General features: G+C 42.8%; 3 protein-coding genes across 6 annotated transcripts in view; 2 read left to right on the top strand and 1 right to left on the bottom strand.

Moving 5' to 3' along the window:
- The window catches only part of LOC139571488 (protein sidekick-2-like), a 659,762-nt gene extending 624,452 nt beyond the window's left edge, over positions 1-35,310 (top strand). For 2 of the 3 annotated variants that reach the window (XM_071394417.1, XM_071394416.1), the window contains 2 exons: positions 19,482-19,614; positions 33,944-35,310. In XM_071394417.1, the coding sequence (XP_071250518.1) occupies positions 19,482-19,614; positions 33,944-34,393 (583 nt within the window). In that variant the 3' untranslated portion in view covers positions 34,394-35,310. Of the gene's footprint in view, positions 1-19,481; positions 19,615-31,264; positions 31,322-33,943 lie in introns of all 3 variants that reach the window. The other variant, XM_071394415.1, reaches the window with a different exon arrangement.
- Positions 35,311-51,747: 16,437 nt separating this feature from the next.
- LOC139571483 (cdc42 effector protein 4-like) lies at positions 51,748-98,847 on the top strand. Of its 2 annotated transcripts, none has more exons than XM_071394411.1 (2): positions 51,748-51,868; positions 92,870-98,847. In XM_071394411.1, exon 2 carries the CDS (start codon positions 93,079-93,081, stop codon positions 94,117-94,119), a length of 1,041 nt encoding a protein of 346 aa, XP_071250512.1. In that variant the 5' UTR covers positions 51,748-51,868; positions 92,870-93,078; the 3' UTR covers positions 94,120-98,847. The 2 variants fall into 2 exon arrangements, with proteins under 2 accessions (XP_071250512.1, XP_071250511.1); XM_071394410.1 differs by lacking the exon at positions 51,748-51,868 and adding an exon at positions 51,911-52,504.
- A 32,024-nt stretch (positions 98,848-130,871) lies between these two features.
- Positions 130,872-135,202, bottom strand: LOC139571484 (zinc finger BED domain-containing protein 4-like). The gene is made up of 5 exons (XM_071394412.1): positions 135,162-135,202; positions 134,920-134,985; positions 134,027-134,125; positions 133,469-133,567; positions 130,872-133,197 (listed from the first exon to the last, which is right to left on the bottom strand). The coding sequence occupies exons 2-5, from the start codon at positions 134,942-134,944 to the stop codon at positions 131,741-131,743; spliced, it is 1,680 nt and encodes a 559-aa protein (XP_071250513.1). The 5' UTR covers positions 134,945-134,985; positions 135,162-135,202; the 3' UTR covers positions 130,872-131,740.
- Between the last annotated feature and the right edge of the window lie 8,977 nt (positions 135,203-144,179).

A 144,179-nucleotide genomic window follows, 5' to 3' on the forward strand; every position in this document is an offset into this window, starting at 1 on the left:
TCTAGCTATGGCCACACCAAGAACATGATCATGTTGTCATCCAGAGTCAAATGTATGTATTTTCCAAGCTATAGCACACCATTTGTTACATACAGCAGGTTTTTAAAGGATCAAATAGTTTTGTCTGCTTTGTGTTTTAATTTTTGCCATGGAAAAAATATTGAGATACTGGTATCGTCCCGGCCCTACTTGGCATGTAAACAAATGTCTTTGCAGTACCTTGAGTTGACCATTTTACTCATTGCACCTTTAAATTGACTGGTTTGAATATGTTTTTGACAATACTGTATAGTTACAATGCTAAGTATTATGGTACTGCGTTTATCATTATTGAGAAAACCCTATGGCTGTGTCTGAAATGTGGCTTGCCTACCGCTTACTAAAACTACATACTGTGTACTATCATACTACATACTATTTAGAATGTCCTGTTTAGTAAAAAGATATGCAGTAAGCAGCAAATATCAACATAATCCATACTGAGAATGCGTCATCTAATGAGCCTGTTCCCCGCCATTCATTTATTTTTGTAGAGTGCGTCCCTTATTCTAATTATCAGCTGTTGTCAGACGCAGTGGGTGTGAAAAGACAATTATCCTCCTCAAAAGTGTGCAGGGAATTCTATAAATGAAAGCCGAAATAGGTATTACATTCTGGCATTTAAAGCAAACTCAATTTCCAAAATTTCACGTACTATAAAATGTTATATTTTTGCATACCCAAAAAGCCAAAAATGTAGAACGCCAGTATGGGTATTTGCACATCGCCTATGACTTGAATCATGCATGGAGAAGTCCAACTTAGGCCGATGGATGGAACAGACTTTTTGCTGTGATGGAATGTATACTCTCCTATTAACCCCATATTTCCACTGTAAAACACAAAGCTGCTTTCTTATGATGCAGTATATTCCGGACCTGGGTTCAAATACTATTTCAAAACTTTAAGCTTTTGCTTTAGCTGGCCTGCACTTAAAAAAGGTTGGATTAAATTCAACCCGGTGCTGGGTAAATAGTGGACAGAACAAACGTTGGGTTATTTTGACCCAGCCAGTTGGCTTATTGAGCTGTGATCAACCGGGTTAGAGCAGAAGACCAGAGGCTTGACTTAGTAGGGGCGTGGCTTTCAGCTATTTAATTTTGGCCAACCGTGAGAGTAAATGTCATTCCGGTTCATCTGTTGTGTTGTATTGTCAGCACATGTTAAGATGACGCCCCATGGAACGGAAGAAAAGATGGTGTGAGCCACAAAGAAGGGTGTTAGGTTCAAACTGCGAAATATAAACCAAGTAATTTCTCTTTTGAGTCAAGTACAGGAAAGATAATTACTTGTTACGCTCCTGAAAACCGTGAGCAGTCGACGGATAGTGAACTGGAAAAGATCACTCTCCTGACAGAAGTGAAGAGTAAGAACCTGCGCTGACAGGTGAGAGGAAGGCTTCCAGGCCTCACCCTGATGATCAGGAAAATGCCCGAGATGACTCTGGCCCAGAGGTAGTACGATTCATAGAGAAAGTGGATCCATGCCTTTTGGCAGATCCGTTTGTGGTGTTAGGCTGGGTTCTGTCAATATGGTCAAAGTATAGATTTGTTGTGTGTCTGCTGCCCAGAGGGAGAGGACGCTACACGTTTCACGACTCGGGACAAAAGCTGCATCCTGCTTTGCTCTTTGGAGTGCAGCTGAATGGAGTGATAACTGGGGTGGTGTTGAGTGTTGAGATGGATCGACTGAAGTTGAGGATCCCCGGTGTCTGTGATACATGCCATTTGGTGCAATGCAGACCTAGTGGCGAGCTTGAGACTGAGGAGACCCTTTCTGTCCTTCTGAGTTTTGATGCAGAATGTTTGCCGGATAAAGTCATGCTAGGGTATATAAATTATCCCGTGACAGCTTTTGTTCCAAACTAGGGCTGACCCCATTTAGTCGACTGGTCGAATGCTTGGTCAAGATTTTTTTAGTCGAGCAATGGCAAAACAATTATGGCACACGAGACACCTGTGTGATTCACCCCTGTCTGAGTGGACTAATCCATTGTGGAGGCCTGTCTGAGTGGACTAATCCATTGTGGAGGCCTGTCTGAGTGGACTAATCCATTGTGGAGGCAACGGGGATGGCACACCAGTATCACCAGTCGTACATTTACCCTTAATTCCCATCATTTATGATCTACGTTTTAGTTATGGTAACTTATGTTAATGCATTCAATATATTATATATATATTATTATTAAAGTCTTACCATTGTCATTGTAGGTGTGGACACATTATTTGCAGAGCGCACAACCTAGGCTTACAAATGTTGGTTTATTTAATTCCATTTACGAGTTTTAAATGTATTTATTGTCTTTTGTTTGGACCGCACATGTCAGTCTTGAGTGAGGACACACACTTGATTACGCATGGAACTAGGCCTAGGCTACCATCACTGTGGAGCTTCTCAAAGTCATTTTTTCTTTGCCTCAAACAGTAAGTAAACAAATTCTGTTTTTACGTCCATTGAGAATGACAATAGTTCCTCAATGTAGCCTATTTGCAACATTTTTCCAGCTCTCTCCCTTTCAATACCCACTCAGCATGAAAGGGGATAAAAATGTCATACTCTGGTCGGGTGGAAACGTCATTAAATAGGCCTACCTGATTACTTCTTATACCTTGCGCAAATAGCCTACAGCTCTGTCTGTCCGGAGCTCACTGGCACAGGAAACTCTGAGGGCCCAGAATATTTTATATAATGTTTAAAGTTTTCTCCCATGAGCTTAGGCTGACTAAGCTAATAGTTGATACAATGTTTTAAATTCCTTGCAGACAGGCAATGCATAGCCAATGTGATTCATAGGATACACTATATATACAAAAGTATGTGGACACCCCTTCAAAATAGTGGATTCAGCTATTTCAGCCACACCCGTTGCTAACAGGTGTATAAAATCAAGCACACAGCCGTGCAATCTCCATATTCAAACATTGGTAGTAGAATGGCCAAGTCAGTTTGTCAAATGTTTGCCTGCTAGAGCTGCCCCGGTCAATTGTAAGTGCTGTTATTGTGAAGTGGAAACCTCTAGGAGCAACAACCGCCGAGTGCTGAAGCGCGTAGTGAGTAAAATATGTCTGTCCTCGGTTGCAACACTCACTACCAAGTTTCAAACTGCCACTGGAAGCAACGTCAGCACCAGAACTGTTCACCGGGAGCTTCATGAACTGGGTTTCCATGGCCGAGCAGCCACACAAGCCTAAGATCACAATGTGCAATGCCAAGCATCGGCTAGAGTGGTGTAAAGCTCGCCACCATTGGACTCTAGAACAGTGGACACGTGTTCTCTGGAGTGATGAATCACGCTTCACCAATTAGCAGTCCGACAAACAAATCTGTGTTTGGCAGATGCCAGGACAACAGTACCTGCCTGAATGCATAGTGCCAACTGTAAAGTTTGGTGGAGGAGGAATAATGGTCTGGAGCTGTTTTTCATGGTTTGGGCTAGGTCTGTTTATTCCAGTGAAGGGAAATATTAACGCTACAGCATACAATGACATTTTAGACGATTCTGAGCTACATTAACCACAGGATTTTACTGTTTGGCTCTGTGTATTACCATACAGTAAATTAGGATTAATCACAGCATATTAATGTTTGGCTCTGTGTACTACCATACAGTAAATTAGGATTAATCACAGCATATTAATGTTTGGCTCTGTGTATTACCATACAGTAAATTAGGATTAATCACAGCATATTAATGTTTGGCTCTGTGTACTACCATACAGTAAATTAGGATTAATCACAGCATATTAATGTTTGGCTCTGTGTACTACCATACAGTAAATTAGGATTAATCACAGCATATTAATGTTTGGCTCTGTGTATTACCATACAGTAAATTAGGATTAATCACAGTATATTAATGTTTGGCTCTGTGTACTACCATACAGTAAATTAGGATTAATCACAGCATATTAATGTTTGGCTCTGTGTATTACCATACAGTAAATTAGGATTAACCACAGCATTTTACTGTTTGGCTCTGTGTACTACCATACAGTAAATTAGGATTAACCACAGCATTGCGACATATTGGGAGTTCCTGCTCTGCTGCTCACTGCATTTAGCTCTGTGTGGAGTGTGTAAGTGTGTGTGTACTTGTGCCAGCGGCATGGTATTAAATTAGAGGAGATAGCATTAAGGTGTGTGGGACTGACTGACTGGCTGACTGTGTGAGCGTCCCAAATGGCAATTTATTCCATATTGCACTACTTTTGACCAGAGTTTTATAGACTCTGGTCAAAATATGTGCACTAAATAGGGAATAGGGTGCCATTTGGGACTGACTGGGTGATCAAGCTCATAAAAACCAGCAGGAAAGCCAAGTGCCCTCTGTCTGATGCTGTGATGCTGTGCCCAGGGGAATTAGTCCTGTATTTCATACCCCAGGAGGTAAGTGTGTGTGTGTGTGTGTGTGAGTGTGTGTGTGTGTGTGTGTGTGTGTGTGTGTGTGTGTGTGTGTGTGTGTGTGTGTGTGTGTGTGTGTGTGTGTGTGTGTGTGTGTGTGTGTGTGTGTGTGTGTGTGTGTGTGTGTGTGTGTGTGTGTGTGTGTGTGTGTGTGTGTGTGTGTGTTTGCCCTTGGGGAAGGATCAAAGGTGCATTGGACTTTGAAGAGCAGCCAGGTAGCCAGGGGGTGAGATTATGTGTGAGAGGAGGAATGCTAAGATGCACCTCAGATATCTTTGAACTCCCCACTGCCGAGGTGATGAATGCTGATTGGTTAAAACTGCATTCCAGCCGGTGTCTATTCCACAAATTACCACCTGCTAAATCTATGATGTTAAAATGCCTATTAACTCTGTTCCATCTGACTGTGCAATCCACTGTCTCATCAGCCCAGGCAGGCAATTTATGAACTTGACCTCCACTATAAAAAGCATCAAGACATTATCTCACATTTCTTTTAGACTAACATTTAGTTTTCAACAGCGGAGATTTGTATAAACCTTGCTGTCTGTCTCTACGACATTTGCAACATTGTTCCAATATTCAAATTAGATCTCCAGCTGTCCCATAGTAATGAATGTGTTAAGAGTCCGGAGGCAGCGTTTCTCAGCCAGTTAAAATCATGAATCAGCTGGCACAATTTTTATGTATATATACAAAGAAATGTCAATTGAAAAAAGGTACAACGAAACGAAGTGTTGCTAGTTTGCAGTCATTCCAGCTTCAGTTTGATGTGATTGTGTTAGTTGTGTTGTTGGCTAGCTCCTCTAAATAACAGTGTCTTAACTTATTGGAAGGTTGAAGATCCTCAGTATTTCCTAGAGAGAGAGAGGATGGAAACGGATGTTGCCTTATTTGAGCCAGTGTGTTTACATCTTCAGTGATAACCAGTGGTGGAAAAAGTACCCAATTGTCATACTTGAGATAAAGTAAAGATACCTTAATAGAAAATGACTCAAGTAAAATGACTAGTCACCCAGTAAAATACTACTTGAGTAAAAGTCTAAAAGTATTTGGTTTTAAATATACTTAAAAACCTTTTGTCAATAGGGGGAGCTGTTAGCATTATTATTTTTTTTACATTTCCAAATTAAACTGCCTCGTACTCAATTCTTGATCGTACAATATGCATATTATTGTTATTATTGGATAGAAAACAGTCTATAGTTTCTATAGGAGTTGAAATTTTGTCTCTGAGTGGTACAGAACAATTTCTACAGCACTTTTCATGACAGGGTTCAGATTTCAGAAATTTTTACCTCTGATCTGGGGTCTGTTTTTAAGGCGACAGTGAATGCTATGAAGAAACCGACACTGCCTACGTCTTCCTCTGGGTGTCTGTACGTCATCACGTTTTCAATGGAATCGATGGGACGTTCACAGCCATTATAAAAGACGAAAATGTACAGAGACCACCCTTTCTCAACGTGCGCCTGAAGCGTAAAGGACATCGGACCTGCCTCGTTCCAAATCGTTTTCTAACCAGCAGTATTTCTCCGGTCATGTTTTCAGTCGTTATAGTTGTTAAAAACATCATAATGTAGTGAATTTTAACCGTTTTATATCAATTTATATCCGTTTAGTGCGATTTTGAGGAATTTCTTTGTCGTGCACTCTGAAAGTTTGGACACGCTTTAGGGTGTCGGTCGTTGGTGATGGACATTTCGAAGGACAGAGGACATCTATCGACCAAAAGACGTTTATAACATAGAAAGGATACATTGCCCAAGAATATGATGGAAGATCAGCTCAAAGTAAGCAATATTTAATATGATAAACCGTGTTTCTGTCGAAATATTTTAAACGCATATATCGCCATTTTGTTTGGTATAGCTTCACTTGGCCAACCCTGTATTGAAAAGTAAGGATAATTTTAAAAATGTAAATCAGCGGTTGCATTAAGAACTAATTTGTCTTTCGATTCCTGTCAACCCTGTATTTTTTAGTCAAGTATATGATTAGCTTTTAATTAAACTAGATCACTCTGATAGATGACGTCAGACATATTGAGGCTTGATTTCCTAGTATTTTCATTGTGTAACCACGGTTTTGTATGGCTAAATATGCACCTTTTCGAACAAACTGTATATGTATGTTGTAAAATGATGTTACAGGAGTGTCATCGGAAGAATTCTGAGAAGGTTAGTGAAAAAATTAATATCTTTTGGCGGTGGTTACGTTATAGCGCTCTTTGGCTGGAATCGATGCTCTGGTAACGTTTGCACATGTAGTATGCTAACTTATCGATTTATTGTGTTTTCGCTGAAAAACGCTTAGAAAATCTGAAATATGGTCTGAAATCACAAGAACTGGGTCTTTCCATTGCTATGCTTTGTCTATTTTTATGAAATGTTTTATGATGAGTAAATTGGTCATACACGTTGCTCTATCTAGTAATTCTAGTGGATTTGTGATGGTCGGTGCAATTGTAAACTGTGATTTCTACCTGAAATATGCACTTTTTTCTAACAAAAACTATCCTATACCATGAATATGTTATCAGACTGTCATCTGATGGTTTTTTTTATAGGTTATTGGCTATCAATATCTTAGTTGAGCCGAATTGGTGATAGCACCTGAAGGAGTAAGAAACTGATGGAGTTAGAATAGTGGTGTATTTTGCTAACGTGTTTAGCTAATAGATTTACATATTTTGTCTTCCCTGTAAAACATTTTAAAAATCTGAAATGGTGGCTTTATTCACAAGATCTGTATCTTTCATCTGGTGTCTTGGACTTGTGATTTAATGATATTTAGATGCTACTATCTACTTCTGAAGCTATGCTATCTATGCTAATCAGTGTGTGGGGGGTGGGGGGTGCTCCCGGATCCGGGTTTCTGAGGCAGTAAAAGTTAAGTATCAAAAGTAAAAGTATACATCTTTTGAAATTCCTTATAAAGCAAACCAGGCGGCACCATTTTCTTGTTTTTTACATGTACGAATAGCCAGGGGCATGCTCCAACACTCAGACATAATTTACAAATGAAGCATGTGTTTAGTGAGTCCGCCAGATCAGAGGCAGTAGGGATGACCAGTCAAGGGGTGCGTAACTGGTGGCATGGAAGTCAAACGCTGGCTTACAAAAATAACAAAAAAACACATGGGCACAAAACCCGTCTCGCACCAGTCACAAAAGGCACACGTACTTACAATGAACAATTCCCGACAAGGACATGGGGGAAACAGAGGGAACATATACAACATGTAATTAGGGAATTGAAACCAGGTGAGTGTGACAATCAGACAAAACAAATGGAACATGAAAAATGGATCGGCGACGGCTAGAAGACAGGTGACGTCGACCACCGAACACCGCCCGAACAAGGAGAGGAACCGACTTCGGCAGAAGTTGTGACATGACCAGGGATGTTCTCTTGATAAGTGTGTGAATGAGACAATTTTCCTGTTCTGCTAACCATTCAAAATGTAACAAGTACTTTTAGGTGTAAGGGAAAATGTATGGAGAAAAAAAGTACATAATTTTATTTGGGAATCTAGTGAAGTAAAAGTAAAATTTGTCCAAAATATAAATAGTACTACAGATTCCCCCAAAAATCTACTTAAGTAGTACTTTTAAGTATTTTTACGTAAGTACTTCACACCACTGGTGATAACCCATTGGGAAAAAACTGGTTGAATCAATGTTTCCACGTCATTTCAACCAAAAAATGTAATGTGATGGCATTGAATCACATAACTATTAACCTACATTTATTGACGTGGTGAAATGTTTTGTTGATTTCACGTTGAATTCACGTTAGTTGACATCTTAACCAAATGTAAATCAAAACTAGACATTGAAGTTACATCTGTGCCCAGTGGAAAGTGGCCTTTGGCCAAGAGCGATTAAGGAAGGAATGAGGGTATGAGTTAAAGGAGCTTGACGCACTCCCGGAGTTCACAAAGCTGTGGAACGCAACTGCAGTCATTGTTAATGAGTCCCACAGGCCCGAGGAGGGGAGCAGAGGAGGGGGTGAGGGTGGATTACACCCCTTCGGCATTCACTACACACCAACCAACCTACTACTCCTTGACTGGATTTCGGGGCTGATGAGGGTGCTACTTTATACCGGAAAATGTTTAAATAATTCACACCTCACTCACTCAACAGTGAATGAGCATCAGAGTTAAGTGAGGGAGAGAGGGAGGGGGAGAGAGAAGGGAATGATGGGAGGAGTGGGCCTGTTTAGTGGAGCTTCCTCTGAATTTTTAAACAGGCAGTTTATCATAATCTCTCACAGGGCCAGCAATAACATTTTCTTCACATTCACTCCTTAACCCTTTGTCTGCCCATAGAGGGGCCATCCCTGCCACGACTAGTCCCTTCTCACAGAAGACACAGTGGTGGAACCAGTCCAATGTGTCTCTGAAACTTGCTGTGAAGTCTGCTGTGTGAGATTAGCCCAGGACCACTAGAGGTTGGGTAGGTTGTTTGCTCTTTTCCATATTATGTCTATTTATAATAAGCTACCCAGGAAAGTGCTGAAATAACCCATATTAATATATGTAGCCTTAGAAATATGGTTCATGAAATCAGTAACTTGCTAACATCAGATAACATTCATATATTAGCCATTTCTGTAACACACTTAGATAATTCATTTGATAATACAGCAGTAGCAATATAACATATATAAAAGAGACAGAAATGCTTATGGGGGAGGTGTTGCTGTATATATTCAGAGCCATATTCCTGTAATGAATAGAGAAGAAGATCATATGTCAAGTGTTATTGAAGTTTTGTGGTTGCAGGTTCACTTGGCACATCTAAAGCCTTTTCTTTTGGGGTGTTGCTATAGGCCACCATGTGCTTACAGTCAGTATCTAATATGTGTGAAATGCTTGATGGTGTAGGTGATGTAAACAGAAAGGTCTACTTTCTTGGGGACCTGAATATTGACTGGTTTTTCATCAAGCTGTCCGCTCAAGAGGAAGCTTCTCACTGTAACTAGTGCCTGCAATCTGGTTCAGGTTATTAATCAACGTATTGGGGTGTTTACAAACACTACAGGAACAAGATCATCCACATATATTAATCACACTTTCACTAATACTGTAGAACTTTGTTCTAAAGCTGTATCCGTACCCATTGGCTGCAGTGATCACAATATAGTGGCTATATCCAGGAAAGCCAAAGTTCTGAAAGCTGGGCCTAAAATAGTGTATTAGAGATCATACAAAATATTTTGCTGTGACTCTTATGTGGATGATGTTAAACATATTTGTTGGTCTGATGTGATTAATAAGGAGCATCTAGACTCTGCACTTGATGGATGTAAGAAATTGCATCTTCCAATGATTGATAAACAAGCACCTGTTAAGAAACTGACTGTCAGAACTGTTAAGGCTCCATGGATTGATGAGGAATTGAAAACTGTATGGTTGAAAGAGATGGGGCAAAAGGAGTGGCTAATAAGTCTGGCTGCACATCAGACTGGCTGACTTACTGCAAACTGAGAAATGATATGACTAAACTCAACAAAAAGAAGAAGACACTGTATTATGAAGCCAAGATCAATGACATAAAGAATGATGGAAATTATTTGCAGAAAGAAAATATAAACTCCATCTTTCATCGAATCAGATGGCTTATTCATCACATAACCATTTGATGTTGACAATTATTTTAATGACTAATTAATTGGCAAAGTGGGCAGACTTAGGCAGGAAATGCCAACAACGAACGGTGAGCAATCATATTCATGGAATATTTTTCTTTCATTATTTGTTTTTTAATGCAAGTTAACATTTTGTAAAGTTAGTGTGGGAGAGGTGGATTATGACAAACCTCCTGGACTTTACAATTTAGATGGAAAGCTATTGAGGATGGTAGCTGACTCGTTAGCCACTCCTATCTGTCATATATTTAATCTGAACCTAGAGGAAAGTCTTTGTCCTCAGGCCTGGAGGGAAGCCAAGTTAATTCCGCTACCCAAGTGGCCTTTACTGGTTCTAACAACAGACCTAAAAGCTTGCTGCCAGCTCTTAGCAAACTATTGGGAAAAATGGTGTTTGACTAAATACAGGGCTCCCGAGTAGCACAGCGGTCTAAGGCACTGCATCTCAGTGCAAGAGATGTCAATTCAAACTTTGGTTCGATTCCAGGCTATATCACAACCGCCCGTGATTGGGAGTCCCATAGGGCGGCGCACAATTGGCCCAGCGTCGTCCAGGTTTGGCCAGGGTAGGCTGTCATTGTAAATAATAATTTACTGTTAACTGACTATCCTAGTTAAATAAAGGTTAAAAAAGGCTATTTATCTTTAACCAAATTAAGACTGTCAGCATGCTTATAGAGAAGGGCACTCAACATATACTGCACTGACACAAATTACTGATGATTGGTTGAAATAAATTGATAATAAGAAGATTGTGGGAGCAGTACTGTTAGATTTCAGTGCAGCCTTTGATATTATTGACCATAACCTGTTGTTGAAAAAACATATGTGTTATGGCTTTTAAACCTTTGCCATATCAGTGATTCAGAGCTATCTATCTAATAGAACTCCAAGGGTTTTCTTTAATGGAAGCTTCTCTAATGTCAAACATGAAAAGTGTGGTGTACCGCAGGGCAGCTCTCTAGGCCCTCTACTCTTTTCTATTTTTACCAATGACCTACCACTGGCATTAAACAAAGCATGTGTGTCCATGTATGCTGATGATTCAACCATAAACACATTAACCTCTTAGTGAATAGGGGGCGCTGTTTTCACTTTGGGAAAAAATCGTGCCCAAATTAAACGGCCTCGTACTCTGTTCTAGATCATACGATATGCATATTATTATTACTATTGGATAGAAAAAACTCTGAAGTTTCTAAAACTGTTTGAATTATATCTGTGAGTAAAACAGAACTCATTTGGCAGCAAACTTCCAAACAGGAAGTGAAAATTCTGAAAATGGGGCTCTGTGTAAGGCCTTGCCTATTCAATTGCCTTTTATTTATGGATCTGTATGCACTTCATACGCCTTCCACTAGATGTCAACAGGCAGTAGAATGTTGAATGGGGTGTCTAGCTTGATGTGAGACCGAATGAGAGCTTTTGGAGTGACAGGTCTGCCCTATTGGCAGTATTTAGCCGCGCACCAGAGAACCCCACATTGTCTTCTGAAATGCGTTAGGTATACACGACGAAATGCTCCGTCTTGGAATTTATTGGATACATATGAGAAAAACATAATAAAGATGGATTTTCAACCGAGTTTGACCAGTTTATTCGACGTATATTGTGACTTTTGGAATTTTTCGTTCTTTGCGCCAAGAGTTGATGGACATGTGCCCTCCACAATGCTAGCCAAAGTTGCTAATTCGACAGAAGAAATGGACATTCTAAAACAAAACAACGATTTATTGTGGAAATAGGACTCCTTGCACTACATTCTGATGGAAGATCATCAAAGGTAAGAGAATATTTATGATGTTATTTCGTATTTTTGTGGTATATGTTGGCTCCAACATGGCGGAGAATTGCTGGGCGCTGTCTCACAATATTGCATGCTGTACTTTGTACTAAAGTTATTATTTTAAATCTAACACAGTGGTTGCATTAAGAACCAGTGTATCTTATATATTTAGGTATTTCACGTTGCTCTCTCTAATTATTCTAGCTGTTTTGGTGCTATTTGTGACGGTAGCTGCAATGTAAAACTACGATTTATACCTATAAATATGCACATTTTCGAACAAAACATAAATGTATTGTATAACATGATGTTATAAGACTGTCATCTGATGAAGTTGTTCAAAGGTTAGTGATTAATTTTATCTCTATTTGTGGGTTTTGTGAAAGCTATGTTGGCGGTGACAACATGGCGTTGTGTGTTTGGCTTTTGTGGTGAGCTAACATAAAAAAATATATTGTGTTTTCGCTGTAAAACATTTTAAAATCGGACATGTTGGCTGGATTCACAAGATGTTTATCTTTCATTTGCTGTATTGGACTTGTTAATGTGTGGAAGTTAAATATTTCAAAAAAATATTTTGAATTTCGCGCGCTGCGAAATGTTGTGGGTGTTCCGCTAGCGGAACCCCGGGGCGAGAAAGGTTAAACTCTCTAGGGGGTGTGGGACGCTAGCGTCCCACCTGGCCAACATCATGTGAAATTGCAGAGCGACAAATTCAGAAACATAAATACTCAGAATAAAAATTCAAAAAACATACAAGTGTTATACATCGGCTTAAAGATTAACTTCTTGTTAATCCAACCGTTGTGTCAGATTTCAAAAAGGCTTTACGGCGAAAGCATACCATTCGATTATCTGAGGACAGCGCCCAGTCTAGGACCAAAACGTCTAGAACCAAAACGTTCCTCAACAACTTCTACCCCAAGCCATAAGACTGCTGTACAGTTAATAAAATCGCCACCAGACTATTTACATTGACTACCCCCCCCCTTACTTTTGTACACTGATTCTACTCGCTGTTTATTATCTATGCATAGTCACTTCACCCCTACCTACATGTACAAATTACCTCAACTAACCTGTTGTCACATTCTGACCTTAGTTCCTTTTTTTATGTCTTTATTTTGGTTTGGTCAGGGCATGAGTTGGGGTGGGCATTCTATGTTCTATATTCTATGTGTTGTATTTCTGTGTTTGGCCTAGTATGGTTCCCAATCAGAGGCAGCTGTCAATCGTTGTCTCTGATTGAGAATCATACTTGGGTAGCCTGTTCCCACCTGTGTTTGTGGGTAGTTGTTTCCTGTTTTTGTGTTTGTTTCACCATTCAGGACTGTTTCGATTTTTGTTGTCATTCACTTTGTTATTTTTGTCTTTTTTCCGTGTTCAGTTAATAAATTTAACATGGACACGTACCACGCTGCATTTTGGTCCGATCCTTCATATTCCTCATCGGAAGAAGAACATCGTTACACCTGTACTCCAGCACACTGACTCAGTACCGATACCCCCTGTATATAGCCTCGTTAATGTTCTTCTTATTGTGTTACTTTTTGTTATTATTTTTTACTTTAGTCTATTTGGTAAATATTTTCTTAACTCTTCTTGAACTGCACTGTTGGTTAAGGGCTTGTAAGGAAGCATTTCACGGTAAAGTCCACACTTATTCGGCTTGTTTTCGGCTTGTAGTTGTATTTGACAAATACAATTTGATTTGATTTGAATATTTGTATGTGACCAATCAAATTTGGTTTGATTTGATAATAGTCACATGTACAGGGTTGCAGGTGTGATTGCAGGGTACAGTGACAATCTTAGGTTCCGATCCCTAACATGGACTAAATTCAATAATGACGATGGTAATAAAAACAACAATAACAATAATATATATATATATACACATAACTGTAGCACTGATGAGTAAATAATTGTCCGTTGGGGTGGAGGCAGAGTAAAGACAGTTGAGGGGGTGGGGGGAATGACCATAGTGGGAGCAGCATGACCGTTTATCCTTTATTTAACTAGGCAAGTCAGTTAAGAACAAATTATTATTTTACAATGATGGCTTACCCCGGCCAACCTTTCCCCGGACGACGCTGGGCAAATTGTGCGCCGCCCTATGGGAATCCCGATCACAGCTGGTTGTGATACAGCCCGGGATCAAACCACGGTCTGTAGGGACACCTCTAGCACTGAGATGTAGTGCCTTAGAGCGTTGTGTCACTTGGGAGCCCTAAAATTGAGGGGCCGTGGGGACCAAGTGAAATAATGACCAGTGCTAGCTCAACATGATCTTATCTGGAGGAGCAAGGAGAGAGATGTAGGTTTGCAAATTCTATCGCTTATCAAACGATGCTGTCCTTCATTAGTGACTGCGTGTACTCCTCTTTCTAAAACAGCTGTCTGCAAGGTCACAGTGGAGGAGGTTCTAGGATCAAGGATTTACTAACTGTCATCTATGGGCCAAATGAACCCCTCCCCTTCCGAAAGACACCAGGTGTATGTGCACTCACTTGAAATCGGGATTCGTCCAAATAATCAGCGATGCACAAACCGCCGCAGCAGTGGTGTTGTTCCTCATAACCTTCATATCCCGTTTTAATGTTTCGTGTTTCATAACCGAGACACAGTAGAGATAGAAAATGGCAATAATACGTTAACTTTCCATTGTGTGTGTTTCTCTCCTGCATCCAAGTTCAAGTGTATTAAATTAGTCTTGTTATAAATTATTAACAATATTATTAGTAATTGAATTACAGCTCTCTCCGTGATTGCCCTAAAGGTTTTTGTGGTTTAGTTAAAATTTATCAGCAACACGCTCATGATGAGGCGGCAGGGTAGTCTAGTGGTTAGAGCGTTGGGCTAGTTAACCCACTGTTCCTAGGCCGTCATTGAAAATATGAATTTGTTCTTAACTGACTTGCCTAGTTAAATAAAGGTAAAAAATAAGTAATATGATAATCTCACGCTCTCTTCTCCAAATTTCTTTCTCATGAAAGTTTCAAACATTGGGATTTAGGAATGCACTCAACCTAAAATATAAATATTTGTGGAAAAAATAAAGTTGGTTTTCAGGCCCTTCAGTGACAGTGTGGAAAGAGAGGAGAGAGATCGAGAGAGGCTCTCCCAACCAAGGCCAATCAGCATAAACGGATGTCTGATTGTTTAACTGGCTTATAGGGACAGAGGGAGGAAAATGTGGACGAACTTATATAGAATGCAAAAACATTTTTTTTCACCAAGTTCTAAGAAGAACCTTGAGTGTTTTGAGAGAGCTGTTCTGAGTGCACCCCTTGTGGATGTTGTGAGGTCTCGCTCTTTCCCCTTCTCTCTCATAGCATTCTCAATACCTCCCCTTGACCCTGCCCACTACACGTGTTCACCCACTCCATACTCATAAATACCCTCTCTTACTCCATACTCATAAATACCCTCTCTAACTCCATACTCATAAATACCCTCTCTAACTCCATACTCATAAATATCCTCTCTCACCCCATACTCATAAATACTCTCTCTTACTCCATACTCATAAATACCCTTTCTCACTCCATACTCATAAATACCCTTTCTCACTCCATACTTATAAATACCCTCTCTCACTCCATACTCATAAATACTCTCTCTTACTCCATACTCATAAATACCCTCTCTCACTCCATACTCATAAATACCCTCTCTCACTCCATACTCATAAATATCCTCTCTCACCCCATACTCATAAATACCCTCTCTTACTCCATACTCATAAATACCCTTTCTCACTCCATACTCATAAATACCCTTTCTCACTCCATACTCATAAATACCCTCTCTCACTCCATACTCATAAATACCCTTTCTCACTCCATACTCATAAATACCCTTTCTCACTCCATACTCATAAATACCCTCTCTCACTCCTTGTAAACCTCCACACTCCACACGTATCTCTGAATGGAGAGGTTTTGAAAGTGTCACCTACGCTCCCTGAAACATGGCTGTTGGCTCTTAAATGCATCTTGTTATTTATATGTATGTTGATAACCTTTACAATGAAGTGAACACAACCTGAGCCTTCCTATCTGAGACTGCATGGGGATTGAACATAACCTAATCTACACAACCAGAGCCTTCCTATCTGAGACTGCATGGGGATTGAACATAACCTAATCTACACATCCTGAGCCTTCCTATCTGAGACTGCATGGGGATTGAACATAACCTAATCTACACAACCAGAGCCTTCCTATCTGAGACTGCATGGGGATTGAACATAACCTAATCTACACAACCTGAGCCTTCCTATATGAGACTGCATGGGGATTGAACATAACCTAATCTACACAACCAGAGCCTTCCTATCTGAGACTGCATGGGGATTGAACATAACCTAATCTACACAACCTGAGCCTTCCTATCTGAGACTGCATGGGGATTGAACATAACCTAATCTACACAACCAGAGCCTTCCTATCTGAGACTGCATGGGGATTGAACATAACCTAATCTACACAACCTGAGCCTTCCTATCTGAGACTGCATGGGGATTGAACATAACCTAATCTACACAACCAGAGCCTTCCTATCTGAGACTGCATGGGGATTGAACATAACCTAATCTACACAACCAGAGCCTTCCTATCTGAGACTGCATGGGGATTGAACATAACCTAATCTACACAACCAGAGCCTTCCTATCTGAGACTGCATGGGGATTGAACATAACCTAATCTACACAACCTGAGCCTTCCTATCTGAGACTGCATGGGGATTGAACATAACCTAATCTACACAACCTGAGCCTTCCTATCTGAGACTGCATGGGGATTGAACATAACCTAATCTACACAACCAGAGCCTTCCTATCTGAGACTGCATGGGGATTGAACATAACCTAATCTACACAACCAGAGCCTTCCTATATGAGACTGCATGGGGATTGAACATAACCTAATCTACACAACCTGAGCCTTCCTATCTGAGACTGCATGGGGATTGAACATAACCTAATCTACACAACCAGAGCCTTCCTATCTGAGACTGCATGGGGATTGAACATAACCTAATCTACACAACCAGAGCCTTCCTATCTGAGACTGCATGGGGATTGAACATAACCTAATCTACACAACCAGAGCCTTCCTATCTGAGACTGCATGGGGATTGAACATAACCTAATCTACACATCCTGAGCCTTCCTATCTGAGACTGCATTGGGATTGAACATAACCTAATCTACACAACCAGAGCCTTCCTATCTGAGACTGCATGGGGATTGAACATAACCTAATCTACACAACCAGAGCCTTCCTATCTGAGACTGCATGGGGATTGAACATAACCTAATCTACACAACCAGAGCCTTCCTATCTGAGACTGCATGGGGATTGAACATAACCTAATCTACACAACCAGAGCCTTCCTATCTGAGACTGCATGGGGATTGAACATAACCTAATCTACACAACCAGAGCCTTCCTATCTGAGACTGCATGGGGATTGAACATAACCTAATCTACACAACCAGAGCCTTCCTATCTGAGACTGCATGGGGATTGAACATAACCTAATCTACACAACCAGAGCCTTCCTATCTGAGACTGCATGGGGATTGAACATAACCTAATCTACACAACCAGAGCCTTCCTATCTGAGACTGCATGGGGATTGAACATAACCTAATCTACACAACCAGAGCCTTCCTATCTGAGACTGCATGGGGATTGAACATAACCTAATCTACACAACCAGAGCCTTCCTATCTGAGACTGCATGGGGATTGAACATAACCTAATCTACACAACCTGAGCCTTCCTATCTGAGACTGCATGGGGATTGAACATAACCTAATCTACACAACCTGAGCCTTCCTATCTGAGACTGCATGGGGATTGAACATAACCTAATCTACACAACCAGAGCCTTCCTATCTGAGACTGCATGGGGATTGAACATAACCTAATCTACACAACCAGAGCCTTCCTATCTGAGACTGCATGGGGATTGAACATAACCTAATCTACACAACCAGAGCCTTCCTATCTGAGACTGCATGGGGATTGAACATAACCTAATCTACACAACCAGAGCCTTCCTATCTGAGACTGCATGGGGATTGAACATAACCTAATCTACACAACCAGAGCCTTCCTATCTGAGACTGCATGGGGATTGAACATAACCTAATCTACACAACCAGAGCCTTCCTATCTGAGACTGCATGGGGATTGAACATAACCTAATCTACACAACCAGAGCCTTCCTATCTGAGACTGCATGGGGATTGAACATAACCTAATCTACACAACCAGAGCCTTCCTATCTGAGACTGCATGGGGATTGAACATAACCTAATCTACACAACCAGAGCCTTCCTATCTGAGACTGCATGGGGATTGAACATAACCTAATCTACACAACCAGAGCCTTCCCATCTGAGACTGCATGGGATTTCTGCCTATGCAGTGAGCTCCTCCACTCCACAAGGGTTGAATGTATGAGTCAGTCACAAGGCTAACTGTAATGGCATTCCACAGACAGCCCACACAGTGTTTCATCAGAAGAGATCATCTCAGGGAATACTGACAATAGACAGGCTGGGATCTCATGGCTGTTCCATGATCCTGATAACAACCCCCCCTTCCCTCTCCATACCCCACGGCCAGCTCCCCACCACCACACAAACACACTGCCAATCTGTCTCCAACAAATACTAGAGGGCACCTTCTCTTCTATCCCTTTCTATACCACTATTGGTAAATGCGTGGAGACAGTTCAGTACATTTTGACTGATCAGTGTGTATCCTTCAGCTGTTTTCCTGGTTCCTTTCATACAGTTTCTCTGCCATGTCACTCTACTGTGTGAATGGGGTTTCTCAGTGATTTCATACAAGTTGTTTATGTAGAGGGTCTTTCTGTAAAGTGTACTGTAGCTAGAATTCCTTTATTATTTTATCATATTAGTGTAACTCATTTGAATGCCAATGTTGTGCATTAGCCACATAACATAACATTGATAACATAATGCCAATGTTGTGATAGGACTGCCAATGGCTCTGTCCTTGCCATAGAAATGTCATTAGAATGTTATGTTATGTAATTATACACTAAGTGTACAAAACATTAAGAACACCTTCCTAATATTGAGTTGCACCCCCTTTTGCCTTCAGAGAGCCTCAATTTGTCGGGGCATAGATTCTACAACGTGTCGAAAGCGTTCCACAGGGATGCTGGCCCATGTTGACTCCAACGCTTCCCACAGTTGTGTCAAGTTGGCTGGATGTCTTTTTGATGGTGGAACATTATTGAGACACACTGGAAACTGTTGAGCGTGAAAAACCCAGCAGCACTTAAATGTTTTGTCTTGTCCATTCACCCTTTGAATGGCACACATAATACATGTCTCAATTGTCTCAAGGCTTACAAATCCTTCTATAACCTTTCTCCTACCCTTCATCTACACTGATTGAAGTGGATTTCACACGTGACCTCAATAAGGGATCATAGCTTTCACCTGGATTCACCTGGTTAGTTTATGTCATGGAAAGAACAGGTGTTCTTAATGTTTTGTCCACTCAGTGTATCTTTATCTCTCTATATTGTCCTGTCTCCTCAGGTCTCCTCCTCGGCCCAGCCCAGGCAGTCTCAACTACTCTGATGAGGATTTGAGCACCACCAAGTACAACGATCTGATCCAGGCTGAGAGCAGCAGCCTGACAGAGAAACCATCTGAGATATCAGACTCTAAGGTACCGACAGTATGTACTCCCCTTAACGTCTCCCATCTCACTGTCTGTCAACGTATTGGATCCCACTGCACCTCACCTTTACATTGATGCTATGCCCATAGATGCTGATCTGTGGTCAGTTTTTTTATTTCCCCCCTAGTGGTTAAGGTTAGGATTGGGGAAGGACAGCTGAAAATTCCACCCGGACTGTAAGCAGACACTCAGGGCATTGATAGAATAGGGTTTAGATGGGGAATGTGTCCCGTGTCTCTCCTGGTCTCTATGGGGCAGTCAGGCTGAGCTGGAGGCAGCTCTGTGAGTAAGGCCAGTAGCCAGTGCCCAGCTCTGGTGGTGGTCGGAATCAAGCACAGAGGATGCTCACACACGCGCACACAAACACATACGCACACAGACTGGAGGGTCTGCTGCGTTCTCAGGCCCAGGCAGGATTCCTTCCACAGCCCCGTCCTCGTTTTGGGTCACCGTTACCCATAATGCCCCTTACATCCCAGTTTGCTGTGTTGGCATCTGCTGAATCAGAGGAACAGACAGACACGCAGGGGGGCTGGGGCCCAATAAACAGCTCTCATCAATGAACTGGATCTCTCTCTCTCTCTCTCGCTCTCTCTCTCTCTCTCTCTCTCTCTCTCTCTCCAATTATATTTTTCTCTCTTTTAATTTGTCTATACTGATCCTCTTGTTGCTGTTTTCCTCTTCTCTGTTCTTGTGGTTACCCTGCCATCCCTTCTCAAAGCACAACCATATCATCACCAGTGGTCTAATCTACAGGTGACCAGTAACGTGATGTCCCTTTTGAAGTTTTATTGAGCGGATATCTCCAGGCTATCAGCTTAGCTCTCGCGCGCGCGCACAGACAGACAGACAGACAGACAGACAGACAGACAGACAGACAGACAGACAACATCAGGCTATCAGCTCTGCTCAGTGTTGGGTTGTGGCAGGGGTTGTCTCCATTAAGCCCTATGGGCCTCCAGTTCAGTCTTCCACTGGCAGGTATAAGTTGGCTATTGTCCTCCATGGCTGCAATCCCGGGATCGATATGACAACAGCCAGTGATAGTACAGGGCGCCAAATTCAAACAGAAATCTCATAATGTCAGGGTTTGTGTGCAGAGATGTAGCGGAGTCAAGCGCAGGACACAGGTGTTGAGCAAAACAACGGCGTTTACTCAAAAAACAAGCAAAAATTCCTCAATGGGAATATAACAAACACACATGCACCAACGAAAACCACTAACGAAACAAACAATCACGGACAGAACAGAAATGTATGCCAGAGGGTTAAATAGGGAACATGATAGGGGAATTGAAACCAGGTGTGTGTAATACAGACAAAACAAAACGAAACTGAAAAATGGATCGGTGGTGACTAGAAAGCCGGTGACGTCGACCGCCGAACACCACCCGAACAAGGAGAAGGGCCGATCTCGGCGGAAGTCGTGACAGTACCCCCCCCCCTTGACGCGCGGCTCCAGCAGCGCGACGACACCGGCCTCGGGACGACCCGGAGGACGAGGTGCAGGGCGATCCGGGCGGAGACGGTGAAACTCTTGTAACATTGAAGGATCTAGAATGTCCTCCACCGGTACCCAGCATCTCTCCTCCGGGCCGTACCCCTCCCACTCCACGAGGTACTGAAGGCCCCTCGCCCGACGCCTTGAGTCCATGATGGCTCGTACGGTGTAAGCCGGGACCCCCTCGATGTCAAGAGGGGGCGGAGGAACCTCCCGTACCTCAGACTGCTGGAGCAGACCAGCCACCACCGGCCTGAGGAGAGACACATGGAACGAGGGGTTAATGTGATAATCAGGGGGGAGTTGTAACCTATAACAAACCTCGTTCAGTCTCCTCAGGACTTTAAATGGCCCCACAAACCGCGGAACCAGCTTCCGGCAGGGCAGGTGAAGGGGCAGGTTTCGGGTCGAGAGCCAGACCCGATCCCCCGGTGCATACACCGGGGCCTCACTGCGGTGGCGGTCGGCACTCGCCTTTTGCCTCCTCAATCAGGAGCCTCAATCTGGCTCTGATGCCATGGTGCCAGGACCGGCTGATAACCCAGCACACACTGAAAAGGTGATAGGTTGGTAGAGGAGTGGCGGAGGGAGTTTTGGGCCATCTCCGCCCAGGGGATGTAAACCGCACACTCCCCCGGCCGGTCCTGGCAATAGGACCTCAGAAACCTACCCACATCCTGGTTGACTCTTTCCACCTGCCCGTTACTCTCGGGGTAGAAACCTGAGGTAAGGCTGACCGAGATCCCCAGGCGTTCCATAAACGCCCTCCAGACTCTAGACGTAAATTGGGGACCCCGATCAGAAACTATATCCTCAGGCACCCCGTAGTGCCGGAATACGTGGGTGAACAGGGCCTCCGCAGTTTGTAGAGCCGTAGGGAGACCGGGCAAAGGAAGGATACGGCAGGACTTAGAAAACCGATCCACAACGACCAGGATCGTGGTGTTACCCCGCGACGGGGGAAGATCCGTCACGAAGTCCACCGATAGGTGTGACCACGGTCGCTGTGGAACGGGAAGGGGTTGTAATTTCCCTCTGGGCAGATGTCTAGGTGCCTTGCACTGTGCGCATACCGAACAGGAGGAAACATAAACCCTCACATCCTTAGCTAAAGTGGGCCACCAGTACTTCCCAGCAAGGCAGCGCACCGTCCGACTGATGCCAGGATGACCAGAGGAGGGTGACGTGTGAGCCCAACAGATCAAACGATCGCGGACATCAAACGGAACGTACAGACGCCCAGCTGGACAGTCAGGTGGAGTGGGCTCTGCACGTGACGCCCGTTCGATGTCCGCGTCCACCTCCCACACCACCGGTGCCACCAGGCGAGAGGCTGGAATTATGGGAGTGGGATCTGTGGACCGCTCCTCTGTATCATACAGCCGGGACAGTGCATCTGCCTTAACGTTCTGGGAACCTGGTTTGTAGGAAAGGGTGAAAACAAAACGGGTGAAAAACATGGCCCAACTTGCCTGGCGAGGGTTCATTCTCCTCGCCGCCCGGATGTACTCCAGATTGCGGTGGTCAGTCCAAATGAGAAAAGGGTGTCTAGCCCCCTCAAGCCAATGTCTCCACGCTTTCAGAGCCATGACAACAGCCAGCAACTCCCGGTCCCCCACAACATAGTTTCGCTCCGCCGGGCTGAGCTTCTTCGAAAAGAATGCACAGGGGCGGAGCTTTAGTGGCGTACCCGAGCGCTGAGACAGCACAGCCCCTATCCCTGCCTCGGACGCGTCCACCTCAACTATGAATGCTAAGGGAGGGATCAGGATGAGCCAGCACGGGAGCCGAGGTAAACAGAGCCTTCAGGTGACCAAAAGCCCTGTCCGCCCCAGCTGTCCACTGCAGTCGCACCGGTCCCCCTTTTCAGCAGTGAGGTAATGGGAGCCGCTACCTGACCAAAACCCCGGATAAATCTCCGGTAGTAGTTGGCAAACCCTAAAAACCGCTGCACCTCCTTTACCGTGGTTGGAGTCGGCCAATTACGCACGGCTGAAATGCGGTCATTCTCCATCTCTACCCCTGACTCTGAAAAGCGTTACCCTAGGAAGGAGATGGACTGTTGGAAGAACAGATATTTCTCAGCCTTGACGTACAGGTCATGCTCCAACAGTCGACCAAGCACCCTGCGCACTAGGGACACATGCTCAGCGCGTGTAGCGGAGTATATTAGAATGTCATCTATATACACCACTACACCCTGCCCGTGCAGGTCTCTGAAAATCTCATCTACAAAGGATTGGAAGACTGATGGAGCATTCATCAACCCGTACGGCATGACGAGGTACTCATAATGCCCAGAAGTGGTGCTAAATGCTGTCTTCCACTCATCTCCCCCCTTGATACGCACCAGGTTGTAAGCGCTCCTGAGGTCCAATTTTGTGAAGAAGCGCGCCCCGTGTAATGACTCGGTCATACTGGCTATGAGTGGTAGCGGGTAACTGTATTTTACCGTGATCTTATTTAAACCTTGATAATCAATACACGGGCGCAAACCTCCATCCTTCTTCTTCACAAAGAAAAAACTCGAGGAGACAGGTGAGATGGAAGACTGAATGTATCCCTGTCCCAGAGATTCGGTGACATATGTCTCCATAGCCACCGTCTCCTCCTGTGACAGAGGATACACGTGACTCCTGGGAAGTGCAGCGTCTACCAAGAGATCTATCGCACAATCCCCCGGTCGATGGGGTGGTAATTGAGTCGCCTTCTTTTTACAGAAGGCGAGTGCCAAATCGGCATATTCTGGGGGAATGTGCATGGTGGAAACCTGGTTTGGACTTTCCACCGTAGTGGCACCTAAGGAAACACCTACACACCTCCCTGAACACTGACAGGACCATCCCTTGAGAGCCCTCTGTTGCCACGAAATAATCGGATCATGAGAGGCCAACCAGGGAAGACCCAACACAACAGGAAACGCAGGAGAGTCGATCAAAAAGAGACTAATTCTCTCCTCGTGATCCCCCTGCGTTCTCATAGCTATGGGCGCTGTGACCTCCCCAATCAGCCCCGACCCCAAAGGACGACTATCTAAGGCATGCACAGGGAAGGGAACATCAACAGGAACAATAGGGATCCCTAATCTATGTGCCAAAGAGCGGTCAATAAAGTTCCCAGCTGCGCCTGAATCTACTAGCGCCTTATGCTGGGGATGCGGGGAAAACTCAGGAAATTATATGGGTAACAACATGTGTGCAACAGGGGGCTCTGAGTGAGTTTTGTGCCTACTCACCTGGGATGACCCACCAGTGCTCCGCCTGCTACCTCGACTTCCAGGAGAAACACCCCAGCACCGACCAGCAGTGTGCCCTCTGCGGCCACAGTTGGTGCAGGGAATGGTCCCCCCTCCGGTCCCTCTCATAGCAGCCCCTCCTAACTCCATAGGTGTTGGATCCAAGGTGCTGGGTAATGGAACGAGCGGACCCTGATCTAGACGTCCGCGGGAGGCCAACAGGTTATCCAGTCGGATAGATAAGTCCACCAGCTGGTCCAGGTTGAGAGTGGTGTCCCTGTAGGCTAGCTCCCTACGAACGTCCTCTCGTAAACTACACCTGTAGTGATCGATCAGGGCCCGCTCATTCTATCCCGCACCAGCTGCCAGAGTTCTGAAGTCCAGTGCGAACTCTTGAGCGCTCCTCATCCCCTGTCTTAGATGGAACAATCGCTCTCCCGCCGCTCTCCCTTCAGGTGGATGATCAAAGACTGCCCGGAAGCGGCGAGAGAAGTCCTCATAGTCATCCAGAGTTAGGCCTTCCCTTCCCCAGACGGCGTTGGCCCACTCCAGGGCTTTACCAGTCAGACAGGAGATGAGGGCACCCACCCTCTCGCGTCCCGAAGGGGACGGATGAACAGCCGCCAGGTAGAGCTCTAGCTGTAGTAGGAACCCCTGGCACCCGGCTGCTGTTCCGTCATACGCTCCTGGGAGCGAGAGCCGAATCCCACTGGGTCCTGACGATGGAGGGGTGGACATCGGTGTAGGTTGAGGTGCGGGCGGAGGTGATGGGGTATGACTGATCAGAAGACCTCCTCTCTCCCATCTGTCCATTGTCTGCAGCACGCGATCCATGGCTGTCCCTAGACTGTGTAACATGGTTGCGTGCTGTTGGACTTGCTCCTCTACTGGGAGAGAAGGGCTGGCTGCACCTGCTGACTCCATTTGAAGAGGTCCGTGATTCTGTCAGGGTTTGTGTGCAGAGATGTAGCGGAGTCAAGCGCAGGACACAGGTGTTGAGCAAAACAACGGCGTTTACTCAAAATACAAGCAAAAATTCCTCAATGGGAATATAACAAACACACATGCACCAACGAAAACCACTAACGAAACAAACAATCACGGACAGAACAGAAATGTATGCCAGAGGGTTAAATAGGGAACATGATAGGGGAATTGAAACCAGGTGTGTATAATACAGACAAAACAAAACGAAACTGAAAAATGGATCGGTGGTGACTAGAAAGCCGGTGACGTCGACCGCCGAACACCACCCGAACAAGGAGAAGGGCCGACCTCGGCGGAAGTCATGACACATAATTAGAATTCCTCAGACATTCATGTGTCTTATATCATTTTAAAGGTAATCTTGTTGTTAATCCCACCAAAGTGTCCGATTTCAAATATGCTTTTCAGCGAAAGCACTACAAACGATTATGTTAGGTCACCACCAAACCACAATAAGCACAGCCATTTTTTCCAGCGAAAGATAGCTTTCACAAAAACCAGAAATAAAGATAGAATTAATCACTAACCTTTGATTATCTTCATCAGATGACACTCATAGGACTTCATGTTACACAATATATGCATGTTTTGTTTGATAAAGTTCATATTTATATAAAAAAAATCTGAGTTTACATTGGCGCGTTAGATTCACTAGTTGCAAAAACATCAAGTGATTTTGCATAGCCACATCGTTTCAACAGAAATACTCATCATAAATGTAGATGATAATACAAGTTATACACATGGAATTATAGATATACCTCTCCTTAATGCAACCGCTGTGTCAGATTTCTAAAAAACTTTACGGAAAAATAAACCATGCAATAATCTGAGACGGAGCTCAGAACAATAGCCAAATTAGCCGCCATGTTGGACTCAACAGAAACCGGAAAATACATGATAAATGTTTCCTTACCTTTGATGAACTTCATCAGAATGCAGTCCTAGGAATACCAGGTCCACAATAAATGCTTGATTTGTTCGATAATGTCCGTTATTTATGTCCAATTAGCTACTTTCGAATTGTTTACCAAACTCCCTAACCAAAGTCTCAAAAGCGCGTCCACTATAACGTGACGAAATGTCCAAAAGTTCCGTTACAGTCAGTAGAAACATGTCAAACGATGTACTGAATCAATCTTTAGAACGTTGTTAACATACATCTTGAATAACGTTCCAACTGGAGAATTACATCGACTTCAATTGACCGATGGAATGGAGCTCCCTCTCACATGAACGCGCCAGTTCAATGCGTGGGCACCTCATGGAAGTGATTACTCATTCCTGTCTCCTTCGGCCCCCCTTCATATTAGAGTCATCAGACAAAGTTCTATTTACTGTTGACATCTAGTGGAAGCCGTAGGAAGTGAAAACCCATCCATATCTCTCTGTATTTTCAATGAGAGCTTGGTTGAAAATCTGGCACCGCCAGAAAATATCCAAACAGGAAGTGGAACTTCTCAGGTTTTTGCCTGCCATATGAGTTCTGTTATATTCACAGACATAATTCAAACAGTTTTAGAAACTTCAGTGTTTTCTATCCAATACTAATAAAAATATGCATATATTAGCAACTATGACATAGGAGCAGGTCGTTTACTCTGGGCACCTCTGTGCACCTTTCATCCAAGCTACTCAATACTGCCCCTTCAGCCATAAGAAGTTAAGAAGGGATTTAGAAGAAGAAGTTAATGCGGGGTTGTTGAGGCAACCGGGCCACCACCACAGCTGTACCTGGGCTAGCGGCAGGTAGACAAGACACACTCTTTAGAAGCCAGTAGACAGTGTGTCCTTATGCAGCTTGTTTTGTCAGTGTCACTGTGTGTTTGTGTGTGTGACACTCTGGATAGAAATCAGCAGTTGAGAATGGAGTGAGCTCATCTGAGTCGATGGGAGGTTGAAGATAGTGTGTGCGTCCCAAATGGCATAGTGCCCTATAGCATAGTGCCCTTTATGGTGCCCTATGGGCCCTTGTCAGTAGTGCACTAAAGAGTAAATAGGATGCCATTTGGGGCTCAGTCCGTGTGTTGCTTCATCATGGGAGATGAAAGAACATACAGTATCTGGACGATGTGTCCGGCTGCTGGAGCGCAGACCTAGACACCACAGAGAGAAACATGTCTGCTGTGTTATGGTTGTCTCCCATGACAACACAGAGGATTGTTTCGACTGGAACTGCTCCGAGGGTTCATCTGTAGCATTTTTGGAAACACCATTAAGTCATATGATGTCACTTCCTGGAACCAAGTAAAAATAGAACAGGCTTTGAGTAATGCTAGCTAGAGTCTTAGTGAAATGCAGAACATAAAAAAAAAAAAATGTATTTAAACAAAGAGGAAATACCTGATAATGATTGACTATAATTCATGACATAATATTCACAAATGCATGTTATGTTAGACATTTAAGACATGATAAAAAGCCCAGAGCAAAATCTGTCACATCTGTCTGATTAGTTCATCATAAACAACAGCAGTTGCTGCGTGTGCAGAGGGGGATTAGAACTGCCTAGTCACACTAAATCCCTGTCTCAAATGATGTACAGCTGGATTTTAGGGGATTTCGCAAGGGACTCAATATGTTTTTTAAAATCATATTTACACAGGTACACACGCACCAGACACACATACACATACGACAAGCGCACGCGTGCACACACACACATGCTCTCAAACAAATACACACTCAAACAAACAAACACACACACTCCCCCTCCCTCTGTACTGTCCGAGTGTTTACCTGCTGCTTGGGGTTCCTACCTGCTGTGTGAAATTGTTTACATTACCAAAGCAAGTGAAATAGATCAACAAAGTGAAAAAAAACTAGCACAAATGAACAGTAAACATTACACTCAGAAAGGTTTCAAAGGAATAGAGACATTTCAAATGTCACAATGTCTATACACAGTGTTGTAACGATGTACAGTGTTCTCTCTCTCTCTTCCTCTCTCCCTCCTCTCTCTGTATCTCTCTCTCTCTCTCATCCTCTCTCACCTTCTCTTTCACTCTCTCTGTATCTCGCTCTCTCTCTCACTCCTTCTCTCCCCAACTCTCTTGGTTATGGGGTGTAGGGTTATGGAGGGGTTATGGGGGGTTCTTACAACCTCAAGTCTCAAGATAAAGTTCACAATGTTTGATGGATAGAACAGCACTAAAGACTCCACAATGCATTCCACTCTGGCCCCAACAGACCATCTATACAAGGGCAAGGAGTCTCCTGAGAAGTCTAATGTCTCCTGGGAAGTTTATGAGTCTCCTGGGAAGTTTATGAGTCTCCCGAGAAGTCTAGTAGTCTCCTGAGATGTCTAGGAGTCTCCAGAGAAGTCTAGGAAATTCCAGAGAAGTCTAGGAGTCTCCTGAGAAGTCTAGGAGTCTCCTGGGAAGTCTGCTAATCTCCTGAGAAGTCTAGTAGTCTCCTGAGAAGTCTGGTAGTCTCCTGAGAAGTCTGGTTGTCTCTTGAGAAGTCTGGTAGTCTCCTGAGAAGTCTGGCAGTCTCCTGAGAAGTCTAAGAGACTCATGAGAAGTCTAGTAGTCTCCTGAGAAGTCTGGTAGACTCCTGAGAAGTCTGGTAGTCTCCTGAGAAGTCTGGTAGTCTCCTGAGAAGTCTGGTAGTCTCCTGAGAAGTCTGGTAGTCTCCTGAGAAGTCTGGTAGTCTCCTGAGAAGTCTAGTAGTCTCCAGAGAAGTAAGTCTAGGAGTCTCCAGAGAAGTAAGTCTAGGAGTCTCCAGAGAAGTAAGTCTAGGAGTCTCCAGAGAAGTAAGTCTAGGAGTCTCCTGAGAAGTCTAGTAGTCTTCTGAAAAGTCTAGTAGTCTCCTGAGAAGTCTGGTAGTCTCCTGAGAAGTCTGGTAGTCTCTTGAGTAGTCTAGGAGACTCCTAAGAAGTCTAGTAGTCTCCTAAGAAGTCTAGTAGTCTCCTGAAAAGTCTGGTAGTCTCCTGAAAAGTCTAGTAGTCTTCTGTGAAGTCTTTATCTCTGGGTGTTGAGAGTTTTGTCTCTATCTCTGGATGTTGAGAGTTTTGTCTCCATCTCTTGGTTTTAAGAGTTTTGTCTCTAGGACAACTAGGTCAGATGTGATTTCTGACATATTTTGAATGTTATTCCCTCTGTTTTCTTTTTAAGACATAGAGTTTCCCTCAACTTATTAGTAGTGTTGTCGACAACAGCAGATTTGAGAAGTCATTCACCATAAAACATAAACCTTATGTTTCTGTTAACGTTGGAAATGATACCACTCTCCGCTGCGAAAAACGGCTGTCATAAATCTTACACCCATTAATGAGATGAAATCTTCATCTGTCTAGATAGTTAACATCCTAACTATGCAAATCCTGTCTGGGATCTGCCACTGGCTGGTGTCTGTTTCTCTATTATCCTCAGATAGAAGGGTAACTCCCTGGGGACTGTGTAGTTTCATGCCTAAGGCCTTGGCCCATTCAGAGCAGTCATCTCCCCTAATTAGCCTTTTAATGTGTTCGAATGAATCACTGTTTCACAGACTAAGGCCCCTCAAGGCGTATTTTAACTAATCTTATTTTAGTGTAGATTCCACAATAGGACCCTTGAGTTTATTTTGAACAAGGATGTGGAATGGAGGGAGGAAGGGAGGGGTGGATGATAATGTTGTAGGAGAACAAACCATCTGTTCCACACACAGTCCAAAGCCTTAGTGAGGGTGGGCCGGGGTGGGACGCAATCCAGTATGTCAACCCTGTTCTCCGCCCTACCACACACGCACGCACGCACGCACGCACGCACGCACGCACGCACGCACGCACGCACACACACACACACGCACACACACACACACACACACACACACACACACACACACACACACACACACACACACACACACACACACACACACACACACACACACACACACACACACACACACACACACACACACACACACACACACACACACACACTTACTTGTTGGGACGGTGCAGGAGAGGATGGATATGAGTGTGGTGATCTGTATCACATGTGCAGTAGTACCAAAGCAGGAGAGCTGAGAGTTGGTTGACCATGAACAGACCCTACCGAGTGACCAATGAGAGAGCTGTTTCTTGTTTAACATCTGGATTGCTTGGTGTCATGATTCAGATGAGCATATGCCAGGCATCTAGCAAAGATACAAGGGAGGAGTTCAGCAACTAGAATGTGCTTATTGGAAATATACCCAAATTCCTGTTGTGATTGTTTGAATGAAATAGATAGAAGCACTGGGTGGTAGCCTACATCCTAAGGTTGTGAATGATGATCATGGAATACATTCTTCCATGTTTCACCTTGTTTGTCAGATCAGTTTCATGATGTGTTTGTCAGATCAGTATCATGGTGTGTTTGTCAGATCAGTTTCATGGTGTGTTTGTCAGATCAGTTTCATGGTGTGTTTGTCAGATCAGTTTCATGGTGTGTTTGTCAGATTAGTTTCATGGTGTGTTTGTCAGATCAGTTTCATGGTGTGTTTGTCAGATCAGTTTCATGGTGTGTTTGTCAGATCAGTTTCATGGTGTGTTTGTCAGATCAGTTTCATGGTGTGTTTGTCAGATCAGTTTCATGGTGTGTTTGTCAGATCAGTTTCATGGTGTGTTTGTCAGATCAGTTTCATGGTGTGTGTCGGGGTTAACTGGTAGGATAAGGGTCCAGTTGTCTTATGTGGCTTTTGTTCCCGCTGGGGTCACCAATACGAACGTTTTATGCACACGCTACGTTGCTTTGGATAAAAGTGTCTGCTGAATGTCATATTGTATTATTATATTATTAAGGCATCTGAGTTGTACCCTTGAAGTGCCTCTTTAAGAGATGATGATGGTTCCAAGGAGGGATCTGAACCACAGAGGGATCATGGTGGCTGTCATACTGTACTGTGGCGTTTTAAACCATGCATGTCTCTGTCCATGTCACCCATAGGAGGCCCTGGTGTTCTCATATGGGACGGGTGGTCTGCGTGTGCTTCCACTGAACTGGGTGAGGTTCTGTGGCTTTCTGCATGCTTGTGTGTCTGCAGACTGGTAGTAGGAGACTGACTTGTCCCTAGCCCCCATCCCCCTTGCTCCTCTCTTCCTCTGTTTACCTCTCCTCTCCTTCTCCCTCCGCCTCTCCCCTCCTTTCCTCTCCTCAATTAGACATTTCTTGGATCCTGTGATATCTCTCCTGTATCTTCCTAGTGTTAAACTGTATGTGATGAATGCCCATAGTATAGGTTAGCTCAACGTGTGGTTGTTATAGTAAATGTAATGTTAAACCCAATCAATCAACCTATGACCCCAGTTGATGGGTTGATGATCTGAATACTCTGCACGTCCAGTGATGATTCATCCTCCTCTCCAATCATGATCATGTGTAGACAGCCTCTTCGTGTGTGTGTGTAGTTTTCTATTTAATTGGGGATGCCCATTAGGTGCTGCCAAGGCAGCAGCTACTCTTCCTGGGGTCCAAACACATTAGGGCACTTACATTACATATAAAACAAAAGATAAAATAGTACATCATATAACAATATTACACCACTATACATATCTACAATACAAAATATATAATACCACCATACAACAATATTACAATGTACGTGTGTAGAGTGCGTGCGTCTCTTCACAGTCCCCGCTGTTCCAAAATATGTATTTTTATCTGGTTTTAAAATCTGATTCTACTGCTTGCATCAGTTACCTGATGTGGAATAGAGTTCCATGTAGTCATGGTTCTATGTAGTACTGTACGCCTCCCATAGTCTGTTCTGGACTTGGGGATTGTGAAGAGACCTCTGCTGGCATGTCTTGTGGGGTATGCATGGGTGTCCGAGCTGTGTGTTAGTTGTTTAAACAGATTGCTTGGTGCATTCAGCTTGTCAACACTTCTTACAAAAACAAGTAGTGATGAAGTCAATCTCTCCTCCACTTTGAGTCATGAGAGATTGACATGCATATTTTTAATGTTAGCTCTCCGTGTACTTTAAAGGGCCAGCCGTGCTACCCTGTTCTGAGCGAATTGTAATTTCTCGAGGTGTGTGCGTGTTTGGTAGTGGGTGTGTGTGTTTATTTTTTTATTTTTTATGTCACCTTTATTTAACCAGGTAGGCCAGTTGAGAACAAGTTCTCATTTAAAACTGCGACCTGGCCAAGATAAAGCAAAGCAGTGCGACACAAACAACAACACAGAGTTACACATGGAATAAACAAACGTACAGTCCATAACACAATAGAAAAAGTCTATATAAAGTTTGTGCAAATAGCGTGAGGAGGTAAGGCAATAAATAGGCCATAGTAGCGAAGTAATTACAATTTAGCAAATTAACACTGGAGTGATAGATGTGCAGATGATAATGTGCAAGTAGAAATACTGGTGTGCAAAAGAGGAAAAAAGTAAATAAAAACAATATGGGGATGAGATAGGTAGATTGGATGGGCTATTTACAGATGGGCTGTGTACAGCTGCAGCGATCGATAAGCTGCTCTGACAGCTGATGCTGAAAGTTAGAGAGGGAGATATGTCTCCAACTTCAGCGTGTTTTGCAATTTGTTCCAGTCATTGGCAGCAGAGAACTGGAAGGAAAGGTGGCCAAAGGGGGTGTTGGCTTTGGGGATGACCAGTGGGATATACCTGCTGGAGCGCGTGCTACGTACGGGTGGGTGTTGTTATGGTGACCAGTGAGCTGAGATAAGACAGAGCTTTACCTAGCAATAGATGACCTGGAGCCAGTGGGTCTGGCGACGAATATGTAGCGAGGGCCAGCCGACGAGAGAATACAGGCCGCAGTGGTGGGTGGTATATGGGGCTTTGGTGACAAAACAGATGGCACTGTGATAGACTGCATCCAGTTTGCTGAGTAGAGTGTTAGAGGCTATTTTGTAAATGACATCGCCGAAGTTGAGGATCAGTAGAATAGTCAGTTTTACAAGGGTATGTTTGGCAGCATGAGTGAAGGATGCTTTGTTGCGAAATAGGAAGCCGACTCTCGATTTAATTTTGGATTGGAGATGTTTAATATGAGTTTGGAAGGGGAGTTTACAGTCTAGCCAGACACCTAGGTATTTGTAGTTGTCCACATATTCTAAGTCAGAACCGTCCAGAGTAGTGGGTGCTAGTCGGGCGGGCGGGTGCGGGCAGCGATCGGTTGAAGGGCATGCATTTAGTTTTACTAGCGTTTAAGAGCAGTTGGAGGCCACGGAAGGAGTGTTGTATGGCATTGAAGCTCGTTTGGAGGTTTGTTAACACAGTGTCCAAAGAAGGGTGCCAGATGTATACAGAATGGTGTTGTCTGCCTAGAGGTGGATCAGGGAATCACCCGCAGCAATAGTGTGTGTTTGGTGGTGGGTGTGTTTGGTGGTGGGTGTGTTTGGTGGTGTGTGTGTGTATGGTGGTGTGTGTGTGTGTGTATGGTGGTGTGTGTGTGTTATTGAAAGACACTGTGCTCTGAACCTCCCAATAACACACATTATCACATCTCTAACTTCTCAGAGAAATATGTGGTATTGTGCTGATAACATCTCCTCTCTCTCCCTCCCCCTCCCCCTATTCCATCTCTCCCCCTACCCCTCCTCTCCTCCTTCTCCCCGTCCTCTCCCCTCCCCTCTCCTCCTTCTCCCCTCTCAGGGCAGTGACAGTGAGTACGAAGTGGACCAGAACAGACAGAAGACACACTCCTTTGTGAGCCACTACATCAGTGACCCCACCTACTACAACTCCTGGCGCCGCCAGCAGAAGGGCATGTCCCGGGCACAGGCCTACAACTACACAGAATCAGAGTCGGGTGACCCGGAGCCCTGCGCCCCGTCACCACCCCTGCCCCCACTGCCACCCCAGCTCACCTCCACCACCCCTCCACCCCAGACCCAGCCCCATGGTCAACCCCAGGGCCTCACACCCCAGGGCCAGGGTAGTCTGTTCAGGCCTAAAGGCAGCCGGACTCCCACCCCCTCTCAGCAGCTCTCCAACTCCACCCCTCCCAGCCACTCCAACACTCTGTCCTACTGGCCCCCCAGCAGCCCCAGCCCAGCCCCTGGATCTCGGGCCCCCATCGCCGGGTTCTCCTCCTTCGTTTGATTCCGAGAGGGATCTGTGTTCCCTTCTGAAAACAAAAGCCACCCTGCTGCCCAACGTGTCTAGAAAGTAAATACCCAACACAAAAGAAACCCTCGGAATCCACCATATTGATTTCTGTTTCTCCGTTTTTTCTTACTTGTTTTTCTTCTTTTCTTTTTATTACTGAGTTGTGTTTTAAGGATCATACTGTACACAGACAGGACAGAAGTGACATACTTTATTCCAGTACATTGTTCCTCTTGTGTGTGTGTGCTGGTATAGTTTTATTTCCATTCTTTAACCAAGAGACAGTTGCTGAGAACAAGATCTGTTTGATTGATTTGCATGAGTTTCAATGTATTGTTTATTTTCTATTTTTCATTGTTACACTTCTACACACATACAACAAGATAATAATTTAGTTAGATACTGTAAAAAGGCAAGAGTTTATTGGAAAAAAATATCTACAAGACGATAAGTGTCATAGCGTCAATCCACACTCGGATAACAAGCACCAATGAAACTGGGATCCCAAAATGGAGCCATACAAGCGAGTGAAATGAGTAGAGTTTGAAGGATGGAAAGAGGAACAGGGTATAAAAAAGACAAAGTAATGAAAGTGAGAAGGAAGGGGGAGATTGAGGCTGAAATGAGCCCACTGGCAGTCTTTACATGCCCAGTCCTGTCCAATTAGGTCAATTCAGTTTCTGGGTGTTAATGTGAGATATGTTAGTGACCTCCCCCTATTTAACCTATGGACCATGATCCTCAGCGAGTTATCTGGCCTGGCCTATAGGGTACGCACTATTGAGTCTGACAGCATTTCGATGTCACAGGCAGGTCACATCTCTGTGCTGTACACCAAGTTCCTAGTTGCCTGCCTGCCTTGGCAGATATGGGAAATGTACTGTATGTCTGAAGTAAAAATGTTGAGGTTGGTCTGCAAGTTCTTTGTGTCCTTTAGTGGATCAGACATGCCATGGTTGATTATAACTAGGGATTCATATTTTCCTGAAAATGTTCCCTTACAAGCCCTTCTCAGGCATCCCAGTATTCCTGTTGAAAGCGGAAGTGCTATTTAAAAGCATATAATACCAGCGAAGGAAATCTGACATAATTCTACCACTGAAAAATATACACAGGAATCTAACAGTTTCTTGTTTTTCTTTCATTTTAATCAACTAAAAGTTCTCAAAGTCACCACACTATTTCGTTGATGTAATCTAGTTTTAATGTAGGCATATGAAGCACTGTTGGCCGACTTGTAAAATATCCGGAGGTTATTACAGCCTAGTTCATTTTAGCCTACCATTGACGGAAAGCTTGTTGGTCCTTTCCTCTCACTATCATGGGAATGAGGCCAAGTAGTGGTTGTTTTGACAACAGTTTAGTCATTTAGCAGACTCTCTTATCCAGAGGGACTTACAGGAGCAATTAGGGTTAAGTGAAATGCTCAAGGGCACATCAGATTTTTCACCTCGTCGGCTCGGGATTCAAACCAGCAATCTTTCAGTTACTGGCCCAATGCTCTTAACTTTTACTGCCTCAGAAACCCGGATCCGGGAGCACCCCCCACCCCCCACACACTGATTAGCATAGATAGCATAGCTTCAGAAGTAGATAGTAGCATCTAAATATCATTAAATCACAAGTCCAAGACACCAGATGAAAGATACAGATCTTGTGAATAAAGCCACCATTTCAGATTTTTAAAATGTTTTACAGGGAAGACAAAATATGTAAATCTATTAGCTAAACACGTTAGCAAAATACACCACTATTCTAACTCCATCAGTTTCTTACTCCTTCAGGTGCTATCACCAATTCGGCTCAACTAAGATATTGATAGCCAATAACCTATAAAAAAAACCATCAGATGACAGTCTGATAACATATTCATGGTATAGGATAGTTTTTGTTAGAAAAAAGTGCATATTTCAGGTAGAAATCACAGTTTACAATTGCACCGACCATCACAAATCCACTAGAATTACTAGATAGAGCAACGTGTATGACCAATTTACTCATCATAAAACATTTCATAAGAATAGACAAAGCATAGCAATGGAAAGACCCAGATCTTGTGATTCCAGACAATATTTCAGATTTTCTAAGCGTTTTACAGCGAAAACACAATAAATCGATAAGTTAGCATACTACATGTGAAAACGTTACCAGAGCATCGATTCCAGCCAAAGAGCGCTATAACGTAATCACCGCCAAAAGATATTAATTTTTTCACTAACCTTCTCAGAATTCTTCCGATGACACTCCTGTAACATCATTTTACAACATACATATACAGTTTGTTCGAAAAGGTGCATATTTAGCCATACAAAACCGTGGTTACACAATGAAAATACTAGGAAATCAAGCCTCAATATGTCTGACGTCATCTATCAGAGTGATCTAGTTTAATTAAAAGCTAATCATATACTTGACTAAAAAATACAGGGTTGACAGGAATCGAAAGACAAATTAGTTCTTAATGCAACCGCTGATTTACATTTTTAAAATTATCCTTACTTTTCAATACAGGGTTGGCCAAGTGAAGCTATACAAAACAAAATGGCGAAAAATGCGTTTAAAATATTTCGACAGAAACACGGTTTATCATATTAAATATTGCTTACTTTGAGCTGATCTTCCATCATATTCTTGGGCAATGTATCCTTTCTATGTTATAAACGTCTTTTGGTCGATAGATGTCCTCTGTCCTTCGAAATGTCCACTAACAACGACCGAGACCGCGAAACGTTCCCAAAGCTAGAAAGTGCACGACAAATAAATTCCTCAGAATCGCACTAAACGGATATAAATTGCTATAAAACGTTTCAAATTAACTACATTATGATGTTTTTAACAACTATAACGACTGAAAACATGACCGGAGAAATATAGCTGGTTAGAAAACGATTTGGAACGAGACAGGTCCGATGGCCTTCACGCTTGAGGCGCACGTTGAGAAAGAGGGGTCTCTGTACATTTTTGTCATTTATAATGGCTGTGAACGTCCCATCGAGTTCATTGAAAACGTGATGACGTACAGACACCCAGAGGAAGACGTAGGTAGTGTCGGTTTCTTCATAGCATTCACTGTGGCCTTATAAACAGACCCCAGATCAGAGGTAAAAATTTCTGAAATCTGAACCCTGTCATGAAAAGTGCTGTAAAAATTGTTCTGTACCACTCAGAGACAAAATTTCAACTCCTATAGAAACTATAGACTGTTTTCTATCCAATAATAACAATAATATGCATATTGTACGATCAAGAATTGAGTACGAGGCAGTTTAATTTGGAAATGTAAAAAAAAAAATAATGCTAACAGCTCCCCCTATTGACAAAAGGTTAACCGCTAGAATACCTGCCGCTTACTGTGTTGCCTTAGTCTTAGGGAATGTAGTCTGATGCTGCGCTAAACAAACAGAAAAGCAAATGGCCGCAGTAGCGGAGATTCAGCACCATGGTTTATCAATTCCCTGCGGATCTTTAAAATCCTGCTCTCACTTCTGTTAGTGTAACATCATGGAACAACGTTGCAAATGCCTATTTCCTTGAGTGCTTTTGCGGACACAATGTATCAGCCGTTTTGTTAACAGTGAGTAGCAGTTTATATTTTGGAACCTCTGCCAGTGCCGCAAAGCTAGTTTGGAGATTTGTGAACGTGAGATTGAGATTCAACGCAGTTATGGTAAGCAAAGGTCACATGTAGTCTGCTACAGTTTTATGTTAGTCAACGATGCCAGTTAAAAGGAATCAATTGGAGACTTGTGTTGAGTAGTCTGAATTGGTAGGCCGCTAGCATTGTGATCAGTGGTCTAATGTGTGGATGAAGTCAGAGTTAAAATCTGTTTAATATTTTTCCATAGAAATTATAAAGTGCCTTTGGAAACTATTCAGATCCCTTGACTTTTTCCACATTTTGGTAGGTTACAGCCTTATTCTAAAATTGATTAAATTGTTTTTTCCCCCTCATTAATCTAAACACAATAACCCATAATGACAAAGCTAAAACTGGATTTTAGAATTTTTTGCGAATGTATTAAGATAAAAAACAGAAATATCAAATTTACATAAGTATTCAGACCCTTTAATCCATACTTTGTTGAAGCACCTTTGGCAGCGATAACAGCCTTGAGTCTTCTTGGGTATGATGCTACAAGCTTGGCACACCTGTATTTGGGAAGTTTCTCCCATTCTTCTCTGCAGATCCTTTCAAGCTCTGTCAGGTTCGATGGGGAGCGTTGCTGCACAGCTATTTACAGGTCTCTCCAGAGATGTTCAATCGGGTTCACGTCCGGGCTCGGGCTGGTTCACTCACGGACATTCAGAGACTTGTCCCGAAGCCACTCCTGCGTTGTGTTGGCTGTGTGCTTAGGGTTGTTGTCCTTTTGGAAAGTGAACCTTCGCACCAGCAGCAGGTTTTCATAAAGGATCTCTGTACTTTTCTCCGTTCATCTTTGCCTCAAACCTGACTAGTCTCCCAGTCCCAGCCGCTGAACAACACCTCCACAGCATGATGCTGCCACCACCATGCTTCACTGTAGCGATCGTGGTAGGTTCCCTCCAGACGTGACGCTTGGCATTCATACCAAAGACTTCAATCTTGGTTTCATCAGACCAGAGATTCTTGTTTCTCAAGGTCTGAGAGTCTTTAGGTGCCTTTTGGCAAACTCCAAGCAGGCCTTCATGTGCCTTTTACTGAGGAGTGGCTTCCGTCTGGCGACTCTACCATAAAGGCCTGATTGGTGGAGTGCTGCAGAGATGGTTGTCTTTCTGGAAGGTTCTCTCATCTCCACAGAGGAACTCTGGAGCTCTGTCAGAGTGACCATCGGGTTCTTGGTCACCTCCCGACCAAGACCCTTCTCCCCGATTGCTCAGTTTGGCCGGGCAGCCAGCTCTAGGAAGAGTCTTGTTGGTTCCAAACTTCTTCCATTTAACTTTTACTGCCTCAGAAACCCGGATCCGGGAGCACCCCCCACCCCCCACACACTGATTAGCATAGATAGCATAGCTTCAGAAGTAGATAGTAGCATCTAAATATCATTAAATCACAAGTCCAAGACACCAGATGAAAGATACAGATCTTGTGAATAAAGCCACCATTTCAGATTTTTAAAATGTTTTACAGGGAAGACAAAATATGTAAATCTATTAGCTAAACACGTTAGCAAAATACACCACTATTCTAACTCCATCAGTTTCTTACTCCTTCAGGTGCTATCACCAATTCGGCTCAACTAAGATATTGATAGCCAATAACCTATAAAAAAAACCATCAGATGACAGTCTGATAACATATTCATGGTATAGGATAGTTTTTGTTAGAAAAAAGTGCATATTTCAGGTAGAAATCACAGTTTACAATTGCACCGACCATCACAAATCCACTAGAATTACTAGATAGAGCAACGTGTATGACCAATTTACTCATCATAAAACATTTCATAAAAATAGACAAAGCATAGCAATGGAAAGACCCAGTTCTTGTGATTTCAGACCATATTTCAGATTTTCTAAGCGTTTTTCAGCGAAAACACAATAAATCGATAAGTTAGCATACTACATGTTCCAACGTTACCAGAGCATCGATTCCAGCCAAAGAGCGCTATAACGTAATCACCGCCAAAAGATATTAATTTTTTCACTAACCTTCTCAGAATTCTTCCGATGACACTCCTGTAACATCATTTTACAACATACATATACAGTTTGTTCGAAAAGGTGCATATTTAGCCATACAAAACCGTGGTTACACAATGAAAATACTAGGAAATCAAGCCTCAATATGTCTGACGTCATCTATCAGAGTGATCTAGTTTAATTAAAAGCTAATCATATACTTGACTAAAAAATACAGGGTTGACAGGAATCGAAAGACAAATTAGTTCTTAATGCAACCGCTGATTTACATTTTTAAAATTATCCTTACTTTTCAATACAGGGTTGGCCAAGTGAAGCTATACCAAACAAAATGGCGATGTATGCGTTTAAAATATTTCGACAGAAACACGGTTTATCATATTAAATATTGCTTACTTTGAGCTGATCTTCCATCATATTCTTGGGCAATGTATCCTTTCTATGTTATAAACGTCTTTTGGTCGATAGATGTCCTCTGTCCTTCGAAATGTCCATCACCAACGACCGACACCCTAAAGCGTGTCCAAACTTTCAGAGTGCACGACAAAGAAATTCCTCAAAATCGCACTAAACGGATATAAATTGATATAAAACGGTTAAAATTCACTACATTATGATGTTTTTAACAACTATAACGACTGAAAACATGACCGGAGAAATACTGCTGGTTAGAAAACGATTTGGAACGAGGCAGGTCCGATGGCCTTCACGCTTGAGGCGCACGTTGAGAAAGAGGGGTCTCTGTACATTTTTGTCATTTATAATGGCTGTGAACGTCCCATAGACTTCATTGAAAACGTGATGACGTACAGACACCCAGAGGAAGACGTAGGTAGTGTCGGTTTCTTCATAGCATTCACTGTGGCCTTATAAACAGACCCCAGATCAGAGGTAAAAATTTCTGAAATCTGAACCCTGTCATGAAAAGTGCTGTAGAAATTGTTCTGTACCACTCAGAGACAAAATTTCAACTCCTATAGAAACTATAGACTGTTTTCTATCCAATAATAACAATAATATGCATATTGTACGATCAAGAATTGAGTACGAGGCAGTTTAATTTGGAAATGTAAAAAAAAAAATAATGCTAACAGCTCCCCCTATTGACAAAAGGTTAACAATGATGGAGGCCACTGTGTTCTTGGGGACCTTCATGCTGCAGAAATTCTTTGGTACGCTTCCCAAGATATGTGCCTTGAAACAATCCTGTCTCGGAGCTCTACGGACAAATCCTTCGACCTCATGGCATGGTTTTTGCTCTGACATGCACTGTCGACTGTGGGACCTTATATAGACAGGTGTGCCTTTCCAAATCACGTCCAATCAATTGAATTTACCACAGGTGGACTCTCATCAAGTTGCAGAAACATCTCAAGGATGATTAATGGAAACAGGATGCACCTGAGCTCAATTTCGAGTCTCATAGCAAAGTGTCTAAATACTTATGTAAATAAGGTATTTCTGTTTGTTTTTTAATACATTTGCAAAAATTTGGAAAAACCTGTTTTCGCTTTGTCTTTATGGGGTATTGTGTGTAGATTGATGAGGACAATGTTTTATTTAATACATTTTAGAATAAGGCTGTAACCTAACAAAATGTGGAAAAAGTCAAAGTCTGAATTTTTTCCGAAAGCACTGTATATTATTGTTCCCGATATCCCGTCATTTTTCAGGGGGGGGGATCGCGGATACTGGTGTTAATTCCTAATTATAACGTATATTTGTACAGTGTATTGATCTGACACCACTAAAGAAGACTGTTTAATGGGCCATACCAGGGTCTGCGGCCCAAATGGTACCCTATTCCCTATATACAGTGGGGAGAACAAGTATTTGATACACTGCCGATTTTGCAGGTTTTCCTACTTACAAAGCATGTAGAGGTCTGTAATTTTTATCATAGGTACACTTCAACTGTGAGAGACGGAATCTAAAACAAAAATCCAGAAAATCACATTGTATGATTTTTAAATAATTAATTTGCATTTTATTGCATGACATAAGTATTTGATCACCTACCAACCAGTAAGAATTCCGGCTCTCACAGACCTGTTAGTTTTTCTTTAAGAAGCCCTCCTGTTCTCCACTCATTACCTGTATTAACTGCACCTGTTTGAACTCGTTACCTGTATAAAAGACACCTGTCCACACACTCAATCAAACAGATTCCAACCTCTCCACAATGGCCAAGACCAGAGAGCTGTGTAAGGACATCAGGGATAAAATTGTAGACCTGCACAAGGCTGGGATGGGCTACAGGACAATAGGCAAGCAGCTTGGTGAGAAGGAAACAACTGTTGGCGCAATTATTAGAAAATGGAAGAAGTTCAAGATGACGGTCAATCACCTTCGGTCTGGGGCTCCATGCAAGATTTCACCTCGTGGGGCATCAATGATCATGAGGAAGGTGAGGGATCAGCCCATAACTACACGGCAGGACCTGGTCAATGACCTGAAGAGAGCTGGGACCACAGTCTCAAAGAAAACCATTAGTAACACACTACGCCGTCATGGATTAAAATCCTGCAGCGCACGCAAGGTCCCCCTGCTTAAGCCAGTGCATGTCCAGGCCTGTCTGAAGTTTGCCAATGACCATCTGGATGATCCAGAGGAGGAATGGGAGAAGGTCATGTGGTCTGATGAGACAAAAATAGAGCTTTTTGGTCTAACTCCACTCACCGTGTTTGGAGGAAGAAGAAGTATGAGTACAACCCCAAGAACACCATCCCAACCGTGAAGCATGGAGGTGGAAACATCATTCTTTGGGGATGCTTTTCTGCAAAGGGGACAGGACGACTGCACCGTATTGAGGGGAGGATGGATTTGGCCATGTATCGTGAGATCTTGGCCAACAACCTCCTTCCCTCAGTAAGAGCATTGAAGATGGGTCGTGGCTGGGTCTTCCAGCATGACAACGACACGAAGCACACAGCCATGGCAACTAAGGAGTGGCTCCGTAAGAAGCATCTCAAGGTCCTGGAGTGGCCTAGCCAGTCTCCAGACCTGAACCCAATAGAAAATCTTTGGAGGGAGCTGAACGTCCGTATTGCCCAGCGACAGCCCCGAAACCTGAAGGATCTGGAGAAGATCTGTAGGGAGGAGTGGGCCAAAATCCCTGCTGCAGTGTGTGCAAACCTAGTCAAGAACTACAGGAAACGTATGATCTCTGTAATTGCAAACAAAGGTTTCTGTACCAAATATTAAGTTCTGCTTTTCTGATGTATCAAATACTTATGTCATGCAATAAAATGCAAATTAATTACTTAAAAATCATACAATGTGATTTTCTGGATTTTTGTTTTAGATTCCGTCTCTCATAGTTGAAGTGTACCTATGATAAAAATTACAGACCTCTACATGCTTTGTAAGTAGGAAAACCTGCAAAATCGGCAGTGTATCAAATACTTGTTCTCCCCACTGTAATTCACTACTTTGACAAGAGTCTTATGGGACTGGTCAAAACTAGTGCAATAAAAGGAGAATAGTGTACCATTTGGGATGCATTCCAGGTCATTACTCCTACAGTGGCTCATCAGCCACTATGAGCCTTCTACAGATCTGACAGGTGCTGGGTGTGAAGACATCTAAAAGCCCTTCCTATACTGATGATCTAACCTAACCTGTGGCATCACGACTCACTCACAACCCTCATCAACACACTGCCACCGCACATACCTGGTGGCCCACAACAACATCAGTGACATCATCATGCTTCCACATCAAACTATAAAGACTGGAAATGATAACACAGACAGCATCTAAAGTGTTCTTTGAGTTCATTGGTTCCCACATGTGGGCACACAGAGAGGAGCAGGCTCAGACATGGGGGCCATTTAGAAAAACAGACGGAGAATATGCATTTCCGCTGGTCTCCACAGAGTTCTCAAACCCAGATTAGATTCGAGCCAATGTCTTAAGTAGCTGAACATGTCATTACTTCGACCTTGTGAAAGTGACAAACTGACACTTTTTTTCATTTTGTAAAAAAACGACTTTATATAGAAGGAGTGCCTTTGATTTTACGGCCTGCACATGAGCTTAGCTAGCTAACATCGCCATGACATCGCCTACAAGCGTGATCTGGGATTTCTATTGGAGAAGCAGTTTCTGGAGCTCTTCATCTATCGGCTCTTTGGGGTCTCTCTCATCTAGCTCAGGTGCTGCTCTCTGTCAGTGATATCATCATGGGAAGTCTTTGAGCTTGTACAAAGAGATGTCCTGGAATGGATTCACCTCTCATGTTGTGTAACAATGATGGCGGTGATGATGATGAGCGCACAATGCATGTGTGACTGACTATGAGTCCTATCTGAATGAGACTTATTGTCTGTGCTGACGTGTGATGATAACACTTCTTCAACATAAGCTTTATACATAGCATCCACTGTGTGTACAGGATGCCCAGGCTAAGGCACTGCCCGCCTGGCGCCTGCCCTCCATGGCAAGCTGAAAGGGCACGTACATTTAATTCCAGACTCAGTGGTCGTAGTCACAGTTTAATCATAATTCCAAAATTCTCATCTGCTTTTATCTCTGTGGGGTGATTTCAATGTACGCAAATAAAATAACCATCATTATACTGAATCTGAATGGATATATGATCACGGTACATTTCCAAAATAAATTATTTTTCAATGGGAGTTCTGGTACTGCATACTGTAAAGGGTATGGAAGGAGTGTGTGTAAGTGGGGGGGGGGGTGATGTGAACAGAGAGTGGCTTTGAAATTGTATGACTGTAACCATGATAGCATACACTGAGATGGTGTTGACAGTAGACAGTGAATGTGTAATGATGTATATAATACAATGTGTCATGATAAATAACACAGCCAGCAACATTTTACGTTTCTTTGAGTTCAATGATTCTCACATGTGGGCATACAGAAAGGACCAGGCTCAGACACAAGAGCCATTTTGAAAAACAGACAGAGAATAGGCGCCTCTGCATGTCTCATCTGGCTCAGGTGCTGCTCTCTGTCAGTAACATCATCATCGCGGGCAGGAAGCCTTTGAGCCGAAGCAAAGAGATGATGTCATGGAATGGATTCACAAATGCACAATGCAGTTGTGATTGACTTTGAGTCCTATCTGAATATGAGACTATTGTCTGTGGTGACAATTGATGATAACACTTCTTCGACAAAAGCTTTAGAGTGTCCACTGTGTGTCTGGATACAAGACACTGTACAGGATGCTCAGAAGAAGAAGAAGAGGGAGGGTAAGTAGGCACTGCCCGCCTGGCACCTGCCCTCCATGACCAACTTAAAGGGCACATACTGTACAGCCACAGGCAGGACACAGCCACACTAGTACAGCCACAGGCAGGACACATCCACATACTGTACAGCCACAGGCAGGACACAGCCACACTAGTACAGCCACAGGCAGGATATAGCCACATACTAGTACAGCCACAGGCAGGACACAGGCACATGCTATGTACAGCCACATGCAGGACACATCCACATACTGGTACAGCCACAGGCAGGACACAGCCACATACTAGCACAGCCACAGGTAGGACACAGCAGCCACAGGAAAGACACAGCCACATACTACTATAGCCACAGGCAGTACACAGCAGTCACAGGCAGGACACAGCCACATACGAGTACAGCCACAGGCAGGACACAGCCACATACTAGTACAGCAACAGGAAGGACACAGCCATATACTAGTAGAGCCACAGGCAGAACACAGCAGCCACAGGCAGGACACAGCCACATACTAGCACAGCCACAGGCAGGAAACAGCAGCCACATACTAGCACAGCCACAGGCAGGACACAGCAGCCACAGGAAAGACACAGCCACATACTATTACAGCCACAGGCAGAACACAGCAGCCACAGGCAGGACACAGCCACATACTAGCACAGCCACAGGCAGGACACATCCACATACTAGCACAGCCACAGGCAGGACACAGCCATAGACAGGACATATCCACATACTATTACAGCCACAGGCAGGACATGGCAGCCACAGGCAGGACACAGCCACATACTATTACAGCCACAGGCAGGACACAGCCACATACTAGCACAGCCACAGGCAGGACACAGCCACATAATAGCACAGCCACAGGCAGGACACAGCAGCCACAGGCAGGACACAGCCACATAATAGTAGAGCCACAGGCAGGACACAGCAGTCACAGGCAGGACACATCCACATACTAGTACAGCCACAGGCAAGACACAGCCATATACTAGTACAGCCACATACTAGTACAGCTACAGGCTGGACACAGTAGCCACAGGCAGGACACAGCCACATACTAGTACAGCTACAGGCAGGACACAGTAGCCACAGGCAGGCCACAGCCAGGACACAGACACATTTAATTCCAGACTCAGTGGTGGTAGTCACAGTTTAATCATAATTCCAAAATTGTCATGTGTTTTTTTCTCTGTGGGGTGATTTCACTGTACGCAAATAAAATTACTATCATTATGCTGATTCTGAATGGATATATGATAACGATACATTTCCAAAATAAATTATTTTTCAATTGGAGTCCTGTCTTGGTACTGTATCAATACTGTAAAGGGAATGGAAGGAGAGTGGTGGGGAGGGGGGTAAAGGATTTGGAGAATGGGGTTGATGTGAATGGAGAGTGGCATTGAAATGAAATTGTATGACTGTAACCATGGTACCATACGCTGAGACGGTGTTGACAGTAAACAGTGAATGTGTCATGTACACAGGAAGGGAATGCCAGATAGAAGTGTTGAGTAGGAACATCACATTCAATTATAACTTAATAATAGCTCATTTATAATCTACGATGATTTCCCTATAAAGGCCAGCGACCCTTCCACTTGTGGATATCCCATACTTCAGAGGAACACTGACGAGGAGGAAAGCAGGGTTTTTGTGTCCTGTGTGTTATCTTGTGTGTACTGTAGGCTAGGCGCTGAAAGCTGAAATCCCACATGGCTTCTATCAGTGTGTAGGGTTATTGGATCAGTAGACCTGAGAAATCCTGTTATATGGCTACAGCTGTCCCCTCCTGACCTTGCCCAGTTCACCCCAGTCCAGTTCACTCAGACCACAATTACATAACTCAATGATCTTCTCAATGAGAGGAGGGAGTTTCACAACAAAAATTACAGCAAATCATTCATCAGCTCATTCATTGTTCCGATAAACTTGTCCAGTAACATACATGTAGTGGGGAGGTCATTTGAGAGAAATCAAAGCTGGTCAGAAAATAACCTGGACTCTTTTTGCCTTTTTTTTTTTATTTTTATTTTCTTAGAGACAAAAATAATATGGTCTGCTCCTTTTTAGACTGTCCAAACCGCATCCCTGGTCCTATTTGTAGACACACACACACTCCAACTGTGCCATAATGTTATTTGTAGAGTATATACAGTACCGTTCAAAAGTTTGGGGTCACTTAGAAATGTCCTTGTTTTAGAAAGATAAGCTAAATTGTTTGTCCATTAAAATAACATCAAATTGATCAGAAATACAGTGTAGACATTGTTAATGTTGTAAATGACTTTTGTAGCTGGAAACGGTAGATTCTTTATGGAATATCTACATAGGCGTACAGAGGCCCATTACCAGCAACCATCACTCCTGTGTTCCAATGTTACGTTGTGTTAGCTAATCCAAGTTAATCATTTTAAAAGGCTGATTGATCATTAGAAAACCCTTATGCAAATATGTTAGCACAGCTGAAAACTGTTGTGCTTGATTAAAGAAGCAATGAAACTGGCCTTCTTTAGACTAGTTGAGTATCTAGAGCATCAGCATTTTTGGGTTCGATTACAGGATCAAAATGGTTCCTCTGTCCAGTGTCTGTGTTCTTTTGCCCATCTTTTATTTTTATTAGCCAGTCTGAGGTATGGCTTTTTCTTTGCAACTCTGCCTAGAAGGCCAGCATCCCGGAGTCTCCTCTTCACTGTTGACGTTGAGACTGGTATTTGTGGGTACAATTTAATGAAGCTGCAAGTAGAGGATTTGTGAGGCGTCTGTTCCTCAAACTAGACACTCTAATGTACTTTTCCTCTAGCTCAGTTGTGCACCGGGGCCTCGCACTCCTCTTTCTATTCTGGTTAGAGCCTGTTTGCGCTGTCTGTGAAGGCAGTAGTACACAGCGTTGAACGAGATCTTCTGGTTGATACCCCTTTAAATGGAGGTTAGACAGGCCAGGAAACAAAGTTTTATTTTTATTTTTATATCACTTCCGGGTTAATTTTTCTCAGGATTTTGCTTGCAGAATAAGTATTGTTTTTCTCACAGACAATATTTTGACAGTTTTGGAAACATTGGAGTGTTTTCTATCCTAATCTGTAAATTATATGCATATTCTACGATCTGGGCCAGAGAAAATTTCCGTTTACGTTGGGTACGTTATTTAAAAAAAAAAAAAAAACATTCTGACCCCTAGCGCTAAGAGGTTTTAATACCATCATCCCAGAAACCCTAGACCCACTTCAATTCACATAATGCCCAAACAGTTCCACAGATGATGCAATCTCCATTGCACTCCATACTGCCCTTCCCTCCTGGACAAAAGGAACACCTACGTGAGAGTGCTGTTCATTGACTACAGCTCAGCTTTCAACACCATAGTTCCCGCAAAGCTCATCACTAAGTCCCTTCCTGTACTGCCTGTTCACCCATGACTGCGTGTTCACACACAACTTTAACACCATCATTAAGTTTGCCGATGACACAACGGTGGTAGGCCTGATCACTGACAATGATGAGACATCCTACAGGGAGGAAGTCAGAGACCTGGCAGTGTGATGCCAGGACAACAACCTCTCCCTCAATGTGAGCAAGACAAAAGTGCGGATCGAGGACTACAGAAAAAGGGGGGGCAAGCTTCTACCCCCAAGCCATAAGACTGCTGAACAGGTAATCAAATGGCTACCCCAACTATTTGCATTGACCCCCTTTTTTTAAAGATGCTGCTACTCACTGTTTATTATCTATGTATAGTCACGTTACCCCTAGCTACATGTACATATTACCTCAATTACCTCAACTAACCTGTACCCCCCACATTGACTCGGTACCGGTACCCCATTTATATAGCTTCGTTATTGTTATTTTATTCCGTTACTTTGTTTAATTTTTTATACATTTTTAGCAAACGTTTTATTTTTATAAAAACAATAAAGTAATAATATATCCAAGGGTAGTGGTACCACCATCAAAGCATTGTGTCCAGGCACCGTCTATAGCTGCTGGAAGATGTTTGGGGGTGGAGTGCGGAGATTTTTTTTCACGTGGGGGAGGGGGGGGGGGCAGTTAGTAGTGGCAGATAAAGAAAAAATGCACACACTACAGATGGCTATCAGTCTGCTAATACAGGACTAGTAAAGCCCAGTGCACTACCTTTGTGAAAACAAACCTTTATATTAAGAGGACAGACGTTTTGCTGTGAAGTAATAATGTATTTCAATGGAAAAGTGATTAAACCAACAGTGCCACATTTTGTTTTTACTTCAGTGTTTTTCTCTTATATGAATTCGATTTTTTTTATGATTCACTTACGATTGATTTAAAAATTATGCTGATCGATTTGACAGAAGGTTATGGAACAATGCAACATAAATCATGTTGATGATATCAAGCCTTTAGAGATGATCAATTTTCTCTCAGAATATATTTTTGTTATCATGTTGTCGTACTGTGCCAGTGGAAACGCCATTTCAATCAGCTACTAAACACAGTGGTGGATCTGACTGTGGGACCTTCAGAACGACCCAAATGGCACGCATACAGTACCTATTGTATCTACCAGGACTTATTTTAATATATTGTGTGTTTTAGTGCGAAGGATGTATTCTGTGTGATTAAATATATTCTTTATTAGACTATGCTGAGATAAACAAAATCACTTGACGGTGTTGTGATGCTTTACTGGCTCTGGGCATAATATCAAATCAAATCTATTTTTATTTGTCACATGCGCCAAATACAACAGGTGTAGACCTTAAAGTGAAATGCTTACTTACAAGCCCTTAACCAACAATGCAGTTTTAAGAAAAATACCTAAAAATTAAAAGAAATAAAAGTAACAAACAATTAAAGAGCAGCAGTAAAATAACAATAGCGAGGCTACATACAGGGGGTACCAGTACAGAGTCAATGTGCGGGGGTACCGGTTAGTCGAGGTAATTGAGGTAATATGTACATGTAGTTACAATTATTAAAGTGACTATGCATAGACAATAACAGAGACCAGAATCAGCGTAAAATACGGATAGGGGGGGGGGGGGGGGGGGGGCAATGCAAATAGTCTGGGTAGCCATTTGATTAGATGTTCAGAAGTCTTATGGCTTGGGGGTAGATGCTGTTTAGAAGCCTCTTGGACCTAGACTTGGCGCTCCGGTACCGCTTGCCGTGCGGCAGCAGAGAGAACAGTCTATGACTAGGGTGGCTGGAGGCTTTGACAATTTTCGGGCTTTCCTCTGACACCACCTGGGATAGAGGTCCTGGATGGCAAGAGGCTTAGCCTAGGTGATGTACTGGGTCGTACTCACTAACCTCTGTAGTGCCTTGCGGTTGGAGGCCGAGCAATTGCCATACCAAGCAGTGATGCAACCTGTCAGGATGCTCTCGATGGTGTAGCTGTAGAACCTTTTGAGGATCTGAGGACCCATGCCAAATCTTTTCAGTCTCCTGAGGGGGAATAGGTTTTGTCGTGCCCTCTTCACGCCTGTCTTGATGTCCTTGGACCATGTCAGTTTGTTGGTGATGTGGACGCCAAGGAACTTGAAGCTCTCAATCTGCTCCACTACAGCCCCGTTGATGAGAATGGGGGCGTACTCGGTCGACCTTTTCCACAATCATCTCCGTTGTCTTGATCACGTTGACCATGTTGAGGGAGAGGTTGTTGTCCTTGCAGTTGACCTGATGTGATGATGACCAAAATACATTACTTTCTAAATTAAAAAAGAAAATCACTTTTCTGGTAACCTGCTTTCTGTAATATGGCAATAATTATGCCTTCAACTGAAATGTGTCTTCCGCATTTAACCCAACCCCACTGAATCAAAGAGGTGCCAGGCGGCTGCCTTAATTATCATCCATATCTTCGGTGCCTGGGGAAATGCCTTGCTCAGGTGTAGAATGACAGATTTCTACCTTGTCAACTCGATCCAGCAACCTTTCGGTTACTGGCCCAACGCTCTAACCACTAGGCTACCTGCCACCCCGTATGATGATGGTGATGCTGGTGAATATGATGAGTATGAAGAAGATGATGATGATGGTGATAATAATGGTGATGGTGATGTTGGTGATTATAAAGATGATGAACCTTTTGTTGCTACAGGGACCCATCCTCCCCTATTAAGGTTCCACCAACCTACTGTGATTTCTGCTAATAGCAGCCGTTTAGCTGGTTAAACAGAGGTTTGCCATGTGTTGGCAAAAATTTACTTTCAAGTCAAGAAAGCTTAGCAGCAGCCGGTGGCACTGGTATTAGGTATTAGTTATTCTCCTCTTTTGTACAGTAGGCATGGAATTATAATTATGTTGCTGCTAGCAGTATTCATAAAAACCTTGAAATAAAATACTTATTTTTCCTCTTATTTTTTTCTTTTCTATATATTTTCACGGACCTGCTGCAGTATTTCACCTCAGGTTGAATACCCATGGTAACTTGATACACATATATTCCTTTGTGACAGTCAGGAAATTGTGTACTGGCCCTTTAAACCGCGACAGGAGATGGGAGGGTGGTGAGCGCAGAGAAAGTAGTGGAAAGGACTGCGCCACAGATTATCCATTATATTGACAAGATTCTCTAGTGTCCGCTCTAATAATGGAAAGAAATGTCTTCAAAAATGGAACGCGGTCAGGCGGAGGCAAGATCAGGTGGGACTAATTTAGCCAATGAGAGGGCAGTTACGCGTGTGAACAACAGGCACAACTACGATCAAATGTTTTTTTCTCAAAGTTGCCAGGATGTTACGTGTCCTACTTATATCAGTACACTCGTGACAACCTAACCATTACGAAACGTATATTCTATCAAATAAGCCACACGGAGCGAATAAACTATTATATTTGTGTTGACCAAATTCGAAACTCTCGTTAACCTCCATACTAAAACTCTAGGATTGGTGAGCGGGAAAAAACGCCACCTCCTGGAGAAAAATATTTAGGGAGAAATTAACCTTATCCCTCTCGCTTCGCCTCTTTCTCTCTGACTGTTCAGTGTTTTGTGCGCCACGGCACTGCAAACTTGACGGACGTAGGCTTCATTAGGACTGTGGGACCGATATCATAGCCTACCTTATTGTTGGACTCGTGGGAAATTCATAACACTTTGGAGATGAAGTAGTCAGATTCAAAAACGATTTTAGCGATATCGTATTCTGTAAAAGGAAGGTATCCTTTGTCCTTTAAAAGCGGTTGTATATTTAGACTAATCCTGCTCTGTTCAGAACTCAATTTTGAAATTCAACTTTCTCATATTCAATTTCCCAGTCTGGACTACCAGAAATCAAGGTAACATTTTGGACATATTTGTAATTGTGTGATTTGAACTGCTGAGTATTGGCTTGATTACATTTATCTTGATTACATTTAACATATATATATATATATATATATATATATATTGAATTATTATTGACGATCATAACGCTTAAACATATTTCATACAACGTTCAAATACCTTTGAATCGGGGAACAACATTGGTAAAAGGAAAAATAAAAATGTACATCTCATTTGAATATAAAATATGTTTGTGGAACAATCTCAGCGCCTTGCACTCTTGTCGTGTAGGGGCAGTTAGTTGGCTGGTTCCTCAATATAGGAGAGCGCAGTCTATTGTGCGTTAACTCACAACCATACAGCCTAGTCTTCCCCTTTTTGTTTATCGTGTCTGTAACTCAACCCACCGCCGATGAAGATATATTCATTGTGTTTAAAAAGGTCTTATCAACTGGGTTAGTTTTGATTAAGACCCCCATCATTACAACAATTGAACATCACCTTAGATGATCTGCCCGTCTGAAAGTTGTTGCCTGCCACTTTAAATCAATGACCTACAGGGTTAATGTATGTATTGCTTAGGCTCATCTTTGTTACTTCTATTGTAGCGTGTGCTGGTTGCATTCATTGAAGTTGAAAATATGTGACTAGTAAAAAGTTATTGTTGTGAGTTCTGCCATCCCGAGCGAGAGAGACAAGAAATTTGAGGTACTTTCCTCCACTTTTCATAATTTTTTTTTTTAATGGACTTTAATTGAGCATAAAATAGGCTTAAATGCAATATTTATTTGCGATTATGAAGTGGTTTACTGGGGGGAAAAACATAAATGCTCCAAATAACTAGTTCCCTAATACAGTAGATAGAATGTCCTGTAGGACTTAGAAATGGCAGATGGGGTGTAATGCGTCAGTGCTCCAATAGGAAGACAGGTTATTTTAACATTACTCTACATGGGAAAACCTTGAGCATCATCATCCATCCCATGGCATTTTAGCATGATTAGAAGTTTACTGAAGCTAACAAACTAGCCTGGAGTTATTCTGTCTGACAGTACTGAGTTAATGCTTGTGTTTACTATTAAAAACTTACACAGATGATCTCTTTCCCTCTCTCTCTCTCTCTCTCTCTCTCTCTCTCTCTCTCTCTCTCTCTCCCCCTCTCTCTCTTTCTCTCTCTCTCTCTCTCTCTCTCTCTCTCTCTCTCTCTCTCTCTCTCTCTCTCTCTCTCTCTCTCTCTCTCACCCCTCTCTCTTTTTTCTCTCTCTTTCTCTTCCCCTCTCTCTCTCTTTCTCTTCCCCCCTCTTTCTCTTCCCCAACTCTCTCTTTCTCTTCCCCATCTCTCTTTTCCCCCCTCTCTCTCTCTCTCTTCCCCCCTCTCTCTCTCCCCCTCTCTTGCTCTCTCTCTCTATCCCCCTCTCTTTCTCTCTTCCCTCCCATCTCTCGCTTCCCCTCTCTCTCTATCTCTCTCTCTATCCCTCTCTCTATCCCTCTCTCTCTATCCCCCTCTCTCTCTATCCCACCCCCCTTCCCTCATATCTCTCACTCTCTCTCACCCCCATCCTCCTCTTTCCTTGCCAAATTGTCTATTTTCCAGTTCATTACCTCTGTGCCCTGAGCTTGTTATCATATTTGGCACGCCACTTGTTCCTCAGTAGATGGGTGTCACTGTATCGCATCAGCCGAGTGATTTTGATTGGACCTGATGGATAATTAAAGGACATGGTATTGTGTTGCATCTAGGCAATTGAGTCATCATGTGTAGGCCAAGTACTGTAAACAGCATCGACCACGAGTAAAGCCTCTAACTTCTGCTAGGGTTTCCATTTATTTTGTCAATACTTTTCTCAAAGTTCAGTGATTATACCCCCCTTCTTGTAGCAACTGTTATTCTAAACAAAATTATTGAGACATGGTGACATGAGCTTGGCTTTGTGTTGGGTTGCACTGCAGAGCATACAGCCTCTGACCTTTGCCCTCAGATGTTGGGACTCTGACTGTACTTTAATTGAAGCAGTGTGATTGGTGGTAACTGCTGTCTGGGTATTGTGAAGGCAGAGGCTCCTGCTGGCTACCTGCCCAGTTCTGCTCTGCACTACTCTGAGATCATGCTCTCCCTACAGTCTGCAGCATTGGAGGGAGGGTGGATTCAGACACACTGACGAGAGGCTGCTTCTTGTAAAAACAGCTGACTTCAGGCGTATTTCACAGTCAGATTGTGTCGAATTTCTAGAGGTGCCAAACAAATTCCCCAGCGACTCAACAGGGAGTTAAGTTAAAGTGGCAAGTCCTCAGGATGATTTCTAGGGCTGTACACCCATAGCCCATAATCATCAGCTGCCTCATACGCCCAATTTGACTAAAGGTTTCCTACTTGTGTGGACCATGTAGTGTTCTTGTGTGGACAATGTGTAGATCTGCCTGTTCCCCTCTAAACCAGGCAGGAAATGCAAATGTAAAGTCCACCTACCTACCTACCTTCACCCCAGTGACTGCCTATAGGAGACTGGGTATGATTAGAGGAAGACTTTCCATTTTGGGCTTGAAGGGTCCACTTACTTTGTCTACAGACTCTGCAGCACATCAGAACCAATGGGTCTGACCTCTCTGCCTGAGGCTCACAATGCAATGTAGGCCCATAAGTCTCATAATCACAAATATGATTTTAATGGCCATTCAATCTTTTAACAATACATTTTAATTATGCCATTTTTCATTAAGTATTTTGGATAACGTAATGAATGAAGTATTATCCCAAGGGTGTTGGCTCAATCAGTCCTCACGTGATGCAAACCTTTGACCCCCAGGTGAACATTCAACCCAGTGACCTTTATAGCCACGCAGAACTCAAGACACATAAATCTAGAGATATTTTTATACACACGTTGGCTGGATTGGGTGTCAGTGGGTGATGAGGTCTAAACTCTCTTCGGTAATTCAATATGAATTATTCAAACTTTCTAAACTGTTGAAACCTTGTGACTTGAGTAGCCAGTTTAGGTTATAGGCCCCTCAAATATAAATCTGGACCTTGAAGTCAGTTCCACTGCTTTTTTATATTCTTCCCCTCTAATCAATGACTGATTTAGACCTGGGACACAAGGTGCGTGCATCTTAATGATCAGGTAGAACAGAAACCCAGCAGTACTCAGGAGGACCTCCTTGGGGAAGTGTCGAATACCCCTGCTGTATCACTTAGTGTGTGTGTGTGCACATTCTTGTGGTTGATAGCAGGTTACTCGTCTTGGTTATTTTCCCTCCTGTTGATCTTGGATAGTACTGGAGTCCCAGAGAAGGGATAATGTGTCTGGCAAAATTACAGGAACTACCTTTCTCCTGAACGGGAAGCAGATGCCTTTTAAGTTAGACACGTCTTGCTGAGGACATGAACTTATCTGAAACCTTTTCAACATGGAAGTAAGAAGCAGTTGAACTTGAAAATTGACATCTTTATACTTTCTTGAGGTTTGAACTTTACCTGTTGAACTTTATTGTTTTATGGGCCTTAGCTGACTTCACCTGCTAGAATTTGAATGAGTGTTTCTGAAGTGGCCTGGACCCTGTTAGCTGATATTGTAGCTACCTAACGCTGAAAGGCGTCCGCATTTCAGCTCTTGTCGTCGCTAGGTTGTAATCCTATGAGCGTCCTCTGAGCTACCTACAGGGTTCTCCTGTTGATCTGTAACCCTAGTGGAGTGGGTTACAACCCCATCAAATGGCTTGGGCCATGCCTTAAAGGACAGTGTTTAGCCAGGGATAAGTAGGTTGATACTCAGTAAAAGCTAGTTCTTGCTGTGTTGAGATGCATCTGATACTGTACTGTGCATTCCAAAAGCATACCTGTGTTGGTTACTTTCCATAGAATTTGACAAATGCAGAGATAAATAACCGGTTTTGCTGTCAATTTTTTATTTAACTAGACAAGTCAGTTAAGAACAAAGTCTTATTTCCAATGACGGCCTACCCCGGCGATGCTGGGCCAATTGTGCGCTACCCTATGGGACTCCCAATCACAGCCGGTTGTGATACAGCCTGGACTCGAACCAGGGTCTGTAAGACACCTCTAGCACTGAGATGCAGTGCCTTAGACAGCTCCGCCACTCGGGAGCCTGGTGAACGTATGCATCTGTGGTTCAACAACACTCCAGGCTGATATGTTCAGCTTCTGATTGACAAGATGGATTTGTTGTACTGTAGCATAGGGTTGGGCCGATTTTATAGAATTCAGTTGAATATTGTGATATTTGACATTGATGATATCGTGAAGTGTGAGACTGTACTCTATTTAAACTCTACGAATCCAAACTGTGCAGTTTTATTAGTCTGTATCAATATGTTGAATATCAAGTCTAATTTAATTAACTAAGCCTTTTTTTCTCTCCATACTAAGATTATTTAATGAGAATGCAACTAATATATTAAATAAAAACAAAAATGGCACAGTCTAGGATGATCTAGTCAGTACCAGAGCAAAACGATTATATTGGATATCACAATATTTGGAGTAGCATATTGTAGAAGAGGTCTCCCCAAAAATCGCTCAACCCCACTGAAGCACTTTCAATCTTGTATCATTTTGCACAAATAGCTTCTACAGTACAGTTTTTACCCAGAAGCCTGGGTTTAATTGACAAGCATTTAGAGACAAGCATTTAGACAATGGACGTGGAAAAGCTGTGAAATTTCAGATAATACTACCTGATAATACCTAATTAGCATGTCTGAACTCAAAAGAAATGACTAGAAATCATGTAATTTTCTCATGGTGAGTCACATTCCCAAGGTACAGTCTGAGGTCATCTTCAGTCGCTTTTCTCTTCAACCAAATCGAACAATGTTTTAGGGGAGTGTTCTTGTTTACAATATGTAAATGAGGTTGCAGTGTTTACACTTCGTAGATATTGGATTGCAAGTTGAATTGTCCCTCCTTCTGTCTGATTGTCCCTCGTCTGCTTTGATAAAGGTTTCAATGGAGACATGGTTAACAATTAAGCCTGATTGCATTAATTCCCTTCACCTCTGGCTCTGACACACCACCACTACTTTGACTGGCCTAGTAGTTGGGCAGTTGGGCAATACTGTAGACTACTCACTAGAGCAGTCCTATGTATTCAAAACACATTGTGCTGAGTGATGTGCAGTGTGCAGCTGGTCTGTCTGTCAGAGAGAGAAATGCTCTGGCCTGTTCACAGTTCAGTGGTTCTCCATTGTTCTCTCCCTCCGATCTGTATCTCTCAAGCCTACGGCCACTGGGGAGAGATGACGGCATTCCTTCTTTGTCTTTTCAGCGACCTCCTCTGTGTTAACCTTGGCCACTCCATTAGAGGGCTGATCCATCCTGTGCCTCCTAGACCATTGGTCTGGTCTATAGAAGTAACATAATACCCTGAGAGTCATACCTCTAATAGTCCTTTGTCTGTCAGTAGTATCCTGGCCATGCAGTCCTTTTTACTCTGGGTGAGTAGAGGGTGTTCTGGGCTGGACTGGCCTGCCATGTCTACTGGGTCAGTTCTCAGGAGATGGCCCAACGTGCTGTGTGTGTGGAACCCTTTTAGGGTTTGGCTTCCGTCCCTCTTTACACTGAAAGCACTGCTTTGTTTCTTGTTGATCTGGGTCCATTGTAATCTGTGACGTTGTTGGTTCTTCAGTTCTGCTGGCTTTGTGCTAGTCTAAGTCTATAGGGACAGACTGGATGTGTGTGTGTGAACCGTGAGAGAAAGTGTGTGTTTACATTTTAGTCTGACTGATGAATCACTCATCTACAAATACAGTGCCTTCTGAAAGTATTCACACTTCTTTTTCCACATGTTGTGTTACAGTATGAATTTAAAATGATTTTGTGTCTCTGGCCTGAACACAATACCAAATAATGTCAAAGTGGAATTATGTTTATTTGAAACATTTTACAAATGAAAAAATGAAAAGCTGAAATGTATTTAGTCAATAAGTATTAAATCCATTTGTTATGGCAAACCTAAATAAGTCCAGCAGTAAAAATGTGTTTAACAAGTCACATCATAAGTTGCATGGACTCACTTCGTGTGCAATAAGTGTTGAACATGATTTTTGAATTGGTATTGGTGTTTATTAGGATCCCCATTAGCCGCTGCAAAAGCATCAGCTACTCTTCCTGGGGTCCACATGAAACATGTCATAATACAAAGTACTGAACATTATTAGTCAAGGACCGAAATACATCAATTTAAAATGTCTCACACAGCCTATATATCAGTAGATACACACAATATCGAGGTCTAATACATAGTACAGTGCAAATTACAATATATATAATACAAGTCACCTTTGTGCAGTAAGGTGTTATTTTATGTTTTTTTATCTGTTTTTATTGCTAGTCTGAGTTACCTAGGTTGGCAGAGTTCCATGTAGTCATGGTTCTATTTTAATACTGTGTTTCCCAGCCTCTGACCTGGAGACTGAAGAGACCTCTGGTTGCATGTCTTGTGTTGTACCGATGAGTGTCTGTACTGTGTGCCAACTGCTTGCGCAGACAGTTCAGTACTGTACCTTCAACACACTCTCACAAAGACCAATAGTGATGCAGTCAATCTCTCCTCAACTTTGAGCCATGAGAGATTGACATGCATGTTACTGACACTCCCTCTGTGTACATCTAAGTGTGATACGTGCTGCTTTGTTCTGGATCAACTGCAATTTACCTATGTCCTTCTTTGCCGCACATGGCCACACAGCTGGGCAGTAGTCCAGGCGTGAGAGAACTAGGGCCTGTAGGACCTGTCTGGTCGACTGATGTGTCAAGAAGGCAGAGCAACAACCTATCATGGACAGACCTATTTCCATTTTAGCAGCGATTGAGTCTGTTTTAACTTTGACAGCTTGCTATCTAGGGTTACACCCAGCAGTTTAGTCTCCTCAACTTGCTCAATAGCTGCATTATTCAATAATAGATCTAATCTAGGTTTAGCATTGAGTGAGTGATTTGTCCCAGAGGAAGGAAACCGCTCAGGGATTTCATCATGAGGCCAATGGTTACAGAGTTTAATGGCTGTTATGGGGGAGAACTGCGAATGGATCAAAAACATTGCAGTTACTCCACAATACTAACTTAAATGACATAGTGAAAAGAAAGAAGCCTTGACAGAATAAAAATATTCCAAAACATGCATCATGTTTGCAATAAGGCATTCAAGTAAAACTGCAAAAATGTGGCAAGGAAATTAACTTTGTCCTGAATACAAAGCGTTATGTTTGGGGCAAGTCCAACACAATGTTATGCTTGTCATCGGCAAGGACTAGGGAGTTTTTTAGGACAAAAAGTAACAGAATAGTGCTTAGCACAGGCAAAATCCTAGAGGAAAACCTGGTTCATTCTGCTTTCTAACAGACACTGGTAGACAAATTCACCTTTCAGCAGGACAATAACCTAAAACACAAGGCCAAATATACACTGGAGTTACTTACCAAGACGATATTGAATGTTCCTGACTGGCCTAGTTACAGTTTTGACTTAAATCGGCTTGATAATCTGTGTCACAAGCCGGCTCATAGCCTGTGACAAAAATGAGGGGACACGAACAACAGGTATAGGCCAATTTAAGTGTTCTTTATTATAAACAAAACTATTAACTTAAAACTAAGAAAAAGGAATGAGGTGTGGAAGTATCATGATGTAAGGTGTATGTAAAGTGCATGGATGCGTGAATATGTGTGTGAACATGACTGAGTGAAAACTATGCAAAACTACAAAGGAACAAACAAATCATGAGCATACCTGGAGGAGCAGAGAGAGAGAGAGAGAAGTGATTAGTGACAGCTTTATACCCTGAGCCCAGGGGGCTCCAATCACTAACGACCCTCCTCTGCCTGCAGGAGGAACCGCCCCCTGCACTGCAGAGGAGGAGCCGTGACACTATGGCAACACTTAAAAATGGCTGTCTAGCAATGGTCAACAACCAACTTGACAAGCTTGAAGACTTTTTTTAAAGAATAATGTGCAAATATTGTACAATCCAGGTGTGCAAAGTTCTGAGACTTACCCAGAAAAACTCACAGCTGTAATCGCTGCCAAAGGTGATTCTAACATGTATTGACATAGGGGATTGAATACTTATGTAATCAAGATATATTACTGTTTTATTTTTCATATTTCTTTTTACAAATGTTAGATTTTCTTTGTGTGTTTTTTGTAGATTGGTGACAAAAAAATGACACTTACATCAATTTTAATCCCAAATTGTAACACAACATTTTGAAAAAGTAAAGGAGTGTGAATACTTTCTGAAGGCACTGTAACTACCTACAGTTGAAATCGGAAGTTTACATACACTTAGGTTGGAGTCGTTAAAGCTAGTTTTTCAACCACTCCACACATTTCTTTGGTCGGTTAGGACATCTACTTTGTACATGACACAAGTACATTTTTCCAACAACTGTTTACAGACAGATTATTTCACTTATAATTCACGGTATCACAATTCCAGTGGGTCAAAAGTTGACATACACTAAGTTGACTGTGCCTTCAAACAGCTTGGAAAATTCCAGAAAATGATTGCATGGCTTTAGAATCTTCTGATTGGCTAATTGACATAATTAGAGTCAATTGGAGGTGTACCTGTGGATGTATTTCAAGGCCTACCTTCAAACTCAGTGCCTTTTTGCTTGACATCATGGGAAAATCAAAAGAAATCAGTCAAGACCTCAGAAATAGAATTGTAGACCTCCACAAGTCTGGTTCATCCTTGGGAGCAATTTCCAAATGCCTGAAGGTATTATTATTAATATGCAAGTATAAACACCATGGAACCACGCAGCCGTCATACCGCTCAGGAAGGAGGCGTGTTCTGTCTCCTGGAGATGATCGTACTTTGGTGCGAAAAGTGCAAATCAATCCCATAACAACAGCAAAGGACCTTGTCAAGATACTGGAGGAAACAGGTACAACATTATCTATATCCAGAGGAAAATGAGTCCTATATCAACATAATCTGAAAGGCCGCTCAGCAAGGAAGAAGCCACTGCTCCAAAACCGCCATCAAAAAGCCAGACAACGGTTTGCAACTGCACATGGGGACAAAGATCATACTTTTTGGAGAGATGTCCCCTGGTCTAATGAAACAAAAATAGAATGGTTTGGCCATAATGACCATTGTTATGTTTGGAGGAAAAAGGGGATGCTTGCAAACCGAAGAACACCATCCCAACCGTGAAGCACGGGGGTGGCAGCATCATGTTGTGGGGGTGCTTTGCTGCAGGAGGGACTGGTGCACTTAACAAATTAGATGGCATCATGAGGGTGGAAAACGATGTGGATATATTGAAGCAACATCTCAAGACATCAGGCAGGAAGTTAAAGCTTGGTTGCAAATGGGTCTTCCAAATGGACAATGACCCCAAGCATACTTCCAAAGTTGTGGCAAAATGGCTTAAGGACAACAAAGTCAAGGTATTCGAGTGGCCATCACAAAGCCCTGACCTCAATCCCATAGAAAATGTGTGGGCAGAACTGAAAAAGTGTGTGCGAGCAAGGAGGCCTACAAACCTGACTCAGTTTTACCAGCTCTGTCAAGAGGAATGGGCCAAAATTCACCTAACTTATTGTGGGAAGCTTGTGGAAGGCTACCCAAAACGTTTGACCCAAGTTAGACCATTTAAAGGCAATGCTACCAAATACTAATTGAGTGTATGTAAACTTTTGACCCCCTGGGAATGTGATGAAATAAATAAATGCTGAAATAAATCATTCTCTACTATTATTCTGACATTTCACATTCTTAAATAAAGTGGTAATCGTAACTGACCTAAAACAGGGAGTTTTTACTATGATTAAATGTCAGGAATTGTGAAATACTGAGTTTAAATATATTTAGCTAAGGTGTATGTAAACTTCCGACTTCAACTGTGTTATGTGTTCAAGATTAGCGATTCTGGCTCTCGCTTTGCTCAAACACACTCACACTCCGTGCTGTGTGTGTTTGCTACTGCCAGGGAGGGAACTGTGCCAAGCCTTTATGGCTCTCCTATAGGCTACGTCAGGGCCTATATATGTTTCGTAGTCTGCTGAGCATCATGATCTACTTTTACATACGGATGTTCGGTGGCTAAGCAAGGGTAATAGTGCTCTCAAGAGCAGCAGCTTATGTGAGCTTAGGGAGGAGATAGTTGCTCTGCTCCTCGACTGCCGCCACAAGAAATCCAACACATCTAGCAGAAATGCTTGATTAGGAGTTCATATCAGATGTTGGTTTTTAGTGACATCTTCAGTCAATTGAATGGACTTAATTTGGGACTACAGGGGAGGGATAAAACAGTTTTTGACACAATAGAAAAATGTACTTATTTTCTAAATAAATGTTATTTTCTCCTCCTGATTTGAGCCCAAACAAAATGCTCAATTTCCCTAGATTGTGCAACTATATTCAGTCATCAGTACAGATCACTCCCAAAATGTCTGAGTTTTTAGATAAACTGAAAGCTAGATTTGCAATGAGATTTGTTGAGTTGAAGTCCCCTTGGGGAGGGTGCAGTTTGTTGTAGGGACCTGTTCTCTACTGATGGGGGGAGGATGCAGTTTGTTGTAGGGACCTGTTCTCTACTGATGGGGGGAGGATGCAGTTTGTTATAGGGACCTGTTCTCTACTGATGGGGGGAGGGTGCAGTTTGTTGTGGGGACCTGTTCTCTACTGATGGGGGGAGGGTGCAGTTTGTTGTAGGGACCTATTCTCTACTGATGGGGGGAGGGTGCAGTTTGTTGTAGGGACCTATTCTCTACTGATGGGGGGAGGGTGCAGTTTGTTATAGGGACCTGTTCTCTACTGATGGTGGGACGGTGCAGTTTGTTGTGGGGACCTGTTCTCTACTGATGGGGGGAGGGTGCAGTTTGTTATAGGGACCTGTTCTCTACTGATGGGGGAGGGTGCAGTTTGTTATAGGGACCTGTTCTTTACTGATGGGGGGAGGGTGCAGTTTGTTATAGGGACCTGTTCTCTACTGATGGGGGGAGGGTGCAGTTTGTTATAGGGACCTGTTCTCTACTGATGGGGGGAGGGGGGGATTTATCTCAGTTGAGCAGAGATGTCATGCATATACGTAAGGTTTCTATGTGTTAAAAAAAAAAGACAGAAAATAAAGAAATAGAAAACAGAATGTGATGCTGGTCAACTGAGATATGCCATCCATAAAGGTTCCCTATGTTTAAATAAAAACAAAAGATGAATGTAAAACAGAAAGGGAAGTAGGAATTAATTAATATGATGCAGGTCAACTGTGTTCTAAGTACAAATATGTTCCATTATTTAAACCATTTGATGCCCTGAATTAAGCTAATCTTAAAGCACTTAAAATGGAACTTTTAGCAACATTACATTTTAATAAAATAAAAGGGCTTCATAAGATTATAATTGTCTTTTTGTGCATTGCTTTTTATAACGGTCTTTGGAAAAGTTATCCCATGTAGAAAATGTCTGGACCCCCTATAAATAAAATGTTTAAAGTCTGCCCCCCGTAAGAATATACTAGAATAGCCCTGGCCTACATACTAGTGAACACACATGAAGACATTCTTCCAAGGCTCTTCTGCATGGAAACTCGCTGTCTTAAGTAAAAAATAAACTGTTCATTATTTCTGGGAAATCAGACCTGCTCGTTAGTTGAATGCCAAACCCCCATAGAGAAAGACAGGAGGATAGTGACAGGGAAACAGAAAGAGACAGTGGTAAGAGAGGTATGCAGGTAGACGAGGGTTGCAATAACATGGCTGGCATAGATTTGGTATTAACTACCACAGTGCTCTCTGAACAGCTGCAGACTCAGTATTTGTCTCTATCAATTAGAGGTGACACTGTGTCTGAGTGTACAATGTATCTGTTCAGCAGCGGCTGGCTTGACCAAGGCCACTGGCTCATATGGATCCTATTCAATTTTTTTATTTTTTTTATTTTTTCAATTCAATTTTATTTTATATAGCCCTTCGTACATCAGCTAATATCTCGAAGTGCTGTACAGACACCCAGCCTAAAACCCCAAACAGCTAGTAATGCAGGTGTAGAAGCACGGTGGCTAGGAAAAACTCCCTAGAAAGGCCAAAACCTAGGAAGAAACCTAGAGAGGAACCAGGCTATGAGGGGTGGCCAGTCCTCTTCTGGCTGTGCCGGGTGGAGATTATAACAGAACTATGCCAAGATGTTCAAAAATGTTCATAAGTGACAAGCATGGTCAAATAATAATCATGAATAATTTTCAGTTGGCTTTTCATAGCCGATCATCAAGAGTTGAAAAACAACAGGTCTGGGACAGGTGGCGGTTCCATAACCGCAGGCAGAACAGCTGAAACTGGAATAGCAGCAAGGCCAGGCGGACTGGGGACAGCAAGGAGTCACCACGGGCGGCAGTCCCGACGCATGGTCCTAGGGCCCAGGTCCTCCGAGAGAAAGAAAGACAGAAGGAGAAAATTAGAGAGAGCCAAGATTTTCAAAATGTTCATAAATGACAAGCATGGTCAAATAATAATCAGGAATAAATCCCCCATCGTCCTCCAGCAAATGTGTCCTATTCCCCCGTCCTCCCCTAGCAAATGTGTCCTATGCCCCGTTGTCCTCTAGCAAATGTGTCCTATGCCCCGTTGTCCTCTAGCAAATGTGTCCTATGCCCCGTTGTCCTCTAGCAAATGTGTCCTATGCCCCGTTGTCCTCTAGCAAATGTGTCCTATGCCCCGTTGTCCTCTAGCAAATGTGTCCTATGCCCCCGTCCTCCCCTAGCAAATGGGTCCTATGCCCCCGTCCTCCTTTAGCAAATGTGTCCTATGCCCCCGTCCTCCTTTAGCAAATGTGTCCTATGCCCCCGTCCCCCTTTAGCAAATGTGTCCTATGCCCCCGTCCTCCTTTAGCAAATGTGTCCTATGCCCCCGTCCCCCTTTAGCAAATGGGTCCTATGCCCCCGTCCCCCTTTAGCAAATGTGTCCTATGCCCCCGTCCTCCTTTAGCAAATGTGTCCTATGCCCCCGTCCCCCTTTAGCAAATGTGTCCTATGCCCCCGTCCTCCTTTAGCAAATGTGTCCTATGCCCCCGTCCTCCTTTAGCAAATGGGTCCTATGCCCCCGTCCTCCTTTAGCAAATGTGTCCTATGCCCCCGTCCTCCTTTAGCAAATGTGTCCTATGCCCCCGTCCTCCTTTAGCAAATGTGTCCTATGCCCCCGTCCCCCTTTAGCAAATGTGTCCTATGCCCCCGTCCCCCTTTAGCAAATGTGTCCTATGCCCCCGTCCTCCTTTAGCAAATGTGTCCTATGCCCCCGTCCCCCTTTAGCAAATGTGTCCTATGCCCCCGTCCCCCTTTAGAAAATGTGTCCTATGCCCCCGTCCTCCTCTAGCAAATGTGTCCTATGCCCCTGTCCTCCTTTAGCAAATGTGTCCTATGCCCCCGTCCCCCTTTAGCAAATGTGTCCTATGCCCCCGTCCTCCTTTAGCAAATGTGTCCTATGCCCCCGTCCCCCTTTAGCAAATGTGTCCTATGCCCCCGTCCCCCTTTAGCAAATGTTTCCTATGCCCCCGTCCTCCTCTAGCAAATGTGTCCTATGCCCCTGTCCTCCTTTAGCAAATGTGTCCTTTGCCCCTGTCCTCCTTTAGCAAATGTGTCCTATGCCCCCGTCCCCCTTTAGCAAATGTGTCCTATGCCCCCGTCCCCCTTTAGCAAATGTGTCCTATGCCCCCGTCCTCCTTTAGCAAATGTATCCTATGCCCCCGTCCTCCTCTAGCAAATGTGTCCTATGCCCCCGTCCTCCTTTAGCAAATGTGTCCTATGCCCCCGTCCCCCTTTAGCAAATGTGTCCTATGCCCCCGTCCTCCTTTAGCAAATGTGTCCTATGCCCCCGTCCCCCTGTAGCAAATGTGTCCTATGCCCCCGTCCTCCTTTAGCAAATGTGTCCTATGCCCCCGTCCTCCTCTAGCAAATGTTTCCTATGCCCCCGTCCTCCTTTAGCAAATGTTTCCTATGCCCCCGTCCTCCTTTAGCAAATGTGTCCTATGCCCCCGTCCTCCTTTAGCAAATGTTTCCTATGCCCCCGTCCTCCTCTAGCAAATGTTTCCTATGCCCCCGTCCTCCTTTAGCAAATGTGTCCTATGCCCCCGTCCTCCTTTAGCAAATGTATCCTATGCCCCCGTCCTCCTTTAGCAAATGTGTCCTATGCCCCCGTCCTCCTTTAGCAAATGTATCCTATGCCCCCGTCCTCCTTTAGCAAATGTGTCCTATGCCCCCGTCCTCCTTTAGCAAATGTATCCTATGCCCCCGTCCTCCTTTAGCAAATGTGTCCTATGCCCCCGTCCTCCTTTAGCAAATGTTTCCTATGCCCCCGTCCTCCTCTAGCAAATGTTTCCTATGCCCCCGTCCTCCTTTAGCAAATGTGTCCTATGCCCCCGTCCTCCTTTAGCAAATGTGTCCTATGCCCCCGTCCTCCTTTAGCAAATGTATCCTATGCCCCCGTCCTCCTTTAGCAAATGTGTCCTATGCCCCCGTCCTACTTTAGCAAATGGGTGCTATGCCCCTGTCCTCCTCTAGCAAATGTGTCCTATGCCCCTGTCCTCCTCTAGCAAATGTGTCCTATGCCCCTGTCCTCCTTTAGCAAATGTGTCCTATGCCCCCGTCCTCCTTTAGCAAATGTGTCCTATGCCCCCGTCCTCCTTTAGCAAATGTGTCCTATGCCCCCGTCCTCCTTTAGCAAATGTGTCCTATGCCCCCGTCCCCCTTTAGCAAATGTGTCCTATGCCCCCGTCCCCCTTTAGCAAATGTGTCCTATGCCCCCGTCCTCCTCTAGCAAATGTGTCCTATGCCCCCGTCCCCCTTTAGCAAATGTGTCCTATGCCCCCGTCCCCCTTTAGCAAATGTGTCCTATGCCCCCGTCCCCCTTTAGCAAATGTGTCCTATGCCCCCGTCCCCCTGTAGCAAATGTGTCCTATGCCCCCGTCCTCCTTTAGCAAATGTGTCCTATGCCCCCGTCCTCCTCTAGCAAATGTGTCCTATGCCCCCGTCCCCCTTTAGCAAATTTGTCCTATGCCCCCGTCCTCCTTTAGCAAATGTGTCCTATGCCCCCGTCCTCCTTTAGCAAATGTATCCTATGCCCCCGTCCCCCTTTAGCAAATGTGTCCTATGCCCCCGTCCCCCTTTAGCAAATTTGTCCTATGCCCCCGTCCTCCTTTAGCAAATGTGTCCTATGCCCCCGTCCCCCTTTAGCAAATGTGTCCTATGCCCCCGTCCCCCTTTAGCAAATGTGTCCTATGCTCCCGTCCTCCTTTAGCAAATGTGTCCTATGCACCCGTCCTCCTTTAGCAAATGTGTCCTATGCCCCCGTCCCCCTTTAGCAAATGTGTCCTATGCCCCCGTCCCCCTTTAGCAAATGTGTCCTATGCCCCCGTCCTCCTCTAGCAAATGTGTCCTATGCCCCCGTCCCCCTTTAGCAAATGTGTCCTATGCCCCCGTCCCCCTTTAGCAAATGTGTCCTATGCCCCCGTCCCCCTTTAGCAAATGTGTCCTATGCCCCCGTCCCCCTTTAGCAAATGTGTCCTATGCCCCCGTCCTACTTTAGCAAATGGGTGCTATGCCCCTGTCCTCCTCTAGCAAATGTGTCCTATGCCCCTGTCCTCCTCTAGCAAATGTGTCCTATGCCCCTGTCCTCCTTTAGCAAATGTGTCCTATGCCCCCGTCCTCCTTTAGCAAATGTGTCCTATGCCCCCGTCCTCCTTTAGCAAATGTGTCCTATGCCCCCGTCCTCCTTTAGCAAATGTGTCCTATGCCCCCGTCCCCCTTTAGCAAATGTGTCCTATGCCCCCGTCCCCCTCTAGCAAATGTGTCCTATGCCCCCGTCCTCCTCTAGCAAATGTGTCCTATGCCCCCGTCCCCCTTTAGCAAATGTGTCCTATGCCCCCGTCCCCCTTTAGCAAATGTGTCCTATGCCCCCGTCCTCCTCTAGCAAATGTGTCCTATGCCGCCGTCCCCCTTTAGCAAATTTGTCCTATGCCCCCGTCCCCCTTTAGCAAATGTGTCCTATGCCCCCGTCCCCCTTTAGCAAATGTGTCCTATGCCCCCGTCCTCCTCTAGCAAATGTGTCCTATGCCCCCGTCCTCCTCTAGCAAATGTGTCCTATGCCCCCGTCCCCCTTTAGCAAATGTGTCCTATGCCCCCGTCCCCCTTTAGCAAATGTTTCCTATTCCCCCATCGTCCTCAAGCAAATGTGTCCTATTCCCCGTTGTCCTCTAGCAAATGTGTCCTATGCCCCGTTGTCCTCTAGCAAATGTGTCCTATGCCCCCGTCCCCCTTTAGCAAATTTGTCCTATGCCCCCGTCCTCCTTTAGCAAATGTGTCCTTTGCCCCTGTCCTCCTCTAGCAAATTTGTCCTATGCCCCCGTCCTCCTTTAGCAAATGTGTCCTATGCCCCCGTCCCCCTTTAGCAAATGTGTCCTATGCCCCCGTCCTCCTTTAGCAAATGTGTCCTATGCCCCTGTCCTCCTTTAGGAAATGTGTCCTATGCCCCTGCCCTCTTTTAGCAAATGTTTCCTATTCCCCCATCGTCCTCAAGCAAATGTGTCCTATGCCCCGTTGTCCTCTAGCAAATGTGTTCTATGCCCCGTTGTCCTCTAGCAAATGTGTCCTATGCCCCGTTGTCCTCTAGCAAATGTGTCCTATGCCCCCGTCCTCCCCTAGCAAATGTGTCCTATGCCCCGTTGTCCTCTAGCAAATGTGTCCTATTCCCCCGTTGTCCTCTAGCAAATGTGTCCTATGCCCCGTTGTCCTCTAGCAAATGTGTCCTATACCCCGTACTCCCCTAGCAAATGTGTCCTATGTCCCCGTCCTCCCCTAGCAAATGTATCCTATGCCCCCGTCCTCCTCTAGCAAATGTGTCCTATGCCCCTGTCCCCCTTTAGCAAATGTGTCCTATGCCCCCGTCCCCCTTTAGCAAATGTGTTCTATGCCCCCGTCCCCCTTTAGCAAATGGGTCCTATGCCCCCGTCCCCCTTTAGCAAATGGGTCCTATGCCCCCGTCCTACTTTAGCAAATGTGTCCTATGCCCCGTCCTACTTTAGCAAATGGGTCCTATGCCCCCGTCCTCCTTTAGCAAATGGGTCCTATGCCCCCGTCCTCCTTTAGCAAATGTGTCCTATGCCCCCGTCCTCCTCTAGCAAATGTGTCCTATGCCCCCGTCCCCCTTTAGCAAATGTGTCCTATGCCCCCGTCCTCCTTTAGCAAATGTATCCTATGCCCCCGTCCCCCTTTAGCAAATGTTTCCTATGCCCCTCGTCCTCCTTTAGCAAATGGGTCCTATGCCCCTGTCCTCCTTTAGCAAATGTATCCTATGCCCCCGTCCTCCTTTAGCAAATGTTTCCTATGCCCCCGTCCTCCTTTAGCAAATGTGTCCTATGCCCCCGTCCCCCTTTAGCAAATGGGTCCTATGCCCCCGTCCCTCTTTAGCAAATGGGTCCTATGCCCCCGTCCCCCTTTAGCAAATGGGTCCTATGCCCCCGTCCCTCTTTAGCAAATGGGTCCTATGCCCCCGTCCTCCTTTAGCAAATGTGTCCTATGCCCCCGTCCCCCTTTAGCAAATGGGTCCTATGCCCCCGTCCCTCTTTAGAAAATGGGTCCTATGCCCCTGTCCTCCTTTAGCAAATGGGTCCTATGCCCCTGTCCTCCTTTAGCAAATGTGTCCTATGCCCCGTCCTACTTTAGCAAATGTGTCCTATGCCCCGTCCTACTTTAGCAAATGGGTCCTATGCCCCCGTCCTCCTTTAGCAAATGGGTCCTATGCCCCTGTCCTCCTTTAGCAAATGTGTCCTATGCCCCGTCCTACTTTAGCAAATGGGTCCTATGCCCCTGTCCTCCTTTAGCAAATGGGTCCTATGCCCCTGTCCTCCTTTAGCAAATGGGTCCTATGCCCCTGTCCTCCTTTAGCAAATGGGTCCTATGCCCCTGTCCTCCTTTAGCAAATGGGTCCTATGCCCCCGTCCTCCCCTAGCAAATGCCCTGAACTGGGCGTTCCTGTAAAGTTGCTGGGACAGAGTCTCTCTCTCACACACACAAACTGACTCAGTCAGCCGTGAAAAGACACCAGTCAGTGAATCCTGCTAAATTTTGCAGGGATGTAATCAACATAACGATGCGTGTTACGGTGCTGTGATGTGTTCGTGCCAGCCTCTCACTCAGACAACATATTTACTGTGATGTGTTTGTGCCAGCCTCTCACTCAGACAACATATTTACTGTGATGTGTTTGTGCCAGCCTCTCACTCAGACAACATATTTACTGTGATGTGTTTGTGCCAGCCTCTCACTCAAACAACATATTTACTGTGATGTGTTTGTGCCAGCCTCTCACTCAGACAACATATTTACTGTGATGTGTTTGTGCCAGCCTCTCACTCAGACAACATATTTACTGTGATGTGTTTGTGCCAGCCTCTCACTCAGACAACATATTTACTGTGTTGTGTTTGTGCCAGCCTCTCACTCAGACAACATATTTACTGTGATGTGTTTGTGCCAGCCTCTCACTCAGACAACATATTTACTGTGATGTGTTCGTGCCAGCCTCTCACTCAGACAACATATTTACTGTGATGTGTTTGTGCCAGCCTCTCATTCAGACAACATATTTACTGTGATGTGTTTGTGCCAGCCTCTCATTCAGACAACATATTTACTGTGATGTGTTTGTGCCAGCCTCTCGCTCAGACAACATATTTACTGTGATGTGTTTGTGCCAGCCTCTCATTCAGACAACATATTTACTGTGATGTGTTTGTGCCAGCCTCTCGCTCAGACAACATATTTACTGTGATGTGTTTGTGCCAGCCTCTCATTCAGACAACATATTTACTGTGATGTGTTTGTGCCAGCCTCTCATTCAGACAACATATTTACTGTGATGTGTTTGTGCCAGCCTCTCGCTCAGACAACATATTTACTGTGATGTGTTTGTGCCAGCCTCTCGCTCAGACAACATATTTACTGTGATGTGTTTGTGCCAGCCTCTCGCTCAGACAACATATTTACTGTGATGTTTTTGTGCCAGGCTCTCATTCAGACAACATATTTACTGTGATGTGTTTGTGCCAGCCTCTCACTCAGACAACACATTTACTGTGACGTGTTTGTACCACTCAGATCACCGCTCCCGAGTGGCGCAGCGGTCTAAGGCACTGCATCTCATTGCTAGAGGCGTCACTACAAACACTGGTTAGAATCCAGGCTGTAGCACAACCGGCCATGATTGGGAGTCCCATAGAGCGGTGCACAATTGGCCCAGCATTGTCCGGGTTAGGGTTTGGCCGGGGTTGGCCGTCATTGTAAATAAGAATTTGTTCCTAACTGACTTGCCTAGTTAAATAAGGGTTCAAACAATTAAGACCAGTCTATTTACTGTGATGTTTTCGTGCCAGCCTCTCACTCAGACCAGTCTATTTACTGTGATGTTTTCGTGCCAGCCTCTCACTCAGACCAGTCTATTTACTGTGATGTGTTCGTGCCAGCCTCTCACTCAGACCAGCCTATTTACTGTGATGTGTTCGTGCCAGCCTCTCACTCAGACAACATATTTACTGTGATGTGTTTGTGCCAGCCTCTCACTCAGACAACATATTTACTGTGATGTGTTCGTGTCAGCCTCTCACTCAGACCAGTCTATTTACTGTGATGTTTTTGTGCCAGCCTCTCACTCAGACCAGTCTATTTACTGTGATGTGTTCGTGCCAGCCTCTCACTCAGACAACATATTTACTGTGATGTGTTTGTGCCAGCCTCTCATTCAGACAACATATTTACTGTGATGTGTTTGTGCCAGCCTCTCGCTCAGACAACATATTTACTGTGATGTGTTTGTGCCAGCCTCTCGCTCAGACAACATATTTACTGTGATGTGTTTGTGCCAGCCTCTCATTCAGACAACATATTTACTGTGATGTGTTTGTGCCAGCCTCTCACTCAGACAACACATTTACTGTGACGTGTTTGTACCACTCAGATCACCGCTCCCGAGAGGCGCAGCGGTCTAAGGCACTGCATCTCATTGCTAGAGGCGTCACTACAAACACTGGTTAGAATCCAGGCTGTAGCACAACCGGCCATGATTGGGAGTCCCATAGAGCGGTGCACAATTGGCCCAGCATTGTCCGGGTTAGGGTTTGGCCGGGGTTGGCCGTCATTGTAAATAAGAATTTGTTCCTAACTGACTTGCCTAGTTAAATAAGGGTTCAAACAATTAAGACCAGTCTATTTACTGTGATGTTTTCGTGCCAGCCTCTCACTCAGACCAGCCTATTTACTGTGATGTGTTTGTGCCAGCCTCTCACTCTGACCAGTCTATTTACTGTGATGTTTTCGTGCCAGCCTCTCACTCTGACCAGTCTATTTACTGTGATGTGTTCGTGCCAGCCTCTCACTCAGACCAGTCTATTTACTGTGATGTTTTCGTGCCAGCCTCTCACTCAGACAACATATTTACTGTGATGTGTTTGTGCCAGCCTTTCACTCAGACAACATATTTACTGTGATGTTTTCGTGCCACCCTCTCACTCAGACCAGTCTATTTACTGTGATGTTTTCGTGCCAGCCTCTCACTCAGACCAGCCTATTTACTGTGATGTGTTCGTGCCAGCCTCTCACTCAGACCAGTCTATTTACTGTGATGTTTTCGTGCCAGCCTCTCACTCAGACCAGCCTATTTACTGTGATGTGTTCGTGCCAGCCTCTCACTCAGACCAGTCTATTTACTGTGATATTTTTGTGCCAGCCTCTCTCTCAGACCAGTCTATTTACTGTGATGTTTTCGTGCCAGCCTCTCACTCAGACCAGTCTATTTACTGTGATGTTTTTGTGCCAGCCTCTCACTCAGACCAGTCTATTTACTGTGATGTTTTCGTGCCAGCCTCTCACTCAGACCAGTCTATTTACTGTGACGTGTTTGTGCCAGCCTCTCACTCAGGCAACATATTTACTGTGATGTGTTCGTGCCAGCCTTTCACTCAGACAACATATTTACTGTGATGTTTTCGAGCCAGCCTCTCACTCAGACCAGTCTATTTATTGTGATGTTTTCGTGCCAGCCTCTCACTCAGACCAGTCTATTTACTGTGATGTGTTCGTGCCAGCCTCTCACTCAGACCAGTCTATTTACTGTGATATTTTCGTGCCAGCCTCTCACTCAGACCAGTCTATTTACTGTGATGTGTTCGTGCCATCCTCTCACTCAGACAACATATTTACTGTGATGTGTTCGTGCCAGCCTCTCACTCAGACAACATATTTACTGTGATGTGTTCGTGCCAGCCTCTCACTCAGACCAGTCTATTTACTGTGATGTTTTCGTGCCAGCCTCTCACTCAGACCAGTCATATTTACTGTGATGTGTTCGTGCCAGCCTCTCACTCAGACCAGTCTATTTACTGTGATGTTTTCGTGCCAGCCTCTCACTCAGACCAGCCTATTTACTGTGATGTGTTTGTGCCAGCCTCTCACTCAGACCAGTCTATTTACTGTGATGTTTTCGTGCCAGCCTCTCACTCAGACCAGTCTATTTACTGTGATGTTTTTGTGCCAGCCTCTCACTCAGACCAGTCTATTTACTGTGATGTTTTCGTGCCAGCCTCTCACTCAGACCAGTCTATTTACTGTGATGTTTTCGTGCCAGCCTCTCACTCAGACCAGTCTATTTACTGTGATGTGTTCGTGCCAGCCTCTCACTCAGACAACATATTTACTGTGATGTGTTCGTGTCAGCCTCTCACTCAGACCAGTCTATTTACTGTGATGTGTTCGTGCCATCCTCTCACTCAGACAACATATTTACTGTGATGTGTTCGTGCCAGCCTCTCACTCAGACAACATATTTACTGTGATGTGTTCGTGCCAGCCTCTCACTCAGACCAGCCTATTTACTGTGATGTGTTCGTGCCAGCCTCTCACTCAGACCAGTCTATTTACTGTGATGTTTTCGTGCCAGCCTCTCACTCAGACCAGTCTATTTACTGTGATGTTTTCGTGCCAGCCTCTCACTCAGACCAGTCTATTTACTGTGATGTGTTCGTGCCAGCCTCTCACTCAGACCAGCCTATTTACTGTGATGTGTTCGTGCCAGCCTCTCACTCAGACAACATATTTACTGTGATGTGTTCGTGCCAGCCTCTCACTCAGACCAGTCTATTTACTGTGATGTTTTCGTGCCAGCCTCTCACTCAGACCAGCCTAATTACTGTGATGTGTTCGTGCCAGCCTCTCACTCAGACCAGCCTAATTACTGTGATGTGTTCGTGCCAGCCTCTCACTCAGACCAGTCTATTTACTGTGATGTGTTCGTGCCAGCCTCTCACTCAGACCAGCCTATTTACTGTGATGTTTTTGTGCCAGCCTCTCACTCAGACCAGCCTATTTACTGTGATGTGTTCGTGCCAGCCTCTCACTCAGACCAGCATATTTACTGTGATGTTTTCGTGCCAGCCTCTCACTCAGACCAGTCTATTTACTGTGATGTTTTTGTGCCAGCCTCTCACTCAGACCAGTCTATTTACTGTGATGTGTTCGTGCCAGCCTCTCACTCAGACCAGCCTATTTACTGTGATGTGTTTGTGCCAGCCTCTCACTCAGACCAGTCTATTTACTGTGATGTTTTTGTGCCAGCCTCTCACTCAGACCAGCCTATTTACTGTGATGTGTTTGTGCCAGCCTCTCACTCAGACCAGCCTATTTACTGTGATGTGTTCGTGCCAGCCTCTCACTCAGACCAGCCTATTTACTGTGATGTGTTTGTGCCAGCCTCTCACTCAGACCAGCCTATTTACTGTGATGTGTTTGTGCCAGCCTCTCACTCAGACCAGCCTATTTACTGTGATGTGTTTGTGCCAGCCTTTCATTCAGACCAGTCTATTTACTGTGATGTGTTCGTGCCAGCCTCTCACTCAGACCAGCCTAATTGCTGTGATGTGTTTGTGCCATTCTCTCACTCAGACCAGTCTATTTACTGTGATGTGTTTTTCAGCTTGTGAATCTGTATTATGGCTGTAGTAAAGATATGTTTGAGAGGCTGTGTGTGTGTGTAGAGATATTTTTGAGAGGCTGTGTAGTGTGTAGGGACCGACCAGGACCAATGCTGCTTAGTTTCAGAAGAAAAGCAGCAGTGGGATGCAGGGTGGTATGCTGTTGGTGTTGTAAAAGCGAGTACCTTGCTGTTTATTATCTTGTCAATTAGAGAGAGAAAGCTGCTTGGTCAGAGCTCCCTATCCCGTGAGTTCCACTGTAACTGTGTGTGTTTGTTTATCAGCAGTAACTGCTGCGTTGGCTGAACAGATTCTGCCCTGTGCTACGCTGGTATCTGCTAATCTTTCTGGTGATTTGACACATTCTCTCCAGCTGCCGCTCCGCTCACTCTGTGGGGTACAGATAGGCAGAGCCATCATGGGTGAGCACTCTGTTTGCGAATGGCTCTACGACAATGAGCTCCAATCAGTGTTCCATTGTCCAGTAATATTGTAGGCACAAAGTACACCTAGGGTTTAGGGAAATGGCACATTGTCATGAAGGTGTTTTTCCTACTACAGGAGTGAATGGAAACTGTAGCCTAATTCTGGCAATGGTATGGGCATCTGTTCCAATGTAATGAGATTTGGGGCACAGCCTCTCCTTTCATATAAAATGATCCTCAATAGAAGCTCTCTCAATCTATTGTGGAGCAGCTGTTAGCCTGTTAGCCTGTTGAGCCTGTCCTGTATTCTCCTGGATGCTGCTGGGATAGAGGAGAGCCCATCAGGCCTCTCTGACTGGGGGAGGGAGAGGTTCACTGATTTAATAACACACACACAATCCCCCTCTGTGCCTCTCTGTAGGGGCAAATGACAGTTTGGAAATGCTCCATGCAGGGCTTGGAGGACAGCCTGTGTAAAAGCCTGTGTTGGTTCACAGCGTTGGCATGCACTCCTTCTGGGCAGGGAGTGAGAGATGGCAAAGTAGTACCATGCCACCGTCGCTCCTCCCACCGTCGCTCCTCCCACCGTCGCTCCTCCCACCGTCGCTCCTCCCTCCCTCCAGGAGTGTCTGTTTGCTGATAGTTAGACACTTCAGTGTGGACCAGGATCTGACAACAACAGCATTTCACAATATACGGAGGGGTATCTCTCCATTTCTCTTTCTTTCTCCTTCCGTAGCGCTTTCTCACTCTCATTAGTCATATGAAGGCCGCTCTATCAGATAACATACCAACCCATTGGTTATAAAGAGAAACTGGAACAACGGGTTTTGGTGACTATGATCATTATTTCTGTACATGTGACACTGAAGCAGTGGGTTAGCCTGTGTCCAGAATGACTGTTCTGTTTACATGGCCATTATCAGAATATCATTGAAATGATATTGACATCATTCTACAACGCTGCCTACGCACATCACCCTGAATTCACTATATATAGGATATGGTTGGACATTTCCTTGAAATTGGATGGTTTGTATTTAACTTGCAGGAAGGAATAGGTCTATGCATCTAAACATGAAGATACTTAACCTGTAGTGTAAGCTGCATGGTTTTAGCCCAGGGCCTGGTGAAGAAATTAGGAGGTCATGAGTTCACACTGTGCTCAGAGTAGAGGGTGATGGGTAAATAGGTTAGACAGGGATGCAGTGTTGTGAGGTGTGAGTTGAAGGGGGTGGGATTGAGTTCACAGTGAGACGTTTCTCAAGGCGTGTGAACGATGGGGGAGGGATGGGGGATTTACCAGTTCAAAGTTAAACAAAACAGGGATGCTCTTAGTGGTTAAATGGATTAGTCTAGTTGTAGTGTTTCACTCTAGTAGTAGGAATACATGGATATGTCTTTTGGAATATAGAGAGGCCAAATCAACAGTAATGAACACAAGGGCTTGAGTCTACAAGCTTTAGGTGGAAAGTTTAGCAGGACTTTAGCCTTCACAGTGGACTGGTCATCCTCCGGTAACCTGGTTCCTCCAGACCCTACCAGCACAATGCAGCACATGAACAGAACAAGGCACCGTCCACATGTGATAATAACTTAACATGCATAATGTAATATACCATGTCTAACAGAATTACAGTGTTAGCCCATGAAGCAGACCACCATAGTCCCTGTGCCCAAGAACACAAAGGTAACCTGCCTAAATGACTACCGGCCCGTAGCATACGTCTGTAGCCATGAAGTGCTTTGAAAGGCTGGTCATGGCTCACAACACCATCATCCCGAGACCCAATCCAATTTGCATACCGCCCCAACAGATCCACAGATGACGCAATCTCTATTACACTCCACACTGCCTTTTCCCACCTGGACAGAAAGGAACATCTATGTGAGAATGCTATTCATTGACTACAGCTCAGTGTTCAAAACCATAGTGCCCTAAAAGCTCATCACTAAGCTAAGAACCCTGGGACTAAACACCTCCCTCTGCAACTAGATCCTGGACTCCTGACGTGCCGCCCAAGTTGGTAAGGGTAGGCAACAACACATCTGCCACGCTGATCCTCAACATGGGGGCCCCTCAGGGGTGCGTGCTTAGTCCCCTCCTGTACTCCCTGTTCATGACTGCGTGGCCAAGCACAACTCCAACACCATCATTAAGTTTGCCAACAACAAAACAGTGGTAGGCCTGATCACCAACAACGATGAGACAGCCTATAGGGAGGTGGTCAGACATCTGGCGGTGTGGTGCCAGGACAACAATCTCTCCCTCAATGTGATCAAGACAAAGGAAATGATCGTGGACTACAGGAAAGAGGGCCGGGCACGCCCCTATTCTCATCGACGGGGCTGCAGTGGAGCAGGTTGAGAGCTTCAAGTTCCTTGGTGTCCACATCACCAGCAAACTATCATGGTCCAAACACACCAAGACAGTCGTGAAGAGGGGACGATAAAGCCTTGTTATAGGTCCTCAGCTCCTCAGAAAGTTCTATAGCTGCACCATCGAGAACATCCCAACTGGTTGCATCGCTGCCTGGTATGGAAAATGCTCGGCCTCCGACCGCAAGGCACTACAGAGGGTAGTGCGTATGGCCCAGTACATCACCGGGGCCAAGCCTCCTGCTATCCAGGACCTCTATACCAGACGGTGTCAGAGGAAGGCCCTGAAAATTGTCAAAGACTCCAGCCACCCTAGTCATAGACTGTTTTCTCTGCTGCCGCAGAGAAGCGGTACCGGAGCGCCAAGTCTAGGTCTAAAAGGCTTCTCAACAGCTTCTACCCCCAAGCCATAAGACTGCTGAACAGCTATTGAAATGGCTACCCGGACTATTTGCACTGCCTCCCCCCCTTTTTACGCTGCTGCTACTCGCTGTTTATTATGCATAGTCACTTTACCCCACCCCTTTCTACATGTACATGTTACCTCAATTACCTGGACTAACTTGTTCCCCCGCACGTTGACTCTGTATCTGTACGTCCTGTATAAAGCCTCGTTATTGTTATTTTGTTGTTATTTTATTTTTTTGTAAATATTTTCTTAACTAACTGGTTAAGGGCTTGTAAGTAAGCATTTCACGGTAAGGTCTACACCTGTTGTATTCGGCGCATGTGACAAATACAGTTTGATTTGAAATAGTTGCACAAACATGTCTGACACATTGGGAACATGAGTGATGGTTGTGGAACACTGAAAGGGAACTTGATTTTTGTGGTGATATAAAGCTAACAAGCATGTCAGCTGTTTATTTCTTTCTTATTAACAGTTAACAGCCTATGACATTGTTAATATAAACTAAAATGTGACTATGCCCAGTTAGAATTTGAATATCTAACTGGGCATACAGTATGTTAGTGACTGCAGTTGTGTAAGATCCACTAACTCTATTTATATTACACAACCAGTACCCTCCCTTCCGCCTAATGAATAAGTAATGTTCTCTCTCTGTCTTTCCTTTGAAAAATTAAAAGGACCCCAAAATAAAACTAGCATGGTTTTGGACTGCAGTGTGTGCTTGTTTCTCTCCTAGGTAGTCTAGCTGTGAAAGGAAGGAGCGATGGAAGATTGACTTGACTTGGCTACATGGATGACATTTCCAAAACCTCTTATGTGTGTACATACTCTGAGGAAGAGAGGGTGTGAAGAGCGTAATCTGTGTGGAACATAGTTGGAGGATTGTGAACCAGGAGGATTAGCAGAGTAAGAGGTCGATGGAGATGTGCCTGATTCACAGTATAGGGACACGCTTAGCTGTACTGGGCTGGCCACGTTACCAGAGCTGGCACCTGGCATAAGCAGTCACTGAGGGACCCAGCCCGCTAAGAATACCGACCAGGCACACAGGGCCCTGACCTCCAGGGGGGCCCCCAATTGATTTTGTTAGTCACTCTCAATCAGATATCATTAACATAGCATAAGTCATGGCAAAATGACTTATGCTATGTAGAATTGCAGGAAATTCACTTTAAAACATATGTTTTTCTCTCCGCCATCAAGGGTGGGGGGCACTAAAATGTTTTGCCCACCAAGTCTCGCTTGGGTCGTGCAAAAGGCTAGAGCCGGCCCTGCACGTTATGCATCCACTACAGTTCCTGGAACCATGCGATGAGGAGAAAATATCCTCTCTGTCGGTGCCCTGGGGCTGAGGGCGAAATAAGATGTTGTTAATCATTCATAGACCTTACTGCCAGTTGGATCTGGTGTCATGATGCTTTGAGTGCTTAAAGTTTGTTACATAAAGACACCATTGCTGGCTAGGCTAATGCTTTGGCATGATGCTCAGATTCAAAACACAGATTGAAGAAGGGCAAAATAGAGCCCACATCCTATTAATTCTCTCATTTAAGTAGTTGCTGAAATTAATTTGGAGACCATATTTAAAGTTAAACACAGATTTGTGATGTCATGTGTGTTTCTTTAAGTCTGGAGTGTAGCTGTGGAATGCTAGCTAGCATGTGCTGCCTGGCCTTCTTGACTAGTCCAGCTGTGAGCAGCATTTGAAAGATCACTGTGATATAATCCAGCCCCCAGCGGTGTTCTTAGAACCACTGTGTATTTGTGTGTAGAACAGCATATTATGGTCCATACAGCTGGGCTCAGTGGATTCCCCAGTGACTACTCTTACCCATGCATGACGTCCTAGGCAAAGCAGCAAATGGCTTTCATTTTTACTAGTATTTTTCTTGCAGTCTAGTTAATGCTCAATGTAAACTGAAGGGCCGGGACGATACCAGTGATATTCATTAGTGCCGCGACATGGAAAATAAATATCGAAAGCAGCCCTTATGTTGGAAACAAACATAATTATGTTTATTTATTTGTCAATCTATATCACACAATATTTTACATACAGCAGGTTTTTAAATGGCCAAAGAGTCGGGTCTGCTTCGTGTTTTCATTATTACCATTTACGATTTTTACCATGGAAAAAATATCGTCCTGGCCCTAGTAAAATGCACAGCTTTTTTTATTTGACCTTTATTTAACTAGGCAGAACAAATTTGTATTTTCAATGACGGCATACAGATTTAGTAGGTTAACTGCCATGTTCAGAGGCAGATCTTGCAACCTTTTGGTTACTAGTCCAACGCTCTAACCACTAGGCTACCTGCCGTCCTAATGAAGGGGCTACAAATAAGCAAGCCGTTTGGAAGGTTCTTTTGAATTGCTTGTGGATTGTGTGTGTACTGTAGCTTCGTATAGCTTGCATGATTTATATTTACGTTATATTTACGGAATATAATCCTGCAGCACCAGGAAATGTGAATTATTATGTTGATTTAAATAAGTGGGAATATTTGTAGGGGTTGATCTTTTTTGGGGGGGGCAAATCAATGTTTTCAAAGTGGATATTGATAACTTTAGACACCTTTTTAAAACTAAAATGCACTACAAATGTTAATTTCCTGAAAATTCACAGCAACTAAATTGATCAAATTAAGATCCTACACCTGTAATGAAAGGTTGTCACTAGTTACCACAGCCACAAAGTCATAAACCCTGCCTTTTTCTGCAATTTATCTTAAAAGGTGATTTTAAACCTAACCTTAACCACACTGCTAACCTTATGCCTAACCCTAACCTTAAATAATTTTTTGTTTTCATGAATTTTTTCGATATAGACAATTTTGACTGTGGCTATGGATAGTGGGAACCATATTTGAATGGATGTAATTGAATATGTAATTGTAATTCGGGCCAAGTGGTAAGACACTTCTCCCAAACACACACTGGGGCCCTTAAGGGCCATTTCCTATAGTGACCCAAGGTGTGAGGTTTGGGCCTATTTGTTATTAAAGGAGTACACACTGAGGTCTTTTATCCTGAGTATGAATGTTTTCTAATGTATTCCATTCCCCCTCTAGTGTAGCAGTTGTGTTGTTTTCCCCTCTGAGCCCAATAGGCAGGGACTGAGACATAGACTGTGTCCCATATGACACTGGTTCTGAACCCTCTCCTCAGGGAGCCCCAGCCGTTCCATGTATTTGATCTATTCCACAGCTAGCAGACCTAATTCAACTAATCATCAAGCCTTTGTCTAGGTGAATCAGGTGTGCTAGTTCGGGGCTACAACACAATTGTTTGGGGGTCCCCAAGGAGAGGTTTAAGAACCACTGTCAAATGGCACCCTATTCTCTACATAGTGCAATACTTTTGCCAAACCTATTTCTATGTATAACCCTATTTCTGTGTTAGCCCTGTTTGACAGCCCTCTTTCTATGTATTAGGGATCCCCATTACTCTTCCTGTGGTCTAAACACATTAAGGCACTTACATTACATATAAAGCAAAATATAACACAGCACATCATATAACATTATTACACCACTACATATCTACAATACAAAATGTATAATACTACCATACAACAATATTACACCACTACATATCTACAATACAACATGTATAATACCACCATACAACAATATTACACCACTACATATCTACAATACAACATGTATAATACCACCATACAACAATATTACACCACTACATATCTACAATACAACATGTATAATACTACCATACAACAATATTACACCATTACATATCTACAATACAACATGTATAATACTACCATACAACAATATTACACCAGTACATATCTACAATACAAAATGTATAATACCACCATACAACAATATTACACCACTACATATCTACAATACAACATGTATAATACCACCATACAACAATATTACACCACTACGTATCTACAATACAACATGTATAATACTACCATACAACAATATTACACCACTACATATCTACAATACAACATGTATAATACCACCATACAACAATATTACACCACTACATATCTACAATACAAAATGTATAATACCACCATACAACAATATTACACCACTACATATCTACAATACATAATGTATAATACTACCATACAACAATATTACACCACTACATATCTACAATACAAAATGTATAATACCACCATACAACAATATTACACCACTACATATCTACAATACAACATGTATAATACCACCATACAACAATATTACACCACTACATATCTACAATACAACATGTATAATACCACCATACAACAATATTATACCACTACATATTTACAATACAAAATGTATAATACCACCATACAACAATATTACACCACTACATATCTACAATACAACATGTATAATACTACCATACAACAATATTACACCACTACATATCTACAATACAACATGTATAATACTACCATACAACAATATTACACCACTACATATCTACAATACAAAATGTATAATACTACCATACAACAATATTACACCACTACATGTCTACAATACAACATGTATAATACTACCATACAACAATATTACAATGTATGTGTGTAGAGTGCGTGTGTCTGTCCCTGTGTGTGTGTCTCTTCACAGTCCCCACTTTTCCATAAGGTGTATTAAATCTGATTCTACTGCTTGCATCAGTTATCTGATTTGTAATATAGTTCCATGTAGTCATGGTTCTATGTAGTACTGTGCGCCTCCCATAGTCTGTTCTGGACTTGGATTGTGAAGAGATCCTTGGTGGCATATCTTGTGGGGTATGCATGGGTGTCCGAGCTGTGTGCAAGTTGTTTAAACAGATTGCTTGGTGCATTCAGCTTGTCAACACTTCTTACACAAACAAGTAGTGATGAAGTCAATATCTCTTCTACTTTGAGCCAGGAGAGATTGGCATGCATATTATTCATGTGTACATTTCAGGGCCAGCTGTGCTGCCCTGTTCTGAGCCAATTGTAATTTGTGTAAAGGCCCTGACCACACGACTGAACAGTAGTCAAGGTGCAACAAAACTAGGGCCTGAAGGACATGCCTTGTTGATAGTGTTGTTAAAAAGGCAGAGCAGCACTTTATTATGGACAGACTTCTCCCCATCTTAGCTACTGTTGTTTCAACATGTTTTGACCATGACAGTTTACAATCCAGGGTTACTCCAAGCAGTTTAGTCACGTCAACTTGCTCAATTTCCACATTATTCATTACAAGATTTAGTTGAGGTTTAGGGTTTAGTGAATGATTTGTCCCAAATACAAGGCTTTTAGTTTTTGAAACATTTAGGGCTAACTTATTCCTTGCCACCCATTCTGAAACGAACTGCTGCTCTTTGTTAAGTGTTGCAGTCATTTCAATTGCTGTAGTAGCTGACATGTATAGTGTTGAGTCATCCGCATACATAGACACACTGGCTTTACTCAATGCCATGTCTTTGGTAATGGGTTATTGTGTGTATGAATCCTGGTCAAAGCTAATGGACATACAGTGGGGAGAACAAGTATTTGATACACTGCCGATTTTGCAGGTTTTCCTACTTACAAAGCATGTAGAGGTCTGTCATTTTTATCATAGGTACACTTCAACTGTGAGAGACGGAATCTAAAACAAAAATCCAGAAAATCACATTGTATGATTTTTAAGTAATTAATTCGCATTTTATTGCATGACATAAGTATTTGATCACCTACCAACCAGTAAGAATTCCGGCTCTCACAGACCTGTTAGTTTTTCTTTAAGAAGCCCTCCTGTTCTCCACTCATTACCTGTATTAACTGCACCTGTTTGAACTCGTTACCTGTATAAAAGACACCTGTCCACACACTCAATCAAACAGACTCCAACCTCTCCACAATGGCCAAGACCAGAGAGCTGTGTAAGGACATCAGGGATAAATTGTAGACCTGTACAAGGCTGGGATGGGCTACAGGACAATAGCCAAGCAGCTTGGTGAGAAGGCAACAACTGTTGGCACAATTATTAGAAAATGGAAGAAGTTCAAGATGACGGTCAATCACCCTCGGTCTGGGGCTCCATGCAAGATCTCACCTCGTGGGGCATCAATGATCATGAGGAATGTGAGGGATCAGCCCAGAACTACACGGCAGGACCTGGTCAATGACCTGAAGAGAGCTGGGACCACAGTCTCAAAGAAAACCATTAGTAACACACTACGCCGTCATGGATTAAAATCCTGCAGCGCACGCAAGGTCCCCCTGCTCAAGCCAGCGCATGTCCAGGCCCGTCTGAAGTTTGCCAATGACCATCTGGATGATCCAGAGGAGGAATGGGAGAAGGTCATGTGGTCTGATGAGACAAAAATAGATCTTTTTGCTCTAAACTCCACTCGCCGTGTTTGGAGGAATAGAAGGATGAGTACAACCCCAAGAACACCATCCCAACCGTGAAGCATGGAGGTGGAAACATCATTCTTTGGGGATGCTTTTCTGCAAAGGGGACAGGACAACTGCACCGTATTGAAGGGAGGATGGATGGGGCCATGTATCGCGAGATCTTGACCAACAACCTCCTTCCCTCAGTAAGAGCATTGAAGATGGGTCGTGGCTGGGTCTTCCAGCATGACAACGACCCGAAACACACAGCCAGGGCAACTAAGGAGTGGCTCCGTAAGAAGCATCTCAAGGTCCTGGAGTGGCCTAGCCAGTCTCCAGACCTGAACCCAATAGAAAATCTTTGGAGGGAGCCGAAAGTCCGTATTGCCCAGCGACAGCCCCGAAACCTGAAGGATCTGGAGAAGGTCTGTATGGAGGAGTGGGCCAAAATCCCTGCTGCAGTGTGTGCAAACATGGTCAAGAACTACAGGAAACGTATGATCTCTGTAATTGCAAACTAAGGTTTCTGTACCAAATATTCAGTTCTGCTTTTCTGATGTATCAAATACTTATGTCATGCAATAAAATGCAAATTAATTAATTAAAAATCATACAATGTGATTTTCTGGATTTTTGTTTTAGATTCCTTCTCTCACAGTTGAAGTGTACCTATGATAAAAATTACAGACCTCTACATGCTTTGTAAGTAGGAAAACCTGCAAAATTGTCAGTGTATCAAATACTTGTTCTCCCCACTGTATATCTATATAGTGAATAGGGCTCCATTTGGGACGGAGAGAAAGTTCTAAGGGAGCCCGTGTGAATCCGTTAGTGAAAGGTGATGTCACCCTGGGGGAGATAAGGGCCTTACAGACAGATAGAAGTTAGCTAGCTGGGCAGCCAGGCAGTGCTGAAGTCGCCATGGAGACGTGGCCAGAGAACTAGCTAGGAAGGGACACGTGAGTATTCTGGACTGTAGTCCAGGACAGGGCACTCTGTTGTGGATCCATGCTGCCAAGTCTCCCTGGTTGGCTGCTGCCTCCTAGCCTTGTGGGCATGGGCACTGTGTCGGTGTAGGCTATTGCCAGGTAGTACATTCAACTGCTGTTGTTGACAGTGACATTATCCATTAGGAGTAATTCCTTGCTTTTTCAGCATTACTGAAAATGTCAACGTATATAATCTTAACAGTAGAATTGGCAAGCAACTTGTTGTTTTAATGTGTTATGATTATATAAGTGGGTTGGTATACTGCAGGAGAGAAAAGTCAAGGACATACAGTGCCTTCAGAAAGTATTCATACCTCTTGACTTATTCCACTTCCATTTTGTGTTACAGCCTCAAAATTGATTAAATTATGTTTTTCTCTCACCCATCTACACACAATACCCCATAATGACAAAGTGAAAACTTATTTTTTAGAAATGTTAGCAAATCTATTGAAAATTTAAATGAATTAATATCTCATTTACATACAGCACCAGTCAAGTTTGGACACACCTACTCATTCAAGAGTTGTTTTTTTATTTATATTTTTTACAAAAAAAGTGTTAAAAAAATTAAAATATATTTTGATGACTGCTTTGCACATTCTTGGCATTCTCTCAACCAGCTTCACCTGGAATGCTTCTCCAACAGTATTGAAAGAGTTGCCACATATGCTGCTGAGCACTTGCGGTCCAACTCACGGTTTGGTTGAGGTTGGGTGATTGTGGAGACCAAGTCATCTGATGAAGCACTCCATCACTCTTCTTTTTGGTGAAATGGCCCTTACACAGCCTGGAGGTGTGTTGGGTCATTGTCCTGTTGAAAAACAAATGATAGTTCCACTAAGTGCAAACCAGATGGGATGGCGTATCGCTGCAGAATGCAGCCGTTGCCATGCTGGTTAAGTGTGCCTTGGATTCTAAATAAATAAGACAGTGTCACCAGCAAAGCACCATCACACTACCTCGTCCATGCTTCATGGTGGGAACCACACATGTGGAGATCATCCGTTCACCTACTCTGTCTGACACAGACACGGCGGGTGGAACCAAAAATCTCAAATTTGGACTCATCAGAGCAAAGGACAGATTTCCACCAGTCTAGTTTCCATTGCTTGTGTTTCTTGGCCCAATCAAGTCTCTTCTTATTGGTGTCCTTTAGTAGTTGTTTCTTTGCAGCAATTTAACCATGAAGGCCTGATTCATGCAGTCTCCTCTGAACAGTTGATGTTGAGATGTCTGTTTCTTGAACTCTGACGCATTTATTTGGGCAGCAATCTGAGGTGCAGTTAACTCTAATGAACTTATCCTCTGCAACAGAGGTAACTCTGGGTCTTCCTTTCCTGTATCGGTCCTCATGAGAGCCAGTTTCATCAGCGCTTAATGGTTTTTGCGACTGCACTTGAAATTTCTTGAGATTTTCCGGATTGACTGACCTTCATGTTTTAAAGTAATGATGGACTGTCATTTCTCTTTGCTTATTTGAGTTGTTCTTGCCATGATATCAACTTGGTCTTTTACCAAATAGGGCTATCTTCTGTATACCACCACTACCTTGTCACAACACAACTGACTGGCTCAAACGCATTAAGAAGGAAAGAAATTCCACAAAGTACCTTTTAACAAGGCACACCTGTTAATTGAAATGCGTTCCAGGTTACCTCATGAAGCTGGTTGAGAGAATGCCAAGAGTGTGCAAAGCTGTTATCAAGGCAAAGGTTGCCTACTTCGAAGAAACTCATAAAATATATTTTGTTTTAACACTTTTTTGTTTACTATATGATTCCATATGTGTTATTTCATGGTTTTGATGTCTTCACTATTATTCTACAATGTAGAAAATAGTAATAATAAATAAAACCCTGGAATGAGTAGGTGTTCTAAAACTTTTGACTGGTACTGTAAGTATTCACACCCCTGAGTCAACACTTTGTAGAAGAACCTTTGACAGTGATTACACCTTTTGAATCATCTTAGGTATGTCTGTATCAGCTTCGCACATCTGGATTTGGGGATTTTCTTCCTTTCAGATTTTCTCAACCTCTTAAGTTTGCTGTTCACTGCTGCTCCACATCTATCTTCAAGTCTTTCCACAGATGTTCAATGGGATTCAAGTCTTTGCTTTGGCTGGGCCACTCAAGGACTTTCACATTCTTGTTCGGCAGCCATTCCAGCATTGCTTTGGCTGTATGCTTGGGGTCATTGTCCTGTTGGAACGTAAATCTTAGCCACAGTCTAAAGTTGTTTGCACTCTGAAGCAGGTTCTCATCAAGGTTTGCCTGTATTTGGCTCCATTCATTGTTCCCTCTATCCTTACCATTCTCCCAGTCACTGCCGCTGAAAAGCATCACCATAGCATGATGCTACCACCGCCATTCTTCACGGTAGGGATGGTGTTAGACGGGTAATGAGCTGTGCCTGTCATTCAGGCCAAAGAGTTTAATGTTTGTCTCATCAGACCACAGAATCTTTTGGCTTATGCGCTCAGAATTTCACATACATTTTTGGAAACTCCAGGCGTGCTGTCGTGCCTTTTTCTCAGGAGTGGCTTCTGTCTAGCCACTCTCCCATAAAGGCCAGATTGGTGAAGCGCGGTAGAGACTTGTCCTTCTGGCAGGTTCTCCCATCTCAGCCAAGGAACTATGTAGTTCTGTCAGTGGTCATTGGGTTCTTGGTCACCTCCATGACCAAGGTTCTTCTTGGCCGGTTGCTCAGTTCGGTCGGACGGCCAGCTCTAGTAAGAGTGTGGTTAGTTTTATATTTTTTCAATTTCCCAATGGTGGAGACCACTGTGCTCTTGGAAACTTCAAACACTCTAGAAATTGTTATATTTCCTTCCCTAGATATGTCTCATCACAATTCTATCTCGGAGATCTATGGACAGTTCCTTGGACTTAATGGTATATTTTCTGCTCCGACATGCACTGTCAATTGTTGGTGTATTTTCTTTCTAAATCATGTCCAAACAATTGTATTGGCCACAGATGGACTCCAGTCAAGTTATAGTAACATTTCAAGGATGATCAAAATAAATTGAATGCACCTGAGCTCAATTTGGAGTGTCACAGCAAAGGGGTGTGAATACTTATGTAAATGAGATACTTTTGGTAGTGTATGTGGACACCTGCTCATTGAACATCTCATTCCAAAATCATGGGCATTAATATGGAGTTGGTCCCCCCTTTGCTGTTATAACAACCACTCTTCTGGGAAGGCTTTCCACTAGATGTTAGAACATTGCTCTGGGGACTTTCATCCATTCAGTCACAATAGCATTAGTGAGGTCGGGCACTGATGTTGGGCGATTAGGCCTGTCTCGCAGTCTGCGTTCCAATTCATCCCAAAGGGGTTTGATGGGGTTGACCTCAGGGCTCTGTGCAGGTCGTTCAAGTTCTTCCACACTGAATTTGACAAACCATTGTCATGATGGAACAGGAAAGGACCTTCCTTCAAACTTTGGCCTCAAAGTTGGAAGCACAGAACCGTCTAGAATGTCATTGTATGCTGAAACGTTAAGATTTGCCTTCACTGGAACTAAGGGGCCTAGCCTGAACAATGAAAAACAGCCCCAGACCATCTGCAAAACCGAGATTCATCCATACAGTTGACCAGGGCAGCTCTCGCAGGGCAGGAATTTGACGAACTGACTTGTTGGAAAGGTAGCATCCTATGACTGTGCCACCTTGAAAGTCACTGAGCTCTTCAGTAAGGCCATTCTACTGCCAATGTTTGTCTATGAAGATTGCATGGCAGTGTGCTCGATTTTATATACCTGTCAGCAACGGGTGTGGCTGAAATAACCAAATCCACTAATTTGAAGGGGTGTCCACATACTATTGTGTATATATAGTGTATTTCTGTATTTAATTTGTCATTATGGGGTATTGTGTGAGATTTTCAGATTTCTTTAATCAATTTTGAATTCCGGCTTGAAGTCAATCGGTATGAATACTCTCTGAAGGCACTGTAGGCCTGCACATTGAATGAGAGAGAGAAGCAGACGGGGTGGCATATAGAAGAGAGGCAGACGGGCTGGCATATAGAAGAGAGGCAGACGGGCTGGCATATAGAAGAGAGGCAGACGGGCTGGCATATAGAAGAGAGGCAGACGGGCTGGCATATAGAAGAGAGGCAGACGGGCTGGCATATAGAAGAGAGGCAGACGGGCTGGCATATAGAAGAGAGGCAGACGGGTCTCATGCATAGTGAGTTGTGTAATAATGTAATAGGTAATGACGGATCACTCTGCAGTAAAGTAAGCTAGGTCTCCTTAAGGGCTTCCTTAGCCACAACAGCACAATGTGTGGTTGCACAATTGTGACCCTTAAAAGCGGTGATGGCTGAGCTAATTTGTATGGTTGTTTTGGAGCAGTTAGCGCTTCATAATGGCTAGTGTTTTAGTTGTTGGTGAAGATGGGAAATTCCATTATAAAGTTTCTACTTCTCCAAACCCCTTGTGCAGTCATTCATGCTCAGTTTTAGTCAATACAGTTGTCCTTGTGTTTGTCTAAAGGGGAATTCTTTGTTGAGGGTGCAAAACCTCTCCCCACACACTAACAAATCCTTATGACTGAGGACAGATTTTCTGAAGGTAATGAATAAAGATGTTAAACCACATTAGGCAGACAAGAAGATCATTGAAATGTCCTTAGGGACGTTCTGTCCTTTTGAAAGGAGAAGAACTGGGTTAACATATCATCTCTCAGAACCCCCTCTGTTCTCTCTGCTGCTACAGTTGCCTTTTCAGTTGAATGGGCCTTTGTTGTCGGAGATGTAAATGTTTTCGAGGGTGACGTTGCTTTGGAATATTTTTGCCTGAGGCCCCATTCATCCAGAGGGTATGAATACACGAATACACAGAGACTAGAGGGTGTGTCGTCGTTTGTGTGTGTGTGTGTGTGTGTGTGTGTGTGTGTGTGTGTGTGTGTGTGTGTGTGTGTGTGTGTGTGTGTGCACGCGTGCGCTGTGGTTTTAAAACATGAGAATGATTGGATGGCGCCTAGCAGCCACATTGAAGCCCTTGTTGACATCACCTAGGCCTACTCATGTGCCTACTGGGCCTTATGGCTGGCTGCTGGCCTATCTGGGGACAGTAACTTTTATCCCATTAAAAGCTGCCACCTTTGCTACTGTCCACTCCACACCATTATGTTTTGAGATCTTATTTCATTGCGGGGTCAATGGTGACACGGAGACAGATTGGCCTAGGTAAGCAGACACTCTTGAAACGGCCCGTATCATCAGCTTCTGAAATGGCCCATATCATCAGGCTTATTGAGTCATAGGTCAAAATGCTGCCAGGTTGCAGATCAAAGTGTCTGCTGTGAAATCCAGAGCATGTAAGCAGTAAATGATATCCTCGTGGCAGGGCTGTAGACTTATCAGGGCCCCTGACTCTAATCACAACTTAAGTTCTGAACACAGTGATCAGTCACAGCATGCTTTGAGTGTTGCAATAATCCAAGTGACCGGTGACATATGGACCATATGTAGCTTAATGGGGTAGATATAAGAAGGCTCTGATGGGCGTGAGATTCTTTTGGTCATTATTTACACAGAAACCAGTACCTGCAGAAAAACGGCTGTGTGAAAAGAGTACAAGCTTCAAACGTCCCCTTGGCTAAAAGATGTCTGGAAATCGTGAGAGAGCGAGAAATCCAAGATCAAGCAGGAGAGACTCAGAGTTTTAATCTGCCAGTGACAGAAGGGTTAGAACAGAACGATAGTCAGTCAGTGACAGAAGGGTTGGAACAGAACGATAGTCAGCCAGTGACAGAAGGGTTGGAACAGAACGATAGTCACTGACCGAAGGATTGGAACAGAACGATAGTCAGTCTTTGACAGAAGGGTTAAAACAGAATGATACAGTCAGTCAGTGACAAGGGTTGCAATAGAACGATACATTTAGTTATTGACAGTCGATACTTCTGAGCTGTTGCTCTAAATTAATCCAAGCTGCAGAAGAAATGTATCGACTGTCAACAACTAACTGTATCATTCTGTTCCAACCCTTCTGTCTTCATAGTTTTTTTCATCTGCTCTTTATTCCTGGCAGCTGGAGCCCCCTCAAGCTCCCAGTATCCTATGACTGTATGGTAATGTAGGAGCGAGAGAGAGAGAGAGGCGCAGAGAGGGAGAGAGAGGCAGGCACGGGCCCAAATGGGAATTGCAGAACTGCGGCAGTAGAACAGAGTACTGTAGTGGAAGCAGGGACTCCAGACAACAGACAGCCGTCTCCTAAATATTGAAAAGCCCAACTGATTAATATTCCGGCTGCTGCTTTTAAACAATATTTCAGCATTTATGGGAACTTGGAAGTTCTATTAAAGACAAGTATTTGCACGAAAAATGTATTCCGATGACTTGAAACGTGTGTTTCCCCTGTTTTTAAAAAGTACTTTTAGTTCAGGCAGAGAAAGGTTAGAGTTCCAGTTAAGTGAGAAAGAACTTAAGTCCCAACCCCACCCCCTCTATTTCATTCCAGAATACCTACCTTTTGTCCCCCTGGAGTTTGGAACCACTCAACTGGAGGTTTAATTTCAAAGCCCCGGCCTGGCAACAAAAGTTTCCACATTTGAGGCAGAGCGGCATAGAAGAAGAAAGTTGTCTTGATTCTGGCCGCAGACGCAGTCAGCAGTTATTGGAAATAGATTGTTTACTGTCATGTGTCATGTGCTTATTCTCCGAAGGAATAAAATTACAAAGCTACTCTGTGTTATAGTTAGTTTCCATGCAAACCAACTCAGATCCTCAAAGTTGGCATGGAAACTAACTATAACACAGAGTAGCTTTGTAATTAGCTTTGTAAAGTTCTTGCAATGTGATTTTAATGTGTCATCTCTTCTTTTTTTCCCTTAGGTTTGATTTGTGGATTGTCTGGACCAGAACTCACCGTAGCTGTTTGAAGGACCACAATGGCTGGGTACTCTAGAGACCTGGTTCAATCCTTGCCTTGACAACACAGTTTACAATTAAATGTGAGAAAGACACAAACATCACATAACTCAGCACCAATCAGGTGTTTCTGGTCTTGTGGCGTATTAAATCAGACTTCATCAGACATCACCATGCCTATTCTCAAGCAGCTAACCTCGAACCAGTCCAAGCGTCGCTCCCGGGCTGACCTGACTGCGGAGATGATCAGCGCCCCTCTGGGGGACTTCAGACACACCATGCATGTGGGTCGTGGTGGGGACGCCTTCGGGGACACCTCTTTCCTAAGTACCCGGTCTGGGGAGCCCCCTAAAGAACAAGTTCCAGAGGTCCAGCAGAGCTCCCCTGGACCCAAACCAGGCCTGTTGTCCCGAACCTTCAGGAGCAGCAAGCGCTCCCAGTCGGTGAACCGCGGTGACATGTACAAGAACAACTCGTTGGCGCCCCCCGGTGGCTCGCCAAACTTTGTGAAGAACGCCATCTCCCTGCCCTACCTCAATGACGAGGACGTGGTCAGGATGGGCAGTGGTCAGCAGATGCCCAAGAGCGTCTCCTCCAGCCCTCTGAAGAAGCTGCCCGAGGCCGATGGAATCAGCAAACCAGTCAACGGTGCCTCGGCCATGGCGATGCTGGATCTGGAGTTTGACGAGCGTAACTTTGGAGAACTGACTGACCTGCCCCCATCACATCCTCGGGGTGGCGGGATGAAGCACGCGGAGTCCATCATGTCATTCCACATTGACCTGGGACCCTCCATGCTGGGGGACATCCTCAGCGTCATGGAAAAGAAGAGCTGGGAGGAAGACGACCTGGGGTATGAGGAGGGGAAGGGCAGCGAGGGCCGCGGGTCACCCCCCTTTAGCCCTCCCACCACGGAGGATGAGATCGAGGACCAGGTGGATCTACAGCCTCCAGTCAGGCCCCCACGCACCTATCCTCAGCAGAAGGTCATGGCCGACCCCCTCTACACCCCTCGCAGGAACTACCACCCCCACAGCCACCTGGACAGCTGCTCCGTGTCCTCCTCCGGCTCTGCCGCTCTTGAGGAGAAACCACTCCACCACCTGCAGGAGGGGGACACGGACAGCGCCAAGTATAGCTCTCGGGGGGCTGGAGGGGAGGACGATAAAGACTTCTCCTTCATGGACGAGGATGATGATGAGATCAGGGTGTAAAACAGAACAGGGCTGTAATGTCACCACCACAGAACGTGGTTAATAAGGACACCAGAACGTGGTTTGTGAGGTCACCGAAGGAGACAATTATTTTTCATGAGTTTTGAAGCTATAATAAGTCTGGGAGGGGTTGGGAGCACGATAAAGACCGCACAAATCCCTACATATGGATCTATCCTGAGAACCTCTATACGGGGACAACCCTGTTCTGCTACACCTCCTGGATCAGGAATACCCATACACCATCTGTTATTTAACCTTATTTACTCCTGTGTGTGTGTGTTTGTGTGTGTCCGATAGTTAATGGAAACGAAAATGCCTGTCCCATGAGTCCATTTCTCCAGCCCATTACAGAATTCCGTGTCGACCACTAACTCTCTCACTCACACACACACACTGCAACTCTGAGACACCAGTTATTGGTTTGAGGGATTATTTTTGTTGAACTATGATCTGTCATTATGATGATCTAATCCCACAGTTCCAATATGTCATTAAAGTGTGTTTCTCCTTATAAGGGGATCAACCACTCATATCCACTCATATTCAACATGAACCATAACCCAGTCACGCCACCATTGTCTTTCCATTCAGAGGATTTCCCTTCATGGTTACCATAGCTACAGTCCTGGCTACAGTAGTAGCATATTCCTTATAGCGCATTATTAGGTAAGGGAAAACCAACCAGCGGTCATGACACTGATTGTCACATTCTTTGAAAGTGGACATATGGAGATGACAGAGGTCACAGAGGTCGAAGCATGAACTGTTGATCACCCAGATGGAGGTGTAATGCGTGAGGTGTAGAGTCATGTGAGGTCACGGACTGAACTGTATATTTCCCACACTGCTTTGGAGAAAGGAAGTGAAATGTATCCCAGCATTCTTTGGGGCATTGAATGGATTGTATGTGTGTGTTGAGTGAGGTGAGATGCAGTTAAAATATTGGTTTTGTTAATTTTCAAAGGGTAAATAAAGGTGGCTTCTCCTATGTTTACTACATACAGAATTGATAAGTTGGTCTTCAGGTTCTTAAACAATGGCACAACTTGGTTGTTCATTATTCCAACCATTAGTCCGCTTTATTGTCCTGTTCACTAGACATACTCTATACAGCCCAACACACTCTGAAGTCCTACATGATCAGTTAGTTTGTTTCATTTGTTATCTAATAACTACTTCTAATAAGGGGTAGATCATATTGTGCACTGTTTTAAGTCACCATGTTGATTGGAGGAATTTAGTTAAAGGTCGGAGTTTGGTGATCTTTAGTTGTTCTAAAGCCTAATGTACTAGCCTACTCAGTGAGCCAGCTTAAGCCTTAGCTTTGGAGTTGATTAGGCTAGGTTTGGGTTTGGCCGTGAGTCCATGGCACTTTAGCTTAGATCAATGGACTCAGTCATATATCCCCTGCAAACACTGCCAAGGTGTAGCAACATAGCTCACTCCCTAAAACACTATTGTACATAAAAGATCTTTGTTATGTTTCCATGTAAATGTTTTAAATTAACTTGACTTATTATTAAATACAAAAAAATTAACATTTTGAAAATAAATGGCCTTTTTGTAGAAGCTTTCATGACCAGTAGTGCTTTTATTGTACAAATGTTTAGAAACAGATGAAAACAAATACATAACTCACAGGAGCAGAGATGGTGGTTGTGGACAAGAGTAGTGACCGTACAGTAGACTGTCATATCTATGTGGTCATCTCTTCCCCCGTACACACCCCAGGCTTGTAAGATCAGGAGAAAGAGAGGAGTTTGAAGGGAGGAGGGTATCAGTAATAGGAGAACACTAGTTATAAGTGACAATATTACCCTCCTCTCTCCATTGTGCCACGCAGACCTGGCTACTGTAGGAGCAGATTGAATCAGCACACCCTCTGGCTTCCCCCCACCCTCTCATTCATAAACATACTGTAGGAGCAGATTGAATCAGCACACCCTCTGGCCCCCCTCTCATTCATAAACATACTATAGGAGCAGATTGAATCAGCACACCCTCTGGCTTCCCTCTCATTCATAAACATACTGTAGGAGCAAATTGAATCAGCACACCCTCTGGCCCCCCTCTCATTCATAAACATACTGTAGGAGCAGATTGAATCAGCACACCCTCTGGCTTCCCTCTCATTCATAAACATACTGTAGGAGCAGATTGAATCAGCACACCCTCTGGCTTCCCTCTCATTCATAAACATACTGTAGGAGCAGATTGAATCAGCACACCCTCTGGCTTCCCTCTCATTCATAAACATACTGTAGGAGCAGATTGAATCAGCACACCCTCTGCCTTCCCTCCACCCTCTCATTCATGAACTTAGTTGGCTGATCGGTCAGTAACCAAACCAACCACTCATCCATTCATGAGTCATATGTTTGGGAAAGGAAATGGCAGGCGCGCCTGTTCCCTTTCCCTTTAGATTCCTCCTACAGTATTTGCATCCCAAATGGTACCCTATTCCCTATATAGCGCACTACTTTTGACCAGGGCCCATAAGGCTTTGGACAAAAGTAGTGCACTATATTGGGAATAGGGTGCAATTTAGGATGAATACAGTGTGACTATAGGTCCCCCCCTCCCTCTCATTAATTTGGTCAGATAAAAATCTAATCTGTTAAAGTAAAGCAGGAAGTCCCTGCTCACGCCTTCCTGGATCCCTGAGTATTGTCGCGTTCAAAACAACTGGGAATCTCTGAACTAGGTCTGACTGGGAAAATCATTTTGAACAGTCATCCAAGTCGGAAACTCGGGCATCTTTGTAAAACTGACTTTATGTTCCGACCGGAAGATCACTGACGTCACGATTTTACCTAGTTTTTTCCTCAGAGTTCCCAGTTGTCTTGAAAGTACCTAATCTATTGACTTTATGCTTGAGTGAGAGAAAATTACATTTGTGCCATATGTGACACTGGGGATCACTGTTTTTGTTCCCTGTTATGGTGTTGGTTGGTTGTTTGGAGGGGGGAACAAATTATCCAATGGTATTAGGTCAGGGGAGGAGCCTAATGCCAGGCAGGATGTGACATCACTCAGCCATATGTTCATGCTATGTTTGTTAGAGTTCCATGTGTACATGTCTGTATTAAAGAGAGATTGGTTCAGAGATTAAAATGACCAGGTGGAAATGTGCCAAGTATGTATGTAATCATCCTCTGACATGTCATATTGAGTCTTGATGTCTGAAGGAAACATTTACGGGATACAGCAGTACAGGGAACTTAAATCTCAGGCCTCTCACACTGTTCATTTGTAAATGGGCCAAATTTGGGATTTCTTTGTTATGTTTTTATTGTTTTACACTCAGTTGCTTGTTCCATTGTTGTAGAATCTGTCTATGGAAAGTGGGTTAAACTGCTGCAATCCCTTAACTGTTCTTCACCAATATGTTGTATAATCTGTCTATGGAAAGTGGGTTAAACTGCTGCAATCCCTTAGCTGTTCTTCACCAATGCCGGGACACTTTATAAAGAACCTTTTAATTTTCTATCAAAACACTCATACCTGTCCACCTCCATTTTATTTGCTACTGAAGTGAAGTAGATAAATACTAATTGTGCCATCCATGAAAAACAGTGACTATTACTATGTTTGTTATAGGCATTATGGCATAGTGATGCTAATGAAGAGACATCAGAAAGTAAAGTGGGTTTTAACCACAAGAAGATTTCAGTGCCCTGGCCTAATGCCTGTGTGGTGGGGGTGGGGGGGGGGGGAGAGTCATACAAGGGGAAGGGATTGTGAAAAAGAACTGGCTTAAAGGTTCAGCTGGAGAGTGTTTCATTTTTTTCTACTCAAGGCTAGTTTTTATGCCAGGTATGTGCTACTTTTCTTTTTCTTTCTCATTCTACTGTGTATACATATATACTGAACAAAAATATAAATGCAACATGCAACAATTTCAAAGATTTCACTGAGTTATAGTTCATGAGGAAATCAGTCAGTTGAAATATATTCATTAGGCCCTAATCTATGGATTTCATGACTGCGAAGGTCAAAGACACCTTAAGAAAAAATTGGGCCTCAATATGGGCCGTCACGGTATCTCTGTACATAAAAATTTCCATCGATTTAAAATGAAATTAATTCAACTGTATCTTATGCCTGCCCATACCATAGCCCCACCACCACCATGGGGAACTCTGTTCACAACGTTGACATCAGCAAACCGTTCGCCTACACAACGCCATACACGTGGTATGCGGTTGTGAGGCCGGTTGGACATACTGCCCAATTCTCCAAAACAACTTTGGAGATGGCTTATTTCAGACAAATTAACATTCAATTATCTGGCAACAGCTCTGGTGGACATTCCTGCAGTCAGCATGCTAATTGCATGCTTCCTCAAAATTTGAGACATCTGTGGCATTGTGTTGTGTGCCCATTTCAATGGGCTTTTATTTTCCCCAGCACAAGGTGCATCTGTGTAATGATCATGCTGTTTAATCAGCTTCTCGATATGCCACCCCTGTCAGGTGAATGGACTATCTTGTCGAAGGAGAAATGCTCACTAACAGGGATGTTAACAAATTTGTGCACAAAATTGAGAGAAATTTTGTGCATATGGAACATTTCTGGGATCTTTTGTTTCAGCTCATGAAACATGGGACCAACACTTTACATTTTGTGTTTATGTTTTTGTTCAGTGTATTTACCTCCCTCACACGTCCTCCTCTTTGAAATAACAGCAATATTTTTCAATAAAAAGAAAGTTGGTAATCTTTACCTGGAGCGGTGTTGTGTCTTATTTCGTATTCTGTGTTATGTTATGTTGTCTATCTGTCCCTATGGGAACCTGTTTCATAGAGAAAATACTTGAACAAGTCAGTTCACGTTTTATTTATGCAGGTAGCAGCATAAGGGGCTGAGGTGGAACTTGTGTAAGACGCTGGTATTCACACTCAGTGTTGACAGAGATGCTCCTCTCCATCAAGTCCACACACTTCACATACCATTCGACATTAAAATACAGCCAATCTGTGTTTCTTACCAAATAAACCTCAGTTTAAATTATAACTGCTATACAGATCATTGGTAATGAGCATAGACAAGCTAGTATAGCTGTATTGATAGGGAGTGCATTGTATAATCTCATCTATTGTGTTAGCTTTTTGTCTGCCAGATACAGTACAGAGCATTAATCCCAGAAAATTGTCAAGCTTATTTTTTTCTTGCTGAGAAGGATAAATACGAGGCGCCTACACAGTCAGATTGGGATATATGGTTTAGAAGAATCAGACTTTTTATATTTAGCAACTCTGATTTAGGCCAACATGTCGTCCATTAATGAGACAATAGGTCCATTAAGGTAATAATGGTACCAGAAAATTTGATTTGATTTGATTTGAGAGGGGAGGGCTGCCATTTTACAGGCTCCGAACCAACTGTGCTTTTTTGTTTGTTTTTTCGCATTGTTTGTAACTCATTTTGTACATAATGTTGCTGCTACCGTCTCTTATGCCCGAAAAGAGCTTCGGCACATCAGAACAGCGATTACTCACCTCAAACTGGACACAGACTTTTTCTTTAATGAGTCCGACACAAAGGATATACTGCTTTGTCGAGACAAGGCCGAAATGCCAATCATCAGCATGAAGAAAAGACAAACAGAGAAAAAGGGGGCAGAGGGCGGGATGCCTTGTAACTGGACGATCTATGATTATGACTATCCTACCAACTGGACAGTAAAAACTGTAATATATTATGTTTCACCGAGACTTGGCTGAACGATGACACGGATAATATAGAGCTGGTTGGCTTCTCCATGTTTCGGCAGGAGAGAGCAGCTACGTCTGGTGAGACAAGTGGTGGGTGTGTGTGTCTATTTGTCAATAACTGCTGGTGCTCGATATCTATAATTGAAGAAGTCTCGAGGTATTGTTCGCCTGAGGTAGAATACCTCATGATAAGCTGTAGACCACATTAACTACCAAGAGAGTTCTCATCTATGTTATTTGTAGCCGTCTATTTACCACCACAAACCGATTCTACCAGCGTGTCACATGTTCAACCAGAGGACAAAAAAACTCCAGACCACCTTTACTCAACACATTTATTCTATCCTCCTGAATCCTGCTTACAAGCAAAAACTAAAGTAGGAAGTACCAGTGACTTTCTCAATACGGAAGTGGTCAGATGACGCGGATGCTATGCTGCAGGACTGTTTTTCTCGCACAGACTGAAATATGTTGCGTGATTTATCCAGGATTCATCCAATGGCATTGAGGATTATTCCACCTCAGTCACCGCTTCATCAATAAGTGCACAGTGACCGTATGTACATTTCACAACCAGTAGCCATTGATTACACGCAACATCCGCACCGAACTAAAGGTTAGGGACACTAATTCGGAAGCTTACTAGAAATCCCACCATGCCCTCAGACAAACCATCAAACATGCAAAGCGTCAATACAGGACTAAGATTGAATCCTACTACACAGTCTCTGACGCTCGTCGGATGTGGCAGGGCTTGAAAACTATTACGGACTACAAAGGGGAACCCAGCCGCGAGCTGCCTAGTGACGTAAGCCTACCAGATGAGCTAAATGCATTTATGCTCGCTACGAGGCAACCAACACTGACGCATGCGTGAGAGCACCAGCTGTTCCGGCCGACTGTGTGATCACGCTCTTCGTAGCCAATGTGAGCAAGACCATTAAACAGGTCAATATTCACAAAGCTGCGGGGCCAGACGGATTACCAGGACGTGTACTCAAAGCATGCGCGGACCAACTGGCAAGAGTTTTCACTGACATTAGCAACCTCTCCTTTGCTGAGTCTGTAATACCTACATGTTTCAAAAAGACCACCATAGTCCCTGTGTCCAAGAAAGTGAAGGTAACATGCCTAAATGATTACAGCCCCGTAGCACTCACATCGGTAGCCATGAAGTGCTTTGAAAGACTGGTCATGGCTCACATCAACACCATCATGCAAGAAACCCTAGACCCACTCCAATCCACATACAGCCCCAACAGATCCAGAGATGATGCAATCTCAATCCCACTCCACAATGCCCTTTCCCACCTGGACATAAGGAACAGCTATGTGAGAATGCTTTTCAATGACTACAGCTCAGCGTTCAAACCCATAGCGCTCACAAAGCTCATCACTAAGCTATGGACCCTGGGACTAAACAACTCCCTCTGCAACTGGATCCTGGACTTCCTGACGGGCCGCCCCCAAGGGTAGACAACAACATATCTGCCATGCTGATCCTCAACACTGGGGCCCGTCAGGGGTGCCTGCTTAGTCCCCTCCTGTACTCCCTGTTCACCCATGACTGCGTGGCCCAAACACGACTCCAACACCATCATTGTTTGCTAACGAAACAACACTGAGGCAGCCCATAGGGAGGAGGTCAGAGACCTGGCAGTGTGGTGCAAGGACAACAGCTTCTCTCTCAATGTAAGCAAGACAAAGGAGATGATCGTGGACAATAAGAAAAGGAGGGCCGTACAGGCCTCCATTAACATCGACGGGACTGAAGTGGAGTGGGTCGAGATTTTCAAGTTCCTTGGTGTCCACATCACCAACAAACTATCATGGTCCAAACACACCAAGACAGTTGAGAAGAGGGCACGACAACACCTTTTTCCCCTCAGGAGACTGAAAAGATTTTGGCATGGGTTCCCAGATCCTCAAAATGTTCTACAGCTGCACCATCAAGAATATGCTGACCGGTTGCATCACCGACTGGTATGGCAACTGCTCGGCATCTGACCGTAAGGCGCTACAGAGGGTATTGCATAGGGCCCAGTACATCACCGGGGACAAGCTTCCTGACATCCAGGACATATACACTAGGCGGTGTTGGAGGAAGGCCCAAAAAATTGTCAAAGGCTCCAGTCACCCAAGTCATTGACTATTCTCTCTGCTACTGCACGGCAAGCGTTACCGGAAAGCCAAGCCTAGTACCAAAAGGCTCCTTAACAGCTTCTACCCCCAAGCCATAAGACTGCTGAACAACTAATCAAATGGCCACCCGGACTATTTACATTGACCCCCCCCCTTTTCAAATTACCTCCACTAACCTGTACCCCCGCACATTGACTCGGTACCGGTACCCCCGGTATATAGCCTCGTTACTGGTATGTACATTTCTTGTTACTTTTTGATTGATTTGATTTACTTTAGTTTATTTAGTAAATATTTCATTAATTCTATTTCTTGAATTATTATTGGTTTAGGGCTAATAAGTAAGCATCTCATGGTAAGGTTGTATACCTGTTGTATTTGGAGCGTATGACAAAGCAAATTTGATTTGATTTACGTCATCCATTATCAAATCAAATCAAATTTTATTGGTCACATACACATGGTTAGCAGATGTTGATGCGAGTGTAGCAAAAGGCTTGTGCTTCTAGTTCCGGCATTGCGGTAATATCCAACAAGTAATCTAACAAATTCACAACAACTAAATAATAAATAAATATGGATGAGCAAGGGTGTGCGGCATAGGCAAGATGCAGTACATGGTATACAATAAATATATGGATGAGCAAGGGCGTGCGGCATAGGCAAGATGCAGTACATGGTATACAATAAATATATGGATGAGCAAGGGCGTGCGGCATAGGCAAGATGCAGTAGATGGTATAGAATACAGTATATACATATGAGATGTGTAATGTAGGATATGTAAACATTATTAAAGTGCCGTTATTTGAAGTGACTAGTGATACCTTTATTAAATCCATTTATTTAAGTGGCCAGAGATTTAAGTCTGTATGTTGGCAGCAGCCTCTCTATGTTAGTAATGACTGTTTAACAGTCTGATGGCCTTGAGATAGAAGCTGTTTTTCAGTCTCCCAGTCCCAGCTTTGATGCACCTGTACTGACCTCGCCTTTTAGATGATAGCGGGGTGAACAGGCAGTGGCTCAGTTGTTTGTTGTCCTTGATGATCTTTTTGGCCTTCCTGTGACATCAGGTGGTATAGGTGTCCTGCAGGGCAGGTAGTTTGCCCCCATGTGATGCGTTGTGCAGACCTCATTACCCTCTGGAGAGCCTTGCAGTTGAGGGCGGTGCAATTGCCGTAACAGGCGGTGATACAGCCCAACAGGATCCTCTCGATTGTGCATCTGTAAAAGTTTGTGAGTGTTTTAGATGACAAGCCAAATTTCTTCAGCCTCCTGAGGTTGAAGAGGCGCTTTTGCGCCTTCTTCACCATGCTGTCTGTGTGGGTGGACCATTTCAGTTTGTCTGTGATGTGTATGCCGAGGAACTTAAAACTTTCCCCCTTCTCCATTACTTCCCGTCGATGTGGATGGGGGGGGGTGCTCCTTCTGCTGTTTCCTGTAGTTCACGATCATCTCCTTTGTTTTGTTGACGAGGAGTGAGAGGTTATTTTCCTGACACCATAGTCCGAGGGCCATCACCTTCTCCCTGTAGGCCGTCTCATCGTTGTTGGTAATCAGGCCTACCACTGTAGTGTCGTCTGCAAACTTGATGATTGAGTTGGAAGCGTGCATGGCCACGCAGTCATGGGTGAACAGGGAGTACAGGAGAGGGCTGAGAACGCACCCTGGAGCCAGTGTTGAGGATCAGTGGGGTGGAGATGTTGCTTCCTACCTTCTCCACCTGGGGGCGACCAGCTGTCTCACCATTAGTGAGACAATAGGTCTACGTGCCGTGAATTAATGAGATAATAGGTCTACATGCCGTGAATTAATGAGACAATAGGTCTACATGCCGTGAATTAATGAGACAATAGGTCTACATGCCGTGAATTAATGACACAATAGGTCTACATGTCATCCATTAATGAGACAATAGGTCTACATGTCATCCATTAATGAGACAATAGGTCTACATGTCATCCATTAATGAGACAATAGGTCTACATGTCATCCATTAATGAGACAATAGGTCTACATGTCATCCATTAATGAGACAATAGGTCTACATGTCATCCATTAATGAGACAATAGGTCCACATGTCATCCATTAATGAGACAATAGGTCTACATGTCATCCATTAATGAGACAATAGGTCTACATGTCATCCATTAATGAGACAATAGGTCTACATGTCATCCATTAATGAGACAATAGGTCTACATGTCATCCATTAATGAGACAATAGGTCTACATGTCATCCATTAATGAGACAATAGGTCTACATGTCATCCATTAATGAGACAATAGGTCCACATGTCATCCATTAATGAGACAATAGGTCTACATGTCATCCATTAATGAGACAATAGGTCTACATGTCATCCATTAATGAGACAATAGGTCTACATGTCATCCATTAATGAGACAATACGTCTACATGTCATCCATTAATGAGACAATAGGTCTACATGTCATCCATTAATGAGACAATAGGTCTACATGTCATCCATTAATGAGACAATAGGTCTACATGTCATCCATTAATGAGACAATAGGTCTACATGTCATCCATTAATGAGACAATAGGTCTACATGTCATCCATTAATGAGACAATAGGTCTACATGTCATCCATTAATGAGACAATAGGTCTACATGTCATCCATTAATGAGACAATAGGTCTACATGTCATCCATTAATGAGACAATAGGTCTACATGTCATCCATTAATGAGACAATAGGTCTACATGTCATCCATTAATGAGACAATAGGTCTACATGTCATCCATTAATGAGACAATAGGTCTACATGTCATCCATTAATGAGACAATACGTCTACATTCAGCTTGTTGAAGAAATCATATGTTGCGATGCTTCTGCATTTGGACCATGACAATGGACTGGAAGATTTAACATTCATTTTAATTATATATGCCACATGCAAAAATATATATGCAACATGCAACAATTTCATAGATTTTACTGAGTTACAGTCCATATGAGGAAATCAGACAATTACATTTTTTTATTTTTTATTTCACCTTTATTTAACCAGGTAGGCAAGTTGAGAACAAGTACTCATTTACAATTGCGACCTGGCCAAGTTAAAGCAAAGCAGTTCGACACATACAACAACACAGAGTTACACATGGAGTAAAACAAACATACAGTCAATAATACAGTAGAAAAATAAGTCTATATACAATGTGAGCAAGTGAGGTGAGATAAGGGAGGTGAAGGCAAAAAAAAAAGGCCATGGTGGCGAAGTAAATAAAATATAGCAAGTAAAACACTGGAATGGTTGATTTGCAGTGGAAGAATGCGCAAAGTAGAGATAGAAATAATGGGGTGCAAAGGAGCAAAATAAATAAATACAGTAGGGAAAGAGGAAGTTGTTTGGGCTAAATTATAGATGGGCTATTTACAGGTGCAGTAAGGTGCAGGTGCAGTGAGCTGCTCTGACAGTTGGTGCTTAAAGCTAGTGAGGGAGATAAGTGTTTCCAGTTTCAGAGATTTTTGTAGTTCGTTCCAGTCATTGGCAGCAGAGAACTGGAAGGAGAGGCGGCCAAAGGAAGAATTGGTTTGGGGGTGACCAGAGAGATATACCTGCTGGAGCGGGTGCTACAGGTGGGTGCTGCTATGGTGACCAGCGAGCTGAGATAAGGGGGGACTTTACCTAGCAGGGTCTTGTAGATGACCTGGAGCCAGTGGGTTAGGCGACGAGTATGAAGCGAGGGCCAGCCAACGAGAGCGTCCAGGTCGCAGTGGTGGGTAGTATATGGGGCTTTGGTGACAAAACGGATGGCACTGTGATAGACTGCATCCAATTTATTGAGTAGGGTATTGGAGGCTACTTTGTAAATGACATCGCCGAAGTCGAGGATTGGTAGGATGGTCAGTTTTACGAGGGTATGTTTGGCAGCATGAGTGAAGGATGCTTTGTTGCTGAATAGAAAGCCAATTCTAGATTTAACTTTGTATTGGAGATGTTTGATGTGAGTCTGGAATTAGAGTTTACAGTCCAACCAGACACCTAGGTATTTGTAGTTGTCCACATATTCTAAGTCAGAGCCGTCCAGAGTAGTGATGTTGAACAGTCGGGCAGGTGCAGGCAGCGATCGGTTGAAGAGCATGCATTTAGTTTAACTTGTATTTAAGAGCAATTGGAGGCCACGGAAGGAGAGTTGTATGGCATTGAAGCTCGCCTGGAGGGTTGTTAACACAGTGTCCAAAGAAGGGCCAGAGGTATACAGAATGGTGTCGTCTGCGTAGAGGTTGATCAGAGACTCACCAGCAGCAAGAGTGACATCATTGATGTATACAGAGAAGAGAGTCGGTCCAAGAATTGAACCCTGTGGCACCCCCATAGAGACTGCCAGAGGCCCGGACAACAGACCCTCCGATTTGACACACTGAACTCTATCAGAGAAGTAGTTGCTGAACCACGGGAGGCAATCATTTGAGAAGCCAAGGCTATCGAGTCTGCCGATGAGGATGTGGTGATTGACAGAGTCAAAAGCCTTGGCCAGGCCATGAATACGGCTGCACAGTATTGTTTTGTTATCAATGGCGGTTAAGATATTGTTTAGGACCTTGAGCGTGGCTGAGGTGCACCCATGACCAGCTCTGAAACCAGATTGCATAGCGGAGAAGGTATGGTGGGATTCGAAATGGTCGGTAATCTGTTTGTTGACTTGGCTTTCGAAGACCGTAGAAAGGCAGGGTAGGATAGATATAGGTCTGTAGCAGTTTGGGTCAAGAGTGTCTCCCCCTTTGAAGAGGGGGATGACCGCAGCTGCTTTCCAATCTTTGGGAATCTCAGACGACACGAAGGAGAGGTTGAACAGGCTAGTAATAAGGGTGGCAACAATTTCAGCAGATCATTTTAGAAAGAAAGGGTCCAGATTATCTAGCCCTGCTGATTTGTAGGGGTCCAGATTTTGCAGCTCTTTCAGAACATCAGCTGACTGGATTTGGGAGAAGGAGAAATGTGGAAGGCTTGGGCGAGTAGCTGTGGGGGGTGCAGGGCTGTTGACCGGGGTAGGGGTAGCTAGGTGGAAAGCATGGCCAGCCGTAGAAAAATGCTTATTGAAATTCTCAATTATAGTGGATTTATCAGTGGTGACAGTGTTTCCTATCTTCAGTGCAGTGGGCAGCTGGGAGGAGGTGTTCTTATTCTCCATGGACTTTCCAGTGTCCCAGAACTTTTTTGAGTTTATGTTGCAGGAAGCACATTTCTGCTTGAAAAAGCTAGCCTTGGCTTTTCTAACTGCCTGTGTATATTGGTTTCTAGCTTACCTGAAAAGTTGCATGTCACGGGGGCTGTTCGATGCTAATATAGAACGCCATAGGATGCTTTTGGGTTGGTTAAGGGCAGTCAGGTCTGGAGAGAACCAAGGGCTATATCTGTTCCTGGTTCAAAATTTCTTGAATGGGGCATGCTTATTTAAGATGGTGAGGAAGGCATTTAAAAAAAAATAACCAGGCATCCTCTACTGACGGGATGAGATCAATATCCTTCCAGGATACCACGGCCAGGTCGATTAGAAAGGCCTGCTCGCTGAAGTGTTTCAGGGAGCGTTTGACAGTGATGAGTGGAGGTCGTTTGACCGCTGACCCATTACGGATGCAGGCTATGAGGCAGTGATCGCTGAGATCTTGGTTGAAAACAGCAGAGGTGTATTTAGAGGGCAAGTTGGTTAGGATGTTATCTATGAGGGTGCCCGTGTTTACGGCTTTGGGGTGGTACCTGGTAGGTTCATTGATAATTTGTGTGAGATTGAGGGCATCAAGCTTAGATTGTAGTATGGCTGGGGTGTTACCTAAGCATGTCCCAGTTTAGGTCACCTAGCAGCACGAGCTCTGAAGATAGATGGGGGGCAATCAGTTCACATATGGTGTCCAGAGCACAGCTGGGGGCAGATGGTGGTCTATAGCAGGCGGCAACGGTGAGAGATTTGTTTTTAGAGAGGTGAATTTTTAAAAGTAGAAGTTCAAATTGTTTGGGTACAGACCTGGATAGTAGGACAGAACTCTGCAGGCTATCTCTGCAGTAGATTGCAACAATGCCCCCTTTGGTCGTTCTATCTTGTCTGAAAATGGTGTAGTTAGGGATGGAGATTTCAAAGTTTTTGGTGGTCTTCCTAAGCCAGGATTCAGACACGGCTTGGACATCCGGGTTGGCAGAGTGTGCTAAAGCAGTGAATAAAACAAACTTAGGGAGGAGGCTTCTAATGTTAACATGCATGAAACCAAGGCTATTACGGTTACAGAAGTCATCAAAAGAGAGTGCCTGGGGAATAGGAGTGGAGCTAGGCACTGCAGGGCCTGTATTCACCTCTACATCACTAGAGGAACAGAGGAGGAGTAGGATAAGGGTACGGCTAAAAGCTATGAGAATTGGTCGTCTAGAACATCTGGAACAGAGAGTAAAAGGAGGTTTCTGGGGGCGATAAAATAGCTTCAAGGTATAATGTACAGACAAAGGTATGGTAGGATGTGAATACAGTGAAGGTAAAGGGTATTGAGTGATGATGAGAGAGATATTCTCCAGAAACATCATTGAAACCAGGTGATGTCATCGCATGTGTGGATGGTGGAACTGAAACGTTGGATAAGGTATAGTGAGCAGGGCTAGAGGCTCTACAGTGAAATAAGCCAATAAACACTAACAAGAACAGCAATGGACAAGGCATATTGACATTAAGGAGAGGCATGCTTAGTCGAGTGATCATAAGGGTCCAGTGAGTAGAGGTTGGTTGGGGTCACAGCGATTCAGACAGCTATCCGGGCCATCGGTAGCAAGCTAGTATAGGATGGAGGTCTGTTTTTAGCCACCTCGTGCGTTTCCGTCGGTATATTAGTGGGGTTCCGTGTGTTAGAGGGGATCAATCCAATTGGCAAAATAGATATAGTTATAATGACCCAAGAAAAATTGTCCGATAGACTTATTCAGATAGCAGCCGATAAGACAGCTAACGATTAGCGGGCCGCAGATGGGCGTTCAGGTAACGTCGCGACGGAGGGGCCAGTTGGATAACTCCCTCGGGCAGATAACGTCGGTAGTCCAGTCGTGAAGGCCCGGTGGGGCTCCGCATTGGCAGTAAAACGGGTCCGGATAGGTGATTGTAGCCCAGGAGTGGCTGATGGAATTCTTCAGCTGGCTAGCTCCGGAATAATTGATGTTTGCTCCGGGATCGACGTAAGCCAATAGTCACACGCATAGCAGCTAGCTAGCTGCGAAATCCAGGTGTAAATGTCCAGAGCTTGCGGTTGAAATCCGGGGATACGGAGAGAAAAATAGATCCAGTATGTTCTGGTCTGATAAAACATTATTTTTTAAAAAATGTATTAGGGCCTAATCTATGGATTTCACGTGAGTTTTTTTTGCTCGCTTTTTGCTCGCTTTTTTGCTCGCTTTTTGCTCGCTTTGAGGACAATACAGTGCCACTGACACGGCCCGCTACCAAAACCTGCGGGCTCTCCTTCACTGCAGCCGAGGTGAGTAAAACATTTAAACGTGTTAACCCTCGCAAGGCTGCAGGCCCAGACGGCATTCCCAGCCGCGTCCTCAGAGCATGCGCAGACCAGCTGGCTGGTGTGTTTACGGACATATTCAATCAATCCTTATCCCAGTCTGCTGTTCCCACATGCTTCAAGAGGGCCACCATTGTTCCTGTTCCCAAGAAAGCTAAGGTAACTGAGCTAAACGACTACCATCCCGTAGCACTCACTTCCGTCATCATGAAGTGCTTTGAGAGACTAGTCAAGGACCATATCACCTCCACCCTACCGGACACCCTAGACCCACTCCAATTTGCTTACCGACCCAATAGGTCCACAGATGACGCAATCGCAACCACACTGCACACTGCCCTAACCCATCTGGACAAGAGGAATACCTATGTGAGAATGCTGTTCATCGACTACAGCTCAGCATTTAACACCATAGTACCCTCCAAACTCGTCATCAAGCTCGAGACCCTGGGTCTCGACCCCGCCCTGTGCAACTGGGTCCTGGACATCCTGACGGGCCGCCCCCAGGTGGTGAGGGTAGGTAACAACATCTCCACCCCGCTGATCCTCAACACTGGGGCCCCACAAGGGTGCGTTCTGAGCCCTCTCCTGTACTCCCTGTTCACCCACGACTGCGTGGCCATGCACGCCTCCAACTCAATCATCAAGTTTGCGGATGACACTACAGTGGTAGGCTTGATTACCAACAACGACGAGACGGCCTACAGGGAGGAGGTGAGGGCCCTCGGAGTGTGGTGTCAGGAAAATAACCTCACACTCAACGTCAACAAAACAAAGGAGATGATTGTGGACTTCAGGAAACAGCAGAGGGAGCACCCCCCTATCCACATCGACGGGTCAGTAGTGGAGAAGGTGGAAAGTTTTAAGTTCCTTGGTGTACACATCACGGACAAACTGAATTGGTCCACCCACACAGACCGCGTGGTGAAGAAGGCGCAGCAGCGCCTCTTCAACCTCAGGGGGCTGAAGAAATTAGGCTTGTCACCAAAAACACTCACAAACTTCTACAGATGCACAATCGAGAGCATCCTGTCGGGCTGTATCACCGCCTGGTACGGCAACTGCTCCGTCCACAACCGTAAGGCTCTCCAGAGGGTAGTGAGGTCTGCACAACGCATCACCGGGGGCAAACTACCTGCCCTCCAGGACACCTACACCACCCGATGTCACAGGAAGGCCATAAAGATCATCAAGGACAACAACCACCCAAGCCACTGCCTGTTCACCCCGCTATCATCCAGAAGGCGAGGTCAGTACAGGTGCATCAAAGCAGGGACCGAGAGACTGAAAAACAGCTTCTATCTCAAGGCCATCAGACTGTTAAACAGCCACCACTAACATTTAGCGGCCGCTGCCAACATACTGACTCAACTCCAGCCACTTTAATAATGGGAATTGATGGAAATTATGTAAAAATGTACCACTAGCCACTTTAAACAATGCCACTTAATATAATGTTTACATACCCTACATTACTCATCTCATATGTATATGTATATACTGTACTCTATATCATCTACTGCATCTTGCCATCTTTATGTAATACATGTATCACTAGCCACTTTAAACTATGCCACTTTGTTTACATACCCTACATTACTCATCTCATATGTATATACTGTACTCTATACCATCTACTGCATCTTGCCTATGCCGTTCTGTACCATCACTCATTCATATATCTTTATGTACATATTCTTTATCCCTTTACACTTGTGTGTATAAGGTAGTAGTTGTGGAATTGTTAGGTTAGATTACTTGTTGGTTATTACTGCATTGTCGGAACTAGAAGCACAAGCATTTCGCTACACTCACATTAACATCTGCTAACCATGTGTATGTGACAAATAAAATTTTATTTTATTTTATTTGAGTGGGATTACAGATATGTATATGTTGGTAACAAATACCTTAAAAAAATGGGCCTCACAATGGGTCTCCCTATTTCGTCATGTATTTTTGTGCATTCATATTGCCATCAACAAAATTAAATTGTGTTCGTTGTCCGTAGTTTATGCCTGCCCATACAATATCCCCACCGCCACCATGCGGCACTCTGTTTACAATAATGACATCAGAAAACCGCTCGCCAACACAACGCCATACACGTCGTCCGATTGGATGTACTGCCAAATTCTCTAAAATGACGATGGAGGCGGCTTATGGTAGAAAAATGAATAAGAAATTTTCTGGCAACAGCTCTGGTGGACATTCCTGCAATCAACATGCCAATTGCACGCTCCCTTAAAACTTGAGACATCTGTGGCATTGTGTTGTGTGCGCATTTTAGAGTGGACTTTTATTGTCCCCAACACAAGGTGTAACTGTGTAATGATCATGCTGTTTAATCTGTCAGTAAACAAGAAGCCACTGCTCCAAAAATGGCCATAAAAAAGCCAGACTACGGTTTGCAACTGCACATGGGGACAAAGATTGTACTTTTTGGAGAAATGTCCTCTGGTCTGATGAAACAAAAATAGAACTGTTTGGCCATAATGACCATTATTATGTTTAGAGGAAAAAAGGGGGAGACTTGCAAGCCAAAGAACACCATCCCAACCGTGAAGCACGGGAGTGGAAGCATCATGTTGTGGGGGTGCTTTGCTGCAGGAGGGACTGGTACACTTCACAAATTAGATGGCATCATGAGGGTGGACAATTATGTGGATATATTGAACAACATCTCAAGACCTCAGTCAGGAAGTTAAAGCTTGGTCGCAAATGGGTCTTCAAAATGGACAATGACTACAAGCAAGCTTCCAAAGTTGTGGCAAAATGGCTTAAGGACAACAAAGTCAAGGTATTGGAGTGGCCATCACAAAGCCCTGACCTCAATCCCATAGAACATTTGTGGGCAGAACTGAAAAAGCGTATGCGAGAAAGGAGGCGTACAAACCTGACTCAGTTACACCAGCTCTGTCAGGAGGAATGGGCCAAAATTCACCCAATTTATTGTGGGAAGCTTGTGGAAGGCTATCCAAAACGTTTGACCCAAGTTAAACATTTTAAAGGCAATGCTAACAAATACTAATTGAGTGTATGTAAACTTCTGACTTAGAAATAAAAGCTGAAATAAATCATTCTCTCTACTATTATTCTGACATTTCACATTTTTAAAATAAAGTGGTGATCCTAACTGACCTAAGACAGGGAATTTTTACTAGGATTAAATGTCAGGAATTGTGAAAACCTGAGTTTAAATGTATTTGGCTAAGATGTATGTAAACTTCTGACTTCAACTGTATATCCTGTTTACATTGATCATCCTTGAGATGTTTCTACAACTTGATTGGAGTCCACCTGTGGTAAATTCAATTGATTGGACATGATTTGGAAAGGCATTCACCAAGCCATGAGGTCGAGTGAATTGTCCATAGAGCTCCGAGACAGGATTGTGTTGCGGCACAGATCTGGGGAAGGGTACCAAAACATTTCTGCAGAATTGAAGGTCCCCAAGAACACAGTGGCCTCCATCATTTTGAAATGGAAGAAGTTTGGAAACGCCAAGACTCTTCCTAGAGCTGGCCGCCCGGCCAAACTGAGCAATCGGGGGAGAAGGGCCTTGGTTAGGGATGTGACCAAGAACCCAATGGTCACTCTGACAGAGCTCTAGAGTTCCTCTGTGAAGATGGGAGAACCTTTTAGAAGGACAATCATCTCTGCAGCACTCCACCAATTACGCCTTTATGGTAGAGTGGCCAGACGGAAGTCACTCCTCAGTAAAAGGCACATAGTCTGATGAAACCAAGATTAAATTATTTGTCCTGAATGCCAAGCTTCACATCTGGAGGAAACCTGGCACCATGCCTACGCTGAAGCATGGTGGTGGGAGCATCATCCTGTGGGGATGTTTTTCAGGGACAGGGAGACTAGTTAGGATCGAGGTAAAGATTAACGAAGTACAGAGATCCTTGATGAAAAACTACTCCAGGGCAGTCAGGACCTCAGACTGGGGCGAAAGTTCACCTTCCAACAGGACAACGACCCTAATTACACAGCCAGGACAACGCAGGAGTGACTTCGGGACAAGTCTCTGAATGCCCTTGAGTGGCCCAGTCAGAGCCTGGACTTGAACTCGATCAAACATCTCTGGAGAGACCTGAAAATACTGTAGCTGTGCAGCAATGCTCCCCATCCAACAGACAGAGCTTGAGAGGATCTGCAGAGAAGAATGGGAGAAACTCCCCAAACACAGGTGTGTCAAGCTTATAGCGTCATAACCAAGAAGACTCGAGGTTGTAATTTCTGTCAAAGGTGCCTCAACAAAGTACTAAGTAAAGGATCTGAATACTTATTTAAATGTTTTTTTAATGTTTTTTTTATATAAATTAGCAAAAATGTCAAAACCATTTTTTGCTTTGTCATTATGACATATCCTGTATGTAAATTGGTGAGTAAAAAAAACTTTTCAATCAATTTTAGAATAAGGCTGTGGAGGCTTTCTCCACAAAATGTGGAAAAAGTCGAGGGGTCTGAATACTTTCTGAAAGCACTGTAATCTCAGGGATGCTCAATTGCTATGAGGTTGAATGCACACAAACCAGATGAAGTGAGTTAGGCTGATGAAGATAGGAAAATGCAACTTATTTGCTCTATAATTAAAATGTTGCCGTATCCCTGTATTTGTAGTCGGCAATTGTTGTTTGTGCATTGGATCGGGGGAAACTATTTGAAGGACGACTAAACGTGTGGATGCGTGGGGTACATCAAAAGTCTCTTTGGCTGCGTTTAGACAGATACATGGCCTGTTGGGGGTGCTGCCAGGGGAGTGCAAAAAAATCCCCTTTACAATATAGCATTGTATGCATCTATAAATGCATGTGTACTGGCATACAGTTGAGCAGTCAAGTTTTTAGGATTTTCACTCATGTGGAACATTATTTAGCCGGGTCTGGGAAAGACAAAATTGGCCTTTTAGCAATTATATGTCATTTACATTAGACATCAGCTGAATATTTTTCAATACCACACACATGACAGAAATGAGTTGCTACTCTGACAGTGACAAACAGAGCAATAAAATCGACCTGGTCTTGAATGCAAACAATAGCCCAGGCCAATGAAGAGACACACATATATAATCCCTATAAATAATGGCTTGCGTGATGATGTGAGCTCTCTTCTGCTCTGTCATCACGTTGAACCACCATCACGAGCTTGTTTTAGTATCTACTGCCCCCTAGCGTCAGGTAGCACATTTTACATTGAGTGCACTGATATGAAACCTAATTTCTCTCCCCTCATGTTCCTTTTCTCCAGGCTGCCACAGTAGCGACAGAGATACAGTGCCTTGCAAAAGTATTAATCCCCCTTGGGGTTTTTCCTATTTTGTTGCATTACAACCTGTCATTTAATTTGATTTTTATTTGGATATCATGTAATGGACATACACAAAATAGTCCAAATTGGTGAAGTGAAATGAAAAAAATATTATTATTTTTTTTTAATGGAAAAGTGGTGTGTGCATATGTATTCACCATCTTTGCTATGAAGCCCCTAAATAAGATCTGGTGCAACCAATTACCTTCAAAAGTCACATAATTAGTTAAATCAAGTCCACCTATGTGAAATCTAAGTGTCACATGATCTGTCACATGATCTCAGTATATATACACCTGTTCTGAAAGGCCCCAGAGTCTGCAACACCACTAAGCAAGGGGCACCACCAAGCAAGCAGCACCATGAAGACCAAGGAGCTCAGTGACAGGTCAGGTCAGTGACAAAGTTGTGGAGAAGTACAGATCAGGGTTGGGTTATAAAAAAATATCAGAAACTTTGAATGTCCCACAAAGCACCATTAAATCCATTATTAAAAAATAGAAAGAATATGGCACCACAACAAACCTGCCAAGAGAGGGCCGCCGACAAAAACTCACAGACCAGGCAAGGAGGGCATTAATCAGAGAGGCAACAAAGAGACCAAAAATAACCCTGAAGGAGCTGCAAAGCTCCACAGCGGAGATTGGAGCATCTGTTCATAGGACCACTTTAAGCCGTACACTCCACAGAGCTGGGCTTTACGGAAGTGGCCAGAAAAAAGCCATTGCTTAAGGCAAACTTGTTCGCCGAAAGGCATATGGGAGACTCCCCAAACATATGGAAGAAGGTACTCTGGCCAGATGAGACTAAAATGTCGCTTTTTGGCCATCAAGGAAAACGCTATGTCTGGCGCAAACCCAACACCTCTCATCACCCCGAGAACACCATACCCACATTGAAGCGTGGTGGTGGCAGCATCATGCTGTGGGGATGTTTTTCATCGGCAGGGACTGGGATACTGGTCAGGAATGATGGATGGCGCTAAATACAGGGAAATTCTTGAGGGAAACCTGTTTGTCTTCCAGAGATTTGAGACTGGGACAGAGGTTCACCTTCCTTCAGGACAATGACCCTAAGCATACTGATAAAGCAACACTCGAGTGGTTTAAGTGGAAACATTTAAATGTCTTGGAATGTTCTAGTCAAAGCCCAGACCTCAATCCAATTGAGAATATGTGGTATGACTTAAAGATTGCTGTACACAGGCAGAACCCATCCAACTTGAAGGAGCTGGAGCAGTTTTGCCTTGAAGAATGGGACAAAATCCCAGTGGCTAGTTGTGCAAAGCTTATAGAGACATACCCCAAGAGACTTGCAGCTGTAACTGCTGCAAAAGGTGACTCTGCAAAGTATTGACTTTGGGGGGGGGGGGGGGGGGTGAATAGTTATGTACGCTCAAGTTTTCTGTTTTTTTTGTCTTATTTTTTGTTTGTTTCACAATAAATAATATTTTGCATCCTCAAAGTGGTGTGCATGTTGTGTAAATCAAAATATACAAACCCCCCAAATATCCATGTTAATTCCAGGTTGTAAGGCAACAAAATAGGAAAAATGCCAATGGGGGGGTGAATACTTTCGCAAGCCACTGTAAGAGGGTCATAGTGTTCCAGTTCTGGATATGCAGACAGTGCAGGAATGGCTACACGTGAAGGTTCCTCCATGGCCACAGGAGAGATACAAGGGTGTCCAAGAAGTGCAACTCTGACCCTATTTCCAGTACATTTCCAGTACAATAGGTCTCTACCCCATCTCTGGCATGATATATGATGGTGTAGTATGACTGTGAGGTGTGAGAAGGGTCAAATTGGGTAGCATCATAGAGAAATTAGAGTATGCATGGTGACTAGTGAATGTAGTGATCTTTTCTGTCTTTATCCATTGAATCAGTGGGCTACTATGACTGGTTATACTCCATGGAGTACCCTTTTCATCACTGCAGTCATAGTCAGACAATTTTACAACAGGGGATTCTGTATTCATGGAGAGGATGGAAGCATCACTCAGCCTTCTGGGGGATGTAGTTTTAGTGGTACTGGGCCATTTAGTGAAATGTCAAAAGGTTTGTTATGACGTTGTGTTGTTGTTACAACAAGTAATGATACAGTCAAAAGGTAGGTGCTTGCATACAGTCACACATCCTGCGTGGTTTTGGTACCAGTTCCGATTGATATTTTTGCATAGACATCGATTTGTGGACACCGTACATGAAAATGGATAGCCCTGGTTCCCATGGACACAGAGTATATTTTCTGAGCCTGTGTGATGGATGTGAAGTCTGAAACCACTTGAACCTCCTACCATTTAATTTGCTCTTCCAACTGTCCATCAACTCCTGACTGAACCCTACGTCACAGCCACTGACAAAGGACATGCCTGCAAACATTGTAGAGCAGCAGGAGAGAGTGGTTTTATCACAGTAGCACATTCAGACAGGAGGACAACTTTGGTTTTAGAAGTGGGGGGGACATAACCTGGCAGGTAGTCTGGGGGTCCTCCCTCAGAATCGACTGGTTAAAAAATGTTAACGTGTATTTTTCGATATATAGACACACCCGATGTGTTTTATTAAAATTAACTATATGTACTGACCTTTTCTGATGCTTTAAGCATGCTGTTTGTTTAAATAATTAAGACACTGTTATGAATTTTATGTATAATGACTAAATGGTGTATACATTTAAAGTAATGATAGGACTATATCGAACAGAATTCTACCCTGTCTCTGTATAATGATGAAGAATGTTTGTCCATAAGAAAAGAGGGACTGTTAGCAGACAAGGAGCTGTGGCAGACAACTTGTGACCACTGTGGAACTGATAACAGGGAAGGAAGTCTCCCCACCCAGGGAGGGGAGAAACCTTGGGCTTGTAGTAGATTGTATAACAGGTGGCAGGATGGGATAAGCAATGTATGAGTAGCAGAGGACTTGTGAACTATATTGTCTGAGAGGAGGAGGGACATTTATGATGAAATGAGAGGTATATAAACCATTGTACATGAAATGATAAGGAGAGCTCTCGTAAATAAACATTCTGACTATTGTAGACTGGCCTCTGTCTGTTTCATTTCAACAAGAACCTTACAAATTCTTGGTAACAGACCGAGTAGTTCAATTGAAGTTCAGTTTATGAACATTGAGAACATAATTCTCATAACCTCTCTGGGATAGCGGGACGGTAGTGTCCCACCTGGCCAATAGCCAGGGAAAATGTAGAGCGCCAAATTCAAAAAAATTATATAAGATCAAACTTTCATTAAATCACACATATAAGATACCAAATTAAAGCTACACTCGTTGTGAATCCAGCCAACATGTCAGATTTCAAAAAGGCTTTTCGGCGAAAGCATAAGATGCTATTATCTGATGATATGTCAACAAAGAGAATGTAGCATATTTCAACCATGCCGGCGCTACTCAAAACGCAGATATAAAATATAAAACATGCATTACCTTTGACGAGATTGTTTTGTTGGCACTCCAATATGTCCCGTAAACATCACAAATGGTCCTTTTGTTCGATTAATTCCGTCCATATATGTCCAAATTGTCCATTTATTTGTGCCGTTTGATCCAGAAAAAAACAGCTTCCACTTTGAAGAACGTCACTACAAAATATCTAAAGAATTACCTCTAAACTTTGCCAAAACATTTCAAACTACTTTTGTAGTACAACTTAAGGTATTTGTAAACGTTAATAATCGATCAAATTGAAGACGGGTCTATCTGTTTTCAATACAGGAGGACAACAAACTAATGCTACTTTTCAAGTCTTGCGCAACTCTCAAACAGTACATATGACGTTATTCTACTTCCTGATGGCCTTCTTCTTTATTGCACAAATGAATATCCTCAACCTATTTCCTAAGACTGGTGACATCCAGTGGAAGCAGTAGGAACTGAGAACAGGGTGATCAGAAATTTTGTATTCCAATGAAATCACATTGAACAGACAGTGACATAAAAAAATAAATGGTTAGTCCTCAGGGTTTTGCCTGCTACATAAGTTCTGTTATACTTACAGACATGATTCAAACAGTTTTAGAAACTTCAGAGTGTTTTCTATCCAAATCAACAAATAATATGCATATCTTATATTCTGGGGATGAGTAGAAGGAAGTTGAAATTGGGCACGCTATTTTTCCCAAAGTGAAAACTCTGCCCCCTATCCTAGAGAAGTTTTAACAGACACACAAATGACTCAAGAATGAGCCAGAGATCAATATATACTAACCAGAAGAAAAATACCTGTTCCCGACCCTCTTTCTCCCGCTGATGCTGGCCTTTGTAGATTCTGCCATTAACTTTTACTGCCTCAGAAACCCGGATCCGGGAGCACCCCCCACCCCCCACACACTGATTAGCATAGATAGCATAGCTTCAGAAGTAGATAGTAGCATCTAAATATCATTAAATCACAAGTCCAAGACACCAGATGAAAGATACAGATCTTGTGAATAAAGCCACCATTTCAGATTTTTAAAATGTTTTACAGGGAAGACAAAATATGTAAATCTATTAGCTAAACACGTTAGCAAAATACACCACTATTCTAACTCCATCAGTTTCTTACTCCTTCAGGTGCTATCACCAATTCGGCTCAACTAAGATATTGATAGCCAATAACCTATAAAAAAAACCATCAGATGACAGTCTGATAACATATTCATGGTATAGGATAGTTTTTGTTAGAAAAAAGTGCATATTTCAGGTAGAAATCACAGTTTACAATTGCACCGACCATCACAAATCCACTAGAATTACTAGATAGAGCAACGTGTATGACCAATTTACTCATCATAAAACATTTCATAAGAATAGACAAAGCATAGCAATGGAAAGACCCAGATCTTGTGATTCCAGACAATATTTCAGATTTTCTAAGCGTTTTACAGCGAAAACACAATAAATCGATAAGTTAGCATACTACATGTGAAAACGTTACCAGAGCATCGATTCCAGCCAAAGAGCGCTATAACGTAATCACCGCCAAAAGATATTAATTTTTTCACTAACCTTCTCAGAATTCTTCCGATGACACTCCTGTAACATCATTTTACAACATACATATACAGTTTGTTCGAAAAGGTGCATATTTAGCCATACAAAACCGTGGTTACACAATGAAAATACTAGGAAATCAAGCCTCAATATGTCTGACGTCATCTATCAGAGTGATCTAGTTTAATTAAAAGCTAATCATATACTTGACTAAAAAATACAGGGTTGACAGGAATCGAAAGACAAATTAGTTCTTAATGCAACCGCTGATTTACATTTTTAAAATTATCCTTACTTTTCAATACAGGGTTGGCCAAGTGAAGCTATACAAAACAAAATGGCGAAAAATGCGTTTAAAATATTTCGACAGAAACACGGTTTATCATATTAAATATTGCTTACTTTGAGCTGATCTTCCATCATATTCTTGGGCAATGTATCCTTTCTATGTTATAAACGTCTTTTGGTCGATAGATGTCCTCTGTCCTTCGAAATGTCCACTAACAACGACCGAGACCGCGAAACGTTCCCAAAGCTAGAAAGTGCACGACAAATAAATTCCTCAGAATCGCACTAAACGGATATAAATTGCTATAAAACGTTTCAAATTAACTACATTATGATGTTTTTAACAACTATAACGACTGAAAACATGACCGGAGAAATATAGCTGGTTAGAAAACGATTTGGAACGAGACAGGTCCGATGGCCTTCACGCTTGAGGCGCACGTTGAGAAAGAGGGGTCTCTGTACATTTTTGTCATTTATAATGGCTGTGAACGTCCCATCGAGTTCATTGAAAACGTGATGACGTACAGACACCCAGAGGAAGACGTAGGTAGTGTCGGTTTCTTCATAGCATTCACTGTGGCCTTATAAACAGACCCCAGATCAGAGGTAAAAATTTCTGAAATCTGAACCCTGTCATGAAAAGTGCTGTAAAAATTGTTCTGTACCACTCAGAGACAAAATTTCAACTCCTATAGAAACTATAGACTGTTTTCTATCCAATAATAACAATAATATGCATATTGTACGATCAAGAATTGAGTACGAGGCAGTTTAATTTGGAAATGTAAAAAAAAAAATAATGCTAACAGCTCCCCCTATTGACAAAAGGTTAAACTCCTGAAGTTGACGGTAATAGGCTACACCAGCGATCGGCAACCTTTTATATTTGGAGCAACAATTTATCTTACCATTTTTACCAATCTGCGTACCAGTTATGATTTTTATATGCACATTTTAGTGGAAAAGTTACATGTCATTTATAATAGTCTTTGTATCTCAAAATCATTGTCTGTGGTTCATCTACATTCTATCTAAATCTAAATGAAAATGATACAAATCTATAAGTAACTTTTATTGCCATTGGCAACTATGTAAAATTGCCTACAACACATAAAAACGCTTCAGCCTGCAGGCTGCAATACTGATACAAATACATATCCTATGTGGGATGGATGTGGGAGGTAATATCTGATTACCTGTCCTTGTTCTGTATATCTTATTTTGTATTATTTATTTTGTACCTATAAATCGGGGTATTTTCTGTATCTGTCTGCTTTTTTATGTTTATATAAGAATTGCATACTTGTCTTTGCTACAAAGTACCTATACACCATTGTTGTGTGTGTTCAATAAAAAATATTTGAGCAAAAAACATTCTATAAATTACATTGGCTACACATGTTCTGTCTGCAACAAACTTGAAACAATGTATCAACTATCAACTGGGTCGCCCAGAAACTCGTGCTTGCAAACTTGAAAGATTATATAAAATATTCTGGGCCCTCAGAGTTTCCCGCGCCAGTGAGTTCGGGACAGACACAGCTGTTGGCTATTTGTGCAAGGGACAAGAAGTAATCCGATATTTTATGACGGTTTCACTGGATCAGAGCGTTACATTTTTGACCCTGCTGAGACCACTGTCACCGTCTGATCCTGCTCAGATGAGGCATGGCAAAGAATTACCAATGAAAATAATTATCTAAGAATAAAATCAATGGTTCAATAATTGAAATGACCATTATTCTCAGATCTCAGACTGTATTCTACCCATCAACTCAAGATGGAACTTTGTATCTATTCGCTGATTCTTTTAATATACTGCAAAATTCACCTGCGCTCCATAGCCTGGTCTTCTCTGGCTGTCTGACCCTACCGGGACACCTGTCACCATCCAATCCTGCTAAAACATGATGAGCATAGTGTTGTGTACTGACCGTGCAGCATGACAGTGAAGCCTGTAGAGCTGTTTATACCGTGTCAGTGAAATGTAGGGAATTACCTATGGAAACTGACAGATTAAAAATGTTACATTGCTATACTGACTCTAATAAAAACTCACATCGCCCTGTTAAAAAATACCAGAATATCGGTCTTCAATCGTTTGGCCGCTGGTTTCATCATTTGATTCAGGTCTAGTATGATTGAGGCTAACGTTAGCTAGCTAGTTCATTCACTTCAGACAGAACTTCAGTCGAGAGGGGATGAAACATTAGCTAACGTTATATGTCAGTTACACTACTAGCTCAGCACTGGGAATAAATATTTTTTTCTGTCAAGTCAAACAGCAGTTACCTCGCCAGCTACATCAATTCTCTGGTTGCTTTTAATAAAACTCAGAGAAAAAGCACAACACACACAGACAACAGCTGCCTCTGCCTCTGTTCTGTCTGTGTGGTCCTAAATCCAGCCAGCTGAAACGCTTTGAGGTGTCTGCATGGTCCTAAAGCACACTAGAGCCACTTTTTTGTATCACAGTGCAATGATAAAACTAGTGGGAACAAAAATGCAATTTCAGAATGTGGGGGGGTTATGTCCTCACCTATCCCCTATGAAAGTTGCGCCCCTGCATTCAGAGATCGATTTATAGCCATTCATCTAAAAACACTTTGTTTGTCATAGTCGGACAAGATTAATATGAGATGACGGGTGCGTTCCTCACAAGTTGAAGAAGCTAAGCTAGAACTCTGAGACGTTCACAGCGATGGGGGAAGACGTTTTGATCAAGAGAAACCTTTAGAAAATATGTATATACATTTTATACATATACATTTTCTCTAACACTAAACATACAAATATTTATTTTACAGTTAAGGAAGGTGAAATCTTAGTTATTCGCTTTTTAATTTGATTATACTATATCTAGAAAGCATCAAGCCTAATTAATACAGTTTTGTTGAATAGGAAATACATCATATAACATATTTCATATTTATATAATATTTGTACTGTGTACTTGAGCTTGTGTCCTCAAAAGTGACTACAACTCAGCAATAACAAATAAAAAGTACCATAAAAGGTGAGATTAAAAAAAAAAAATTGAGTATGCAGCATTACTAGTTATTGTTTATGGCCCTCTCATGATAAATTACTTTTGGGGATAAGTAGACATTTTCGATTACATTTAGTTACATTTAAGTGGTTAACAGTTTTGACAGCCCCCCCCCCCTTCCTCACACACACTTATTTTAATATACTAGGTGGCTCTTAAAAGAGCCTTTGGTTTCATGGAGGGCAGGCAAGTGGCAGTGAGTGTGGTGGTGTGTACTACTGTGTTTATCTTGCTAGAATGGAGGAGAGACCAGGGCCCGTATCTACAAAGTGTCTCAGAAAAGGTCCTAGGAATCCTGTTAAAACCAGTTTTAAGACAACAACAACAAAGAAACTCCCAGCGCAGAGGAAGTTTTAGGATGATGATAAGACACTGCTCACACAAACTTTGAGCCAGGAGTAAAATTCACTCATAAAAGTTTCTCATGTCTTTGAGGTACTGCAAAGGAAAGATAGCGATGACGCTAATTGACATGTTGCAAATTATGGGGATTAACCAATCGCGAAGAGGCATCACCAGCTGTGAAATGTATAGGCACTTCAGACAACCACTGTGAATCAAATGTTGCAATGGTAAAATGTTTGATATAATTTTTCACTGACACGATCACTTTTCCTACTCTTGTTTCTTGCTTAATATGTTGGCATGCATAACCTTTTTTGTTCGTTTTTTTTACCAATTTTGAATAATGTGATAGGCATTTTGCACTGAATCATACAGTAAAATAATGATGGGGCGGCAGGTGTTCCGAAGCCACTCCTGCATTATCTTGGCTGTGTGCTTAGGGTCGTTGTCCTGTTGGAAGGGTCGTTGTCCTGTTCGCCCCAGTTTTAGGTCTTGAGCGCTCTAGAGCAGGTTTTCATCAAGGATATCTCAACTCAAATCAAATTGTATTGGTCACATGAGATGCTTTGACATGCCCAGGTTTCAGACTCTCAAGGAAGAGGTCGTTGCCCTCATCCGTGAGATGCCCACCATCCCTACCAGTGGTGGCTCATCAGAGGAGGAAGGGGAGGACCATCATCCTCAGTGAATTTCATAAAAATCTAAATAATAAAATGTTTTTAAAAAGTTTTCCTTTTTAGATATAACTATGCTAAATATATTCATGTCACCAAATAATTTATAAAAACACACTGTTTTACAATGAAGGTCTACAGTAGCTTAAGCAGCACTCTGTAAGGTAGCACCATAGTGTAGCTAGAGGATAGTTAGCTTTGATCCTCCTCTTGGTACATTGACTTCAAAGCAAAACCTAGGAGGCTCATGGTTCTCACCCCCTTCCATAGACTGGCACAGTAATTATGACAACTTCTGGGGGACGTCCTTCAACATATCAGATCTCTGATATACACAGCATATGTCATTTGACTGTATGTATTTTTAGATATAGGCCTATTGTAAATGTGTATTATTGTTGCGTCACCATCTTTATTGTAAAAAGAAATATAAGTACAAACATAACTTTAAAATATGTATTATTTTGACAGAAGTAATGAACTGTCTATTGATCAGCACAGCAATTGATAAAACAGAACCATGTTTGAAACACAAGTGGTTCTGAGCTTATGTCAATATTACAAAGGTAAGATAACAGTTACAGAAATCAGGAATGCAGGCTGGCTCTATCTATCTGGGGTTGGGCCAAGGGTAGGGCATCAGGACCATGTTTGAAACACAAGTGGTTGGGCCAAGGGTAGGGCATCAGGACCATGTTTGAAACACAAGTGGTTCTGAGCTTATGTCAATACTTCACAGGTAAGCTAACAATTACAGAAATCAGGAATGCAGGCAGGATCTTCCTATCTGGGGTGGGGCCAAGGGTAGGGCATCAGGACCATGTTTGAAACACAAGTGGTTCTGAGCTAATGTCAATATTACACAGGTAAGCTAACAGTTACAGAATTCAGGAATGCAGACAGGCTCTGTCTATCTGGAGTGGGACCAGGGTCATAGCTATGGGGTACAATAACACTTTATGGGCACATTTATAATTCTAACAGCTTTTTTGTTGGTAGAGTATGTGTCTTAAAATATTGTTCATTTTCCTTTTGTAAGGTAAGAAAAAGGAGTGTTTTGTTTGAACATGTACATTTGTGAATATCACATTTGGCCAAAATAATATTGACCTTAATTATGTACAATTATTTTTAATTGTTTTTATTGTAGGTACTGTAAAGTATCCAATCAGTACATCTCTCCATAATAGGATAAAATCTTCATAAATATGACCAATTATAAATCTACTGATATCTTGCCACAGATTCTTTACATGAATACAATGCCAAAAAATATACAACACTGTTTCTGGGTCGCCATTACAAAATGTACAATTTGAGTTTGTCTTTTTCTTAGGGCTAGGCCCCTTTTTTCTCAATTTCCGCCTGAATGACGTGCCCAAAGTAAACTGCCTGTTGCTCAGACCCTGAAGCCAGGATATGCATATAATTGGTACCATTGGAAAGAAAACACATGGAAGTTTGTAGAAATGTTTAAATAATGTAGGAGAATATAACACAATAGATATGGCAGGAGAAAATCCAAAGAACAACCAACTGGAATTGTTTCTTTTTGAGAGACCATCCTCTTACAATGGCAACTATAAGGTCATCCAGGGTTAGCTCCCTGGATGCAATTCCTATGGCTTTCACAGGGTGTCAGCAGGCTATGGTCAAGGTTTCAGGCTTGTAACTTCAAAAACAAATAAGAAATATCAGTTTTGGTACAGGGACACAGTCTTGGAAATTCGTGTTTGCACACTCCATGAAGACAGCACGCATCTGTAAAAATCAGTTTCCTACTGAACATACTTCTTTCTGTAAGAAATATTATAGTTTGATTACATTGTAGGGTATCTGAGAAGTAAATAGAAGCTTATTTTGACTTGTTGAAACAAATTTTAGGGGTAGATTTTCGGATGTCTTTCTCTGCATGTTGAAAGAGTGGGTTACTCAAATCGATGGCGCCAACTAAACAGACTTTTTGGGATATAAAGAAGGATTTTATCTAACAAAACGAAACTACATGTTATAGCTGGGACACTTTGGATGACAAATCAGAGGAAGATTTTCAAAAAGTAAGTGAATATTTATTCGATATTTGGGAATTTAAGAAACCTGAGCCAGTGGAAAAATATTTTGATGTGGGGCGCCGTCTTCAAACAATCTCATGGCGTTTTTTTGCTGTAATAGCTACTGTAAATCGGAAAGTGCAGTTAGATTAACAAGAATTTAGCTTTCAACGGATATAAGACACTTGTATGTACCTAAATGTTTAATATCCATCATTTTTATGATTATTTATTTGAATTGAGCGCCCTCCAGTTTCCCGGGAAGTTGTCCCGCTAGCAGAACGCCTAGCCCTAAAAGGTTTTTTAAACGTGGGGGTCAGCAGGATAATATTTATGAATCATTTTAAAATAAACTTCCTTCATTTAGTTAATAAGTAGGTATGTGTGAGGCAACATCCAAACTTTTTCCAACAGATGTTATTAATAAAATGATTTCAATAAGGCATAACATGAGGTATAGATACAACATCTTGTTAAAACAAGGCACATATAGTTCTATTGTTGTTGTACGGACCAAAATAAAAATACATCTTTCCTACTGATGAGTCAACAGGGATAATCGAAGCTAAGTTCTGAGGAACATGTCTTGACATGTTCCTGAATAATAAGCAACCCCTGAGAGAATGCCATCTAAAATGATTGCAAATTCTTTAGGTGTTACAGGGATCTTGTAAAGTGATAAGAATTCCTCATAACTAAGTAAAATAACCTCTGCATTTACAATTTGGTTCACCAATACGATATTATTTTGGAACCAATATACTTAAAACAAAGATTTATTTTTTATACAATATCCTCCGATTATTCCAGATATTTGTGTGGAGAGAAATGTTGCTTATAAATTAAGGACCATGACAAAAAACCTTACGATGAAAAGCAGAGAGTTTCACTGGAACTTTGTCAATATTATAATTGCAAACCAACATGTAGTTAAGGCCACCAAAAGTAGAGAAGACACAATGAGGAATAAAGTTCCACATAGAAGTGGGTCTTCTTGGCAATTGTTTTATTGATCTTAAAGTATTATTTAAGGTTGAAAAGTCCAGACAATAAAGCCAACCATACTCATAAGTGTTCATTACAACAGTTTTCCTCATATAAAGGTTACGGTTTCTCCACAGAAGTTGAAATCATCTGGTCTATCTCTTTGCTTGTTTTCCTGTCAAGACGTAAAGATAGAGCAGAATATGTTTGTCTATAGATACCCTCAGCCTTGGTTTTTTGGACTCTTCCTTTTAAAGATAATTCCCGCTGTAGCCATTGGTATAGCTTCTTCAGTTTAAAAAAAATAACAGGGTCGAAATGTAGGAAGCGACTAGATGTTTGATCCTTAGTAATGATTATGCCTAAATATGTAAGTTATTCTTTCACTGGAATACCATAATATGAGGTTGTCACCTGTACTTGACTTGGACTGAAAAAAGTGCCGGTACTGTTTACATTTAGGTGCAGGTGCTACACAATACTTTTGAGTTTGCATTTGTGTTAAGACATAGATTAGATGTTTTGGAAAATGATTCTATCACATTGATTGACTAGCGTCTTTCAGAAAAAGTGTAGTATCGTCAGTCAGCTGGCTTATAATAATTTTTTCACCAGCTTGTGGAGGACTATTATTAATAGAATTTGTAAGAAGTTGGGTGACTAATAAAAACAGATACCGTGAGATGGGACAACCTTCATAGTTCCTTTCTTTAACTCAAATCTAGGTGAGGTGCCATGTTTCAGTTTGATAGAGCTGTTACCATTCGTATAGAGAGTTTTTATACAGGCCATGACATTATTTTTGTGAAATGTTTCATCCTCTCAACAGTTTCGAAGTGCAGGCATCACCATATCCCAGATTTGATAATGTGTCTCAATTATCTGATTGGCTTCTGTCCATATGGAGCAGTTTCAGCCCAGTAAGATGCCCCTTCACCTCGTGTGATTATGTGCATTTTTAACAAGTTTACTTTATGACAAAAAATTGCTTTTATTCTTGTTTACTTACAGGCTATTTTTTAAATCTTCAGCCCAAAATGACAGGCCATAAGTAGAGTCTACACTGACAGGGATCATTCAATGGTTGGTTCTACTGAGGTCAAGCCACATATACTGTATTCTGTGCACTAGCCTAATGTAGTAGATGTTAGAAATTACTATGAAATCTATCTACACAAATCTATTAAAGTCTATATTTTCATGATGTTTGCATTTGTTTCCATCAGAAGAACAAAGCTGACCAATGGCATGTATTCATGGCTTCCCCAAAAAATGTAACAACAAAAAACATAAAATAATAGATTTTTCGTCTCTCTGTTTAATATTTTCCTTCAATTCACATGAGGCTGAATGTATCTCACCGGAGCAATAATTCGAGCAAGCAAAACAGCGTCCCTCTGTCTCTGTATGTGTAGCCCATCTATCTGATGCTGTCTGGTCTAAAATAATATGACATTGTTGCCGCCCGTAGCATTGAATGCAAGGGAAGCCAGCGAGCATTTGGCCTCCTTTGATAAAACAGTATTAAATAATAGTGTTGAGCTAAACTGAGTGAGATCAACTGTGAATGGTCCTGCCACATCAAAAAAAATCTAAAACTGTCAAGGGAAGCCAGTTAGGATTTGACTTCACACCAATCAGATCACATCAAAAGCCAAACGTCATTGACAGAAAAAACTTGAATTGCTGCACGTAGTTGTATTGTTATTCACTGGTGGCTAGCTAGCTAAAATGAACCCTTTTCTAAGTTAGCCATGGATGGAGATAGGGATTTGGACTTGTGGTTTTACTTAATACTCTGTAGTGGCCAATGATTATAACGGCGATTCTGATCCAACCATAAAGTCATATTTGCCAGCAGCATACCACCCTGCATACCACTGCTGGCTTGCTTCTGAAGCTAAGCAGGGTTGGTCCTGGTCAGTCCCTGGATGGGAGACCAGGTGCTGCTGGAAGTGGTGTTGGAGGGCCAGTAGGAGGCACTCTTTCCTCTGGTCTAAACAAAGATCCCAATGCCCCAGGGTAGTGATTGGGGACACTGCTCTGTGTAGGGTGCCGTCTTTCGGATGGGACGTTAAACGGGTGTCCTGACTCTCTGAGGTCATTAAAAGATCCCATGGCACTTATCGTAAGAGTAGGGGTGTTAACCCCGGTGTCCTGGCTAAATTCCCAATCTGGCCCTCAACCATCACGGTCACCTAATAATCCCCAGTTTACAATTGGCTCATTCATCCCCCTCCTCTCCCCTGTAACTATTCCCCAGGTCGTTGCTGCAAATGAGAACGTGTTCTCAGTCAACTTACCTGGTAAAATAACGGTAAAATAAATAAATAAAATAAAATAAAATATATCGTGCCCCTGGCCTGAGAGGGTTGAAGTTCTATATGTAGCTAGATGTAGGCTAGTAAGCTAATGTGACCTAGCTGGCTCATCGTTGCCCATGAAAGGAATTTAGGCTAGAGAGCAAGCATTTTAGCCAGGTGGCCTAAGACAACAAAAACTAAAAGTGTGTACTGCATGACAGTCCTAGACGTTTCTGCAAAATGAAAGCGAGGAGGATGGCATTGTCGTCAACATATATTTTCTACTTGCACACACACAAAGAAATCAGTACCATGAACAGCCAAATCATATTTAGCTTATGTTGATAGGACTGAATTGTTTCTGGTATCTTTTAGTTGTACCTGCATTTGACCAAGCAGAGGTGATTTGATGATGTTCAACTGTTGAAGTTGAAATGGTGCTGGAATAGTGGAGGCAATAGTTGTTTAGTAGTACGAAATGTGGGAAACATTAACTTGATTGACCATGCTGTAGCTCATGTAACTGTTTGTTACATGAAGTATGCTTTGTGTACTTCACTGGACTTCTCTGGTTTTGTGACGAAACAAAGGAGTGGTAGAATTTATTCACTGTGTTTTCTTATTGTCTCAGCCTTAGGCCTATATACTGGATGACAGTGGCAAGGAATATGAATTACCAGGTTATAAAGCAACCAAGACAATATTCACAACACATAGCTTGTAATATGGCTTGTCTTACTTGGCTTGGCTTCCCCAGTGATATTCTCCACACACCACCAGTGGAGCTGACCACTCAAGTTCCGCCTGCAAAAAGCTAGCCCTCTCTCCAGTACCCAGCATGGCGAACATCAACTATCGGATCAGACACCAGTGTGAAATCTACTTCAGGCCACACCAGTTTAACCCATCCTACCCCAGGCAACACCACTCTAACCCAACCTACCCCAGGCCACACCGCTTTAGCCCAACCTACTCCAGGCAACACCACTCTAGCCCAACCTACCCCAGGCAACACCACTCTAGCCCAACCTACTCCAGGCAACACCACTCCAGCCCAACCTACTCCAGGCAACACCACTCTAGCCCAACCTACTCCAGGCAACACCACTCTAGCCCAACCTACCTCAGCCACAACAACTCAGGTTCACCCATGGTAACCTTCTACAAGGTATGACTTGCCCATTTTGGCACCATTTAGATATGTGTTGGTCTTGTTTTTGGAACCTGTACAAAAATGATTCCTTCTACTGGTTGACAAAACTTACTGACTGTGGATATTCTGCATATAGTTGACATCAGTTAAAACAGTCCTTTAAACTGTCCTATACTGGAATAAAGACAGGAATGCATTGAGATACATTAAACATTTTAATTTACTGATGAACATTTTAAAATGTACATGTATTCATATTGTGTAGCAGACAGTATATTTGCTAAATGTACAATAACATCACTCAATATATATTCTTGGTACATATAATATGACTATATAACATAATTATTTTTACTGAAGATTTACTCAACCAAAAATGTACCTTCAGATTTCAAAATAGGAATCTCAAGGTAAAACTGAAAATAATCTCTCTCTTATGTATTACAGGTGTAGAGAGAAGCCTATTTGACCTTGAAAAGAAGTATGACATGCATAACATCTCTGCTTTTGTCTGTTTATGTTTATTGTGGGTATAAGGGCCACTCTGCCAGAGCTTCCAAACTACAGGACTGGCTACCTTAAACACCCCGTCATGATTCTCAACTCATCCTCAAAATACCAAGAGATTATGATAGTTTCTGTTCATACAGTGCCACATTGCTATCTTGTATTGTCTGGAAGGATTGGATAAAACCAAAAATACTGGGGGGAAAATCAAAGACCAGTTAGTCTCTCCTCCACTAGGTGGCAGTTAAGATCCATGGAATGTTTTCAGCTTTTAGATTGTTATTTTCATTTAAGTATGGCTCAAGTTCATATTACAATGTTCTTATATACAGTAAGTTCTAAGTTGTTAACTTGTTTTAAAGGAGTGGGACAGTCCAACTCTTTACATATTTCATTGTTTATCAGATAGGCAAGGTAAGAGTGAGTGTTGAAAGAGCAATGGGCTTGATTCGAACCCATGCTGGCAGCACTATATCAATTCTAGAGGAAGCGGCTTAGATCGCTAGACTATCATTTGTTCAATTTAAAAGATAACCATGTGACCACTACTAACCCCCTTTACAACTAAGGAGTGTAGTTGCTGTTCAGAAACAGTATGATGTTGATATTCTCTGGCTCCAGGCAACTTCGTCTGCTGTAGAACATTTTATCTGTCTCATGGAAAGCCCTATCCAAGGGGATCGCTGTAGAAACCACACCAAGGTTTCTAAGGGCTACCCTGCTCAGATCCTTGAATTTCTCAGATCCTTCAAATCTCCACCATGCAAGTGGGTTTTCCGTCTCTGGAATTGAGCTGTGTTCACTGTACTTTTTCAGCAGTTGAACTAAGTTCGGTACATCGGATGAAACTATCAGTGGAGATGAAATCGCTTTGAGATCTTTAAGCAATTTAGTTAGGAAGTGATTAGCACTTTCACTGTCGTTGACATTCAGTATGAGGTTTTTGAACCTTGGGTCCAGGGCTGTGGTAAGGACCAGTCGTTGGCTCTTCTTCAAATCACCAAAATGATGTTTGCATTGCTTGGCTAAGTGATTAGCTACATCGTTTCCCCTTTGCTCTTTGTTGATTTTTGTCTGAAGTTCTCCGACCAGAGGAATGCTGTTGGAGAGGAAGTAGTACTGCTGATTATTAGAGATGTCTTTACATCTCTGTGACATCTCCTCTGTCACATCTTTGAAAGGCTGAAGGGCTGCTACGGCACTGGCGGCTTTAGTTATGTCAGATCCATTAAGACAGAGGTCGAACTCTTGCCTTTGGCTAAGCACCATGTTGATAGCCATGTATTGCTCAGCAAGTCTCTTCAGCATGTGGAAGCAAGAGAACCATCCATCACCAACAGACTGGATCAGGCCATGATGAGGCAACTGTTGTTGGAGTTGAGCCTCTTTTAGCTTTTTCTCAGCTTCTATGTCGTTGTGGAAGAACCTCACAATCTTCTGACACTTCCTCAGCATGGCCTCTAGAACAGGATCCATCATCAATGTCTCTTTAAACACCAGGTTTAAAGTGTGGGCAAAGCAAGGAATGTGTGTCCATCCATTTCTAGAAATGTCTTCTCTCATGGATCCATCTATGTTTGTCACCACGGTGTGAATCTTTTCTTTAATTCTCCAGTCGTTTGCAATTCCTAAAAGTTGTTTTACTATGTCGACTGATGTATCTTCACCCAGGACTTTGGTTGTTTCTAATACATAGGAATTGAGGTTCCATTCTGTGTCGATGACATGGCAAGTCACTGTCAGATAGGACTCTTCTGCTCTTGCAACCCACAGTTCAGCTGTTAAGACAATGTCATGAGCCAAGGCAAGGGCTTGCTCTACCTTCTGCCTTGTCTTATTGTACATTCTGAGAAGGTCTTTTCGAATAGAAAATGTCTCCTTTGGAATAAGGGTGCCAGGATTTTTTATGGCATCCACAAATGCCTGGAAACCAGCATCTTCTACAATGGACAGTGGTTGCAAGAGGGAGACAATCAGGTTTGACAGGTGCCTTCTGGTTGTGAATATTCCTTGAGTGCCAGCTGTGTCAAATAGGACATTATAAGTCAAGATCATCATCAATTTATCACGTTATATAATTATCTCTAACATAATCAGAAATATTTATGGGTGGTGTTTTTCTAAATCAGTACTACACAGTCACAGTTGAACACAATTATTTTAAAACAAAGACTGAGATTATATTCAGCATTGTATTGCATATTTGTCAACTTCCTTCTCTCTAATGTGTATGCACTGTGTTTGTTCATGGAGTACACACTGAATTAAGCATTAAATTCAAAGACTGGTTACCGTTTTGTCTGATTCTTTGAGATCCAGGGAACTGATGAACAGACAGGTCTTCAAGGTTTCCCCTGTTCCTGGTGTTAGGCCTATCAGTAAATCCCCTCCCTGCAATCAAGCGACAATTCAGTAGACAAAACCAGAATTAGTCAAATAGGATAAAGTAAGATCATCATATATCACGTTATGGAAATATCTTCAACCTACTCTAAAACGTGAATGACTGTCTATTTCTAAACCATATAACAGTAGTCAGATTCCACCACCTTTGAATAGGCAAAAACACAGTTGTATGCAGTATTTGTATTCATATGTACTTTTTTTGAAATATTTAAAACACAATTTGAGGAGAAATCATATTCATTGTTGTATTGATATGATAATGCACTGCAATATTACATCGAAATTAAATATATATCCTCGCTGTCCTTTCAGTCTTACAAATATATGAGACATATATAAACATCTTCATATTTCTCTTAAATTCGTTTGTGGTGTATTCGTTGTTTGTTGAGTGAATGTCTGAATTAAGCATAAAATACAAATAGTAGTACAAAGACTAGTCACCATTTGGTCTAATCCTTCGTGGTCTAGTGTCCTGATGAACAGACAGTGCTTCACGGTTTCCCCTGTTCCTGGTATAAGGCCTACCAGTAAAGCCCCTCCCTGCAATCAAAGGACAAGACAGTTGATACAACCTGTACTTCTGCAAGTTGTGCATCATACAATGTTACAATGTTACATGCATGTTACGCCTGCATTTCGCGGTGCGAGCATTGCAAAATACATTTACATGTTATTCAGTAATTTCCCCCAAACAACTCATGCGCATCAATGAGCTTCTGCATAGCCAGGCGCTAAAATGGAACTTGTTTTTATTTTTGGCACTTGACATGCTGCAAGTCCCGCATCTCCCATCTCTTCATTGGTTTTAGGAGCATATACCCACATGGGTGATTGAAAGCTGAACTGAAACTAACTAGGTTTACCCTTTCATCTGTGGATGAATGATTTTGTGTGACTCAGAATTGGTCAAAAGTCTACAAAGATTCAGGAAAAAAATAACCTTGTGCATTTCATGTAAAATAACAACCCAATGTTTATATCCCAGGACAAATTAGCTAGCAACAGCAAGCTAGCTAGCTAAATGTCCATGAATGTTTCAAGTGTTTTGACCTGTCCCCAAATTAATCTAGTCAGTTCATAGTTGGTTTTTGATATTTCAACCTGCATGTCCTGACCACATCTGGTGTGGATGGACGAAATCAACATGCGTGTGATGGCGCACACGGGTGCTCAGTGTAGTCAGTGTTTAAAAATATAATGAAACAAAATGAAATATTGTTTCATTTGTTTGCATTGAACATGTCAGGAATAAAAAGTTTGTTAGAGGTTTGAGGCTATGTATTTTATGGCATAATCTACAATGATCGGGAGATAGTTAAGGAGATAGTGCTTACCAGAATGTCTTGCTCTCTGAGACATATCTGCTGGAAATGTGTCACTTTCCTTCCTGACCTTGCCTCCTATTGTAGCATATCGGAATACATAGACAAATATATTACTTCCATCCTGGGTTTAAAACATGTAAATTCCTGTTTCAAAATTGTTTGCAAGAACATTACCGTTTTGCTTATTATGTTATCCAGCTGTTCTTGTAAAGTGAATATCGGGAAATGCTGAATTAAATTCAGTAACTTACTTGAATAGTGTCCTCTCCGTATGTTACTCCTCGCTCCTGTCTGAACAATGTGTTTGTACTATTGGAGACAGGTGAGGTCTACCAATCCACTGGGTGTGGCTGTTGCAGTTTTCAGTGAAACGAAAGTCAAATGTCATCTTTTCCCTCCCACAAGGTTTATTCCTAACTAAATCCTATATTAGTTCTTAAAGGGATAGTTAGGATTTTGGCAATGAAACCCTGCTTCCCCAGAAGCAGATGAACTTTGTATGTCTCTGAGTCTGTTCCTAACTAGCTTTAGCACAATTACTGGAATTTAATGGGAACAGCTAGCATGCTCGCAAAACTACCTCTAACTTCCTTCGAACTGGACGCAGAGACATATCAAACTATCCCTTTAATTTATCACGGTCATAGTAGGATCATATCCTGTTTCACCTGAAACCTTGTCCATTTACCTGAAACGACTTTCTTGCAATGCAGGACATGTTAAATGTGTAGTGTTATTTGAGGTTTAAAAAGGCTTCTGAATGTTGTAATTTCCATCTTGAAATGTCAATGTATTAACACCTAAAAAAATGTCCATTAATTGTAATCCACAGTTCACATTTCCTCTTGCTTTAGGATTATTTTCCTGCTGTAGTAAACTGTCTCAAATGAAGATCCTAAATCGGTACACCAATGGGAAGTTCCTCACTCACCTCTCATTCTGACAGATTACAAAGATTTCAGTTCAAAGTGCAAGGTAATCATTTATTTATTATATAAATTATTATATTTTGTTATTGACTGTACGTTTGTTTATCACATGTGTAACTCTGTGTTGTTTGTGTCGCACTGCTTTACTTTATCTTGGCCAGGTCGCAGTTGTAAATGAGAACTTGTTCTCAACTGGCCTACCTGGTTAAATAAAGGTGAAATAAAAATATGATTACATTTTTTTTGCATATACACAACTATACAGACACCCAATGGGAAATAACAAATAAAATAGAAAAATACCAACCAACAAGACAAACATACTTAACAAAAATATAAAATAAAATTCATAGGGAGAGTTTTTATTTTAGTTTTCTATTATGTGATAATACTGCTAAATCTAAATGTACCTTTAAAGAAAAACAGTGATCTTTTTTTGAGTCTGTATTCCTTGTCTTCAACGTTTTGGCTAGCATGAGTACATAAGAGTATTTTTAAAATAAATTAACTAAAGTTAAAGTTTCTACTGTTGAGACTACGTTTTACCTAAACCAGACCTGAGATGGATACACACAGTATGGGAACTTAAGGCCAGAATTCAATATGATCGCTGGTTGAAGACAATGCGGCTTTTAAAGGCAATGTTCAGAAATTGCCTTTAAAAGCCGCATTGTCATCAACCCCTGATCAGATTGAATGCCGGCCTAACACTCTCAGTTTGATAATCTGTTGATGTGTCCTTGAGCAATGCACTTAACGCCAATTGCTCCTGTAAATTGCTCTGAATCAGAGCGTCTGCATCAGTATCTGAAAGTACCCAAAGCTTATTACAATACTGGACAAAACCATCAGATATTTTATCTCCCTATTCTACACCTCTCATTTTAGTTGATACCAGTAGAGGGAGCTCATGGTTTGCTGTAGAGCTTTCTACTTCAGTACATGGTAGGAATCAGTCTCCTTGGCTTGGTGAAAGACTTGCAGTAATATAGAGATAGTGTGACACAGCAACATGCTACAGTGGTTCTTCCTTTAAAAGTTTTAAGTTTATGCCGTGACCGTTTGTGGCAGATTGTGGTAAATTGCGTCATTCTGGCAACAATGGCTGACACTTAAATAACGTGCCATAGAATTCTGCGGCACCCCGCAAGCTGTTCTGCAGTAAGCCGCAACTTTTAAAGGAAGAACCACTGTACATCTAACTACTTTGCCCTGACTAGAGCAAGCATGCAGTGTTGAATGTGAATATTCGACTTGCTTGAAAACCCATCAAGGAATTAAACTATGAAGTATGACCAGACCAACCCAGATCATGCTGCATTACATGTCCTGTGAGATGAACTGAAACAATGTGTTCTTGTGTTTGACTGGACTGTATATTATGCATTTAACTTTTAGGAGAGAAAGAACCACTTCCCTGATCGGAGCCTTGTATGAAAACCTGTACAGTGTTCGACTTTTAGCTGTCGCCGATGCACCTCCCCCGACTTCATCTACACTCATCTTCGTTAGGCTTACTGCACGAACACACCCTGTGGATCACACCAGATAGGCTGTGTTCCTTTGGGCTCGTCTTGAGGGAGAAGGCCGAAGCAAACGTCTGCACACAAAAGTCGAGGAGTGAAGTCGGGGGAGGTGCATCTGCGACAGACGAAACGTCGGACACTCCTGTGCTTTTCCGACAGCAAGGCTCAGTGCAACACTGCAGTGTTGCTATTGTTTATAAAAGTTTTTCTTTGTAATGTCGAAATAAATGTCTCTAACACCCATATCACACATTTACAACCTGTAAATATATGTGTGTACATTTTGCCATCAATTGGTGAGAGAGAACCTCAAATATTACATTCATTTGTACATATCCACTGAATGCACACAGTAAAATCCCCAGTGTTAAATTCACTGTGTCAAAAGTGATTGACTCCCATAGAGTTGTTTTAGCAACTGGCAGTGCCAAATGACCCATAGCGTCAGTGCTGATAACTGATGTTAATTGCTAAGGTATGCAATTTTACTCTATTAGTGTAGACCTTTACTCAGTAAGTGTAAACATCATCAAAACCCCGCCCATAAATTTAGTTTCTGCGTTAAAATTCCCTCTTTTCTCGCCCCATTGTTGGATCAACAAAATCCTAATTTGTTCATCGCAAAGGTGAGTTTTAAACAATTATTTCAATGATATTATTTAGCTATTTTAATTTAAATACATGATACTTGGTTGTCATACTGCAGTGTAACATAAAAATTAACAGTTTTGATTGTGTGTGTGCAGCTAATGTTAGAGTTACTTGTGTTTCACTTTTTGTACATCTTTGCTAGATAGCTAGCATGCTAGCATGCATCCTTGCAGTTAGTCTGCTCCACGTGGTGGTTCCATGGGCACATCTCAATTCAGCACCAAGCTTTTTTAGCCTCATGCTAGTTTGTTCTCTTTATTTCAGCTGCTTACTATATATTGAGGACTAATCTGATTTTAAGGTGAGTTGTTTATTTAGCCAAATTATAATTGCATTTTTGACTTGTGGGTGATGCTTATAGATAAATATTGTGGTCAATGCATCAGCAGCTACAGTAGCTAGTCTAGCTAACTGTGTTTCCCACTCACTTTATCACCAGTTCATTTTGGAAGTCTTGTAAGACTGCTCCTAGAACATGACAACATAATATAGTGACTAGCTGGAATTATGAGTGTATTTTACTGGACTAATTAGGCCGTCCGTATTTCGGGACATTGAATGTGAGTTGGAAAGTCTATTTGCTGTAGTTTGGGACCTGCTTTAAGTAATATCAGACAAGTTGTGGTCATGATCCAATATTTTCATAATATACTTTGACATTAGCATTGCTAAGTAAAGGAGTATTGGTGAAAACGTTTGTCGTCCTCCTATGTGTCATGATTGAAATAAAAATGTAAAATCTTTTCATCCATTTTGGCCTTACCTCATACCATTAAATGCTGTCAGACCTAGTCATGCTGATCAGGATGAAATTCAATGTTGAACAAAAATATGTCAAGATCATTGACCTGACTATTGTAAACCTTTTGATTTGAGGTAAACTGTTTTTTGCTATTCATTTGATATTTTTGTAAAAATATTCTAGGGGTGGATCAGCTCAATACTGCAGAAAGATTGTTGCTTCCATCAATGTAATTGTCTGCATCATTTCCAATCCCCCATGTATTTTTGGGGTAAATATATATATCCATATACATATACGTACATTCCCATACATATACGGTTGAATTCGGAAGTTTACATACACCTTAGCCAAATACATTTAATCTCAGTTTTTCACAATTCCTGACATTCAATCCTAGAAAGATCAGTTAGGATCACCACTTTATTTTAAGAATGTGAAATGTCAGAATAATAGTAGAGAGAATTATTTATTTCAGCTTTTACTTCTTTCATCACATTCCCAGTGGGTCTACAAGTCTACATACACTCAATTAGTATTTGGTAGCATTGCCTTTACATAGTTTTAACTTGGGTCAAACGTTTCAGGTAGCCTTCCACAAGCTTTCCACAATAAGTTGGGTGAATTTTGGCCCATTCCTCCTGACAGAGCTGGTAAAACTGAGTCAGATTTGTAGGCCTCCTTGCTCGCACACGCTTTTTCAGTTCTGTCCACAAATGTTCTATGGGATTGAGGTCAGGGCTTTGTGATGGCCACTCCAATACCTTGACTTTGTTGTCCTTAAGCCATTTTGCCACAACTTTGGAAGTATGCTTGGGGTCATTGTCCATTTGGAAGACCCATTTGCGACCAAGCTTTAACTTCCTGACTGATGTCTTGAGATGTTGCTTCAATATATCCACATCATTTTCCTACCTCATGATGTCATCTATTTTGGGAAGTGCACCAGTCACTCCTGCAGCACACTGCCACCCGCGTGCTTCACGGTTGGGATGGTGTTCTCCGGCTTGCAAGCCTCCCTCTTTTTCCTCACATGAGTCTTTCTGTACAGATGTTCATTTAATAACTTATTTAAAATAATCCATCTACCTTGATGATATGTTTGGACAATTTGCACATTTGGATCAAAATTACTGTTAATTAATACCATCACCTCTTTTGAATTTCTTTGCCCATGGGAGAAATATATTTCAGTCCTTTTCCCACAAAACTTAATCTAAAATTGTTGAATGAGTTTCCTGTAAACAATAGATATTATATTCCTTCTCTTTTAGCCAGGTAAATACTGATGTCACGTTCCTGACCTGTTTTCCTTTGTCTTGTATTTATTTTAGTTGGTCAGGGCGTGAGTTGGGTGGGTTGGTCTATGGTTGATTTTCTATGTTGGGATTTGGTGTTCGGCCTGGTATGATTCTCAATCAGAGACAGCTGTCAATCGTTGTCCCTGATTGAGAATCATACTTAGGCAGCCTGGGTTTCACTTGTGTTTTGTGGGTGTTTGTTCCTGTGACTGTGTTTGGGCCACACAGGACTGTTTCGGGTTTGTCACGTTTGTTGGTTTTTTATTTTGAAGTGTTTTGTAGATTTTTCATTAAAATTATGAACACTAACTACTCTGCATCTTGGTCCGATCCATGCTCCTCCACGTCTGAGGAGGAGAACGACTACGACAGCCGTTACAACTGATTGTCTTTTCTTATTATCTGCTAAGCCATTACATTTATAACTGGCTATACTTATTTCACCACTTACCATAATGAGACACAACTTTCAATTCTATTTATCAAAATGTATGTTTGTAAACGTACCATTAAAAGTAACATGATGATTGAGTGTCTATATAGCTGTACCATGATATTTGCATTGCTACCAAGTAAACCTCCAATTGGTCCCCACTATTCCACCCGCTAAAAGCCCTCATCCCGAGTTGGGTTGTCATCCCAATGCCTAGCAGACCACCCCCAACCGCCTGGATCCCAAATCCCTGAAGAGACTGGGATCCATCCTTCGAAAAGAGCATAGAGTGCCACTCACAGAACAGAAGTAGATCAACTGCCAAATACATTTCCATCGCCCTCACCTCGATTTGTATTACATATAGTCATCAAAAAACTATACATATTTTTAAAATCCTGTTTCTCATTTTCCATAATTAGCTATTAATATTTGTAGTAATGTTATAAATTTTTCCAAAGGATTTTACCTCTCACCAGTCTCGCCATTATCAAAATTACATTATTGCAAGCACTTATTATATTAGCAAACAATTATTGTGAATCATCCTATATTGTTCCTAACATCTTTTACTCCCTCGCAACAGGAGACATACACCCACACACTCATACACACTCAAACACACTCAACACCTTTCCCCCACACAACCATAGGCTCACATTCTCAACAGTTGCACCATCCCAGAGCCCAACTCAAGAAAAGTCTTGATTTACGAATGCATGTACAGTTGCAGCTGTATGAGAAGGCCTACAAAACTGTGCAAAATAATTTATTAACCATTGTCACGTCCTCGATGATGGAGGTCAAATGTACCCCTTTCCCCTGAAACACCCACAACACAGTCCCCTGTATTGACCATATTCCCAACCATCTCCATGCAGTCATACTTTTGATTTTGTGCTACCAGGTCCACAATAATATACCCTCTCTCTGAATGTCCGAGTGTGACCCCCTCCCCATGGGTTACTGCAGCTAGTGTTGCCAGCACTGCCACTGCCTGGGTAGGACCACCCCACCGGAATCGCCATCGGCTAGGTACAAGGTCGTCAAGGTTCTCATTAGCAGCTTTGAGAATGTCCTTGTATATTATGCTCTCCCTTTAGGGGGCTTTGGCTTTGCAGGACAAACCTTGCCAAGCAGGCTCAGAATCTTGAGGGGGCAGCGCTGCTCTAGGTCCCTGACCGCATTTTGGCTGCATACAGACCGCTTACAGCAGGCCCATAAAACAGTTAGGGACTTCTCCTTAGTATCTGGGTCATTCAGGTGTAGGGTATAGGGTATAGGGTTGTGGACCGTTCCATCAATATAGGATCATAAATACCTAAATTATATGTAAATAAATAAATAAAATCTATAATTTATTTTAAAACGCTGTTCCACCATGATAGGACAATAAATAAATAAATAAATAAGATGTATAATTCATTATAAAAAGTATATCCATCATCTGAACAACATTGAAAGCTCTCTCACAACCCCTGCTCACAGCAATACATTGGTTCTGAGATATGCAACCATTTCTTTTCTCACTCAACGCCACACTTTCCCAAACACCAAAAAACACACCCCACCATTCATCCACACATACTGTGCCTTCTGTTTGCTGAGTTTTTATCTTCACCATATTGAGTTTGTGCTTTTGTGTTCCAATTAGTTAAATTTGAAGATATACAGAAAAACTATATTTTTAGTTGTATTACTACAATCCATAACTGGGCTAGAATTGTGTGTTTCATTATTTTCCTCATCTATAACAACTTTATAATTTTTTAATTAGCAATGGAGTAGTCTTTGTGTCTCTGAACAACTGGTGATCAATATATAGTTTATTGACGACGAGAGCTACTCATTTCCTTTTTAAATCTATATTCCTTGAAAATTGGATACAGAACTTTACGCTGTTCTGCAATTTCCTTCGGGAACTGGTCATTCATGCCAATTTTCGTTCCAGCAAGTCTTTTACCCAGGCTTTTAACCATTATTTTAACTTTAAAGAAAGCAAATTTGGCAACGATTGTGCGTTCATACCTCTGCCATCTCTGTCCGAAGCGGTGTACACGTTCGAGTTGGATTTTGTTGATGGCTTCGCGTGGAATCTGAAGCGCTGTAAGGAGGAACTCTCTAACTACAGATTCAGGAACTTCTTCTTTCTCTTGGATACCTGTAAGTACCAGATTCTCTCTCATGGATCTAGTCTGTATGTTAAGTAAGGCTTCACTCAGAACGGTGTTCTCCTTTTTAAGTTCGTTAACTTCGATTTCAATCTTATTGACTGTCCCTTTTGTAGCTTGTGTCTTTCTCCAATGTCGCAGCTTTTTCATCACTCATCTTGAGGCTTGCCTTCAACTCTTTTATATCCTTACTGACTAGTTCAAGTATACCCAGTTGGTCATTTATTGATTTTAACAGATCGGTTTCGACCTTTACCATTCCCGGTGTTGAAAATATTAAATCATCTGTGTCTGTAGAAGAGTCAAGTTTTTTGTTTTGAAATAGTTTCCACTGTCTTAGTCTCCGTCATGTTTGGGTGTTGCTTGTTTTCATAATATCTGTCGATAAATTTCTCTAGTCTTAAGATTTGTTTTGTGTTGTTATCCAGATTGAAGGTTATCACCCACCAGATTGTGTAGTGCTAATATTTAGTCTATCTTACCAATATTGAATATTACGTTTTTATCTTGAGGTGCTGTACATAACTACGTTCAGTCTGCCATCTTCCTTGAGGTAAACTTTTAATTTGTGATTGGAAATAAATGTATTGTGTTCATCTATTTACAAGTTAGTCAGTCTACTCTTACCATTGAAAATCTAATTGTAGGTTGTTGTTTTAATGTTTGTCACAGCTTTCCTTAAATTTGAGATCCCACTTACTAGTTTATCAGAGGCAAAGCTGTATGATGGGTCTGGAACTGAAGTTGATGAAGGTGTGTTTGAGGAGGTGGTGAAACAGCCAGATCTTGGTGTTTTCAAGCTCACACTGAACAATGATGCTAAAGGTATGTGTTTGTTTTCAAAGCTTGGTTACTTGTGGCATTACTTTCAATATAACCATACATTTGACATGCCTGTATTGTCATCGTGTATTTCAGAATCTTCCCTAGTGAGTCCTGTCTCTGCCAGGTCCGTGATGGATGGTTCAAACCATGAGTCGGATGATACAATAATTTTGAGCGAGGATGGAAGCCCCTTACAAAAGCATCAAAGATCTGATGAAGCAAAAAATATACGTTTGTAATTCATTCTTTGATTCACTTCCCATCAAATAGATTTTTCACTGCTGTGTTTTTACAGCTAATAGAGAGCATACTAAAGAAATGCCTGGTGGAGAGGTTGTCATCAATGAATACTCCAAAACTAAAAGCCTGACAGACTGTGTAATGAACACGAGGGGAGACAGAGAGTTGGTTTCAAGCGCAGGGCGCAGCAGATGTTTATTGCAAAGGACCACAGGAGGAGGCAGGTAGCTGGGTCCAGGGGCAGGCAGAAGGTCATACACAGGGGTCCAAAAAGGCAACAGTACAGGCAGGGAAAAGGCTAGTAATGTAGTCCAGGAGATCAGGCAATAGGTAGATAACAGGAAATCCAATAGGCTAAAGTACAGGCAGATAGTAGGCGTCATTAGTGAGGCAGGCAAAAACTATCATACACGAGAGGAGTAACTCACGGGAAACCCAGCGCTCTGAACGA

The sequence above is a fragment of the Salvelinus alpinus genome, chromosome 3 (genome assembly GCF_045679555.1).
Source record: "Salvelinus alpinus chromosome 3, SLU_Salpinus.1, whole genome shotgun sequence".
NCBI classification, from domain to species: Eukaryota; Metazoa; Chordata; class Actinopteri; order Salmoniformes; family Salmonidae; genus Salvelinus; species Salvelinus alpinus.

Coding starts and splice junctions, on each gene's coding strand:
- LOC139571483 (XM_071394411.1), top strand. CDS start 93,079: ATGCCTATTCTCAAGCAGCTAACCTCGAACCAGTCCAAGCGTCGCTCC.
- LOC139571484 (XM_071394412.1), bottom strand. CDS start 134,944: ATGTCTCAGAGAGCAAGACATTCTG. Junction 133,568..134,026: donor ACGAAGGATTAGACCAAATG/GTGACTAGTCTT, acceptor GCTTGATTGCAG/GGAGGGGATTTACTGATAGG. Junction 133,198..133,468: donor TCAAAGAATCAGACAAAACG/GTAACCAGTCTT, acceptor TATTTGACACAG/CTGGCACTCAAGGAATATTC.